General features: G+C 39.5%; 7 protein-coding genes across 10 annotated transcripts; 3 read left to right on the top strand and 4 right to left on the bottom strand.

Moving 5' to 3' along the window:
- The first annotated feature begins 32,787 nt into the window (after positions 1 to 32,787).
- On the top strand, positions 32,788 to 34,128 carry gsx1 (GS homeobox 1). The gene is made up of 2 exons (XM_026182431.1): positions 32,788 to 33,385; positions 33,496 to 34,128. Exons 1-2 carry the CDS (start codon positions 33,007 to 33,009, stop codon positions 33,846 to 33,848), a joined length of 732 nt encoding a protein of 243 aa, XP_026038216.1. The 5' UTR covers positions 32,788 to 33,006; the 3' UTR covers positions 33,849 to 34,128.
- A 5,594-nt stretch (positions 34,129 to 39,722) lies between these two features.
- On the bottom strand, positions 39,723 to 53,656 carry arhgap31 (Rho GTPase activating protein 31). The gene is made up of 12 exons (XM_026182428.1): positions 52,824 to 53,656; positions 49,399 to 49,501; positions 48,876 to 49,020; positions 47,588 to 47,670; positions 47,356 to 47,463; positions 47,119 to 47,255; positions 46,822 to 47,029; positions 46,602 to 46,723; positions 46,329 to 46,376; positions 45,488 to 46,120; positions 45,240 to 45,388; positions 39,723 to 44,930 (listed from the first exon to the last, which is right to left on the bottom strand). The coding sequence occupies exons 1-12, from the start codon at positions 52,921 to 52,923 to the stop codon at positions 42,930 to 42,932; spliced, it is 3,837 nt and encodes a 1,278-aa protein (XP_026038213.1). The 5' UTR covers positions 52,924 to 53,656; the 3' UTR covers positions 39,723 to 42,929.
- Positions 53,657 to 59,471: 5,815 nt separating this feature from the next.
- b4galt4 (UDP-Gal:betaGlcNAc beta 1,4- galactosyltransferase, polypeptide 4) lies at positions 59,472 to 67,766 on the bottom strand. Of its 3 annotated transcripts, none has more exons than XM_026182664.1 (7): positions 67,545 to 67,766; positions 65,739 to 66,283; positions 64,542 to 64,774; positions 62,686 to 62,873; positions 62,408 to 62,530; positions 62,213 to 62,317; positions 59,472 to 62,134 (listed from the first exon to the last, which is right to left on the bottom strand). In XM_026182664.1, the coding sequence occupies exons 2-7, from the start codon at positions 65,998 to 66,000 to the stop codon at positions 61,999 to 62,001; spliced, it is 1,047 nt and encodes a 348-aa protein (XP_026038449.1). In that variant the 5' UTR covers positions 66,001 to 66,283; positions 67,545 to 67,766; the 3' UTR covers positions 59,472 to 61,998. The 3 variants fall into 3 exon arrangements, with proteins under 3 accessions (XP_026038449.1, XP_026038450.1, XP_026038451.1); XM_026182665.1 differs by lacking the exon at positions 67,545 to 67,766 and adding an exon at positions 67,411 to 67,535; XM_026182666.1 differs by lacking the exon at positions 67,545 to 67,766 and adding an exon at positions 67,284 to 67,404.
- A 1,143-nt stretch (positions 67,767 to 68,909) lies between these two features.
- Positions 68,910 to 83,891, bottom strand: casr (calcium-sensing receptor). Of its 2 annotated transcripts, XM_026181465.1 has the most exons (8): positions 83,841 to 83,891; positions 83,038 to 83,061; positions 74,318 to 74,638; positions 73,933 to 74,239; positions 72,910 to 73,749; positions 72,587 to 72,817; positions 71,885 to 72,008; positions 68,910 to 71,802 (listed from the first exon to the last, which is right to left on the bottom strand). In XM_026181465.1, exons 3-8 carry the CDS (start codon positions 74,500 to 74,502, stop codon positions 70,667 to 70,669), a joined length of 2,823 nt encoding a protein of 940 aa, XP_026037250.1. In that variant the 5' UTR covers positions 74,503 to 74,638; positions 83,038 to 83,061; positions 83,841 to 83,891; the 3' UTR covers positions 68,910 to 70,666. The 2 variants fall into 2 exon arrangements, with proteins under 2 accessions (XP_026037250.1, XP_026037249.1); XM_026181464.1 differs by lacking the exons at positions 83,038 to 83,061; positions 83,841 to 83,891 and adding an exon at positions 75,548 to 76,642.
- LOC113030233 (cationic amino acid transporter 2) lies at positions 76,929 to 84,524 on the top strand. Its single transcript, XM_026181467.1, has 12 exons — positions 76,929 to 76,942; positions 77,587 to 77,956; positions 78,075 to 78,230; positions 78,440 to 78,596; positions 78,687 to 78,820; positions 79,091 to 79,313; positions 79,495 to 79,631; positions 79,769 to 79,871; positions 83,572 to 83,705; positions 83,791 to 83,957; positions 84,147 to 84,255; positions 84,365 to 84,524. Exons 2-12 carry the CDS (start codon positions 77,587 to 77,589, stop codon positions 84,505 to 84,507), a joined length of 1,833 nt encoding a protein of 610 aa, XP_026037252.1. The 5' UTR covers positions 76,929 to 76,942; the 3' UTR covers positions 84,508 to 84,524.
- A 3,192-nt stretch (positions 84,525 to 87,716) lies between these two features.
- kif20a (kinesin family member 20A) lies at positions 87,717 to 95,627 on the top strand. The gene is made up of 19 exons (XM_026181466.1): positions 87,717 to 87,902; positions 88,970 to 89,144; positions 89,613 to 89,723; positions 89,817 to 89,936; positions 90,130 to 90,268; positions 90,389 to 90,564; positions 90,792 to 90,885; positions 91,127 to 91,339; positions 91,723 to 91,834; positions 91,928 to 92,002; positions 92,109 to 92,252; positions 92,548 to 92,716; positions 92,811 to 92,963; positions 93,137 to 93,276; positions 93,469 to 93,571; positions 93,686 to 93,884; positions 93,971 to 94,062; positions 94,167 to 94,304; positions 94,791 to 95,627. Exons 2-19 carry the CDS (start codon positions 88,980 to 88,982, stop codon positions 95,166 to 95,168), a joined length of 2,721 nt encoding a protein of 906 aa, XP_026037251.1. The 5' UTR covers positions 87,717 to 87,902; positions 88,970 to 88,979; the 3' UTR covers positions 95,169 to 95,627.
- On the bottom strand, positions 95,626 to 101,992 carry cdc23 (CDC23 (cell division cycle 23, yeast, homolog)). Its single transcript, XM_026181469.1, has 16 exons — positions 101,821 to 101,992; positions 101,320 to 101,392; positions 100,140 to 100,277; positions 99,961 to 100,003; positions 99,765 to 99,870; positions 99,528 to 99,660; positions 99,137 to 99,314; positions 98,937 to 99,034; positions 98,651 to 98,732; positions 98,329 to 98,482; positions 98,081 to 98,200; positions 97,893 to 97,968; positions 97,729 to 97,790; positions 97,523 to 97,601; positions 96,206 to 96,325; positions 95,626 to 96,122 (listed from the first exon to the last, which is right to left on the bottom strand). The coding sequence occupies exons 1-16, from the start codon at positions 101,931 to 101,933 to the stop codon at positions 95,970 to 95,972; spliced, it is 1,728 nt and encodes a 575-aa protein (XP_026037254.1). The 5' UTR covers positions 101,934 to 101,992; the 3' UTR covers positions 95,626 to 95,969.
- Between the last annotated feature and the right edge of the window lie 3,259 nt (positions 101,993 to 105,251).

Genomic DNA, 105,251 nt, shown 5'->3' with positions numbered 1-105,251 from the left:
TTTCTTATGCTTTGCAATGGCGATGCTGAAGTTTAACAGCACTGCTTCTTTTGTGCTTAAAGAAATCATTACAATTTACCATACCTTATCATTATAAAGCTATCATTAAATTATCCAACTGTTTTCTTCTTATCCTGTTTACAATGGGCCTTCACAAAACACAAAAACTTCAATTTTCCCATAGCAGAGCACAGCACATCACACCGCAGTGGGAAAAATAATCAGCCAGAGCTTAAAGCTGTATCAAAAGCCTCACAGTTCCTGAACAGCCGCCTTCAGAGGGGGTGACTCTTAGAATGCCTCAGCTTGTTTGTCTCATGGTTTAAGTGGTGCACATAGCCATGGAAAGATCATTAAATCACTGTTTTACCACTTGGCTTAATCCCCACAACAAAGGGAGAAGATACAAAAAAAAAAAGGAGAAACTGGAGAGAAAAAAAATGGTGGGTGAGATTAAGTAGAAACTTGATGGATCTAAACTGACGGCTCTGTTTCCCAGCGTTGCCAAGGGGAGTTAAGAATCTTGATTCCACATCTCCCAGTCTGAAGAGTGGCTGCTGAACGGACGTTCCCCGTTTACCCCTGCAGTGGCTACACCCTCCCTTGTAGTGTCCGCTGCTGTGGCCATCTGCCGGATTACCCAGCAGGATATATTTTTATAGAGAGCATCCTATTCATATCCTGCCTGCAAAGGTTTACATTAAGGTTGAACTCGGGTGCACTTACAATGGCAGATGAAATAGGCTCTATCCTTCTTACAGCACCCCTCCCCATCTTCTCACTGTTTGGCAGACAGATAGCAGTGGGTTGAAAGGGGGGGCTTCACTGTGGCATGAAAGAGGATCTCATGCGATGCCACTGTCTGCTGCTGATTTTTTTTCAGGCACTGACAATAAAGTGGTGCCCAGCATGAAAAAAAACATTTGTATGTGCCAAGTGCGATTGTTTCTTCTAATAGGCATCAACAGGCCAACTTCGCCGTGTTACCATACAGGTGAACTCATTCCTGGGAAAATGTTTTTCTCTTTCTCAGCCTCGTAGGCGCGATGGCGTCCCCCTTTTTCCTCGGCCTAACGGGATTAGTCGTGCCAGTGCTACCCCGGCTGTCACGGTACTGTCTACTTCCCATCTCTCTTCTGGGCCTCTAATGTGATTAACCCATTCCCTGTGGTCCAAATGGTTCTGGAGGGTGGGTAGAGGGAAGGGGGTGGAGTGGAGCGCCCCCTTGGCATGTTCCACCCCATGGCTAACGCACCATCATTGGTACTTTTGTCGGGCAGGAAGGACTGAGGTCGGAGGTCTGTTAGGGCGTGCAGATGACTACAAGTGTGTAAAGAAAGAACTCATAGTCGCTGACACCTACATGTAAGGATGTCACTGAAATCATTTTAGCGGTCGTTTTATATCAATTTCCTTAAAATCACCATTATGGACCCTCGGGCTTTTAAGACTTTCAAAATCTGGTTCTTGCCTGTTTAAGCCTGATCATATTCCATTCAGGCACCTCAATTAGTAATGAAAATCTGTTCAAGCTGATTTGTATTATGACTTTTGCTTTCAAAGACTGCAGCCCTGAATATTGACTGCTTTTTAAGCGGAGACAATAATAATTGCCTACGCCCATCATCTTGTCAAACGTCAGCGTTGCGGGGCTTCGCCTGTTTAACACATGTCACGCTCATTTTCAACTCATCTGCTGCAAGTCTTCTTCAGGGCATCTGCTGCACGCCGAGGATCACATGCCCTTTGCCACTGCTCAGAGGGAGAAGCCTCAGACCCAAGAGCGACATACAAAACCCAGAGCTGAAATCACCTTTACAGTGGCAAGCACTTGTCACTACACATTATATATCTGTGCGGTGACATACGGCATACTGTAGCCTCTCAGTATAATGAGGAAAATTCATTAACATGTGCGTGTTAACTGTTATGTTAACAAATTAGATTCCTGATGAAAAGGCCAGACTCTAGACAAGTTTGTTGTTTACAGGAAAAATGACACTATTAAAAAACATGAAAACTTTTCTTTTATTATAATCATGTTTATTCAATTTACACCTTACCTCAAAAATGAAAAACTACTTGCTATTAGGTCTTTTGAAATTTTTTTGCTACATAGTAGTGTTTTTATATTGAAAGTTTGCAACAAGCTACACAATTATATTATTATGAGAACTTTATTAAATAGATTTTAATAAGTATCTGTTAATCCTGGTTGAAGTTTGAAGAGTACAGATGATAGAACAAAACTGCCAACCTGGTCCAACGACGTCTATCCTCACGCTGCGTGCAGAAGGGTTCACGTGAGTCCACAGCCGTGGTCGGGCGACAGCACGGAGAATTAGGAGTCTTAATTAAGATTTTCTTACACCTCTACATGTGCTGTTCGAAAGCGAGACAACAGGCTTGAATAGGGTGGGGGCACGGTGGATTTTTAAACAGCTGCCTGCACTGAAACAAACCCCAAAGTTGATGTGAGGATCCACACAATGCAAGAATGTGTGTCAGTTTAGCCACTCCTTCAAAGAGCATCCATGAGATGGTGTGTGTGTCGGAGAAAGGTGTCAGTATGTGCACTTATCTACATTAAGTGTATATGTTTACACTTAAGACACTGGTTAAAGAGAAAAGAGACAACAATCTGACATTGTGGTTGAAAGACAATGCCATGCTTGAGGGGGTAGCACCGCTTGTGTGGAGATTTGGTGGGTTTCCAATCCTGATATCCAGCCGAGCACCATGTAATGGAAGGTGACGCTTATTGTATTAGTAAGAGCTAATGAGTGTCTAAAAGCCTGTGTGACTGTGTGCGCCAAGGAATCTCATCGTGTGTGGGGGGGTGGTAGGAAGAACAATATATCTGCTAAGTAGAGGAGGCCATGAAGTGCAGCATGGAGAAAAAAACAGGTCCACCATCAATGCAGAACTCACGAGGCACGCGAGGCCTCAGAGTTCTGTGCATTTAGGTTGTAATAAAGATATAAAGAGGAGAAAGTGACGAAGAAGTTTTAATTGATGATAAGTTTAGACAGGTAAACTTTAGTTACAGTTGGGTGCGTTTGCAGTGAAGCTTGAAGTGAAGTGAAGTGTCAAGTAGACACGTAAAACGCCCACTTCTCTTTCAGACTGAGTGAAAAAAATATTGAGGTATGATGCTGGCATGTTTAGATGATTTAATTTGATTTATTTTTGAATGCATGTTTAGATTTAAAGACCAAAATATGTTGCAAGGTCACAGTCTTGCATCATATCACACAATGGTTAGGTAACAGTTCCAACTCTATGGCTTTTTGTGGCTATAAAGTTGAGCAAAATACGCGCGACCTGTAAAATGGTGCAATACCACCTATTTACCACAAGGTGGATACCTAACTAAATGAATTGAGCTTCATTAGGTGGAGTGGTATCCTTATGCTTCAGCCAATTTTTAGGTTTCTTTTTAAACTCTGGTGTTCTGTTGTTTTTTGGAAACATGCATAATTTGAAGTAAGAGTCTTTTTCTTATTTCATCACATCAAAATGATTTTACATAATCCATTACAGTAAGTCTCTTAATTCTTTGTCCACACCTTTTTTATGTAAACTTCTGATACTGGTAATATAGGTGTACAATGTATGTGCACTAAACAGCTACAGTGTATCGCTTTTGGTTTCAGTACATAGGTCCAAAAGCTGTTTGGTTTTCATATTGGCACAACTTATAGAAAGATTATGGGCATTGAAAGTACCCACATAGGCCCTTTACACATGATTTATTTTCTAATGTTGCATTTACTGGGTTACTGAACCCATAACGCAAAAACCCGAATATGAGCCGTGAGTTTAAACTACACACAAAGGAAAGATGCTGAAGTCCCCTGTGGGGGCTTTTCGTTTCACACTGTGTGCCTTTTCATACTTAAAATATATGCTAAATTTTGTCATTCACCATGATTATGTATCATGCATTATTGCTGCGGCATTTCTAAATCCCTTTTTTATGTCCAGTATTATCTGCTGTTTTAGAAAGCTACAATAACACAGCACCAGTACTGTTTAATTTATAAGGCCTAGGTTTGTTAGCTCCTGACTTGATTAGCTATTGTTGAAGTCATGAAGTTGAAGTAGACTCAGTTCATTTCAGTGCCATTTATATAGCGCCACATCACAACAGTAGTACGGTAACCTTAAGACAGTGGTTAGCATACAGTACTTGCTGTAACCTACAGCATATTGGTTTGAATTATGTAGTCAAGATAAAAAACACCTCACATTTACACATAAATGCAAATAATTACAGAAATCACTTATACATGTACATTCCTTGCAGCCCCCCACCCCGGTTTTTAGTCTTTGCCCAGGCTAATTTTCAGGCTAGCTTAGCAATGCAGCCGGCAAATTGGGAGCTGCACTCCTACTAAATTTGTGCTCAGTTAGAGCTGTGCTTTATTGTCACTGAAACTCCTGCCAGGCATTTAAGCAAACAGCCCTCACCTAGGCCAAGATGGCAGTGAAGCAGCTGAAAGTGGACCCTTTGTTAATAACCATCACATTAATCAGGTATGGGCAGTTAAATTGTTACAATCCCTGAGTGAAAATTGTTTCGACATTCTGCATATGTTTCCTTATTTATATTACAACTGAATATACTTTCTGGCAGACATCCTATTGTAGCAACACACCAACGCCTTGTTGAATAACATTGTGATGAGCTGCAAGATTCACTGCTTCAGTAATCTGTTAACTGAGCGAACAGACCGGAGGTTTGCAGTTAACTATGTACCATAACTGAAAATAAATGAGGATTTAAATGATGATGATTTATTGCATATGAAACCAACAGTGGTTATTATTTTTATGTTAAAAGTAACCAGCATTCCAGCATTTCATTTAATCATATTATCTGCTGTTTTTCATTCCCTGCTGATTGGGATGGTTTGCACTGCCAGGAAATAACTCTGAGCTAGAGCTTTACTTGCAATACTCATTTCAGTGGTGAAAAAACATATAACACTTTAAAAATATATATGAAAGGCTAATTTTTACATAACATGAACAACTTTTACAGAAACATTATTCTAAAAGCTATCTCCTTCAGTGTGCTACCTATAGCACTGTTCTTCACCATCACAGACCAGTGTGAATACTGGAATTCTTGTCAGGATTTATGAATGCCCTAATTTGTTGCCAGATCACAAATTTGCCATTGCACATTGCTGCAAATGCTTTCACCGATGGGCGGCTGTGAAAAATAATGTCGTCAAACCAGGAGGCTGTCAAGTGAAGGCACATGGCCCACTGGAGATATACTGACATCAAGGAGCTGAAATGCAAGCGGGCTTTTTCAACCGGCCGGTGGAGTCTAATACTTGGCACACAGGTCAGCTTCAGTGCAGTCATCTGAACGTAACTCAGGTTGACACAATTTGACCTCAGCCGATACCCCCTCTGCCTGCCTTTGTTTTCACATTCTCCCCAGGGAATTGCATTTAATACTATCCTTAGACATTCTATAAAAAATTCAAGTCTTCTAAGCTCTCATTTCTCAACATTTGCTTTTCTATTATTTCCCAGAACTCCTCGTCCTTTCAGAAACGGCCTTTTATAGACCTTCTGACAGAATTGTTTCTCTTGGCTTGCCCTTCAAAGAAACGGCTCCTTTAGTGGATTGAATGAAGAGGCTATTGTTGCTAGCTTAACTCCAATGTTTTTAATACTTAACATTTTAAAACTATATGTTTTTTACTCATTTAAAAATATCTCCAAATCACTGAGTTGTACTTTTATCTTATGAGTAGAAGTCTAAATGTTGCTAAACTTTCCGTAAGGCATGTTAAACAATTTGGAACCAGTGATTCCGAAGGTTTCGCAGTCAAATGAAGGGCAAAAGAGCAATATGTTTAAAGAAGCTCAACCCAAAAAGAAGTTGATGTTTCTTCTTTGGCTTTGAGCTTAGCATCAGGCTATGCAGCGACTAAACATTTGGTTTTTTAAAGCAGTGATCACCTGTTCACACAGGTCTGCACATTTAGTTTTGGGGGAAGTGTTTGGTTTGATGTTGAAACTGACTTCTGATGTTGTCTTTTTGCACAGTAAAGCTGTAAACGTTAAGATGCCATATGTAGCATCCTTTCATTCAGTTTATTTTCATTTTAAAAATGCTCTTTATTCAGTAACAGTGGAAGAAAAGATGAGTTTCTTAGTGTAAGTCTTAAAGCAAAATGTACATTTTCTTTCTTTTCAGTTAGTGAAATGACTTTTATTTATGAAAGAACACATTGCCAAACACAATTCTCCTCCCTAGCGGCTTAGTGGTGTTTTCCATGTTGTTGGGAACACAGTGCAAATATTTGAAAACTCATTTAAATTCTTTTAGGGTGAATCCAAACAAAAATAATAAAAAAAGGACCCATCATTTAGAAGTAGCAGGTGGATGATTGTGCATGGTTGACCGATCAGAAATAAAAAGATCCCAGAAAGAGCATTCAAGAAGGGAAGGACGATGTTCCTCATTTCCTAATTAGTGTTTGGATTCTCCTTCCTTATCCCACGTCATTGCAACAAACCAACAAAAAAGTTGAGTTAAGCCACAAAACCCTGTGTGTCTTTTCAGAGGAAATGGCTCCCTTGCGGGGCCCGGTGCAGCCGTGTTTATTTTCTAACTCTGAATGGTTGTGAGGTGTGAGGTCAACCCACCGTGATGCTGTAAATACTAACAGGGCCTGCTGGTAATGAGCGAGGCCACGGGTGAGCTCTCTATTCAACCCTTTAACCAAAAGAAACTGAACAGGGATGTGTACCTTTGTTTTCTTGAACAAAAAAACACATAAAAAGAGATACATTTAAAACAGACAAAAAAGAGAAACTAATTGCCATTGATCTCACATTAATCTTGTCTGTAACTTCAGCTGCTGGCATTTTGTTGAATGTAATGCTTTAATATAGACCGGCAAAAGTAAATTCCCTCATAGAAATAAATGTTTAAAAGGCCCATAGCTAGCAATGATACACTGATCCTCATCAAGAGATTTTGTGATGTGAAAAATGTGCTGGTCTATGCTCAAAAAGTTAACAAAAAAGAAAAGAAAATGTGATTTTTGAGTTTGGTTTTTTTTTTTATTTTTATTTTTTTTATATTTTGACTAAATAAAAACCTCTCTAATTTTCTTCTTAGCAGAATTAACCTTACTATGATGGCAAATGGAGATTAAAAGCTAAGGGAAAGGAGAATAACACAGTTGTGCTTTATTTCAATAGTAAAGCACTAACCTGGGGATTTATGGACCTTTGTCTTGAGTTTATTTTTATGTCATTTTCTTGTCTACAGTATTTCATAGATAGCTATTGTGGGATATGACTGTGCAGTTTGCCTAGACTTGGAGCTCCTATGGCAGCCTGTGGAGATCTGCCAAGCTGATGTTAAATGAAGCATGAGGATCATTATATACAACTACCTTCATATGATAATGAAGGAGACTTGATTTTTATCTGGATTAAATAAACTTGCTTTATATATTTGGCCACGGGCATGGTTCATTACTGGGTTTTTAAAGAAAATTTATCTTAAATTAATCCCCATGTCCCAGCTGAACCTGGCAGAGAGCATACATGTCAATGCAGACAACCCGAGGACATGCAGCTTGGTCTTTTCAAGACAATTGTAGAACCTAGTACTCTATTAGAAGACTTGTCCCGCATCCTTTTCTGTAAAACTCATGGCCGACCAGCAGATTTATCTGTCTATATAGTACTATATTTATCTGTATAGTAGATTGGTCAGAACTTGTTGTGACGTTTTCTCCCCTGACAATCAGTCAGTGAGGAGTTAGTAGGTTAATACTAAAACATGCTGGCTGCACCTTTTTGTCAGATTTCTCACTGACTAACTGCAGTTGCACTGTTTCCCCATAGGATGTCACTATATATATGATTATCTTAAATCATCTGTTGGCATAGAGTACTTGTGCCTGGCAACTTATTGTAGTGCTAATGAAACTTGCTTGTTTCTCACTACTGTGAAGTTATTCATTTACATTATTGGGAAATATTTGGGATGAAAATAATTGTAAAGAAAGGACGGTACACTGATGCAATGCTACAGAATTTCCAGGATGCTATTAATCATTTGACTCAACTCAGAGTAAATGTAAATAGAGTAGCACTAAAGTAAAATAATTAATAAGAAAAGCACCATGGTTCTGCGTAATGTAACAGGCCATTTAGCTGTGGTGCAGATATTAAACTGAACACACAAAGAAGTTACTCCAACAGCAGCAGTCTCACAGCCTATGATAATGTGCATCGCTGTCAAAATAAAGAACGAAATAAAAGGGGCCGATATCACTTGTTGCACTTATTATTGCTAAATAATTCAATAAAATATCTGGAGTTTCTGAGATTTAATCTCCAGTATACTGAGCCTTGTTATAGTTTTCGCTGATGTAAGTGAATGTCAAACTAGGTCAGCAATTTGGCAGTGATGGTCTGTAAAAGGTACTATCTCAACAGTAACAACATATGAGGTGTTGTGCTGCATGTCAGGTCTAAGTAAAAAACTCTCTGTTAATGGAATGCACAAAACCATGGAGTCCCAGAGGATGATTTTTATTGTTTTTATCTTATGTGAATAAAACAGATTGTTTATTATGTTCCTGCATGGAACATAATACATTCACTGTAGTAATGAGGACTGTATTGCACATGAACTATGTTGCAGTATGGTGGCAGTGTGGATTGTAGAAATGTTAAGGAGCGAAAAAGTAATACAGATCCAACAAAACAAAATTCATAAAGTTAATCAAAATATTATTCAAGAAATCAGGGAACAACAGGAAGCAAAACCAATGCAAGACATGAAAACTTTAAATTAAAATAAGAAAAAACCAAAGGAGACTAATAGCAGAAGGAAACACAGAGGGATGAGGTATACACAGAATGAGACAGAGGGAGTACGGTGACAACAGCTACAAGTACTAAACACAAATTCAGACACCAGAAAACACCCAAAAGGCTGAACTCATCCCAAGCATAAACATAAAATAAACAGAAACCAGAGAGATGATTAAATAACAAGAAAACAAAGTCACAATAGAATAACAAAAAAATCCCTAACTGAATTCCCAAAACTTCACACAGAAGAACGGAAAGCCTAAACAGAAAGTCAAACTTGAATATGTGAACTAAGAATTCAAAACAGGAAACAGGGATCAAAGCAGGAAACTGTCAGTCTGCCCAGCGCAAGATTCCTGCTGGTAACAATCTAAACTTGTTTGTATCATGCATGTATCATAACAATGAGAGGTATAACTAAAACTGTCTTTGCTGTGCTCTTTTTATTTGGGGTGCAAGATAAATACATTGTGTGCAAAAGATAACTTTTGAGCTAAAGATTAAGGGGGAAAAAAAGCCTACATCTGCACGTGTTCCTCATGTACTACCCTTGACTGCTGCTGCTGCTGTTTATCCTCCCAAGAAGGAGTTAGGAGGTCATATCTAACAGAGATAGGACTAATTTCATGTTTTTATGCAGGGTGCAGTTAAATGGCATGTCCTCCACGTGTCAGCGGACATAAACAAGATTTTTGCATTGAATCGCACCAGCATGTTAGAGTTGAGTTTGGGGACTTTTAATATTTGTGCTAAAACCTCAGGTTGTCTATTTCTTTGTTAAAGAGAGATTTGATTTAAAAAAAGACAACTTTCTCCTCTGATATTGTTTTAGCAGACACTGTAACCTTTAAATACCTATAGCTGTTTTTAATCCAAATAAAATCAAGGCTAATGCTTCATTACTGGGTATTTTTACATAATGATCCTCATGCTGCTGCTGTTAATTTTTTTATTAACGCAATTACCGGGCTCTTAGTGGACTGGGTCAGAGAGGTCTAATTACCCTGCGTCATGCTGGTAAATAGTTGGAGGTGTCTCTGAGCAGGTGGCCCTGGAGGTAAGAGGGAGACATGGGGCATACCGAGGCGGGCAATTACTGGATGAATTTCACTTTAATAAATGTTGAGCTACATTTGGAAATTCAGATAACAGAGCTTTCTGCCTAATGGGTGCTGCACTGAGGCCACTTGAGCAAGAAAATGATCTGAAAGAGGGTTTAATTAACACAAGCTACATGATCCAGGGAGCGCATGACAGAATGTTAAAGTGAGGGGGAGAGCACGCAGTACAGGGATAGTATGAAAATTAGTGAGGGGGAGAGTGAGGTGGGGAGGAGTGGTCGGTATGCCAACTTTTATTTCACAGGTTTAAAGGCTGAAATGTGCTCCTGGTTTCTCACATTACTACAGGAATGAGAGTGAGTCACAAAATAACACATGTATACACTAATATAAAAGACATGAGTGCAGAGCCTTTGGGCAAACACCTCGAAATATAGCTCGGTTTGATCGACTCATGCTGCATATTCATGCTACGTAGAATATTTGACATCATAAGGAAATCAGATCAAGCTACCATCGCTGGCTAAAGATTTTTCATAACTTGATAATGATGATATTTAGTCAGACTTTTTGTTCATGTTGGAACTAGTAATATTTGCTATCAGGGAAATGAACATCAAAGAGTATGCACATTCTTTGATGTTGGCTGTAGCTCAGGTGGTAGAGAAGGTCACGTACTAACTGGAAGGTTGGTGGTTCAATCCTAGTCTGCTCAAGTCTGCATGCCAAGTATCCATGGGGCAAGATGCTAAACCCATGTTGCTCTCCAATGCATCCATCAGAGTATGAATGTGTGTGGATGTTAGTTAGAAAGCACTTGCTGGTGTGAATGGGTGAATGCACAAGTTGTGTAAAGCGCCTTGAGTGCTCAAGATAGAGTAGAAAAGCGCTATATAAGATACAGTCTATTTACCATTGTATTTGCTCACTATGGTAAATGTTTACACTATATGCGGTATAGTGTAAGCAACCACGATTGTAACATAGTGAAATTTCTATCCCTCCTAGATCTTGAACAATGAACGATAAGTAGTATTATTACAAGTTTGAACCATTTAAGAACCACAGCAAATTTACTGCAGCAACATCAGCACAAAAACTGTGTGCCGAGAGCTTCATGGTATGAGCTTCATGGTATGGCCAACTAGCTCCTTTAGGTCTAATGCGTAGGTGGCCCAATACTTTAGTCTGTATACTTTATTTTAAAATGGCAAAATTGACGTCAGCATATGTGCAAAAAGATGAGACTTTAGAGAGCTCTAAACACTCTGTTTCAGACATTGTTCTGTACTCTTGGCTCTCTATGATGTAGACGAGAGCAGGTGTCTCTAACATGCTAATCTTAGGCCCACAGCTCTGGCTATGAGCAGAGATGACTCGCTACCCACCCACCAACTTATACAGACCTTCTGTTTACAAGGGGCAACCAGTCAGAAGCCAGTCAGAAGAAAGCTAAGAATTGTGGAACTTGAAATGATCGTAATAATTAATAATATTTATTACAGACTGAAGATATGAATGGTTGTCCATCTCGCTGTGTTAGCCCTGCGACAGACAACAGGGTAGACAACTTTTTTGCCCTGCGACAGGGCAAAAAAGTTGTCTACCCTGCTTTTTTGTCTAACCCACTTTTCGCCCTATGGCATTTGGGATAGGCTCCGGTCCCCAGACGACCCTATATTTTATAAGCTGAAGAATTTGGATGGATGGCTGTGTTGATAGCGTTACACATGTTACAGATTGCTTAAATATTCCATAGGTGTTCAAATATAATTCAGCAAACCATTAAGTGACCCGCTTATACTCACTCATTTAATAAAGTTTTTCTTCAAGGCTGTCGCTCCTCTGTACTTTATTTTCCTGCCATGTTGAACAAATACAGTGACCGAGGAATCCATTGCAAACTTTCTTGACTTTTTACCTGAAATGACTGCAAATAGCAAAAGTATTGCTGCAACCTGATTGTGCAGCATCGAAATGAATCTCCTAGTTTCCAGCTTTTTGATGATGCACAACACTTCTAAGTGGTACCTACTGTTGACCCTGGAGTTACTATACAACAGCCCTGCTACCTCAACCCCCTCCCCCCCAACTCAGCAATGTTATACAATGAGTGCTCTCAGCTATTTATAGTTGGTGGTTACTTAGAGGAAATGTTCTTTAAAGGGAAATCGGGAAGAATGCATATCTACATGACATAGCTTAGCATGCGGTGACATAATCATATGTTTGAAAAGTTTTTGTACATGTAATTCAGTGTTGCACCTGCATTACGTGTTACAGAGAGGACTGTATTTTGGCCTGTAGCTCATGTCACTTTTGATGTTTTTAGTGTTTGTTGCACTAAAGCCTCACCGTATAGGTCTGTGCTGTGTGTATAGAAAGAGGACGCAGGGTTTTGTTTTTGTTTAAACAGTGTATATGTGTGGTTTTGTGCATGTAAGGTCCTCATGGTTTTACACACCGCGGTCTCCCTCCACTCTCCACAGGAGCTAAAAGCCCCGAAACAGAACGGTAATTGCCCAATTAGGGCCCTCGCTCTGTGGGCTGCAGAGCACTATGCGCCTCCACATGCTCACAGAGTCAGATAATTGAGCTGAAAGCAAATGAACGGATGGCAGACAAACAAGCTACTAGAAAATAATTACTTGGAGTGTTTCTTTTCAGTACCTGTACAGCGAATTTCATTATTGTCAATAGCCTCTAAAGCTGCTCGAAACTGTGGTATTTGTCATTTTCATAGAGACTTGATAATGACATTAATTTGTCTTAATGGGTTGGTTCTATTGTTAAAAATAGTAAAATGAGCAGAAATTGTCTTTCCTCAGCAGGTAGAGAGGACTTCACCACACTCCTGTCAGGCATGAGGAGATAATTTGGTGTGCTTGTCAAATTTCCAATAATTTGTTATATGGAACATGAGTAATGCTAATACCATTAATGTCCATTTTCCTCTAAATTCATTACTGCCCTTTTTCCCTTTTATGTTTTTAATGCCTCTGCCATTTTTCTGTGCTTCAAGAGGTTATACCAGGACTGATTAAAAACATGCACATTTATACTTTCGCCTCATACACACACGTGCATACAGACATAAACACGTCATTTGAAATCTGCAAGATATGCCTCACATCAGCACTCCTTCTAAACAAGTAAAGTGTCTCTTAAGCCTGAAATATCATTTCTGTTTGCTAGAGTGATGTTAGACCACAAACAAAAACAATAACAGTATCAGCTATAAATTATAAAATGGTAAATAATCTAAATTGGCCACTTGTTTTCATTTAACATTGCTACGACTGCTACTAGAAGATGAATTTTATAGCGCTATTTATTGTAATTTGCACATTTTAATTTTGTTTAATATTGTACTGTATTTTTCTACATACCTGTATCATCCGTATTTCACAGACATCATGTGAAAATACTTTTTAAATTTAGCTTTGAAAGACTAAAGTATAATTTTTCACATACATTTTTTAAAAAAGATTTCATGTATGTGTAGAAATAATACAAAAAATGTAAAATTAATTATTATAAATTGAAATTTTAATAAATAAAAAATGAATTTCCAAAAGTGATATTTTTTTAGTATATGCAAACTAAAAGATTACATTTTCCTTAAATACAAAAGAGCAGTGCATGAATTAATTATCCACAAAATAATGACTGTACTTTGAAATAAAAACCTAGTCTTTCTAGTAATAATTTTCATCCAAACCAGTCAATTATTTTTTCATTTTTATCTATATGATTTTTTAAAATTAGAATTTAAAAAGTCATTTTACAGTAAAGTCTATTTGTTTAAAAAGTGTGCTTAAAGTCATTACTGGAACGTCATCAGAGAGTACTATAAAACAAATGTAAGAACTTAACATTTTTTTATTTGAATGTATGTATCCAGTTTTATTTCTAAAACCAGAAGCAACATACAAATATATATAAAAGCATAATGTACTAATTTATTTTCCAGCTATTTCACAGAATTAATAAAATCTTGCTAAAGATCACTAAAAATTGCCAGAAATAATAAAATTAAAGGTAAAAAAAAAGTGTTTACATTTTGAGCAATGGGGCTCTGTTACAGTCGGATATAAACGAGGCAGCGGCTTGGAGTTGATTCTAAATTTACCTCAGTTGATGGCTCATTGTCCGCATGTTGACAAAACATCTCAGTTCTACTCACAATTAGTCTTTATGGCCAAAATCGGGATGTCAAGTTGAGCAATTTCTCGTTTCATTCCTTCACTGTGCTGTCAATAATGAGTGAAGTACAAGGAAGAAGAAAAGGGCAGCAATATTAAATACAAAATCTAATCTGCTGGGGGTTTTTGTTTTTAAAGCAGACACTCTAACAAGCAGTTATTTGATAATTAAATTACTGAAAAGGGACTGTTCTAGAAATGTTTGATCTAATCCTTAATTTATTGTCTCCCAAATGATCTTACACACTTTTACAATACTAGATTATAGAAAAATGTTTTATAATATTTTAAACTTATAGCATATTGCATTTTCAATAGAAATGAAATTTATACAGCTGTTGCTCATTGTGTTCTACTGTGTTTTAGTTGAAAGGGCTCTCCTCATTGACTGTTGCCTCAGTGAATATAACAGCCTGCAGAGGGCGCTAGTAAATAAAATGAGGTGTCTATGGCAGTTGCATACAGTAACAAATATTGTTTTAAAATGGGTTGCATCAAACATATGTGACTTTATTATTCATTTACACTTGATGTTGTAGTCTAGGAACTTTGCAGTTTCCATTTTGTACACGTTGTAATATTCCCCACACCTCCTTTTTTATTTTAATAAACTCAAGACATAATTCAGTATAGGACTTTTATAGTGCTCAGTAATAAAAATGAAATATAAATCAAATTTTTATGTTGTTAAACTCAAAATCTTGTCAATTATCATCAAGCTTTTATAGTAAGTAGATAAATAAGATGACTAAAAGCATTTAAGAGTACTTTTAATTGAAGAATTCAACAACGACCACAGGTGTGCAGGAAAAATGCTTCACATAAGATTGTTAATATGATAAAAGAAATGTATGCTGTGTGTCTAGGATTCATTTGCTCTTTGCTCTGCATTTTTGTGCAGTATAAAAATGTCACATCGCTGTTTTCATTGCTGTCTAAATCTAATAACAGTAACATCAATTATGGTTAATCCTCTGTCATTTTTTATCTCCCGTTTATATTATGGGTGTCTTTTGATGACAACAATACAGGAAATCGGGACTGTTTTTGTAGATTGTACTGAAATAAAATGAAGATCATAATTTAACCCATTTCATCTGGCAACAAATATGATTTTATAACACGCACATTTTAGTCAGTCTTCTGACTTGAGACAGTTTGCAGTGTTTAGTCAGAGGGTGCTTCCATTCACATTTACCAATTATTCAAATATTTTTAGTTGTGTGTGACTCAGATTTAATGACACTCTTTTCACAATCTCAGCTGAACTTCATGTCTTCATCATTTTATAATTTTAATTTGCGCCCGCAGTGTTCTGTCATTGTCATGTGTATAAATGATTGTGCATACAACTTTACAAGCTTGTTTTAAAACCAGTGGTAAATAAGTTCATTCAAAACTGTAGAAACATTTAAAAAACAATCAAAATGTAGCTTTGCTAGTACAATGAATGCAAGTCTGTTGTTTGAAAATAAGATCAGCATATATTGAAATTTGGTTTTATCTGTAAATAAGACTTATGCAAGAGTAATCCGTAAATCTCTTTTTAAAACTTGCCGGTGAGTCATTTTGAAACTATCGTATTATTACAGAAGCATTAATGTAAGCCCAAGTGATACTTCTGTCTGTATTTAGTTGTCTGTGAGTCTTTTTATATAGCTTGAAACGTCACAAAGTGGTTTAAGTGCCAGTGGATCACTGTTTGACATGATGACTGAGCTCGTGATTCATTTGCGAGGCCTGTTTGGAGATTCTTATGTAACACTCGGTTGAATAATACTTTTTAAATAGAGACACTCTTACTTTCCACAACCACTGATAGGATGTTATGTCTGAATGTGAGATTTTACAGTGAAAAAAAAAAACAGCATAAAGAGCAAAAAACAAAATGGGATGCAAAATACATACAGTTAGGTCCATATATATTTGGACGGGGACAACTAATTTTGCTTCTGTACGTTACCACAATGAATTTTAAATGAAAGAACTCAGATGCAGTTAAAGAGCAGACTTTCAGCTTTAATTCAGTGGGTTGAACAAAAAGACTGCATAAAAATGTGAGGAATTCAAGCATTTTCTTTTAACACAAACCCTTCATTTCAGGAGCTCAAAAGAAATTAGTTAAAATATAATAACTGAAAATAAAATGTTCATTTCTAGTACATAGTTGAAAACCCTTTGCTGAAGTCTTGAACTCATGAATATCAACAGATGCTGGGTTTCCTCCTTTTTAATGCTCTGTCAGGCCTTTACTGCAGCAGCTTTCAGTTGCTGTTTGTTTGTGGACCTTTCTGTCCAAAGTTTAGTCTTCAACAAGTAAAATGCATGCTCAACTGGCCATTCAAGAATATTCCACTTCTTTGCTTTAGTAAACTGCCAGGTTGCTTTGCCTACAGATGGACAATGTTTTGGGCCATTGTCCATCTGTATTATGAAATGCCGTCCAATCAATTTGACTGCATTTAGCTGGATTTGAGCAGACAGTATGTCTCTGAATAGCTTAGAATTCAGAAGCCATGCACGCCCAAACCATCACACTGCCTCTGCCGTGTTTTACAGATGATGTGGTACGCTTTGGATCATGAGCCGTTCCACACCTTCTGTATACTTTTTTCTTGCTGGTGGAGGTTGATCTTGGTTTCATTTGTCCAGTGAATATTTTTCCAGAACTGTGCTGGGGTTTTTTTAGGGTGGCTGTAGCTCAGGTGGTAGAGCACCTACTGATCGGAAGGTCAGTGGTTCGATCCCTCCTCCAGTCTGCATGCCAAGTATCCTTGGGCAAGATGCTAACCCCAACTTGCTCTCCGATGCATCCATCGGAGTATGAATGTCGTTAGAAAGCACTAAGTGTAGCTAAAATGCTTGTGAGAATGGGTGTGATTGGGTGAATGAGGCATGTTGTATAGAGCGCTTTGAGTTCTCCGTGAGAGTAGAAAAGCGCTATATAAGAATAAGTGCATTTACCATTTAGATGTTTTTAGCAAAGTCCAATCTAGCCTTTCTATTCTTGAGGCTTATGAGTGGCTTGCACCTTGCAGTGAACCCTTATTTACTTTTATGCAGTCTTCTCTTTATGGTAGACTTGGATATCGATACGCCTATGTCCTGGAGAGTGCTGTTCACTTGGTTGGCTGTTGTGGATGAGTTTCGCATCACCATGGAAATGATTCTGCAGTCAACCACCACTGTGATCTTTTGTGGACATCCAGGTCTTTTTGCATTGCATCAGTGCTGTCTTTCTTTCTCAGGACTACCAAACTGTAGATTTTGCTGCTCCTAATATTGTAGTAATTTCTTAAATGGGTTTTTTCTGTTTTTGCAGCTTAAGGATGGATTTTTTCACCTGCATGGAGAGCTCCTTTGACCACATGTTATTTGTTCACAGCAAAATCTTGCAAATGCAAGCACCACACCTCAAATAAACTCCAGCCCTTTTATCTGCTTAATTGATGACATACGAAATAATTGTCCACACCTCCCCATAAAATAGCCTTTGAGTCAAATGCCCAATTACTTTTGGACACCCTCCCTCTAAAAAGAGGGTGGCACATGTTAAGCTGAAACTCCTAAACCCATCCAATTCATCCAGTTTCAATGTGGATAGCCTCAAGTGAAAGCTGAGAGTCTACACATTATGTCCATGTTTATGATAGAACTATAATTGGAATAGATTTCAGTAAACAGGTAAAAAAACAAAACTTGTGACAGTGTCCAAATATATATGGACATAACTGTAATGAAATACAACTTTGCTTCCAGTTGGAAGTGTGGAACTGTTCGATGTTTTTCAGTACATATATTATACAGAAAAAAAGATGGGGGTGGAGGGGACTTCATGAGCTCTCTGAAAATTGTTTCATGTCCCAGATAATTATGTATGTGTTTTATTTACACTGTGCAGTCTTGGTCATGTGTTCTTTTCAGATCACCTGCGAAATAGTTTTCATGAAGGTGTTAACTAAGGTTGGCCGATATGTAAAACATATCTGTTTATACCAGCCACAAGCACACGTTCAGAATCCGTCTTCAGCAGTGCTGGTAATATTGTTAACCACCTGCGCACGCTGCTAAAACATGATACAGTAAACATGCTTGTTTTCCTGTCAAAGAATTTATAAGTTTGGTTTGGAGGGAATATTTTACCTTCTTTTCTTGTTTGTTTTGGTATTAACATAGTTACTTTTTGGATTATTAATTAATTAATTAATTTATTTGAGATGCTCCAAATCGTGCAAAAGACTTAACTTCACGTCGGAGACTTTCTTTTTGTTCGCTGGAAGAGACATTTTGATTTTTAACTTTTTTGTTTAATTTTGTATTTGTTGTTTGGTCGAGTGTGTAAGATGAATAAACATGAGAACGGCCTGTAAACACGGTTATAGTGGGAAAAAAGAAGCCAGTTTCTCTTCATTTCCCTCCCCACCAGTGTTTTTTTATTTAAATAACATGTTTTTGTTTTTTTTTCTGAACATAGGCTACTGCCGTTCTTTCTTTCTGTTATGAGTTTGAGTAAATGATTTGCTGCTGCATCTGGGTGCACTCTGAGTAGGGTGCATTTGCTTGCAGCTGAACCAGGGTGCTGTTAAAACAGCGCTATTATTTATTTCTGTTGACTGCTTCTATTAGCTTCCACCAAACTTACTCATGGGCAAATAAATAAATAAATGCTTCAAAACCATTGCATTGCAAAGCGTAAGCCTTGTGACATTTCTATTGGAAAGGTCAATAAGAACGTACTCCAGAGTTTAGAGCAGCATTCTCTTCTGACCTCTGGCATCAAGATGGCTTTTTCACTCAGAGAACTTCCACTCGCTGGATATTTTGGTCTTTTCAGACCATTCTTTCTTAACACCTGTGTGAGAAATATGTGAGGACATTCCAGTAGATCAGCAGTTCATGAAATACTCAGATCAGCTCGTTTGGCATCAACAACCATGCCACACTCAAAGTCCCTTAAATCATATTTGTTCCCTATTCTGATGCTCAGTTTGAACTTCAGCAGGTTGTCTATATGGTCAAGATGATGTGAATGCATTGAATTGCTGCCAAGTGGTTGGTTTATTAGGTATATGCTTTAATAAACAAATGCACCTAGTAAAGTGGCCAGTAAGTATATGTAGCCTCGACATGCCACATCCATGTAGTTTCCATTGATAAAAAAAAATTGTAATTATTTTTTCTACTTTTTATTTTGATAGTGAAATTTGTATTAATGTTTTCAAATTATCTTAATTATGTACTAGTGTGAAAGGTCCCGTTTTTCTTGATGCCTTCAAAAATATGCTATAAAAGATTTTGTAGCGTCCCTATTGATTTTTAATAATGCTATTTTATTCTAACTCGCTAAGGATAAAATGGTATGTCACGACAATAGAGACCCACTAAACAATATTATCCCAGTATTTAAATTTAATTTAAAGGATATGCCCTGTGTCTCATTTGAATAATTCATTGATGGTGTATCTCCACCTGCTTCTGCCTCCGTGCCAATGTCTGAATTTGTGTGACGGAGCGGCTGAATGGTGATGTGTGACACACTCCAGATGAAAAATAACAGCGGCCCTCAGATCTGCACAACAGCTGATGAAGAATCACTGACTTTTATTGGTGCTCAATAAAAGGATGTGATGAAAGAGTCAAAGGCTGAGGGAGAGAAAGAGGGATTCAGAGGGAGGGGCGGAGGAGTGCAAAACAAGGCCCCATCCATCACATGAGTTGAGAAGACACATTCCAGTGCCCTTAGCAAGAGGATACATTCACTCAAAGTCACAATAGAGGGGGATTCTGGGAGAAGCTGGGAGGGGCACCCATCAATACACAACCTCACCCTTGGGCTCTCTGTGCGCACAAACTCAATGGCCCTTCCAGTCCAATTCATTTCTCTCTATGGGCATGACAAATGTACATTTTGCTGCTGATAAAAGTTTCCATACTAAAACAACAAAACAGATAAAACAAAAAAAATGAGGGCATAGTTACAGCTGAAACTTTAACTGCTCAGCTCTTCCCCAGTCACTTTCTTGCCATCTCTCTGTCCATCTCTTTCTCCCTGGCTCTGTCATTAACTAGATTCAGAGAAATTTGAGCTGGGGTTGTAGGATATCTGTCTGGCAGAGTTAGTGGGGATTTGAGGGTGGAGGGAGCAGGTGATGGCTTTCTGGAGTGCACTCATTTACACTCCTCCTTTTCTCTTGCTGAGCAGCGTGAAGAGGTGGGAGAGATGAGGGGCCGGCTCCTCTCACTCCTGTGAGCTGCACCTGCCAGGGGTGAGAGGATCAATTGTGAACTCTGACCTTATACCTTCCACAGTCCTATATTATTACCCACACCGTGCAATATATACATTAAGAATGGACAAAAATGTATATTCACTGGCATGAAGTCCACATTGTTGCGCAGCTCTAGATTTCACTTTCATGAATGGACAGCATGTAAGATAGAAAAATAAAAAAAATATTAAATGCAAAATCTTTAGGTTTATAAGGTTATATCAGAAATGGTAAATTGAGCTGTATCTGATTTGTATATTTTAGCACAGTTATAATAAACATTTTAGGTGAAAATAAATAAATAAATGAGTTTCCCTTGAGGAACAATCAACATGCACCAATAAATACCAGAAGAAAAGTATTTGGACAAATGATGATCAGCAGGTCCATCATTAATGTTACACCTTTCTCCAGTTTAATTGATCACAGAACTCATTTGTTAAAAGCAAAGACAAAGATGAGTGAAACAAGCTCAGCAAAAAGGTCAAGTAATGTTTGTTTGCATGCCAGTTGAATCGTTGAATAAGCAAAAAAAAAAAAAAGTTCTATCCTCCACAGGTGGGCTTACTGTTAAAAGTAAAAATAGAAAATAAAATAGAACACCTGAAGCATATCCAGCCTGATAGTTGTATGGAAACAAATTAAAGATATGTGGGAGAAAAACAGCTTTAAAAATGAGCGTCACCCAATATGGCATTGTTTGTAGACCACTTTAAAATATTATCAACAAGTATGGGTACACAGGGAGAGTGAAAAGCATTGATGGGTTCAAAGGCAGGTAGGATTACGCTTTCACAGGAATATACACAGAAACACGCAGCTTTTGAGATGGAATTTGAGAGTTCAAAATCAACCTAAATGGATCTGATGGTTGAAAGCTTGGGCGGAGAAAGTGGCACAACCCACCCCAGCTGCATTAAGGGTGTGTCAGGAACAGCAAAGTCTGAAGCTGTTTTCCTTCAATAGCAGGTGAACTTTTGTATCGTTAGAATGATCCAAGTCAGGGATGCACTGAACTGAACTGAATCAGCAGATGTCAGTGTGTTTTTAATTCAATTCATTTCAGTTCAGTTTTATTTATATAGCGCCAAATAACAACAGCAGACGCTTCAGTGAACTTTATATTATAAGGTAAAGACCCCACAATAATAGAGCGAAAACCCAACAATGACCAATTTTGAGCAATCACTTGGTGACAGTGGAAAGGAAAAACCTCCTTTTGAGAGGAAGAACTCTCCGGCAGAACCAAGGTCAGGGTGGGACATCCATCCGCCGCTTTCAGTTGGAGGTGAGCGGAGGAAGAGAAGATAAAAGACACACTGTGGAAGAGAGATTAATAATTACTGATAATTAAATGCATAAACACATAGTGAGTGTAAAAGATGAGTGAAGAAGCAACACTGCCCCACCAACTTTAGCCTATTGCAATGTAAGTAAGGGAGATACAGGGTTACCTGATACAGCCTTTATCTAAAAGGAAAGTTTTAAGACTAATCTTGAAAGTAGAGGATGTCTGTCTACCGAATCCTGTTCTACTTTTAAAAACTCTTAGACCTGATTATTCAAAGCCTTGTGTGTGAGAAGAAGGATTTTAAATTACATTCTGGATTTAACCGGGAGCTGATGAAGAGAAGCCAGTTTGTTAGAATATGCTCTCTCTTTCTAGTCCCTGCCAGTACTCTTGCCACAGCATTTTGGATCAGTTGAAAGCTTTTCAGGGAGTTTTAGGACAGCCTGGTTATAATGAATTACAGTAGTCCAGTCTGGAAGTAATAAATGCATGAACTAGTTGTTAAGCATCACTCTGAGACAGGATGTTTCTCATTTTAGAGATCTTGCACAAATGTAAGAAAGCTGGCCAACATATTTGTTAAATATGAGCATTAAAGGACATATCCTGGTCAAAAATGACTCCGAAATGCCTCACAGTCTTACTTGAGGCCAAGATTTGGCCTCATGTAAGGGCCGATCATGGCTCAAGAGTTAGCAATTCGTCTTGTAATTGGAAGGTTGCTGGTTCGTGCCCCGGCTCCGACAGTCTCGGTTGTTGTGTCCTTGGGCAAGATACTTCACGCGTTGCCTACTGGTGGTGGTCAGAGGGCTCTGTGTCGCCAGTGTCCAGCAGCCTCGCCTCTGTCAGTGCGCCCCAGGGCAGCCGTGGCTACAATGTAGCTTGCCATCACCAGTGTGTGAATGTGTGGACGACTGAATGTAGTGTAAAGCGCTTTGGGGTCCATAGGGACTAAGTAAAGCACTATACAAATACAGGCCGTTTATTACTTGTTATTTCTGTTTGTTAAAAAAAAAAAAACACCAACTATTTATTTATTACTTTAAAAAAAAATCTGTTTCTTCATTGTTTTGTTTCTTTTCGCTCCAGGACCGTGTGTACATAATTTCGTTCCACCTCATGTTAACGTGATGCGAATGACAATAGAATCCTTGAAATACTGACTAAAAGTACACCCAACTTCCTGCAGTAGCTTTTTAACGACCACAGAAACATTGAAGTGGCATTATTTTTCCCTTATACAAGAAAATAAATTAGCTTATTGAAAATTATTCCATTAAGGCTGAACAAAACTGCAAATCTTTTCATTGTATCACATTTTTTAGTGGGAGGAGATAACATTGCATTCATCTAGATACTGTAGATACATTCATTCATACATTCATCTATAACTTGTTGCTTGCATCTTGGCTTATACGCAAACATGTAACAGTGCACATATTTTCCTAAACGTGTGTTCATCCAAAAATGGGGCCACTTTATTTTTTGTTGTTATAGCATTTTGCTGGCAGCTCATTTTGTGTGTGAGCTGGGTACAAATGGGTATTATTCTGTGTGATGAGATCCATTTGGGGTTTTGTCAAGACTTCGAGTGGTGTGAAAGTTGGTGTCAGTGGACCCCTGGCCTAGACCAGCTGAAAGCCAGTGTGTTAGTTTCTATGGTAATGGAGAAATAGTAACTAACTCCCAGCAGCGTCCCGCCGCGTGTCGCCTCCTCAATAGAGCGCATCTGCAGAAAACTGGGGGACCCCATGAGATGGGCAGTGACCCGTCATCACACTAGCTCTCACATATATGGTTATATTATGGACATTGAATTAGCCTAAATCTCTTTTTCACACTGCTTACGTCATAACTCTTGAGAGACGTTAAGACGGAGCCATATATTCCCAGTTTTTGTCAAAAGCAGAGTGTCAGACTGAGTTAAAAGCCATTGCAGAGGTCATTAGAATGAGGTGGGGGGTGAGGGGTAAGACTAGCGCAACCACAACAACCACGAAGTGGGACAGAAAAAAAAATGAAACAAAAGCTGACTCCAAATCACAATGTTTACAATGGAAATTTAAAAAAAATAGGGGGGGGGGGGTACTCAGTTATGAAAATCACGCAGACGTCTACTCTCATTCATGCAAATGTTCTTCACTTTCTCGCTCTTTGCCCCGAAAGTATGCCTGCCACTCAGGAAACTCAAACAGTTAAAGTGTAGTTACAGTTGAAAAATCTATTTTTCCTTAAGGTTTTAAACAGAATCATTAAAACCTTTTCCCTCTGTTTTCATTACACGTCAAAAACATCATGTGCATAAAAAGTTGTACCATCAGAGTTTGAAAAAAAAAAAGTAATTGAAAGTGTCGACACTCAAACCTTTGTATCCTAAAAAATGAAAACAATTCCAAAAACAATAGTGACTCTTGAATGGAGGCTAATGTGAGATGAATGGAGAGGAAATGGGCCAAGCTGCAGGAGGTCATTAATGAAAAAAAACAAACTTTAAAGAATCACAGTGGCTTTAGTCTCTGCTTCCTCATCTTGCTCCTTTAGAGGAAAACGCTGAGATGGGGGTAATTATAAACTGCTGAGCTAAAACTGAGTACTTAATGGTAACATGGGTAGTTTTGGTGGGTGTCTATTCCCCCTCTTTTTGCTGCTCTAAGTCTCTGACCTCCCTCCACCCAAACACTTACCCCCCTCTGTGATTTCCCATGGGTTTCCAATTGATTCAATTAAGTGAACACTCCAACACCGTATGATTGCAAGATTGTTTTTTTTTCTACCAAGCGAAAACCAGCCAGGCAGCTGCATCAAGAAAATGCCCATCAATACACGGACATTTTTAAAAAGTTAAACACAAAATGTAAAATAGTTGTTAATTCAGTTGAAAATCTTCATCTCTAAGCTGTAGAAGAAATCCCACTGGAAACATCAAAGGATCAAAAATCAAATCTTAGAGAAAAAAAAGTGAATGAGGGGAGAGAAAGAGGGGAGGATCAGAAAAGTAAAGTGGTGAAAAGGAGGGAGGAGCAGCCCGTCACCATCAGAAGTTGTTCTGCACCGTAATTCAGCTTTGTTTTCTCTACAAAAAAGTCTCCAACATGCGCGCCTACAGCATAACATTCGGCGAAGAGAAATGAGGCAAACACAACATCGCAAAAGACGCTTTGCATTCTTTGGCTTTTGTACTTGTGGGACTTGTGAAAGCGCAACGGACACAAAATAGGGAACAAAGGGAGCAGTGTGGATGAAGGCACTATCTCTGACATCCCCAGCACTTTGAACAACTTGTCAGCGCAGACACTGAAGCAACTGCATTCTGTCACATTTGTGTACAAACCCCTTGAAAGGGCTTGCTGACCTGCCCATATCCCTTTATTGGGGTTCAAATGGCAAGAGGCATTCATTGTGTCTGGGAGAGTTCATTAAATTCATTGGTTTGACCTGTTATTTCTAGGCCAAAAGTCTGCTGATTTGGAAAAATGTGAGTCAGCCATACGTAATAGCCTACTGACCTCCGCAGGGTAACAAACCCTTTTGAAGAACATTTCAAGGCCTTCACATGAATAGGGTCAAAGGGAACGTTTGAGACATAACTATAGCAGAACCAATGGATTCACATCAAAAGGAAATTTGAAATCATCCAAAGATATTTAGACCTCTAATGGTTTGTCTAATAATAATTCTGAGCACAGCACGATTTCTAATTATTTTTCATTTATGAGGAGTGAGTGCAAGGACTGGGGCAACTTTGACGTTAAACAGCACAATTTGAAAATTCATTAGCGAACAAATGCTTTGTATACTGGAACGAACGGCAAAGTCGGAAGAAGTCAAAAAGTTCAGGGAAAAGTGCGCTTGACCATTTTAGTTCCCATAGCGTCGTCACATTTAGATGTAAATGGGCTCATTACTGAGGCCAGGCTGCCAAGTTAGCATCTATTTCTCATTTGTTTTTTTGTCAAAATAGGCAAAGGCCCCTTTTTCCTTTTAGCTATATATGACATTGAGTGAGAAAAATGCCAAAAGCCCCAGGCTCGTGATTAAATTATATGATCTGTACAAGTCTTCAATATGAAACAATACTATTTAATATTCACTGGAGGAAACTGTAAATTCTTATGGATTTTTCTCATTGTTTTTCCAGTGATGCGTCAGCATTAGTATACAAAACTAATCACAATGCTAAAAATAAAAGCTACACAAACCAGGGATTTTTGGATTGAACGGTATCAAAATTTGCAACCTCTAGTTAGTAAAGGGCAAAAGATGATGTACAGTAATTTTCAGAGGCTCTATGATAACATTTAGGTATATTGAATTTTTACCTGTATGTAAATTTGTTCATCATTTCATTCACACACACTCATACAAGCTTATTGTTGACAGGGAGGTTGAGCATGTCTTAGTCTTATGGGGTTTTTGGCACTTCTATATCTTCCTCTGTTTGATTTTTGGTCCACGTGTATTTCTTTTTACCTTTAACTGCCACGTTCTCAGCCAGGACAGAAAATGCATCATAGCTCACTTCATCCACACATTCATGCAAAAGATAAATCTAAATAACCACTTATTTTCATTTTTAATAGTTTATAAATAAATAGGTTATTCATCGCTGGTTATTCATCCATTCAAAACATTCCAAGGATCTGTTTTTGTCATAATTAGCAGTAATTCATAACTGCACCAGTCGCTGGCACTCACAGTGTGGCTGTCAGCGAGACGCTCTGTGTGGCCAGCTGTGTAGAGACAGACATAGCTTTGACGATGCACCTAGCAACAGCACTTGACCTGGACTCAACCAGATCAGAGAGGCTCTACATGTCTGACTGAGGGATCGATGCAGCAAGCAGATTCACCGTCAGGGAAGAGCCAAACTTTTTAACATGTCATCAACACATCCGCTGGTTTGCTGCTCATTCTAGAAACACTTTAGATTTGTATTTTTAGACCTATGTGTTCATACCTTCTGTATATTTTTATGTTCATCCCAATATTGATTCACTGTGAGGTTTTCAATTTGCTGGATGCACCTCTGTAAGTTAGTTTTTCCTGTGCCCCCTATGTGTTTCTGTGTCATCTCCTGTGTTAAGTCACTTTTTTCTTTGTGGTTTACTTTTTCCTGTCAAGTTCCTGTATCTTAGTTTCTGTATCAGTGTGCTTGTCACTTCCTGCTTTACTTTGACAGTCATTTGTCCTGTGATCTTCATGTTCAGCCTTGTTCCTGTCTCGTTAGTTAGATTACGTTCAGCTGTGTTCCCTCCTGTGGTGTGTTACCTCGTTTGTCAATAGCTGTGTCCCAAAACGTAGGCCGCATCCTCGCACTTCCGGCCTTCTCTGTCTTCGAAGAACCTGGCCTTCGTGGTCTACGTGGGCCGGGTCCTTCGAAGACAGAGAAGGACAGAAGTGCGAGGCTGTGAAATGGGACAGTCTAGCCTTCAGATTTGCGTCACCGCTGTCTCGGTGAAGTTTAATAAACTCAGCCGTCTGCTCCTTGCTATCTAAAATATAACAGGACACTGGCGTAAATTCTCGACCGTCTCAAACTTCTGTTTATTCAGTTTTCTGTTTGACGTTTATTCAGCTGTGTGAAAATCCTGGAGAAACCCCCCCAGAGGATTAATAAAGTTTTATTTAATCCAATCTAATAAGTTTGATCTCAGCCAAACCGATTTATTCCGCAACAAGTAAAACACCGAAAAAAGCCAAACAAGTTATCCGAGTGACTTATATATCATGTTTAACCTGAGTAGCGAAAGAGCGGGGGTCTGAAAATGACGAAGCCGGGAGTCCGCTGCTCTCGCCGGTTCGAGTGACCATTGAACCCCCCGGCTAGCTATCGAGCGGGTGGGTAACAGACGTCTCCGAAAACGTCGGAGCACTTTTGCAAATATGCGTGTCTTGATAAACCAAGCAGATATTTGAAGTTTACACGGCTACTTTCTCGCCTGAAAATATTATTTTGTGACCCGGCTGCCATTGTTGGAAACTGGAATTGGCTGGGCCGCGCTATGAATTCTGGGATATGGTGGGACACGAAGGAAACACCCGACCCATCCTTCAAATTCGGGGAAATGAAGGACGCATTTGTCGGCCGCATTTGAAGGAGTTGACGAATTGGGACAGCCTTCGTCGCCTGGCTGTGACGTAATCGGCCTTCAAATGCGGCCTCCGAAGGATGCAGCCTACGCTTTGGGACACAGCTCTTGTGTGTATTAATGTCTGCGTCTTCCTCTGTCCTGTGTTGCAATCTCCATCATTCCCGTGCTGTGTGTGCTGCCTGTTTGTCTAGTTTTCCTGTGCCTCATAGTTTAGTTTTGTATTTTTGGCATTCCAGCAATAAAGCTGCTTTTAAGTTAAGTTTTCTGAGAGTCTGCACTTTTGGGTCCAATCGACTCTTCCCTTTTCACACCGCCTCATTTGACACAAATATATATTTTAAAATTCTCAGCAGATTTAATTGTGAATATTAAATATATTAGCGAGCAACCCAGACATTCAGGCTCAGCTTGTGGTCAAATGTCAGACATTTATCCTGCAATTTGTGAACCTAGTTACAGTAATAAAAAATAACTAAGTGACAAAGATTCTGCTCATGTTACTGATGATTAGAGAGTGTAGTTGAGTATTTCAAGCAATCAGAAAACATTTGAAAATTACAGAAAAATGAATTAAGAAGGGAGGGACAACAAGTTATACACGATTTTAAAGGTTTTATTAAAACATTAAAAATGCTATATATTTACTTGGGACTTTGCTAACAGCTAGGACAGCAAGATAAGAAGGCAATGCTTCATATCAGGATGCAGTGATTTCTGATCAGTTATCAGCCAATAATGAGGTTACATTTAGACCACAAATGCCACAGTCTACTCCAAATACATCTTCACCGCTTGGCTGATCTCATCATCATTTGACTTGTTTATATTTTTTACTTCACTTGCCTTAATCATCAGTCCTCTTCATCTTTAGAGAGATCTGAAGCTACAATAAAAAGTGTTGTGCATGGTTTACACAAATCTAAGCTTTGATTTGTGCTGAAACAAAAGGGTTGTGTACTTTTACTTGTTTACAGATGAAAACTGATTGAGAGGGAATATTGTGGCAGAGCATTTGGATTGAATGTTTCTGGAAATGTTACATTCATATCAATAAAAATGGTCCAAGTTATACATATCAGTGTTGGGCCAAAGACGAAACTCCAAAGAAAACCTGACGTATTCCACTATTTTCAGAATGGAAACAAGAATGGAATAATCAGTTTTAATCACATTTCGACACATTTCTGATCTTCTGAATATGATTCCTTTAAAAATCAGTTTTACAAAAAGGCAAACCATAATGCATATGTTTTGTAATGTACTGATTTGTAAAATGTTGCTGGTTTGCCTGATCTCCTCTCCTGATGCAGCAACATTGAAACAAGGAATGTAAAAAAAGTTCATAGACATGGTATTTTGAGTTTTTCTCATCAGTAAAAAGGCAACCAGATGTCAACAAATGTACAAACCCGACTCAAGGACAAAACATTCATTTTTGAGACTATAAAAATTTCAACAAAAAAAACCAACATTTTTTAAGAACTGTACATCAGAAGTGTTGAAAATGTAAGTCTCACTTAGCAGTTTCTTGAAACTGTTAAAGCTTAAATTTGATCTGTTTAATTGTGAGGCCAAGCTGAGTTAAGTTGTGATTATACATTTTCGAATTTTTCCTCAAATCAAAATAATCACTGACATGCCCCTAAAAAAAGGTATCTATCTATCTATCTATCTATCTATCTATCTATCTATCTATCTATCTATCTATCTATCTATCTATCTATCTATCTATCTATCTATCTATCTATCTATCTATCTATCTATCTATCTATCTATCTGAAATTTTCATTACAGATCTGTTTGAATGTTGAAAACCCATAAAAACATGACACTTACATTTTCAACAGAATATTTAACACAAAACTTCTCTGGTCTGCTCAAGTCCCAATTCACCTGTAGAGCCTTATATCTGTCACATTATGGTACCTTGACTGACAGCTTCTCTTTGTCCGTCTCCCTCTCTCTTAAGGATTCATTAGTCCCTATAGACTCCAGCAGCCTAAACATATTGCACCATTCAGCTGGTACTTACGTGTCATCTGTTATCTATTGGACTGGTGTTTCTGGTGAGCATATGAATGATAATCAGGCCTTTGTGCGTCCATAGAGGTGCAGCAGGATCTGCAGCCTGTGATGTTGCCTCAGGGGGAGATTAGGAGGGGCAGCCGGCCCTCTGTGTCACGTCGACAGTCACAGCGCCCATCCGCGGCTGGGCCAAACCCCACTGGGACCTTAAATCCTGTTACACTGTCAGCTAAAACCATCATTTGTATTAGAGATGTGTGGGTGTTTAAGTGTGTGTACATATTAAGTGAGGGAGGGATAGTGTCTTAAACTATGAATTATTCATACCAAAAAGAAAAGGAGATATTGACTACATCTCCATAAACAGACTGCTCTCTTTATGTCATCAGGCACGAGATCTTTGGGTATAATTGCGTAAAAGCCCCTGAAAATGTGCTTCTCCAACAGCACAGCAGGCACTGGTCAGTGTTATCATCAGGGATGAATTTGAGTGATGGCAATTGTTCCAACTTAATATCTTATAAATAATTTACTATTTCAGGGGTATGGCTTCCCCTCCCCATCAAACATTAATGTTAAGAAGCTTTACCAACCCACAGCTGCTAGTTACTGAACGCATGAAGCTATGCTGAATTAGTCCGGCTCACTGGTTTGTTACAAAACATTAAATAAATTAACAGAAAAAGAAAAGTGCATGTGGATGTGGAGGTGATGATGCATAAACCTTATAAGTGCCTACAGGTGTATTTTTGTAGCTTGGAACTAGTGCAAAAATGAGCCGTTATAATGTGAGCAGGCTATTTTCCCTCGATTACTTATCTCAGTAACAAGTGATTATGGAGGATGAGATTCTTTGCACTTCTGGCCCGCGCCTCCAGAGGGAGGTCAAAACTATTTGTCAGTCTCCAGTTGGGATTGCAAATTAGGATAAGCCTCCCCTGCGAGAGGACCCATGAAACCTCTATTCCTATCCACGGGATGACTGCTGCACATAATTTGAAAATTAGGGCCTCTGATAACATCTTTATGTTGAGCAATGCGTCAAGCTGCCACCGCGTAGGCTGCATATCTGAGAAAGCTTGATATGAGGCATAATTCTTTTCAAATCTGAAGCGATTAGAGGCCTGAATTGAAAAAGAGAGAGACGCGTTTTACCCCTCCTTTTTCATCATCATCATCATCATCATCATCATCATCATTATCATTATTATTATTATTATTATTACTATTATTATTTTATTTTAGGGGGGCTTTAGCGCACAAGCTGGCAAGCTCTCGGTGAGTGTTTTGAGGTATGATGAAAACAAGTCATTAACGTATTAACTAATTAGGAATCGTAATAAAAGCGGCAGATTCGTATTTACAGGTTTCAGAGATTGCAGCAAGATTGACAGACTAGTTAATGGCTCATTCCTGGCAGGAAATGAAAGGATGGACTAATGCAAAAAATAAATAAATCTGAAAATGGCTCTCGCGCATATAACAGGTTTTTGTCCTAATGACGAGATCTCGTTAAAGGATTTAACTGCTCCTAATTTGTAACTACTTTAATGGCGCCACCTAATTACAGGTCTTGTTTTTTTTATTTTTTATGGAAGATTAGCGGTGTGAAGCTGAGCGCATTAAGCCTCTTTTATGAGGAGAGAACAGATAGCATCACACCGTCATGTGGCTGTGTTGTGTGGAGCTGAAGGACTAATTCCCTGGACGTGACAATTTATGGCAAATGATGCTTAAAGCATAACACGTAAACAATAAAGCGACAACGAGGAGCCTTTCTTACATTAAAAAAAAGATGGCCTTCGTGTCAAGTATAGGAACATCAGAAGGAAAGAAAAAGAGGGGAAAACAAGCGTCGAGTTTCGCCTTTTATGTCACGTCTAGTCGTACTTTAACGTTGTGTGCTTAGGAAAGAAGCAGCTCTGCAGAAGAAGAATCGCATTCCACTATTTACTCACATATTACGGCTCCAAGTCTCTTTGAAGGTCTTGTTCAGAAAGCCTTAAAGTGAAAGAAAATGTTTTCCTATTACTTAATTCAATCAGAGCGCGAGGCGGGGGCTTCACGCACCGCGCACTGGGCTCCTCTATGACAGAGTCGCCTTTGTTGGGTCTATCCGCCGCTGTCACACACTTTAATTCGACTCTCTTTCTCTCTCATTGAAAACCCTCCACAATGACATTCAATAAGGGCCGCGGAGTGAAAACCTGGTTATTTTTACATATTCTTTCCCCCGACTCGGCAGGGGCCCGAGCAAAGGAATTAATCACTGCTCTTTAACAGCACTGGCTTCAGGCAATGACTTGTCCCTTTTTTTGTGCCCAGAAATGACACATTAACCCTAAAATGGATATGCATAAACTTTACATTCAGCTGTTGCGTTTATGTTTTTTTCTTATTCTTTCTGCACTGTCAGTAAAGTAGACACACGGACCTGCCGGGATGCAGACGCAAATAATGAGGAAAAAAGAAAGAAAGAAAAGACGTAGGTTTTGGAATCATGGGTGTTTTCTGGTGTTAATTAAAAAAAAGAAAAACTTTAACAATACTTGGCGGCTTTGCCTTGACAGCTCCACCAAATATAGACGCGATTAACTTTTGATTTTTAAAAGCAACTGCGGGGAAATCGCTCTCTAATTTACCTGCTGGATTGAAATATTTGAATAAATGTAAATGTGTGCCAGCGACTCTCCACCTCTACCTCTCGCCCCGGGACACGCAGACCTACTTTAGACTTTAACTCAGACACACTGGTTAATGTCTAAGACAAAACTTGAATGCACGCCGGCTCTCCAAATGTGACAGAAACGTTTTCTCTCGCAAATTTAAGCTCGTCTCTATGATAAAATGAGAATGATGATAAAAGGGAGAATGGGCTGTGCCGCCTCTTGCGGCGTGGGTGGGGCTGACAAGAATAGACTACATTATGCAGTTCATTTAGTTAACAAGTGAAATAATGGGGAAGCGTGCAGTGGGAATGCCGAGAGAAAGGCACAAAACCCTATTGAGAGCTCTTGGCCGCTTACAGCGTAACCGTCACATGGCCGAACCGAGTCCACGGCAGCTATTTAAGGAGAGGCTGTGCGCCTTCAGCACCACTTCGCTGTCCACAGTCCCGGAGAGAGCACGCTGACGCAACCAAACGAGCACGAACGACTTCAACTTTCGAGCACGCCGAGCAACAAGTTTGCAAACATGCCGAGATCTTTTCTCGTGGATTCCTTGATTTTAAGGGAGGCCAACGACAAAGGGAACGAGAACAACCCACCTTTATTCCCGTACGCTGTGCACTCGCCGCATCACGCGCACGGGCTGCCAGGCTCCTGCCACTCGAGGAAAGCCGGGCTTTTGTGCTTCTGCCCGCTGTGCATGACCGCCTCCCAGCTCCATCCATCTCCACCGACGCTGCCGCTTCTCAAAGCATCGTTTCCTCCCTTCAGCTCACAGTACTGCCACTCGGCTCTGTCGAGGCAACACTCTTCATCCAACAGCGTCAACCTCAGCCACGGACCGGGGATATACCAGGCTGCCTACTCGGTCCCAGACCCTCGACAGTTCCACTGCATCTCCATCGGTGAGTAGAGGCTGTTTTAACTACTGATCGAGTTCAGAAAACGCTTTATTAAATTTGTTTCCACAATTTCCCCCCCCCCCGTGGCTCACAGTTTATGTTTGTTTTCTCAGAAAACAGTAACGGCAAACTTCAGAGCAGCAAGCGCATGCGCACCGCCTTCACCAGCACGCAACTTTTGGAGCTGGAGCGAGAGTTCACCTCCAACATGTACCTCTCCAGACTGAGGCGCATTGAGATCGCCACGTACCTGAACTTGTCCGAGAAGCAGGTGAAAATCTGGTTCCAGAACCGCAGAGTGAAGCACAAAAAGGAGGGAAAGAGCAGCGGCCAAAGGACTGGATCACATAACTGCAAATGCTCGTCCCTGTCAACCGCCAGATGCTCGGAGGAAGAGGATGATGACATTCCCATATCTCCTTCCTCGTCCGAAAAGGAAGATGTGGACCTGTCCGTCTCCCCCTGAACGCCCCCCTCTTTGATCCCCCCTTTCTGAAAGATTTTGCTCCTGATGATTTTGAATACAGCCAAAAACAAACAGACTGTTCCACTTGTGTTCAGTCGACTGTACATAGACAGAGAATATTTTAAAATCAGGGGACTGCCCTGAATTATTGTATAGCTGTATACATGTTGTACGTTTTGTATGTAGTTTTTTCTGAAAACAGTCACTTGTTGTTGCCAATCCGATGAATATGGTAGGCATATTTGTAAAGATACCCCCCCCCCCCCCCAAAAAAAAAAAACCCCAAACAAACAATAGCAACATTGTTAATGAGTATTTTGGGGAAGACAGTATTTTGTACTATACTTGGTAAATACTGGTTAGATTCATTCTATGTGGATGGAACTGTGACTTAAAATATGGAAAGCTGGAGAGAAATCCGCCGACACCACTCTGAAATTATATCCTCAGTGTAATTGAAAAAAAAAATATTTATTTATTTAAAAATGTTCATACTTAAATAAAATATTTCTGAGCGGTAGACTGCGTTGTCTTGTGGGTTATTATTTTATGTTTTTTTGCGCACCACTGAATGCGCACGGGGACAAACATTCTGTATTCTGTTTTCCGGCTGAAAATATTAGTTTGGGTATTAATTTAAAAGGAAAAAGCCAAAAAGGTACAATTACAAATATTCGAAATTGTATCTAGTATCCTTTATTTAAACTAAGAAATAAGATATAGGGACATTCACATATTAAAACTTTGGATAGCTGCGCTTACGTGAAAACGTTCGCTTTGCTCGGCTTTTCAGAACTTAGACTGTTTCTGTGCAAATTAAACACGCATATTTTAAAATTCCCTCACGAAACGTTAAAGCTGCTGGTTGCAGGGTGTGTTGGTGCTTTGGGGAGATTTTAAAGGTGCTTAACAGAGTTAATTTTCCCCCACAGAAACCCAAAACAAATTTGGTGTTACTATTTCCCCCGTGAGATTCCCAGACTGCCCTGCGTCGTACACACAAATAAAATGTTCTTTTGCATCGAAGAAGCGCGTTGGATATTACGTGCCTAAGAAGGAGTAAATTAAGTACTTCATAATCTTTATCACTCAGAAGCGATAAATGCATTATCGTGGACACCTCTTACGCGCTTTCCCTGGGGGGCACTCGACCCAGCTATAGCTGCCTGGCCCTTCTGAGCTTTCCCCCCCCAAAGTTTCATCCCAGCTGAAACGATCTGTCTCGTGTGACCGAGTAAATAATCACTGTGGGTGTATAATGGTGCATCAGGAATGCGCATAACTTAAGATATCGATCTAACATGAAAATAAATGAGAAAAGGACGCAGTTTAGTGTCCGTGACCCAGATTGTTCTAATTGTTAACGGAGCACTGTGCACAAGATTGTTGTCGGTTTTATAAACTCTGTGTGCTTTAGCCCCATACAAACCTATTAAAACTCGACACGTGTAACTTGATAACATAAAAAAATATTAATTAGCATAGCATTTTTAAAAAAAAAATTGTTAATGATTTAAACCAGCCAAATGAATTATTTGTCAAATAATACGCGGCAGCCCTTAAAAAAAGAAACCCAGTCTTCTAGGAAAAAACTAAAATGCTCTCCTGGTGAAAAACGAGTGTAAAATCAGTGTATGTGTAATTTTCTTTTTATTTCAGTTTAAAATAAATATTATGTTATAAATAAAAAACGTCCAAAAAATCAAACTATGAGTTAGGTGTATAGTTCCATATTTCTTTGCCCGTTTTACGCACCGCAACAGCGGCTGTTCTTTAGAGCCTTTGACTGCCCAAGTCATATTTATTAGGCTGAATAGGCTTTAAATTATATTTACTCCGTATAAACGTACTGCTAGAGTTTTCTAAAGAGACTAAAAACTGTTCCTAAATTGCGTACAGCACGTTATCTGCATCAGCGTGCCTTATTTGGATGTGAAGTTCCACTTGTAAACTTTCATTTAATTGTTCACTTAACCATTTTAACAAAACTCTAATATTTGCATTTGTTAAGATATGGGATTAGACCATTTTGTTAATTGCACCATAGAGCTCCATTTTGCTCACAACGTCCTCTGCAAAGCGCCCTTTATCCATTCAATAGCCCGGGGGTATGCGCCCTGGGGGAGCTTATACGCTCGGTGCTTCAAATGCTCAATTTATTTATTCTTAATTTTGTGCCGATCAATTCATTGAAGCAAAAAGGACTACGGTGTCTTTTTAAAAAGAAGAAAAGGGAATTGTGGACGTAACCTTGACGGAGCTGAGGAGAGGGCTCCCCTGACGCTGGAGAGCCGCTTGAGTCAACAGGCGCCCATCTAGCAGACTCGCCCTTGTCTTTATTCTGGCTAATTTTTTATTTACGGCTTTTCTTTGACATGTCTCTTATCTATCAGATTAAAAGAACAGCTTGTAACAAATCAGTCTGCACGATTTACAACAGCATTAAAAGGGGACAAAGGGAGCAGGCAGTCAGTACCTGAGAGTCTGGTAGACGGCGCGGCGCTGCAGCTGATTCGATGGTTTGAAAATACGCACGAAACAAAATACTTGAATCCTGAAAAAGAGCCTTTGTACGTTTCTTTAGAAATCAAGCAATTCTGCATGACAAAGGACAATTAATAAGCCGTCTTTTCACGACCAGCAGCTGGTTTCCCCGTCAAGGAAAGTTGGAAAAAATTCAGACTGAATGCGCGCAAAAGCCCTTTGCGCGCAGACAGCAACCCAAGGTGACCCATTTGGCACAGTTAAAATAACCAAGCCGAGGTAAAAGCGAGGGAACTGTCAAAAACATTTAAGCTGAAATATCTTGAAATTGCAAATCCCTTTATGTGGAGGGACGCTGCCGATGTGGGTTAGTCGTACAAAGGAGGTGGTTAAGTTGGAGAGGCTTTGGAAACGGACACGTGGCTTCTCAATGAGAGCTCTTTTGGACCCGCGTGGCTTGCTGTGGCACTGCACATTCAACTACTTTAAACTTATCCAGCTTAGTAAAAAGTGTGTAGTAAATCTTAACAAGTTAACTCACTAACTTTTTACAAAACAGTTTGTAAACTTTTACACACTTTAAGGTGTTTATTTACTCTCGCCTTAAGAAATAAATACAAGCTGTTCCACACTTCCAACTTGGTTTATAAATGCAGAGTCCAGACTTACTGCTGGAAGGGGGGAAATGACTTCCAGTAGATAATTTTCAATCAGGACTTTAGTGATTTTAATACACTTTTAGCTTAACATTTCATCACTTGAGGATGTGAGGCGTTTTTAAAAGACTTGTAACAGTTTTTGTCAGTAAGCCTAAGGAACGCGTTTACTGATAAAACTATAGTGGGTTTGTTTGTGTGGTTATAAATGAAAAAAAAAAAGGTTTAATTTTGCTTTAACATTTAGAAGGCAGAAAAATATTATCCCCGCAGTCTGCAGTCTATCACGGTTATCATTTTATATTTCGCTGCAGCTTCAACTAACATCTCGACCTGCACTGATGGACTGGAAATGGGTTCAGCTGCTCACGCTGTGTTATAAAATGAATGTTATTAAAAAAAAGACAGGAAAAAAACCCCGCAAAAGCAACACGTTTCATTACGGAGCTGTTGTTGGTGACAAAGTGTGTTGAGCTTGCTGAAGTGGCAAGGAAGAAAACCGCTCGTCATTGCCTTGAACTCCTGCATTCTGCTGCAACATTTGAACCCATTCAACTGTATATAATCTGTTTAACAGCTAATCAGCAGTGTAAGATGAAGGACTGGCACGCAGCTTCACTTTTCCTCAGTCGCCCCTCGCTAATTGAATATTCAATGCGCGCACTGTGCTCTGCTTGCCTTTTTCAGTGTGCTCAGAATACGCCTTTTTAATTCTCGGCCCATACACAAGCAGTGTCAAAGGTTGAGAAATAATGAACTGCTCAGACATGGAAGAGACCTCTGCGAGCGCCACCACTGACGCAACCTGAATGCTTCCGAGGATGATTTGTCTTTTTTTCTGTCTAAATAGGTATGAGATTTGACATTTGGACAAAGAAACTTATTTGTTTTCTGTCGGCGTTTGACTGTGGCACCTGCACACAGGCCACTGATGTAAATATCAGACTTAGACATAAAAACTGGGGATAACAGAACTGTGCCGTGCGCACTGAGATGCGAAAAAGAAACATGTTGGTGTTGGTGGTGGCCTATTTATTGTGTCTAGGTTAGAAAGAAGAAAAAAAAATCAATTACACAGTTTTCATTTGCTTTTGATGGTGTTAAAAAAGACTTGTGTGTCATTGCGTTTTAAAGCATTCTGTCAGTTTCTGTTCCAGGTAGTAGCAGAATTGTTGCTGAGATGCTGCTGCAGTACGTAGACCTTATGCTGTTACTGTGTGGGCATGCAGAAGGAAACCCTTTTTTAATAATAATAATAAAAAAAGGGGGTCAGGAGAGAGTACAAGCGGTTGTCTTTCCCCTAAAGACGCACAAACACGCGCAAAGTACACGCACTAAAAACACTCTGGAACCAAAGTGACAGACAACCCGAGTGATTCTCTAGGCCGACAGATAAAGGGCACCACACCTCTACCATCTCCATCGCCTTGTATGCCAAGCAGCTGAAACACTTTCACGTGCCTGGAGCGCACACTTTCTCCGTTTTCAGCGCGTTTGTCTGTTTGTTTGTTCCGCAGCTGGGTGGCTTGCGCGGATGTGCACTGTGAAGCAGGAGCGTCACCTGGTGGCAAAGCACAGAGCCAGGAGATTAAAATGGAAGCGTGTGTTCCACCAGGCTTACAGAGTTTTGACATGAAAAATCTCGGGGGGGGGGGGGGGCCCTTACAGGAATACTTCTTATTCAGGCAGCAGCACCGGTCAGCTCTGTTATTCTCCTTTCAGGGAGCTGCTTTGAAAAGGAGAGGAAAACAGAGAATTCCTATCTAACCATCTACTTGTGAAGATTGGCACTAAGATCCAGATACATTTTTTAAGAAGGGCAAAAAAACAGTCAGGAGGGCACTCTTTAAAAACCTATTAAACTGTATTCAGCCTGCATGTACCTTTCAAAGTGATAGAGAAGCAATGGTGGTCTCTTACTGTAAAGTAGAAGATGAAGTTATCACCAAAAAGTTACAAAGTTAAAGATGAAGCGTTTGTTTCAATATTTAAAGCGAACTTGGTGTACTGATCCTTTGTGCCATGTCAAAGTGGTGAAAAGGAGCGTTACACAAAATATGTGCAGCACTCATGACTTTTACCAAAATCTCAGACTTGAATCAGCTTTGTATGGGTGGGCCTTGTTACAGTCATCACCGAAAACTTTGATGATGAAATAAAATAAACAACAAGCATCTGAAAATGTTTGGTGGGTTTTTTTATGGAGTCTGTGAAGTTTTGAAATGAAAACAGAATTTGCTGGTGTTGCAGCCACTGGGTCAGGGGACAATTTACTGGATGAGAAAAGAACAGACTTATATTGGATATCAGCAAATTCTCGAGTATGTAAAAAAAGAGAAAACACCAAAGACAGAAAGGGGATCATTTCCAAATGTTTACCAATATAAAACAGCAGTGGTGAAAGATCACAGAGCTAGAAGCCTTTTGAAATAACAAAGAGCTGAAAGCTGTGATTCTGAGGGGAATTATGACTAAGAACTTAAGGAACCCAAACTTTTTCTTTGGAAAATATAGCCAAATGAAAAGTTTTCTTCCTTAAAATATTTAGAAGTATTTCTTTCTTTTGCATTTTTGGGATTGGTTGCTTTCATTGTCAGGGGGTACCAAAACACTTCATGCTGTCAAAGTGGAAACGTCAGTAAACTAATAATTAACAAATAATTAAACTCTAGCTCTGAAGTGGTGAGCTGGACATGCCGTGATTTAATAACAGTCATTGACACGCTGATTTATGTAATTTTTTTTTTTGAACATTTTATTTTCATAGCTTTCTGTTGTAACAAAACTCATCTTATGTACATTACTTTAGGTGCCATAATCAGATAATTAAGGCAAAGCTCATCTCGAAGGCTCCCCCCACTCCATGATTACACGCAATTCAATCAATAATTTTCAGTATCAACAAGTATACATGAGTTACAAAGTAATTAAACACTATGACACGAATCACACATCCAGGCTGTCCAAACTACAGTATAAAAACACCGCAACTTTTAATTACATGAAGGACATCTTAAATACAATTTAACATACAAAGTGATTTTAAAAAAAAATTCTTCTTTTTTTGGGCTGTTCACTCAAAAATAGCAGAAAATGTAAAACGGAGATGGTGTTATTCGACTTTTACACAAAGCACCATTAAGATCCAAGCACAGTGAATACAGTCAGCACGCACAAACTCAAGCTCCAGTTTACTGTCTGACGAGCAGCGCTGATCACATCATCAGATGACCAAATAAAACCCTCTCATTAAATCCAAAGTGAAATCCATTCAATCATATTACAGAAAAAAGTGACACAGGAATTAAAGCTCTTAATTCATGTGCTGATAGAAATTTCCTTTTAAATACTTCTTTAAAAAAAACAAACAGCCACCAGCTCTTCACTAAGCCTGTCGTTGCATGTGTAATATACAGTATCAGGTTTACGTAAAGTCACGTGAAACTTCATAAAGGAATAAATAAAGTCATTTTCCTGTAAAGGATCAGGCTTGAGATCTGTATTCAGGCTATTGAGAACAAACTAGGTTGACACAAGTATGTAAAAAGGTCATAATCTCATGCGGTGCCATCACATCGCTCACGAGTATGGGACAGGTTTCTTTCCAGTGTCTGTATTCTGACATTTTTAGAAATGAGTGTACCAGAATCCAGACAGCGCTCCTGCAGACTCAGCTCTCTCCATAACAAATGACTAACCATCAGTGATTAGTCAATGCAACCCGTGGAGCTTGCTTACAGACCGCATAGAGGAGCAGAAATCGTAAAGGTATGCTCATCTGCTGTGGGTCAATTTTTCTTCAACCTTCAGCACATTTCTGCCTTAGAGTTAAATCAGCAAACTATTCGAACAATTTGGCCTCAATAAAAATCTTGTGGGCTGGATTCTTGACTTGCAAATTGACTGGATGCAACTAACGGATAACTGAAATGTCCATATTATTATCTCACTGTTATTGTTTATCCCATGCAAAAACATGTGACAGGGCGGGTATGAACACAGGACAAGTTAACGTATCCAGATGACTGTGGTGTTGTTGGATGACTCCAGGATAATGAGACCGATCACAAGCTGGTACATTGATGATTTCATTATATTCTACTATTTTTAAAAATTGAAGATAATTATTATGATCCATGATTTTAGAAAATGTACTCATACACAGATGTTTACATCCAACATCCATTTAAATCCTGAAAAATGAAATGATAGTAAAATATTCAACTTTATGGTGGAAAAAAGTGTTTATTGACTTAACTAAACAAAAATGAAATATGATTTTGCATAAATGAGCTCTCATTTGTTTTAATTTGCTTTTTTTGTATTGTGCAATGTATTTTTCTTTAATTTTACAATTCCCCAAAACTCATGCATCAAATATCCATTCACTAGGGGTTAAGAGGGAATATCTTCAGTTTTATACATTTCTTGGAATAATTATTGATTTAAAGCTGATCTTAATAAACTGTAAAAAGCTGCGTGTAAAAAAAACAAACCCATATTCTATCATCTGTCATATTTGCACATTGATAAAGCCACCTTGAGTTTATTGTATCATGCTTTTGTTGGGGCTGCTTTGCCCTTTTCCTCAGTGTCATATTTATCTATAAAGAACAGAAACTCACTGAATCAAATGGTCTAACGGGCTGACGGGTGAGCCGCGTCTACGGCACCGCTTTGATCGTGAGTTTCAGTTTTTTTCTTCTGGAGAAAGGCTCCGCGTCCCAAAGTGCAGAACAGCATTGTTTTAAAAAACCCAGCTTTGTTCCTGCAGCGATAACTCATGTACGCAAATCATAGTATAGTTATTTTAAAATCCTACATGCTGCTGTGTGGATCCTCTAGTTTATTATTTATGTCTTCACTATGGTACATTGTGCTTATCTGCTGTCCATGTATTTCTTTAAATATGCGTGTGAGGATGGATTACCTACTTACTCCATACCAAACCTTCCTAACCTGACCATTTTGAACTAAGTGTACCTGACTTGAATATTTCCATTTCATATCTTTAAACTTCTCCATACTTCTACTTTACTGAACTACATTTCTGTTATATCAGACAGATACAGCTACTAACCCTTTTATGCACAAAAACATCTACTAATCAGTGCAACAGATATTCCCTTCGTTTTCTTTCCTACTTCGTTAATCATCTCCAGACCCCTCGGGTTTCACTTCTAACTGTGGTAGTAAAATGTGGTTTAGACACTGCTACACCAAATGACTCCATACAAGTTTAAAAGGGACATTTTTTTCAGAGGTCTGTGTTGCTGGTAACATTTTACTTTCATGTATAACTTGGATTTTGAAGCTGTGTATGGTTAAAATGGTACTTCAAGCCTCTGGATAAACAACCAGTTTTTCAACCCTGAGTTAAGATTTTGTTTTCCTTTTTTTGCGGTTTAAAAGGTCAATAGTGATTTTTCATTCATCAGAAAATATTTAGCACAGCTCACTATTCCATCTATGACAAAAGCTGCCCGGCAGCCAGTTTGCAAGTTGCAGTTTTAATAGCAAAAGGATGCTTTTCATACTTTCCAGTCTGGCAGTGATTCTCTTTGACAGGGTAGGATATATATCATAACATGCCTTGGGAATGAGACAGAATGTCTGTTATCCTAAAATGAATTTTACATAAATTTCCTAAATGAGCTAAAAACAATTAGATGACAGCAAATCAATCTCTAACACAATAGAGACCAAAATAATAGACTAATGGAGACTTAAAAAAACATTGGTTGCAGATGTCACTCAAGGATAAATGGCACTCAGGCACATCGTGGCTTCCTTTTCCTCTTTCCCACTTACTTCCTGTTTTTAAACCGCCTTTCAAGGAATGTGTGAGTCATACAATTTACAACAGGTTATCATATCATCTTCCTTGGGATCTTGATGTATCGCATCTATTTACATACATGGTCGCTGAGTGGATCTCCAGTCACTCAATCTGCCTGTGGCTCCTGCTGTCAAATATCATCGACCTTCTCTGTGGCTGGTAGAAGCAGCTGGTTGACGTTTCCAGTCTCTGTCCGCTTTTTGGGATAGTCATTTTATTCTGAAGAGCGATCCCCTCTGTTGTCCTGAAATTTTCGGCCATCTCTTTAGAAAAGACATTCGCTGCTGACGCGTCATTCAGGCTCTTGATGGGTGAAAGGAGCTTGCCGTCATCCCCCGACGTCGGATAGTCCATGATGGGAAACGGAGGGCTGAGCAGGATAAGACTTTGAGGTCTCTGTCTGTTCCTAAAGGACGGTCTTTGTAAGAGGTTCCCTCTGCTGGGTCTGGGACAATCCACAAACACTTCCAGGCTGGGTGTGTGCCTCCTGGTTATCACAGGCAATTCTGGAGTGGATGAGATCTTCAAAGACTCGGCAGATTTCTCAACACTTGGCTGTTTTTGGAGTATGGGGGCTGGCTCTTTATTCTCCAGCTCCTCCTTTAGGTCTGACACGCTCGGAGGAGGTGCAGCATTGCTTTTCTCCGTGCTCACTTTAGGATTCTCCTTTTCTTGTTCCTTCACCCTGTCAAATTCATTCTCGGGTCTGCAGTGAGGTATCTGGCTGTACTGCACCTTTGGGGGGATGACAGGGACAGCTTTGGCCTGGCACGTTTTTATCATGAAGGCTGTCCGCACAGAAGACACGCTGACCGGGGCCGAGTTTCGCCGGAGAGGCGCCTGCCGATCGTTCAGAAACAGCTCCAACTCTGAGGGCAGCCCGTTGTTCACAGCTCCAGATGAGGCCATTAGCCCCCTCTGACAGGAGGAAAACTCTGATGAAGTACGGTTTTGCTGATTAGAAATGTCTCTGATATACCTATGTCCCAGATCCAAGTTAAGCGAACACGGCCTGTGTTTAGAAAAGCATTTCTCCTCTCTTTTCTCTGAAGCTGCTGCCTCATACGACATTTGTCTATTAAACCTCTGAGATGACGCTGTGTTCTTCGATTTTGTTGTGCTGCACTTTTCCGTTTGAGGTTGTGTTGTGCTATTGCTGTTCAAGCTCGACCGTGTAGGCGCCGAAGGAACGTACATCCACGTTGTTTCTGGTTTGCTGTTTGTAGTCTGAAGGAGGTTTCCTGGAGAGCATTCGGTGCTCCTGAAGAACTTGTTGTTATCAGCTTGAGGAGATGAGCTCTTCTCCACCTCTAAGCTCAAAGTTTCCCCGTGTGAGCTGAAGGGTGACAGGTGGTTAAATAAGTGCTCCAGATCAGGTGAGTGGAGTGGGCTTGTAACCCACTGCTTAGTGGAGCTAATATCCTCCCAGGGCTCCACCAGGTCCAGCTCCTCTGAAGTCCCTCCTTCATCATCGTCGAGGTTCGGCAGCTCCAGTGTGTTACGTTTCTCCTCCAAACACACTGGAAGCCTCTGAGGGATCTCCAACTCAGGAATCATAACATTCTTCGCTCCATCACTGAAGGCATTTTGGTTCTCCTGAGGAATTTCGTGTTTGTGAGATTTGCTGTCTATATTATCTGCAACCACAAGAACATCCTCAATTCTTAAATGATTTATGACTTGGTCTGAACTGGCTTTCTTTGGACAAAGCTGGCTCTGCTTGGTGTAAACTGAGTTATCTTTGTTTAAGGGTGGGATTTTAAGATTCAGTTTCTTCTCTTTCTCATCCATCGTGTCAGTAGGCGGTGCAGTTTTGTGAAGAGACAGTAAGATGTCTGATTCTGAAGGCTGCTTCTTTGCGACGACTTCACAATCACTCCGAGAGGTATTTGAAGACTGCTCTCTACATAGCAAAGACAGAGATGGAGAGCTGCGGCTGCGCTTCGCCTTAACATCCATTGTTAACTTAGTGTTCACACAAGTGCTTGTTGAGACGTTAACTTGTTTAACATTTTCATCCAGCAGGTCAAATTCGGGTTCAGTTATTTTCAGTTCCTGGTTTAGGTCAGACCACAGGTCTTTGCCAGTAGAAGATCTCTTATCCTGGGAAGTTATAAGGGATAAGCAAGCAAAGATTAGCAAAGAGTAACAAATTACAGCAAATGTACATGAGCAAGAACAACTGGGTTACCACACTAAAACATTTCTGGTATTTTAAAGCAGTGTTATTGGGTCTGGTTAGTTCCTTTTTGTAAAAAAGGCTAAACCTGAGTAAATAAAGTGACGCAAAATACTAATAATACTAGCAAATACAGTACTTATTCCTTAAAAAAAAATTAATTTCACAAATTATTATGGAGTGTTACACCTGAACTATAATAAAAGACAACATCTGTAATCGGAGATGATTACCAGTTGCTTCTCTGTGGGCAGGTTGTGCAGTTCTTTCCCAGAAGATGGCGCTGCATCTTTGCCTTCTCTTGCATTTGCAAGGGACTGCAGTTCCAGTTGAGAAATATTCCTCTCTCCTTGACCGTCTTGGACCATTTCTTTCCTTATATCTGAATAAAACATGTTTTTTGTTTTCATTGCAACCGGTTACACAAGTATGACTTTAGATGTGAGCAACAATTCACACAAAAAAAGGAAGATGGCCTTACCTTGTGACGATACCCTGGACGTCACCTCCTCTACGTTATTCTTCTCTGCTCTTTCCTGCCTCTTCCGTTCCAGTTGGGGGAAAGTGTTGCTCTTTCCACTGTTGCCGCTCTGCTCTGAAGTCTCTTTGCAGGGTTTCAGAGTAGCTGCTTTTTCTTTGCCGTGCCCTCTGCATGGCGTGCTGTTAGAGCTGATAACTGCTGACACACGCAGAGGTACAGACACAGCAAAAGGCTCAGATATGTTGACGGCTCTGCGCTGATGCCTCGGCGAAGACTCCAGTGGGAAGAAACTTCCTGGAAAGGAGGGTCGGGAGGAGCTGTTGTGTGAGGAAGCCGAGTACAACATCCTCCTGTTTTTTGGGGAGGTGGGCTTGTAGCCACCGAGGTCGTCACCTTTAAACACCTTGAGCTGCTCTGGCAGGTTTTTCTGAGGGGGCTCAGAGCCCTTCTGGTTCTCGCTGACATTCCAGCCACCCGTTGCCCCCCCAGTGTTCTTCCCTTTAAACTCCCAGTTTTGATCATGTTCGCTGATGTCACAGAGCGAGTCGGATCCCAGCGTTCTGGATTTTACATCCGGAATGAAAATACTGCCTGGTCCACCAGCTGGACTATTGCTTCCTGTTCTGTCATCATCTGCAATTCAAAGTCCAAAAGTGATAAATATTAGCATAAGAAAATGTCATGCCCTTTTACACACACGATTTCTGAGAACTACAGTATATGCAATGGTACTCTCTTATAACGAGGCAAAGAGAAAGTCTTTTGCTAAATTAAAACATCCAAAATTTATGCAGTTTGTTTCAGTTCCATGCAAATAGTTACAACAAGGTTTAAGCCCCACCTGTGTACAAGGACTCCATGCTCCTGGATGGACGGAGAGCAGCTTTTTCTGTAAGAAAACAAAAAAGAAATATTAAATTAACACTAACTAGCATGGGCTGGATATTCGCTTTAAGGCCTGCATAATTTTGAAACATCATTAAAGAAGGTCAAAGGAAAAAGCAAATCATGTTGTCCAACTGTTTCTAACTTGCTTGGCTGTTCATGTTGCCCGGTGGGGACGTATATTTAGCTAGTTTTCCTTTAAATAGTTCTCTCCTGTGGGAATCTTTACCTGTCATTCCCTGTGCTCTTATGAGCACACTGCCATTCCGGCTAAGTTTTCCCTTTGGGTCCAAAGACCTTCCGATGTTAAAGATAGACTTCCACTTCTTCGATTTCCCAGAAAACTTCCTCCTGACAAACGAAGAGAGAAGATTAAGCTCACTGGCATCTGTCACATGTCACAGCATCACAGCACTTTAAACACACGTGAGGCTGAGGCCAAATCTTACTTGTTGTCTGATATGTCTATGACGGTGTGATAGAGCGTGGCCGTGCTTGTATCAGGCAAACTGTTCTCTCGCTGGCGTTCTTTATGGAGAGGGTGGTCTGGACTTAAGGAGCGAGCCTGAGCTTCTTCCAAACTCATCAACTTCATTGGCCCACACTGGCCACTGATGGGGAGCGTGGCGTACTTTTCCCCACACTTCGAAACCGGTCCTGGAGAAATATAAAATGTTGTTTTTTGCGCTGGTAACTGAGAAAATGCTTCAGCTCAACATTTCTCCTCAGCAAAAGAAGTGTCATACCTTCTTTGACTTGAATTTGTTCACTGCTGAAGATCTGATCTGCGTGGTTTAAAATAAACTCAACCACCGACTGTTGTATCCGCACCTCCTGGAAAGCCATGTCTCCATTACCAGATGAAGCCTCAATGTCTTTAGATCTAAAAAAGGAAATACAAAAACAAGTGTTGAAACCCAACAGTAAAAACTTGCATTGACACTGGATGGCGTATAATGTGTCTCAACCACATCTAAACGCACCTCAGCAGATTTGGAGCCCACACCAAAGCAAGGTTACGTGTATGCATGTTTGTTTGGGTGCTCAGGGTAGCGAGGTGAGACAAGTGCTTTGCAAGGTACTCCAGAGTCCTAAGGATAGGTGAGAAAAAATGTGTTTTCACACTTATTTAAACACGATTAGTCAAACACAGTAAAGAGTTTGTCAGCAGGACGACTGTCACATCCATTAAAGTTTAAGAAGTTAAAGGTTCACCTGAAGTGAGCAGTCGGCAGTTCTTTGATGACCTTCTGAATGTGTAAAAGTCTCTCATGATCGTCCTGGACTGAGACCACTTCCTGCATGCGAACCGCACAAAATAATTCACGTCAGCCTAATTTTGTTACTTTGAGATACATGAACGCCAGCATTCTTTTAAGTATATGTTAGAGGAAGTACATTAGAAGATTGTTTGAATTTTAGAGTACCATTATATTTTTAAAAAAGCATTAGCGTTTTCTCTGCAGCTCTCTAATCATTAATCAGAGAAAACCTTAATATAGCTGCAGAACGACTAGATTGCCCTGCACTAAAACAACATTGAACTTTCTTTTTCTTTTTCTTTTTTATCTTAGATTACACTCGATATGATTAATGTTATAATTATCTGTAGGGTAAAAAAAAAATCTAGCTGTCAGGGCTGTTAGCCCTGTTAACAGACAAGCATAGGTTGGTATGTCTGCTGTAAAACTAATGCAGTGGAGCTTCAAACAGCTGAGCTTTTGTAAGTTGCATTTAACTCAAACAGTCAAAGTACAAACCGTCCACCTAAAAATAACGTTTTATGCAAAAAAAGGAGCAACGTTTGCAATCTGAAAGCAATTTAGCACCAACTTTGTTCTTTTAAAGAAAACAATAAAGTTTTCTAAACTGTTCTTATGATGTTTTTAGTGCACCGTGCGAAGGGCAGATTTTTCCTAAAACACTGGAGTCCTGCAGTTTTTCAGGAACCAGCGGCACGAAATGTATGAATGCCAAGGTATGCAAATGCCCCGTGAAAGTACACAGAACGCTGGGCAGAAAATATGATCCTGATCTTAGAGTTTGATATTCCTGTTTCCTTCTTTCCTACTTTCTTGCCTGCATTTTATCCAGAAAATTCACAAATGTTCGGTGCTAAAAATCTGAATTTATGAAGATGTGATTACACTTTAACTGTGTTTTTCTAACTTCGTTGTGCATCTTATGCAACAGTGAAACAGACAAGATGTTTTTCATCTTTAAATTAAGTTTTTTTCATGAGTAACACATTTTTTGGAAGTGGTTATTGTTGTCATTACTGTAAAATTACAGCTGTTATAAACATGAAAAACTCTTTATGAATAGTGTCATTAGGTCAAAAAATACCATTTAAATGCAAATTAGCCAATATGAAGCTGATATCTGCTAATTGTACCCTTGTGAGTGACATATGACCAGCTGAACGTGCAGTCAAACCACTTCTGTGTCACACAGGATCCCCCCTCCCCCATCACGACAGCAGATGTGACTTGAATGTACTCACGGTGAATTTGCTGTAAAGCTCATATGTGAGCAGAGGATTGGGTAGCTCCCTGAAGTACAGCTTACATAAGGAACCCACACAGTGGATGTCCTGGAGGTACACTTCCTTTGTAAGGTCAGGGCACGCCTCAGAACAAAATTCCTGCCTACACACAAACACACACACAGACTTAGCTGAATGCTTTGACTGTTTAACACCCCTGCTAACTACGATTGCAGAATGTAGCTGGTAAGATTTAAGTCTATTCAGTTGACTTGTGTTATTTTGGGGGGGGGGGGAAATCACCAGCAAAGATGCAAAAAAGATGCAAAAAAGATCTAAGGAAACACTTGCATAACGCAGATGATTTATGTGTGTTGTTTCTTTCAAGAAGAATACATACACCAGTAACTGTTCAGAGAAGCTGCATATAAACAGAGGCGATACATACAGACCATCAGGATTAGTCTAAGATTTTAAATTGTAATTCTTAGCATGTCATGTCTAATTGTTGCAAATCTTCAAAAAAGTATGGTAGGAGTACCTGAGACGCTGGATATTTGAGGTAACCCCCGACAGTCTGTAGATCCCGTCCACAATCCCATGTTTCTCAATAAACTCTGCACATTTCTTCAGGACCTGAGGAACTTCATTAAAGAAACAATGTTAATTGTAGAGAAACCTGAATGATTATATTTCATCGTGTTTCACCTTTTTTTTTTTCCTTTACACATATCCACATTGCATTAATCGGAAAAGCAAGGGGAGGAAATTGCTGTACGTTTAACTTTCCACAGTAACAATGCATACGGTCGACTTCATGGTATGTGGTTTGTTCCACTATGACCGTTTTCGACTCCTTGGGGCTGGTGATTGTAGGTGGACAGGAAGTTAAAAATGGTTTGTTTGTTTCAGAGGAAAGTTGACACACCCAGTCCTTGTAGCTGGGATTACTTACGACATTTCCTCTAATAGAAAACGGCTTTTGAAATGTTACCACTGACCTGCGCAGCTTTCTAAACGACGGCACATCACCTTCTGAACACAACTTTGTCTTGCTCCACTATTTTAAAACCTTATGAGAATGGACTGCAACCATACGATCCGATCGCAGCTTCCCTTTAACTAATTATGAAAATAAAAATTGACTGCAAGTCACTTCCTGGGTCAGCTTACTCTTGCTTTAAAAAACTTCTGAATAATAGAAATGACCTCCAACATTTAATCAGATTTTTCATCTTCCGAGTTTCACGCAGATCAGCAAACTGCTGTCATTAATTATTATCATTAATTAACTGTGCATTATGAAGGTTTATAGAATGTATTTGACATGTTTATTTGTCGTACTTAAAGATGAAAGAATTTAATTAAGGCATTATTATTTTAAATGAGTATTTAAGGTTCCTATACTGACTTACAAGTCTTAAAAGTATATTGCTACTTATGACTGAATGTCAGTCCCCAACTTATTCCATTTGTAGTTATATTGACTGTACAGTAGTGTAAACGCTTGCTGATGTTAGCCTATCAGAAAACGTATGATAGTGGCAGGTGTTGAACTGTTTAACTGTGTCTTGTCAGTTTCATAGGCTAAATAGTCAAAGTGTGACAGGAAACTGAAAGCAGTGTCCGAAATCAACTTTTTGACTTATTGCCAAAGGAACTGGTAGCTTGGAAAAAAAGCCATGCATATTTTTCACCACCACAGTTCCTGAAGAATTTCTTTTTCATAGATACTTACATATACACACTTGCCATTGCTGCAAAACTACGTTATTAGGTTGAATACAAACTTAAAGAAGAGGCCATAATATACTTTATTACAATATTGTGACATTATTGTGTTATGTTGTAAAATAAACACACTGCCCCATAGAAGGACAGACTTCTTTAGTCTCTACAAAGTTTAGTCTTTATACTTATCTTTATACTCACTCATTAACTACTTCCATATAGCTTAGAGAAATTAGCATTGGAAAAAAAATGCAACTTAAACATAAACACAGGTCTCAGGAAGCTAAAGGTTACATTCCAAATTAAAAGTCTACTCATATCTGTTGATTGGAAGGTGTTCTTTTAGGACTCTGACTGATAAGGGCTGAAATAGTAAAAAAAATAAAATAAGCATACCATGTTTTTGTTTGCCTGAAATAAAAGTTTGAATATAAAACAAATTAAAAAGTTTTAATCAACATTTAGCTTTTTTAGATATTGAATTTTATGTAATGTTTCAGTTTTTTTCGTACAAAACGAATGATCTCGCAAACAAAACATAGACTGTGTCCTCAACAAAATGAATGCCTGAATATTACTTGCAGGAGTTAGTCTCTCATTCATCACCACAGACACCAACAATCTGCTATTTAAATTCTCTTCCTTCTGACTTAATTGGACTTTTAATAGCATGCTTGTGGTTAAATTCTGGACGATGAGGCACTCTGGAGTTTCCATTTTGTGCCTCCGCGTTTCCCGACTTAGAGAAGATTTCTGCCTCTCGCAGAAGGACAAAACGCAATTTGATTTTCATCTGTTTTACAAAGAAGCCTCGGAAACAGGATTTGACTGCATGTGGCAACAAATCAATACACGAAACTTTGTAAAAAAAACAGGTATTTGCACGTCTTGCTACTGTCATCTTAAATGTTTCATTAAACACTGAACATGTTACAGAAACAGTTGTACGTGGACCAAAGTATTTGATGCTGTTATTTTACAGAGCCAACATCACATTCCTAATGTGAAAAACTGAAAAAAACCTTACTTCATCTAGACAGGAAGTGTATGTTTTAAACTTTCTTGGCATCAAATCAATATTTATTCATTAAATATTATCAACTATTATTTATCATTTGTTTTTTTTGACAGTTTAGATTAAAGTTAATCTTAAAAATGCAAAAGTTGAGAGTATTTTCTGTCAAATACCATTTATTGTAGATGTACAAGTGTGCTGAATGCATTATTGTCACTTGTGCACAACGCTGTGCTTTTAAAGCTGTTTCAGCACTTAACCATACCAAGAAGAGCAATACAGAAAACACTTTCAAATGCGTCAAAATATATAGGTTTTTGAGCCTTTACTCAACTTATCATCTATGTTGTGTTGCTGTGAGTTTGCCGGTTGCTCTCAGGGGTGTTCAGCTACTTTCATGGAGAGTCACTAAGAGTACAAAAGCCCAATATGCTTCCATGACATAGGAGTACAACCTATACCTCCTCCCTCACTTCCTGTGTTGAATACCCCGCCTTGCAGTGTGTCCACTGTAACAGGTCATCTTTAAAGTTACCCTCTGCGTAGCTATTCATATCTGCACGTGGGAGGGTTTTTTCTTCACTCTTTTCATATTTAACATATGATGTCAAACCTCGCATATGACGGTGGTGATAAAAGAACGAGGATGACATAAACGGACACGAAAAACCCCAGAAAGCTAATGAAAACCCGGTTAGTTGAACAATCTGTTGAATGAGTCGGGAAGTCTTTGTTTCTGGTCTGTTTTTCTTGGCTCGTTATTTTCTCACAGAAGCAGGGAGCCGCAGTCCTAGCAAGTCTTTTGGTAGGCACAGAATTACTCATAGGAACTATAGCCACCATAGGAAACTGACACAAAAATGTAAGAGCCACACCCAACGTCGCAAATGACCATTTAATTTAGTCAGTGGGTGAATGAATGACCTTACTAAATGTAAAAAACTTGGATACATACAGTGTGTATATGTAACCGCTGAACAAAGACTGTGTTTATTACATGAAGGAATGTTTTGTCTTCTACTCATACAATTTTTCTGTTAAAATAGCTACAACAACATAAGAAACGACTAGTAAAGCCTATTACCCTCATTATCTTCATTAGCCTCTATCTGTATGGGAAATACTTATTAATAGGAATAGTTTGAAGTTTAGCAACAGTTCTGGTAAAGTAGAATTAGATTTCAAGGAAGCAATTTTTAAAAAGAAAGAAAAGAGTTTACCATCTTGTCCTGAATTCTGGAGATGTTCTATCAGGTCACAGCCGAACGCATTTTCACTTCCTTTCTTCTTGGTCTTCTGCTTCGTCCCTTTATTCTTCATGTGGATCCAGTTAGTAGTCCAGATGATTAAAGCAAAAGGTTCCTTGAGAGCACACCGAATGATCCATATGACCTCAAGAAAGTTGAGTTAGTAGATCAAAAAGCAGCCACATAGAAATCCCAGCAAACAGCTCCCAAAAAATCTGCATCCGCTCACATTCTGTCTGACCACACTGCTGGAAGAGGAGAGGAGAAGTGACGTCACTTTTTAAACTTGAAGTCCTTTAGAGTGTTGTCACTTTAACAGAAGACCAAACACAAAAAAGACACGGTGTGACTGTTGGTTCTCTAGAATGTGGCATTATCTCTGAAAGCTCTGCAGAAACTGTGTTAGGATCCGTCGGTTTCCTGTCGTTTTTCTTTAACCCCCAACCAGTCTCGCTCTGCTCCTTCTTTCTCCTCCTCTTTTCCTTCATTCCACACTGTCTCCTTTTCTTCACAGATTCTCTGTAGCTAAGACGAACATGCGTCAAGAGGGGCAAGAACCCCCCCAATGAAGAATGGCCCTAGTTTTACACAGATTTCTCTAATTTCACAAATAAATACATTCACGTAAACGTGTTGATTTGTGGCAGTGGTATGCCTGGGATTTTTTAAATGCTGAGACTATGCAAGGGGAGGGATGTGAAGTTAAGGGAGTGAGAACAGCTGACACTTGTGTTTCTCTCCTAGTTTAGTAATTACTCTCTTCTTCTCTGTATTTTTTTTTTGATGTGCCCAAACCTGGAGCTAACGGGAAAACTTCTCTCTGCCTTCCTGAATGCTCCCAATGTATACAGTTTCCTGTGCAAAGAGCCCCGGCTCGAAAACAAAAACAGACGGGTTCTGAAGGAAGAGGGAAATGGGAGTTGACTGAAGTAAGGGCCTGAAGGGCACAGATGGGAAATGGGGGGAAATGGGGAGGGGTGGCGTGGCGAGATGGACAACACATGGTTCTTGTTACTAACTGCTACATATGTAATCTTTGTCTTTTTCAGTTCAGTTTCTATTCAAACAAATAATGAATTAATGGCTAAAACACTGAGTCGTGTTAGTTATAGAATGTAAATGATTTCTATGTAATATTTTCCATGTAATACAAACACAATTGCAGGGGTCATTATGCCCAACTCCATAAATAGTGAGTCTATACATTCACCTGCCACAATATAAGGTACACCTTATATGTATTGGGTTGGGCCCTACTTTTGCCTTTAGAACTGCCTTAATTTTTCATGGAAACATTCCAGGGTTTTGTCCGTATAAATATGACAGCATCACACAGTTATTGCAGATTTGTCAGCTGTACATCCATGAGGTGAATCTCCTGCTTCTCTCCAGACATCAGAAGATGAGTACGCTGTAGCCCTAAAAGTATGGGCATGGTCAGCATAATATTCAGGTAGGCTGTGGTGTTTATGCTCAGTTGTTACTAAGAGGCCCATAGACCACTACACCACTGACATCATTATGAACTCTAAATCCACAATTTCTTGTTTTTCAGACTATTCTCTGTAACCCATAGAGGTGATTGTGTGGGACAAAATGCCAGATCAGCGATTTGTACAACAACCATTCTATGTTCAAAATGACTGAAATCAGCTGCTACCCCATTCTGATGCTCGGTGTGAACTACAGCAAATCATCTTGACCATGACTACATAATATGATTATACCTAATAAAATGGCCAGTGAGTGCATTCTTGAGCGTTGTGGAACTCTGACGGTTTAACAGGGAAAATTACAGACCCCAAGAAACATATTCCGCAAATGAGGCTTGGAATTTTAAAGCCGTGAAAAACTGAATTTTCCATGAAGTGACATTTTTGGACATAATCGCCGATTCCCCCTGACAAACCACCGAGTGCAATGATTTATTAACTGTAGACATTTATCGAATTAAAACCATTTACTCCTGCCAGAAAAACATGCATATGCAGACACCAAAGAGCATGTTAAACCAGCCTTACGTAACTTGAAAAACTGATTTGGAGTAAAAGCAACTTTTTCCTATACAGAAATAAAAAGCTATAAAATAACAAGCTGCAAACCAAACATTAAAAACATAAGCCTGGTATCACTTTTTAATGGTAAACCAGATAGGGAGTAGTGCTGCCTTTTACACGTCTAGGAGATATGCAGTAACGTTAGCATTAATCTAGAGTTTTGCTTTTTGTCCACCCCATAACTTAAGCCTAATAAGTCTAATAATCATGCTTCTTTTAGCTGTGTTCTGGCCTCCTCCTGCTCCCTGGGGAAATATCTGGCTCCTTGGCTGTTAAATGCTCGGCTCTGTTTACCAGCTCATTGCTGACATTGTCTGCCTCCCGCCCAGTCGCTAACACAAGCAGTGTGAGTGAACCAAAGTAAAATAACAGGCCGGAAAACCAAAACAATGAGTTGACAGAAGCTCGAATTCTCAGTAGAGCAGAGAGAAAACGGCAGACTTGGGTGATGATTCTATGCGGATTCTTTACATACAAATAATCCTTTCTTTCTCTAAAACATTAACCACCACTTTTTACTACAGCTGTCAAAAATGCCAGTTTCCATGTCTTTCTTTTTTTTTTTTTCCCTCTGAGAACATTTTGTTAATCCATCCATCTGTTCTCACTTCTACGTATTTATGAAAACAAGGAATCATTTTCCCAGGATCTATTTGTTCTAAACAGACATGGCTGATACTGACATCCAGGCACAAACACACCTACACACACACACACACACACAAAATTCTGATTCAACTCATCTGACCTGCGTAACTGAACAGTTTGAAACAACTGGAGCAAAAAGAGGAAACTTCCACATACTTAAATGACTGTTCTGCTACAAATAGAAATGAGAACATCTGACAAAGGAGCTCTTACACAAGCCATATAGTATTTAAAAGCAAGAACAACGAGGTACACACAGCAGGTAGCTGTGGACCTTTTTTTTAAATATCTGCACTGTGTGGTTTGTTGAGTAGATCACAGCTCGCAGAGTTGATATTTTTGTGAGTGTTTTGTGAATGTCACATGTGAGCTACATGACCAAGCTTGGCCTCAGCAAGACAAAGCTTTCATTCTGCACCATAGGAAGAGGAGATGACATCATGCTGTTCATACAAAGCCTCAGACATCCCGCTCTTTCTTTGCACTGGTTAATAATAAAAAAAGTGTCTATGCTAAGAGACCATTTCATTGTGTGTGCGACTAATAAGGAGTTATTCTTGTCCTTACTTTGAGTCTTTTAGAACAAGTTCTCCATGTTCTCAGAGTGATGCAATGCCTTGGTAGATCTGCAGCACAATTTGGCTCCAGCTAAATGTGGAAGAAGGGAAATGACACAACTAGGTAGAAAATGTTCTTTATATATACAAAAAACTGTTGATTTTGCATGAGGATATAAGGTTTTCAAGACAGAAGATTGATATTTCAGCTGTATTTGATGCGAGACAGGTGGCTATGTTGGCTTTAGTGATTTAAATAGGCGTGAGGTGCTATGTCAATTTGCTTAAACTATATCAACAGAGAGTCTAACCCTTTGTTTGCATAGCCTATTCACGCCAAACCTGATTAGGCCATGTTTTCTAACTAAGCAGGAATATTAGAATCCTAGAAAATAAGATATAAGTTTACATTATTTGAACATCAAGAAAGATCATTTATTGTTTTATTTTCTTTTATTGTTCCATGTCTGAGCTTAATCCTGTTATTATTATTATAATGAATTGAGGCCACTGTTGTCCCAGTTGTTTGGCAATAAATGCAATTTTCTTAAATACCTTGAGATGTCCTCTTTAAACTGGAAGTTGTGCTCTCCACGCCCTCCTCTGGTCAAATCTTTGCACTACAGCAAGTTGCACAGTGAGGTTGTGCTTCTTATGTAATGCACAGTTACAACAAATATGCATAGGGGCGACCGTGGCTCAGGGGGTTGGGAATCGCATCTGTAACCGGAAGGTCGCTGGTTCGATCCCTGGGCTCTCTGTCCTGGTCGTTGTGTCCCTGGGCAAGACACTTTACCCTACTTGCCTACTGGTGTTGGCCAGAGGGGCCGATGGCGCGATATGGCAGCCTCGCTTCTGTCAGTCTGCCCCAGGGCAGCTGTGGCTACAACTGTGGCTTGCCTCCACCAGTGTATGAATGTGAGAGTGAATGAATAGTGGTATTGTAAAGCGCTTTGGGTGCCTTGAAAAGCGCTACATAAATCCAATCCATTATTATTATAGATATGTACAAAATTGAATGCGTCACAAACAGCTGGACATTGCACGTCTTTACTGAACACATTCAGTGACCGTTCACTGTGTAGGGCAGTGATTCTGGCAACTCAGACCTCTAGTAGCAATAACCTGCATTTTCTTTACCTTCTTATTAATTATGAACATTAAGTGCCTAATAGTACTTTGACTTGACCGTTCCCATTTTTTTTAACAAGTGCATAAGATCGGGGTCCTGTGGTAATCACAGGAGGCCCAAACAAGGACATTTTGGTATTTTGTGTTGATGTGCAGTGCACTTTTCCTCCAGATATGACGTTAGAAATCATTTCCAAAAAGCAAAGCTTCCTTCCTTCGTCCTCTGAGATGAACACTTGCTTTTGGTTAATTATTTTCCACAGTTGTTTTTCCTGTTATCCTCAGGTTCAGCTTTTCATTTCTCTCAGATGTGCATGGCGTGCACTGCATAAGATCTTTGCAGACTGTTGTTACTAAATAATTTAGAGCAGGCCCAAGTTCCCTTCATTTGTACATAATTTGTCTTATTGTGAAACTGATAAACACTCTGCTCTCCTGACGTGCCTTTGAAGTCTTTTCCAGCTTTGTGCATATTTATGGTGCGGGAAATAATTATTTGATCCCCTGGTGAATTTGTAAGTTTGCTCACTTAAAAAGAAATAAACTAATACAAAATTAGAGACTGTTTAATTTTAATGGCAAGAAAAATAAATAAACCAAATAAACTAAACCAACTAAAAATCCAGAAAAAAACAAACAAAAAAACAATACATAGAAGTTATAAGTTGGTCACCAGGTCTGCACACATCTCAGGAAGGATTTTGGTCTACTTCTCTTTACAGAAACTTGAAGTCCTTTAGTTTTCTTAGCCAAGCTTCAGCTTCCTCCACAGATGTTCTATGGGACTGAGGTCTGCAGACTGGCCTGGCCACTCCATGATCTCATGACCTCTTTGGCCTTACCCATGAAGATTGAGTTTGGACTGGAATAAACTGATTCTATAGGAAGCTGTGCTTTATAAACATAAGTTAAGTTGAGATCAGAAGTATTGTGATCGATTGATTGTATTCTGTGTGGCAATGTGGGGGAGCCATAATTCTAGCTAAGACTCAGAATCTTTCATTCCATGCACACAAATCAAGAGTATCTAATAAATACAACATAAAAATATAAATGCATGCGTGTTTGAGTAATTGTTGATTGAACAGGTTAGTGGAAGGGGGACAAACGGATGTTCATTAATTGTTTACTTACTATTGTAACAACCCTGGCAAATGTACTTTTTCCCCCATTCTGTTTGTTTTAGTTTTTATTGTATTGTACTGCCTTCCTGGAATAGGTGCATGCTGGGGGATGTGTCCTTCTGGAAATCTTTTCATAACCTTGGAATTTTGGGGGAGGTATTTGATATTTTCTCTCTCTTCATTAAAATAGAATTACCATAAAAAATATTGACATAATTTCTAAGTTCTGATAAATGAATCACTCTTTCCTTCTGGCTTTCCAAGCAGACAGTTTTTTTTTTTTTTTTATTGCTCCATTTAGAGTAACTTGTCTATAACCCATACCTCCACTCTCACAGCCTTATTTGACACACTTCCTTTTTGGAAATAAACAACTCATTAATCTGAAGGTTTTAGAATTTTTCAGCCAGTAAATGATAAAAGAGTGTTTTTAGTAAAGATGAGAAAACTGGTTTTGTATTATTAGTTTAGCCAGACTGTATTTTTTATATTAAAACAGAGAAATACCTTTTCCCCATAAATTAAACAATACAGTATATTGTACAAGATGATCCCAAACTGTATTTTAAACACTGAAACACAAAATCATAAAACTGTTCATAAGAGAAAATATTTTTATTACGTTGTCTAAAGAGAAAATACCATTTCAAGTCAAATTGTATCCCTTTTCTTCTTCAGAAATCCCATAATCCAAAACAAAATTCTAAACACAAAAACTACACAATAAAACTACTTTGAATTTCAAAGTATAAACTGAATTCAAGAGAATTTAAGTTTAAGGTTCTTAATGCTACAATATCACAACATGATTTTGTCAGTCCTGATCAAGTTACAGTTGAAAATGTAACTACTTCAAATGTTTCAGTCATATAAAATAAAAGATTTTAAACCACAGTACATATAAAAACAAACAAACATACATAACATTCATCAAGGAGTGGAAATAGAACTACAATAACAGACAGTATGGCCACCAACACAGAGAACTTGTATTCATAATGGCTACAACACACCGCAGATTTAAAGAGTAGTTGGTTCATCAGCAGTGCAAGAATACACACACACACACACACACACACACACACACACACACACACACACACAACACACACACACACACACACACACACACACACACACACACACACACACTTCGTTGCGACCTGTAACTCACAATCGTGTAACAGCAGAAGTAATCTATATCCCAGTATAGTTACTAATATTGCTCATTGAAAAAGATACAAATAAGAACATATCTTAATAGCAAGTTCACAGCTATACTACCTTGCGTTCAAATAAAAAAAAAAACATGACAAATTTGTGTATCAAACAATGCAATGATCAAAGCACGTATGCAATTTGCTCCAGTCTGAGATGCCAGTAAATAATAATAATAAATAATCCACCACCCAACATTTTCTACTAGATAAAAATCATGTTAGTCGTTATAAGAACCATGCTGCATCACAAAACATGGCTCATGGGGCTAATTTTGTAGTTGTGTGTATTAATGCAGCAAATCTGTTTTTCATAGCAATTTTAATGTAGGATGATTTACTGTGATCCTAGAGGAGCTTACAGTGTGCACTAAAAACACTACTTAAGCATAGTTGACCTTCTAATTGACCAATATTCACAGTATTATGGTGTGAAAATGCACAGGTTTCATCAATAGCAATCGTGATAATAAGGCAGCTTACTGTCCTATACTTGTTTTCAGAATGACTGGTATAATTAACTCTTTGAATTCCTTTATTACATCACCCTGTTTTTTTTTCCTAACTCCTAACTCTTAAGTCCTTTCATTTTCAAAATGACATATCTGAATGGAATCCTTTATATATTATTGCATGAGATTTTAATCTTTCTGCTTAATCTGATGTAGTAGTGGTGAAAAAGACGATTATCATGCTGCACTTAAAGTGGTTGTTTACCACTCACTGAACAAAGCAAGCATAAAAAGCATACAAACGCTAGAATACTGCTGCCAAATTTAGAATAAGGAAGACCTTAGATAGCATCATTACTATGATTACTGTGATTTTACTAACATTCCAAACATGTCCTTGTTTTTGCTAGAAAAGTGAGAAACCAAGTGTTGAATCCCATAAATACAGGTGTAATTTATCTATAAACAACTAAATGATGATTTAAATGTGTGCTGTTTATTAGGCACTTTGTGCTTTTGTATTCAAATTACTTTTTAAGTAGTAATTTAAGCTAGTTTGTAGTTTGGGGATGTATCAAAATTAATAATACAGCTTTAGTGCACATTACATTCATAATCCAATAATCAACTGCTATCAGACTTGAACACTAACTGTGTCAGATGTCTTCTCAGTTATCTGACTCATGAGCCAGTTGCTCAAGTTAAAGTTAAAGCTGGGGGAAAATATACTGTGACGTGCTGGGTTAGTGGAGTGGAAAAACAGAAGCAAACATCTAAGAGGTGTTAGATTGAGATGCATGTCAAAAAAAAAAATCATAACAATCGTAACTGCCAAACTGTAACTGTAGGAAGAGTTATATGATATTGCACTCATAATAAAAACACAAGATACACTCTGTTAACAAATGTTAAGGCAGGAACGTAAATTAATCAATGTTTGGCAGCTGAAGCCCTATCAAAATATTTGAAATTGCCAGGTAGGGTGAGGCAGAGCTGCAGATAAGAAAAGAGGTTTATCCAGCAGTAGCAGCACATTATAAGCCATCAGTTTGTTTTCTGTGGTTTACTTTACTTGCACCCCTCCTCTCCTCTCCACTGCTGCACTGTGTATGTGTCTCTGCTGAGCTCGGCTTGTATTACAGAGACACGGATAAAGCAGAGGGTAGGCCAGACAGGTGAAGAAAGTGTTCCTCGAATTGATGGGAACTTATTACATGTAATAAATGTGTAATAAATATCAATGACTGTAAATCCATCTACACAGTTTAGTTTAGTTTAACCAGAACCAAGCAGTTATCCAGTGTGCTCCTGGCACTGTCAATACTGATGTCCGCCATGATATTTTCTCTCCCCTAAGCATTTGTTTTTACTCTGCTTCTTAACATGACAGACTGTAGAGGTGTGGACCCGAGTCGGGTCTCTCACAAGAGCAGAGTTGAGGAATGCTCATAAATCAAGAGTTAGCCAACTGCCAACCTAGCAGCCAACTGTGAAATGCCGGGGTTGGGACTAAGTTGCATATTTATAGTAGATAAGCTCATAATGGTTGATGAGGAAAATGTGTAGTTAGCCATTGTAAGGCACAAAGATTATTTAAATGGAGAAAGAAAAATGTGCACCGATTTTAACTATCATATATGACTTTTTAATGCTTTAGACCATTTCAAATGAGGGATTTGGATACTTTTCTGACAAAAGCTAAACTTTCCTTGTCAGAAAAATCTTTTGGTTTTTTTGCATGCTGGTAACATCATGAAGATTGGACGTAACTCAAATGTTTCAGCTAACTCTGAATGCAGTTGCTGGTTTAATTTGATTCTAGTATTTAAACTAAATCAAAACAATGTGCATTTTGCATGCTCAACATATTGTCTTCTGCATGTGTAGCAGTTTTCCTGCACTCTGGTATCTGTAAATATAGCAAAGTATTTTTGGTCACAGGAAGGCTTTCTATTTAAGACTTCAACTTAATGGCTTGCCAATGTCCACAGTAACATTCACATAGAGAGGCATCCTCTCAACTGATAAAGTCTTATATGAGCAGCTGTTGAGTCCATCTTTCCTCCATGACTGTGGTGTTCGACCCAACAACCTCATCCTGAAAAGCACAAATCCATACTATGAAATGACCTGTAACATGCTACACACACGTTATTGCCATCTCTACACTACTGACCTGTCCCGGTTTACTTCATTGCCACTGTCTCGTTTGTGAAACACCATCGTGTATCGAGCTACGTCAGCGGGCGGCCGAACGATTTTCATTTTCTGTAGCTCAACCCTGCATGAGACAAAAACATGCATGCTGAATGAATACGTACTACCAGCAATGTTTAAAATGTAGTCATGTTTTCACTTATTCATGCCTCACCTGATGCGAAGGTCATCATCTTCTCCACCCCAGCCCCAGTATGCATTTGAAAACCCATTCACTTTAAAAAACTGGTCTCTGCTTAAGGCAGTGACTCCTCCAAAGTAGCCTTTATAACGCAGCCTGAAAGTGAACAAACATGAGAAAAAAATTAAAGACAATAAAACCTCTGAATGTATCATCATAGGAAAGAGAATGGCACATGTGGAAAAACAAAGCATTGCTTTTTTCCATGACTCTTCATGACTTACAGTAAATTTCCTCTTAGTCATTCTTACCTGTATCCCGTTACATTGCGGCCAACCACCAAGTGTTTGGGCTGCATGTCACAAACATATAAATTATGATCATTTTCAGGTACCAGGTCCACATCATGGAAGATGAAGCAATCCCAGTTGTAGTCTTTTAGTGCCTCCAAGTATCCAATATTTAGTAACTTGGCACGATTAAAAGTTACATCACCAGCCTTTAAAAAAGAAAAAAAGAAAGTACAAAGATTACAACATGCAAGACACTGTGGAAAGTTCAGAGCTTGTTGCAGATGTCTGTGTTCTCCTGGTGTATGTGATGGGCTGCATTACTCACTGCAAAGAAAAAAAAAAAAAAAAAGGCTTTTACATGTAAAAGTGATTAGGGACAAAGTATGATTTAATGCTGCATATCTTTCTCTATCAAGAATAAAGCTATTCATTACTGAAAGTCACCCTGAAAGTGCCAAAAAAAATGTGTTCCTCTAGTCCAGTTTTGGGTTCCTCCTGTACAGAAGCCATAAGGTGGGTGAATTCATTTCATATCTAGGGCTACAATAATTCACTGACTAACTCAAATAACTCCATCCATCCACTTTCCTCCGCATATCAAATACAGTGATCCGGGGGGGTGGAGTCTATTCCCAGCTACCATAGAGCAAGAGGCAGGGTACATTACTGGACAGCTCGGCAGTCTGATGCAGAGCTATCATAGAGAGACAGATGACCAGTCACACCCACATTCAAATCTGTAGTTAAATTAGAAACACCAATTCACCTAACCCCACTAACTGTGGAGTGTAAGAGGAAGCTGGAACACAGAGGGTTAGTGTTAGGCTGAACAACAGAAACTTTGCTCATAAAGCCCCCGGCCAGATGGTGGTTTGAATTGAGGGCCTTCATGTTGTGAGGAAACAGTGTTAACCACTGTGCTGTCCAACTCCAGCTCGAACTTAATCATATAAAAAAAAATAAAAAGAAAGAAAAACCCCATACATAGGCCATAAAATTTTAATCCACTGAGTGGGACTATTAAGTTGGACAGCGAACTATTATTAGCATTGATAAGATTAACATCTTTACTTATTCTTAACTTCTCCGCAAGAAACTTTGGAGACATGAGAGAACAGATGATATCTGACATACTTGCTTTTCCTGTTTGCAGTCACTACATACATGCAGACACACCCACCAAATCTATGTCAAGATGCCAGTCCCTTTTGGAGGACTTTTAATGGAATCAGTTAACAAACACTACAGCTTGCTGTGTGGTACTGATTGTCCAAGAGGTTTGTGCTTCAGTTTTAGTGATTGAAATTCTAGTACTTTACTAACAGGGGTGCCTGTAGTATTTTTTTTATTGGGATGGGCACATGGGGCCATTCGGCTGGCACATCAAAAACAGAATTTCCAGTTTAACCATGCTGTTGTCAAATATAGGTTACTTGAAAAATATGGCAAAAAGAGAGAGAGAGAAAAAAAGAATAAAAAAAGAATATGGCTCGTTAGTTTCTTGCTATTAAAAGTGGATATCACTGAAAATAGGTACATATGAAAGCAGAGCTGATAATCATTAAAGCCATGAGCAGAGGCAGTTTAAGATTCACTCTGCCAGTTAAGTTCAAGAGCTAAATTAAAGTTAACTCCAAATAAAAGTATTAGATCATGTAAGAGTGTGAACTGTTGCCTGTTGGTTTTTCAGAACACAGTTCCTTCAGTGTTACCGGTTATATTTTTCCTTTATAGTGTTACAAAGTAACACTATGTATGTAACCAGGAAGTTTCAACAGCTTTATGCAAAATAAAACAGAAATGTCTGTTCCACAAGCATAAGAACTGAATTAGCATGACCTTATATAAAAACTGTGCACAAAGGTGACAAATACCTGCTGGATGACATAAATGGCATAGTGTAGTTGCTGTCTCTGCAAGAAGGGGTGCAAGTGATGCAGGAGGTAGAGGAGGTGTCGCTCTCGGTTGCGATGAGGGATGAGGATTGCTACACTCTGCCTCGCTGTGCAATCCGAGGGCTCATACTCGCCTTCATTTACTTCTTTGTTGTCTTTCTCTACATCCTTCAGTTTCAGAGACGACTCAAAGGACAGTTTCACAGCCCCCACTAGAGAAACAACATTCACATTAGGGCTGCACGATTAATCGTTAGAAAATGGCGATCTCGATTCATACTTATGTGCGATCTCATTTCCAAATGACAACGATTTTAAAAAAAAAAAAAAAAAAAAGAAAGAAAGAAAAAAAGACGACGACGACTGTACCGCGTTTTGATCCGGGGCGTAATCTGCATGAAAACAAGCGCTCACTCTTCCTGCTCAACAAATGACAAGCCTTATACCACGTGATACAGAAGCTGTGCCATGTGATGCTAAAATTAGCAGGGAAAAAACAACGGAGAGCACGTCAGGGATGACGAGAAAGTGACAGGAGAAAATCCGTTCCGGTCAACCACTCAAATATCAATATCGGGAACCTTATACAGTGCTTCCCTATACACGTCGAACTCCCGCAGGCACAAAGAAATTACGGAGGCTATTACTTATCACCTGACCAAAGATATGGCTCCCATCAACACTGTGCTAAACGAGGGATTTAGGAAAATGATCAACACCCTAGACAAACGCTACACAGTGCCGTCCCGCAACTATTTTTCTATTGTTGCACTACCTGCTCTATACACGCAGTGTCGAGCAACGGTGGAGACGGAATTTCAAGCAGTACAACAACAAAAAGTGAGACATTTATTGTTTTTATGTTCAGTCTCAACTGTTACGAAGTTGATGTGCAGTTATTAAGTGCAATAAATATTTATACTGGAAAAGAAAATCGTGAGAGAATCGTGATCTCAATTCTAAGCCAAAAAAATTGTGATTCTCATTTTATGCAAAATCGTGCAGCCCTAATTCACATGTTTAACAGTGAACATTTGTTTTAATGTGTATTAACACTTGTTAACAAACTAACATAAACAATCTAACATAAAGGGTTGATTGATGGATTCCTTGAGTTACATGGTAGTTCTTTCATCTATACAAAGGCATCTAAATAGCATTTTGTTCTATACTTACTCAGCAATGGTGACTCCTGAGGGCACTTGGTTTTTTGTGGTGGTGTATTTATTTCATTAGCTGCTTCTATCTGCAAGTCGACCTCGTTCCTCTGACTCTCTTCTTTGACATGAGTTTGTTGAGTGCCGGGGTAATGCCAGATAGGTTTCACCATCTCTCTTGAAAATATTGCTATCCATGCCAGTACTGACAGCACAAGAATCAGCAGTATGACGTACTTGCTCTTGCGTGAAATCTTCCTCGAACTTGAACAATAGCCCATGGCTATGTGACTTTGCTGATGTGAAGGCAGAAAAAGTGAATGTAGATTCTGTAAGCTATAGTTTACGCTACTTCTTTCACAAAGAACGTTTCAGCAAAAACAGTGACAGCCATAGAGTTGCTGACCAGTCATCCCATGCTGATGAGACATGCTCCTTGACTATATAGAAACTAATTATTATAGTCACTATAATATAGAGCAAGCACTTATTTGTGAAATTCCATTGGTGAATCAGAAAACTCCACTTTTAGACGGGGGGCCATAAGCTTGGGCACTCCACCAACTGGGAATAGATGAACAGAAAATAAAAATGTTAGAACCAAAAAAAGGGTGCATTTTTGCTTGGAAACATGCAACACATTTTGAGGGCAGGTTTTAGCTAACAATATGTGACACATTAGCAGGAAAAGCCACATTAAGGAACCAGCTTACCGTGCTACTTGAACTGATACGTGTACTTTCTGAACCTGTATTACCACTTGAGCAGATTATTGCTCAGATGGTAGTTTCACTGGTAAAGTATTCATTACAGAAAATGACTGCATAATAAAACAAACTATCCCGTTTCAAAAACAGAAAATGCCCAAAGATATAGAAACAGCTGATAAGTTGATCAAAACTGTGGACTGCTTGTTAATAGTAGAAATTTTCTTTAGATCCTCCTGAGAACCGAGGGAAAAAAAAAAAAGCTGAACCTTTTTTGTGATTTCCTTCCTCTTTCGAACTAAAAGAGCCCAGCCAAACACACGAGAGACCAATTGAAAGCCCTGGATGGCCTCCATTGAGTACATCAGGATTTAGTAGGGTAGCTCAAATAAATCAAAAGACATAGACCAAAAACAAATGTCCATTACAGAGGAGATTAATGAATGGGCTTTTTTTTCTAGGTCTCCTATTTAAACCAAAAACATGTAAAACAGAGTAACACTCCAGTTTCATTGACATACTACTATAATAATACACTCTCTCCATTAAATCAAACACAGATGCCATCAGCTGACATAACAATTAACGCTAACTCTTTTTCCGTTAACATTATTATGATAACTTTTTAACTCACAACCAGCGACAAACAAAACACATGAAAGCCATTATGCTATTGCTAGCATGGTTGTCCTCTCTTGGGATGCTAGCAGGATCGTTAGCAGGAAAGCGTTTTACAATTTAAATATTAATGTTCTGCCATTTTTAGTAAGATTTCTCTGAGTTAATTTTGAGAACACAGTCAAGCTAACGTCGACTAGTTCGTCCATAACACGAGGTGCAGATCAACGAAACAGTACCTTTTTGTTTTCCTTATACTTGTGCCAGCTCCTCTCTCTTTTGACTGCAGTCCTTTTTATGATTGCAGAAGCTCACAACTTACACGTTGATGCCCTCACATAAACGCCACCTGTAGTTATAGCTTACCTGCTAGCTAGCTGACGAATGCGGATATAACGGCTATTAAAAATAAAACATTAGCATTAAAAGAGACACGTGTCTTGGAAGCCGAGTACAGTCTGGCCTTATTTCAATTTAGCGCAAAACACCAATTTCCTTACCTGATACTTAAGTAGCCTTTCATAGACTACAACATCGCTGTAATTAGCCCGTCTACAAGCCCACCAGTCAAGTAAACGTAAATTAGTAAGGACTTCCGTTCCACGCATTTCATAATAAAGTTTTACCTTTAAGACCTTGAAGAGATCTCGGGCGGCGGGGGTTTAACGGTTATATTATTTATTATGAGTAAATCTTCTTTAATTTCTGCTTTTTATATTATTTGCTTCATGAACCTCATGAACGCCGTTTTTCTGTTGAGGCAGAAAGTCTGCGAGTTGATGATGATGATGTGCGTCACATAAATACTTCCGTTGTGAAAATTTCAAAATTGAAGTTTGCGATCTGTTGATGACACCAAAAACTACTGGAGGACAAAACTCACGGATACATTTTTAACTGTTGTTACGTTAGTTTATAAATTTTCACTACTATGCAGTCATTGCTCTACACACAGTGCTTCTGATTCTGCTCATATTTCTAAAAAAAAAAAAGCAGAAGAATCTCTAACAAGATTAAAAGGTTTTATCTTATCTTTATTCCCACTTAAGATGTCTTATAAATGACTTTAGCTTAATTTGTGTCTATTCTACCTATGCAAATTGGTATAAATTGACTATAATATGGACTTGTTTATTTATTTGAATTTGGATTTTGTACTCGGGGTTTTTAATTTGTTTCTATTTGTTGTTGTTGTTGTTGTTGTTTTTGCTAATTCTGAGCATTGATGGAGAGTCATAAGTAAACAGCTTGTAGAAAAGCTAAATGCAACAGCACTACAGCCTTTGAAAGTTTGCTTTCCAGTCTTTTCTCTTTCCACGTTTAATTTTGTGAGATTTTTATGTGAATAAAATATGAAAGATTTAGCTTAAATAAACTTTGTGAAAGGGTAAATTTCTACTCCACTGTAGTTAAAATTCAATCAAATTTCCTATTTCCACTTGCAGGTGTGCCAGTGTTTTCCATTTGAATAATTACAGTACTTTGACAAAACCCTCTCCTTTTTCAGCTAGGGCAAGCTTTGACAGATGTGCACAGCATGCAATGCTTCCTGGTTATTTTGCTCAGTCTATGGTTCATCCCACCCTAGAGTTCAGATGTCAGCAACATGCTGGTCATGCTGCAGAGCTATATTTGAGCCTCTACAGATAAAGCTCGTTTCTTCCTGTCAACAGAGGAGTTGGTTGTCCAGCTGCACCTCAGTCAGTTTCAGGTCGAGTGTGGTCCTGAATAACTGAGCACACTGACCTCTTATTGAGACATGTGGGAGGTCTGGTGCTTGTGAGATGCCCTTTTACCTTATTTTTGTAACATAGTGTACATGTATTATATTATATTAATATGCTATTACATAGCTCGTGGGATTTTATTATATTTTGAGACTTGGATGTGGGGTTGTGGTTTTGACTTCAGTTGTAGAGGGCACTGAAACAATAGATGTCACTACTTTTCAGAGGAATATTTCCTTGGCTGCGTTCCTAGATGGTGGTGTTGAGCTATAAATTTTCCAAGTCTTGGCTTTCATGTTCACACAGTGTGGGCTATATAATTTCTGTTTTAATTAGTCATAAAATATGACTGGACTTTCATCTAAGTCAGAAAAATAGACAACGTCAGTGTACTGACACTAATAATATGTAAACCATCGTGGCTATCTCCGCCTTTATTAAATACACACATTAAACATTCACAACAGGAGAATTAAAGAAACAATTTCATTTCATAACTGGCCAAACATCCATTAACAGTATTCATTTGAAACATGCACTTCCTTCTGGTGTAGCTCAGACTTGATGAACTGACAAGAGACATTTTTGACTATATATTCAGATTGAACTGCTGAAACTCAACTATATTGTGGTTTGTCATTTACTGACCAGTTGAGGTCATTCCAAAGTAATAATTTTGATTAAATGTGGGGTACTCTAAAAAACTGGATTTGTCCTTTTTTAATGTCTCCCTGTATTCATTTCTTTTAAGGGTTGTAAATGTAATTTGTTGTATTGAGTTTCAGGAGATTCTGCACCATCAAAGAAGTCTTACATTATGATACCTTCTCTATTGTATTTCACTTTTGTGTTGATAATTTCATATACATGTTAATACTCAGTTCTCTATCCTTTATCATTCTTAAGGAGTTAAACCTTAATTTAAAGTAGAAAGTTCACAAAAAATATCATTAGCTTTGTAAAGGTACAAGGTGCTCTTTCACAATATTCTGGTAACAAATGATGGGATGTTTTTGAGAGCAGACTCCACATAGCCACTATTATACTATTATTTGTGCTCAGTACACCCACGAACATGTACATTTATGGGTGTACTGTATCGTCTGTTCAATAAACGTTCAGTGATTTGTTAAACAGCTTTATATGTAAAAGTATCTCTGCAGCCCTGAAATAAACACGTACCATAGAGTTTAGAAAAGTTACAGATTTTACAGTTGGCAAGCAGATGGCTACTCCTCACACCACCATTGTAAAGAAATGACTGCAGGGCAGGATTACTGCACGAATGACATTAACATGCGAGACAGGCCTGCACTGTTTGCAGTTGTCAGATACTTGTGATAAGCAAACCACAAGCAGAGCAAGTTCTTAGAAAGACCAGAATCCCCTTTAGTCAGTGTGTTCACCAGATTTTCTAGTAATAAGATCTATTTCCAAGAGAATTTAGGTAATTTTTACTTGCATCTTGGTTCATTTTTATTATATACATAACATTATAGGTAGTTAGTTTGTATTTTACAAGCTCATAGTGTCATAACAAAATACAATAGAGGGAATATAGGAGGATATTTATCAGAGGAGGGAACATTGTGCCACAAAACAGTGCGAACGCCTTTTAGAAAGTAGATAATCCTTTAAAGAACAGGCAACAATTGGAAATTTTGCTTGTATTGCTGTGTTTTACCATATTAGCAGAGTTAACATTAATCAGAAATACCAAAAGTAACAGAATTCATAGACAGTATATTGTTTTGACTGATCATTCTGATAAAATATGGAGAGGGAAAAAATTTAAAGAAAAAAATCTACATTAAAATAAATTCCAAAACAAAGTCTAAAAAAATACACTGCTACTTAATTTGGATCAGTGAAGGTGACACATCAACACCTAGCAATCACATCAGAGAACTCCTCCTGGACTCCTCGAAACTCAAGGACAAAGTAACTGTTCCACTCCCAAAGCTCACCCTTGGCCTGTGCTTTCCTGAGGCAGTGTCGTAGTCATTGCCATTGGTCTTGACGCTGATGGATGAGGAAGGAGTTGAGGCAGAAGACCCACCGAGGCTGCCGGACTTTTTTCTTGAAGTTGTGCTGTGTTTTAATGTAGCTTTGGCAGCCACTTTGAAAGCATGGGCTGCAGTGCTGCATCTGACTTCCTCAATCGTGTTCCTGGAGGGTTTGAAGAGGATGATGTAGACCTTGTTGAAGAAGATACAGGCTAGCATCCCAAAGCTAGATGCCAGGATAGCAATGACCTCCACAGCTGAAACAAACTTGCCGTAAGTACTGAAGTATGCAGGAATAAAAGAGATCCAAACAATAAAGAATATGAGCATGCTAAAAGTAATGAACTTGGCCTCTGTAAAGTTTTCTGGAAGTTTCCGTGACTTAAATGCAAAGAAGAAACATATGGCTGCCAATATGCACGTGTAGCCAATTAAAAACCCAAGAGCCATCACAGAGCCCTCATTGCATGTGATAAAAATGATCTCATCGATGTCATGATTTTGGTAACTAGAAGGAGGGGCGTTGTAAAGCCAGACCACACATATCATGACTTGGACAAATGTGCACAGAAACACCAGGAGAAACTGCAGATTCAATCCCCACCATTTACGATGGAGACTCGTAGGAATCTTGGCCTCAAATACCAAAAGGACTCTGTTAGTTTTGACAAGGATGCAGGAGATGCAGAGAACAAAACTGACCCCAAAGGCGGGTTGGCGTAAACGGCATGTCCAGTCTTGTGGCTCTCCAATAAAGATGAGAGAGCTGGAGAAGCAACAGATAAGTGAGAAAAGGAGCACATATGATAGTTCTCGGTTTGTGGCCTTCACAATTGGGGTGTTGCGAAATCTGACAAAGACTCCAATCACAAAGGCTGTCAAGACAACACCCAGTACTGCACATATAGCCAGAGCTATCCCAAATGGTTCTGTCCAGGAGAGAAACTCGACTTCCTTGAGGAAACAGAATGTGTGGTTCCCGTTTGACCAGGAGTTATTTGGACACTTGGCACAAACACTGGCATCTGTATAAGAGAAACTGTGTTAAAACTCTATCATTCATCAAGTCTAACATTAACAGAGAGTGTTTTGCATCTACCTACATACCTTTATGATTACTGTATTCACCATCAGAACACTCTGTGCATTCAAAGCAGCAAGTAGGCATGCTGTCTATGATCCCCTTTCTTGTGCCAGGTTCACAGTCCTCGCTGCAGTTAGAGAATGGCACCTTTAGAAGATAAAATAACAGGAAGGTTAATGAGAGGGGTTGATTTAGATGGGCATTCAAATGTAAAATAGAAATAAAGAAATCCCCCAGTACTAATTTAAAAAGAAGTCTACGTTACAGAAGCGGAAGGCATGGAACTTCACACACACCATCTTACATAACAGAGACTGAAGCAGACACCACCTGACTTATGGATGTGGAAACTATACCATACATGTGAGTCTCAAATACTGGCCCTGTAAGGTGGGCCATACACTGCATTTCCAGTGGTGGAGAGAAAGGAGGCCAACAGGGGGACTACTTCCCAGATGGCAAGGGCTAAAATGCAAAACTCGGAGCTGAAAAATGGTAATCCACAACCACAAAGGTGACATCTGTATTTAGCTTCACATAAAATCACAACTTTAGTTTTGGTTCACTCTTATTGCTCCGATAGTACTTATGCAGGCAGCTGTTTTACCTTAAAAAGTACCATTTATCAGCTGAGACACTGATAAGTCAGAGCCGCGTTCCCTTGTTTTTCCTCAATGACAAGAAATAACAGTGTTTTAATGGATATACAAAAGAGTTTCACTGACCTCTGTGCTATAGCCATTCCAAAGAATCTTTGTCCTGTCAATGAACAGCTTGGCTCCTCTCTTGGCATGCATGTTGTAATATCCAACCTCCTCAAAAACCACAGAGCCATCTTCAGTAGACCTGTGCCAGTTTATAATGGTGTAATTTGCTTCCATATCTGAGTTCTCGTCAAAGCGCATCTTTTCTCCCATGCTGTTGGTGTAGTTCAAATGCCTAAGCTGCTTAAGGACCTGAGAAATAGAAGAACATGCTTTCATCATTCACACATTGGCATATCTAATATTTAACTCCTTTTATTAAACATAAATTAAATACATTGTACCTGCCATGCTTCCATTTTTTTTATATCTGCGCAGGAATTGTTTGCAAAAAGTCCACGTCCAGGTGTGCATGTGAGTATGTCCTGTAGCGCCTGTGCTATGGAATAAACTGCAACATAAACGTTATAGGAGATACGAAGGTGTTTGTAGTCCAGGTATGGTGTTTCAACACTTGCGATGTCCTCCTCACCACTACACAAAGGCCTGAAACTAGTGCTGCCATTCTCACTTTCTTGGAATCTCGGGCTATCTTCTAGATAGCAGTTGAAAGTTTCTTCCCAAAACTCTCTGACAAATTCATTATGACTGTCTTTCTTTGGTTGGACGTGCCGTAAGAACTCTCTAAAGCCAGGTATACGACCTGCCTTTAGAGCAAAACCAATAGTCCCTGCCATAACATCAAGATATTCTGGTTTAGCAACAAGGGAGGAGATTGCCCAAGCTTCACTGGCTAACCAGATCCGATCTGTGATGTTTCTCCTAACCATCTCTTTGATTAGAGGTTCGACATCTGGGCCACTGGCGAACACAACGATTACTTTAGCTGTGGAATTTTCAATCCTGTCAGCCAGTGCTTTGATTTCGTGATCCTCAAAATACTGAGAAATAAGTTCATTTAGATGAATGCAGATGTCTCGCTCTTCCATCTCCTTCTCAAACTTTTCAATCCCTGGACGCCCATACTCATCATCGGAGGCCACAGCAATGACCCAGTTCCACTGAAAGTACTCAATAATGTCTGCCATGGCTGTGGCCTGGTACTCATCTGTAGGAATGGTTCTCATGAAGGACTTGTACTGATTCTTGTTGCTCAGTAGGCGGCTAGACGAGGCATAACTGATCTGAAACAGGAAATTGCTCAGTTAATCTATCAGGTTTTCATTGCATCTTCTTAATTATCTTTAACCACTTTCAAATCATTTATTGAACAAACACGAAAATCATTATATGTAGACTTAATTTTTATGGATGTAGATAATGAAGTAATGATGTGTTGTTGACATAGCTATTACCCAGCAACTCACCTGAGGGATATAAAATAGACCCAGCAAGTTTGCAACTGCTGTGGAGACAGCAGATCCAGCAGCTCCTACTACTGCAATGGTTGATGGTATGTGATCAGTACAGTTGCAAAACTCATCTAAATTTAAAGAGTCGATCTTATTTTGGGCCACAAAACTTAGGGTGGCTTCCAAGGCTTTTGACACAGTGTTGCAAGTGTCAAAAATCCTGTAGCCCAGCGTGATGTTGGGAAGGAGCGTACTGCTGTTGTTAATCTCTTCAATCGCGAAAATCATGGCCTGGAGCCAACGAAAACCACGGAAATTGAACCTGTGCAAAGAAAAAAGGCATGAGTATGACACACTTGGTTTGCAAAAGGGTTTTTTGTTACCTCAGAGCATAAATTACCTGACACACTGAGTGGATTCTGGCCGGGCTGCAAGGTCTTGATCTTTGGATGCAATGCCAAAGTGTAAGGGGAAAAGACCTCCAAGTAAAATATCACCAGTCATCTGTGCTCTCTGGTGGGGTCCGTACGTTGAAATCACATAACTGGACCCCAGCAGTGTCAAATAATACAGAAGCAGTCTCATCTTTTTTTGTCTTTGATTGGATACGATTGTTTTCTGTGACTTCCCAGGGTGAAGAAAATTTCAATATTAACTTCTCCCATCAATCTGCCTGCTGGGTTGTTTTGTGTTATTCATGTTTATGCTGATGAAGGTCTACCTGTTTGAAACACAGAGATGAACAACTCATTGGTTAGAAATAAGTACCACTGGTGAAATCGTTAGAGTTTTCCGTTTTTAATTCAGAAAAACACAGGAATATGCCGAGTGTGTAATACTGACTTAACTCCAATTATTGAGTTCATTTTCCAGCTTAAGCAGGGACAAAATATTGTAATGAGCCATCATGGCCTAAGGCTATATTTCTTGCTTGAGCCAGACCACTCAGATACAGAAGTTTTCTAAGAGTTAGGATTTTTCTTAATGAGCTGACTTCTTTAGTTGTAATTCTAAGAAGAGATAAATTTAAACATTTCACACCTCACTAACAGTGTCATAGTGTTCTTGAAATATCCTAGATGAACTGAAACAAGCACAGGATATACATGAGCCAAGAGAGAAGTCACACTCTAATGACCTTCCTGCAAATGCTATGGCCAGTGAACCCAGTCACCATGGAGAAAAGCCATAGCGGCCCTGCTGCAGCTGGTTAATACTGCTGGAAAAATGCTGGGGCAGAGCCGTGATAATGAAGCAACTACAACCCCTAGGAGCCATTGTTTGCCACATTACGGAGAAGAAGAATTTTTATTGCACTAAGGAGAAACAAAAAAAAACACATCAATTTTCTACAATTAGGATTTATTACATCTTGCAGGTAAATGTTAAAAAAACAGAAAGTAACTCAGTTAATTCAAAGAACAGTTTTAACTAAACTGTGATTAAAAATCGATTCAAAAGTGTTTTAAAATCAATAAAGCCAGTAACCATGGTTTTATTACTGGTTTCAAATGATTAAAAACCTAAATTAGAAAGTAGTTATGGGTCTATTGGTTAAAATAATGTCCTGCTTTTTAAACATCCATTTAAAACAACAAAAATATGGCATATAAACTCAAATAAAACTTACCTCCCAAATTCCCGAGTATTACTTAAAGACATGTGAAACAGTCAATTTGCAGCTATTCGTCGATTTTAAGGACTTTTTCCAAAATATCCTGACTGCTGAATGATTTCGCTAGACAATGCTGCTGGCTTCTGAACCTCTTTCTGCAGATGAATCATTAACAAAGAGAAGGATAGGCCATTTCCTTCAGCTAATGAAGTCAGCTCACAGTTCACTCCTCCTGAAAGAAATCACATCTAAAGTGGCAGAGGATAGGTTGGGGCTTAAAATCTATTCTTTTGTCTACGCTATTACAAATGAAAATTAATGTATTTCCTAGTACACAGCCTCATTGTTGGATTAAAAAAGACGAGTTGTGGAGATTGCCTTTCTGTATGGGCTTTGATAAAAATGGTATTTTAAACTGGATTTGGAACAGGGTTCTGTGTAATATTATTAATAGTAGTAGTATTACTATTTTTATTATGTAATAACTAAGTGCCTTTTTCACGTTTACATTTTTATTGTATTTCATCTGCATTGTGATTCCATGAACTCCTGGAAGCAATGGATTGTACCCTTATGTTCAACTAATTGTTCTCCAAACAATTAGTTGATTCCCGCTCTGATGAACAAGTCAATTTGTTGCTGAGGAGATGTCTCCAGTGAAAACCATTTCACTTTACAACGTGTTGACTTACCAGGGTCCCAAGGCGACTGTGTGTTCACGAGACATCAGGCACACAGAAGCTCTCCAGAGGTTACAATAAGTCTAATAAGTCTGTTCTAAGTTTCAGTCAACTTCTTTATAGCTAGAGGAAGGTCGTCATACTACATGCAGACCTTGGTATGCTAATCAGCAGGCGTATAAAGTACTGTGAGAACCATTAACAGTAGCATTTGTTAAATGAGGCCAATAATCTTACAGCAAATTAGTGCATGCTTAATTTGTTCACATATTATTGAAAGAAATGACAATAAATGAGTAAATGTGTTTCTAGATTTGAAGTAAAAATAAATTATAAAGTGAATTAATAAATTCACCAGCACGTCTTTATGACCGAATGTATGAATCAGTAAGAGCAATTCATCATTAAGGTTTCAATAGCTTTTTTTTTATAGCATTCAGTTTAATTCAAATGTAAAAACATGTTTAGTATAAGTGTCATCTACGCACAAAAAACAGCTAAAATAAGTTTTTTCCCGCTTGCTCCCACCTTTATAAAGTCTTGATATGTGAGTGCTCACACAAATCATTCTGATCCCCTCTTTTTCAGAAATGGCACATAAGTCTGAAATGTAACATAATGTGTAAAAAAATGTTGGGCTGTGAAGAGTTCACGGTGAATGAATTTATTCTCATACACAGTGTGGAGTGGGACAGATCAAAACAGACTCACACAGAGTTTAGCTAGAAAGGTAGGAATGCCTCTCTTTTTTTATTGATGTGACTTTAATATATCAGCTGTAATCTCAGTTTGTTAGTTTGTGTAATTAGTGTGCATGGCTTATTTTGTAATGACATCTTATCTGAGTCACGGTGAATCATCGGTACATTATATAAACACTGTAAAATCATAAATTTATAATGATAAAGCACTATCTGCCCTCATTTACTCAGCAAATAGACCATGAAATATACTTGTCAAATTCTTGCATGAATAACAAAGTAAAAATTAGTGCTTATAGTCTCTACTGTTCAGTAAAGTCTCTGTATGTGTAGTTGTAGCTTACTGTTGATGGTATGAAATGTGAGCTTGTTCATTTGTGAAGTCATATGGTGATTTATACACTAATAATAATTATTATTAAATGCATAAAGGCTTTGAGTGCTCAAGTAGAGCAGAACAGTGCTACGTAAGAACTAGTCCATTTATCATTTACCAACTCGGATTAAATGAACTGTAAAACAAAACAAATTTACTTTGTTTGATCAGATAACAGCATAAAAATAATTAAAATCTAGTCCTGGTTGTATTCACAATTTTCTCACTACCAGTTCTCAAGTTTTGATTTTCTTCTAGTACCCACACAATTAACTGAATAATTCCTAATTATCACAGATGTCCGGTGCAAAGGTGCTGCAGTTTCTGCAGAATATTTCACGTAGAAAACCTCTGGAGCCTGAGGGTGAAGTGTCCAACTTTCGCCGGTGTCTGACTACCCTTGATTTGGTGGCTCTTGGGGTCGGCAGCACACTGGGGGCCGGTGTGTATGTGCTTTCAGGAGAAGTGGCCAGAGCTGTGGCCGGGCCTAGTATCATAATCTCCTTCCTGATAGCAGCAGTGGCCTCCATCTTTGCAGGACTGTGTTATGCTGAATTTGGAGCTCGTGTTCCCAAAACTGGCTCTGCTTATCTCTATAGCTACGTGACTGTGGGTGAGATATGGGCTTTTGTCACAGGCTGGAACCTCCTGCTGTCTTATGTCATAGGTAACAATAAGGCCATTGAATGAATATTAATCCTGGAAAAATCATAGATTAAAATAATATTTGTCAAGTGATTTTAAGTAACACTGGGTATTGTTTGCTAATGGCTTCTGTTGTTAAGGGACATCAAGTGTAGCCAGAGCATGGAGTGGGACCTTTGATGATCTCATTGGAAATGTCATTGCCAACTCTTTAGGCAAACAGGTTGCAATGGATTTACCTGGATTGGCTCCCTATCCAGACTTCTTTGCAGCAGGTATCATTATGCTCTTGGCAGGTAAGTTTCATATACTAAAAACCTAATTATTTATTAACATAATACAGGTACTCTTAGTTTATTGTAAGTTTAAAAAATGATTAAAAACAAACAAACACAAGAGGTTAAAGTGTCCTACATATTTTTGACTAAAGTAAATATTTGACAAATGAGTTTCCACTAGGTTCATTGACATGGTGAAATTAATTCTTATATATTTTTCTTTCTAGGGATTCTTGCATTTGGTGTTAAAGAATCGGCCACTGTAAATAAAGTTTTTACAGCAGTTAATATCTTGGTGTTGCTCTTTGTTATCCTCTCTGGGTTCATAAAGGGGGACATCAACAACTGGTACAGATATGAAGACACCCTTCCAAACCAATCCGAGTATGGCCTCCCAACTGCCCCGTTATTTTGGCTTCTGCTGTATTTTTCTTTCTTTTTTTTAGCTGCTTGACTGTTGATCACTGTTTACAGGAACTATACGACCCTGAATAAAACCACCACATATGGCAGCGGAGGATTTTTCCCTTTTGGTTTTGAGGGGACATTAGCAGGAGCAGCCACTTGCTTTTATGCATTTGTTGGATTTGACTGCATTGCAACAACAGGTAACTTTTAGAATTTAAGTGCAAAGCCAGTAATTATAATGCACTGCATAAGGAAAGTGAAAATTTGATCACAATGACATCAGAAGATGTTTGTGGCAATTTCAATTGTCCAGAAAAACACAGAGATCTTTGGACACTAGAATATTCTCTACAGCATATACATTTTGTAAAATAGTTTATTTTATAGACATGGTGCTATGTCATAAAAACGCATCTAAAGATTAAATGATGGCATAAACCACACTGGGATAATTTTGTGTTTTTCTTTAGGAGAGGAGGTTCAGAACCCTCAGAAGTCAATCCCACTCGGGATTGTGGCGTCTCTCCTTATCTGCTTCTTGGCTTATTTTGGTGTGTCTGCCACCCTGACTCTTTTGATGCCATACTATTTGCTCAGCGTTCACAGCCCACTGCCTGTAGCCTTTACATACATCGGTTGGGGCCCTGCAAAGTATGCAGTTGCTGTGGGATCACTCTGTGCGCTCTCAACAAGGTATAATGCATGAAGTATCACGTATAAACAAACCTACAATTCTTTATACATTACAATACCCCTTTGGTGACATTTATAGCACATACACCAAATAAAATCAATGGGATCATTACTAGGAATTAAAACAGGGACACGAGAATAACTGAATTGCTGTTAATGAGCTATGAGCTTTTTTCCGAAGCCTTCTAGGATCAATGTTCCCGATGCCTCGTGTTCTCTTTGCCATGGCCCGGGATGGACTGCTCTTCAGACCTCTCAGTAACATGAGTGACAGACAAAGTCCTGTCATTGCTACACTGGCTTCAGGGGTCGTAGCAGGTATAACTAACTTTAGAAGAGATTATAATATAATTATTATTATTAATTATTTGATTTTGTTAAGGCCATCAGCTACTACGCTGATAAAATGGTTGCAGAATTTATAAACATATTTAATTTCTCCTACTTCTTTGCAGCTATCATGGCTTTATTGTTTGACCTGAAGTCGTTGGTTGACATGATGTCGATTGGAACCCTGTTTGCCTACACACTTGTTGCCATTTGCATTCTCATATTAAGGTACAGATGATCACAAGTATGCATGTTGGCACTGCACTTATTACTGCTTATTATTGGTATATTTTGCACCTAACAAACAAGACTTTCTTGCGTTTTTTAAAAGTGTTCTTCACCATTAGTTGTCCAGCTTTCTGAAGGTCTTTCAAAGTTTTTCTTTGCACACTGGCTGTTTTCACTCAGTTTTAGTTCAGTCCTTGTACCTGACCATTTTCAGAGGAATGTTTTTTGTTTGTTCAATCACTAACCTATGAATCCTTCAAATATAAAAGGGTTTCTAACTGAAAGGATGAAATGGTAATATGTCTAACAGACAAAGCATCAGTTTAAAACTGTATCTTGACGCACTTTGTTCCTAGCAGCCTGTCAGACCCCCCCCCACAAACATCATTGGTTGCTATTTTTTTCCAGTTAATGCCAAAGATAACACAAAGAGCTATTAGCCAGAAATTGGCACATCTTTGTCTTTAACCCAGTATTACAGTTTGCTTGGACTTGTTAGTTATTTCTTTGGAGAAGTATAAGATGATTTATGTATATATGGTTAATGAGTGTATTGTTCTCTTGTGCTTCTGAGTTTGGTTATAGTTCTTGATTTCTCGTTATGTTAGTCACCCCTCGTGTCCTCTCTCTCTCTCTCTCTCTTTCTGTCCCGTGCTTGCTCTCTCTCCCTTGTCTCAGTCATGCCTCTGTGTTTGTTTACCCTTTCCTTGCCTTGGGTTGTATGTCTTGAGTCTGTGTTTCCGTCCCTGTGTTTATGCTTCCTCTCTTATTTTGATAGTCTCACCTCCTGTGTCAGTTTTGCTCTGTCTTGTTTCCCTGATTTAGTTCAGCTGTGTTCACTTACGTGTTTCATCTCCCTGTTTGCCTCAAGTGTATATTTAAGACCTCAGTTTCCTTAGTTCCTTGTACCAGCCACCATCATGCTTTGTCTCCCTCGTGTTTTGTTCGCCTAGTTGATTATTAATTCCATTCTGAGTTTCCAGGTTTTCTAGTTTGTGGCTTTCCTGTAAGTCTTTTTGAGTCCAGTTCTGCCTCTGAATCCTGCATAAAGGTTCAGCATGCCAAACACAACACTACACCACAATCTTGGCATGGCGTCCAGTTTGTCTTTAATAAGTGAAGAAACTGGAAATGTGGAGGACAAAAGAAGACATGGCTTGAAATATTAGCTAATGAACAGTATCTGAAAGTCAAAATATACAAAGAGCCAACACAGGATTTGAGAGATTCATCTGTCCCCTCAGTTGTTCCAGCCACTGGATGATCTCACTGGAACGATGGCTCCCCTTCAAAAGTGATTTTAATGAAGGGAGCAAGGAGTAAATGCTGAGCTTTGCCAAATACCTCAACACAAGACAAGAGCTAGACTAAAAACCAGTGACAACAGGTCTTATGGAGTGATGTCTGCAGCTAAAACACGGTGGAGACCTTGTCATGTTGTGGGGCTTATAGCCAGTGCTGTTGGAGATCTTGTCTAAACTGAGTGGCAACCAGTGGTGGCTCATTAGTTAAGGCTGCTAGGGCTTAACAAAATACAGTGGCTTGCAAAAGTATTTGGCCCCCTTGAACTTTTCCACTTTTTGTCACATTACAGCCACAAACATGAATTAATTTTATTGGAATTCCACGTGAAAGACCAATACAAAGTGGTGTACACGTGAGAAGTGGAACGAAAATCATACATGATTCCAAACATTTTTTACAAATAAATAACTGCAAAGTGGGGTGTGCATAATTATTCAGCCCCCTTTGGTCTGAGTGCAGTCAGTTGCCCATAGACATTGCCTGATGAGTGCTAATGACTGAATAGAGTGCACCTGTGTGTAATCTAATGTCAGTACAAATACAGCTGCTCTATTGGGAGCAACAACACCATGAAGTCCAAAGAACACAGCAGACAGGTCAGGGATAAAGTTATTGAGAAATTTAAAGCAGGCTTAGGCTACAAAAAGATTTCCCAAGCCTTGAACATCCCACGGAGCACTGTTCAAGCGATCATTCAGAAATGGAAGGAGTATGGCACAACTGTAAACCTACCAAGACAAGGCCGTCCACCTAAACTCACAGGCCGAACAAGGAGAGCGCTGATCAGAAATGCAGCCAAGAGGCCCATGGTGACTCTGGACGAACTGCAGAGATCTACAGCTCAGGTGGGGGAATCTGTCCATAGGACAACTATTAGTCGTGCAGTGCACAAAGTTGGCCTTTATGGAAGAGTGGCAAGAAGAAAGCCATTGTTAACAGAAAACCATAAGAAGTCCCGTTTGCAGTTTGCCACAAGCCATGTGGGGGACCCAGCAAACATGTGGAAGAAGCTGCTCTGGTCAGATGAGACCAAAATGGAACTTTTTGGCCAAAATGCAAAACGCTATGTGTGGCAGAAAACTAACACTGCACATCACTCTGAACACACCATCCCCACTGTCAAACATGGTGGTGGCAGCATCATGCTCTGGGGGTGCTTCTCTTCAGCAGGGACAGGGAAGCTGGTCAGAGTTGATGAGAAGCTGGATGGAGCCAAATACAGGGCAATCTTGGAAGAAAACCTCTTGGAGTCTGCAAAAGACTTGAGACTGGGGCGGAGGTTCACCTTCCAGCAGGACAACAACCCTAAACATAAAGCCAGGGCAACAATGGAATGGCTTAAAACAAAACATATCCATGTGTTAGAATGGCCCAGTCAAAGTCCAGATCTAAATCCAATCTGTGGCAAGATCTGAAAACTGCTGTCCATCTAATCTGACTGAGCTGGAGCTGTTTTGCAAAGAAGAATGGGCAAAGATTTCAGTCTCTAGATGTGCAAAGCTGGTAGAGACAGACCCTAAAAGACTGGCAGCTGTAATTACAGCAAAAGGTGGTTCTACAAAGTATTGACTCAGGGGGCTGAATAATTATGCACACCCCACTTTGCAGTTATTTATTTGTAAAAAATGTTTGGAATCATGTATGATTTTCGTTCCACCTCTCACGTGTACACCACTTTGTGTTGGTCTTTCACGTGGAACTCCAATAAAATTGATTCATGTTTGTGGCTGTAATGTGACAAAATCTGGAAAAGTTTAAGGGAGCCGAATACTTTTGCAAGCCACTGTATAGAGAAATAAGCGGTCACTCAAGACATATATGTATAGACAAGGTTGTATATTTGTTATTGAAAGAAGCTTACCTTTTATGAGTGGTTACGAAGAACCTGTGATAAGAGACGGAATTAAGTTGTTTATACAAATGAATTAATATTATTACTGCCTTCTATGATGCTTACAGTATACCTAATAATATGTTTAGATACACAGGTCAGTCACAAAATGGCTCAACAACCTCAAAATATTGACTATGATACGGTCATATTACTGTCATAAAATGTGTGAGTACGCTAGATAGGGAAATAACAATGCACAATAATGAGCGTAATGAAATTAAACAGATGAATGACTCAGGGTTTGCTTGTTTGAAGAGTTTATGAAGACATCAGGTTTTCTTTACTTTAATCAGTCGCTTATAATTACAAAAGATCATGTAATGAAGTGCTGTTGACTTGATGTGTGTTGTTCAGACATTAAAAATAGACTCCAGGATGTGAACAAGAAAAAAAAAACAGGAATATAATAATTTGGTGCTTTACGAGAATATTATAAGTAGAAATAACTAAAAACCTTAAATGTTTTCACTTTTTTAAAATTATATTTCCTTAATTTTACAGGTATCAAACTGACCTCAGTGATGATTCTAGTCTAAGCAAAGCAGAACCTTTTACCATTGGAGGGATATTATGTCCTCCATACCAAGCCACTACAAGGACATCAAAAAATGTGTCCCTTTTAACTTTTGTTATTAGTGAGTCATCATCTTTCTGTTGTACTGTACTTTTTATTGATTTAATTTTTGATTAATAGAACTCAAACGTATTGATTCTCCTCAGTCTTTTTAGCAGTTGTTCTCAGCGTCTTCGTATCTGAGGCTGTAGATTACCTGCAAGCCCTGGAGTGGTGGAGCATACTTTGTCTTTCTGTGATAGTAGCAATGATTTTTCTAATCATCCTCATCGTCTGGAGGCAACCGCAGAATACAGCAGAAGCTGCTTTCATGGTATGAAAGAAAGACAGTGAAGACTGATTAATGAAAGCATAGAAATAGAAACAGAAATTTAGCCAACCTGTATTATCATTACATGTTTATTTATTTTTTAAGCTCCAAAGTTCTGAATTTTGGGGGGTTTGGGTTTTTTTTTTTCCTTTAATATCTTTTAACAATGCTTCTCCTCTTTTATATCCCCAGGTTCCTTTTGTCCCATTACTTCCTATTTTTAGTACCTTTGTCAATGTCCATCTAATGGCTCAGCTTGGATCAGACACTTGGATCCGCTATACAGTGTGGATGGGAGTAGGTATGTGCAGCACATTTCTGCTACAGAATACATAAAAAAGATTATACATGTGCAAAAATATCTCTTTTTATATGTGTGACCGCTACGTTTCTTTTAAAATTTTGAACAGGTTTGATCATCTACTTTTGTTATGGTGTTCGCCACAGTGTGCAGAAACAAAGGCTTGAAAATTCACACGATCGAGTCAGTATTCACAGCATCGCTGCTGCTATGGAGCAAAGCACGAAACCCGGACAAGACGTAACTGGATAAATACATAGTGTATTTAATGACATAAATTTTAAAAAGAATACCTGATTTGCATAAATCTCACAATGGTGATTGTCTCAGGAATTCACAAACTTTTATTTGGCAGCATCCAGCAATGCAAGGCTTTATGCAATACTCTGCTTTTATATTACTGTTTCTTATAAGTATTAATTAAAGGAAAGAATGAGGAAGGATTCAGCAAGTATTTCAAGTATAATCACATAGTTATTAGTATTATATAACAAAACAAACCCTAAAACATTTAGCTTATATATTAAATGGTAGAAAATCTAAAGAAATTTGGATTTTGTGAACAACAGAGTTTAAGATGACAATGTTTTTAGTAGAAGCGACCAGAATGGACAGAAGGACAGCTCAGGTTGAGCCATTTGGACACAAAGTCAGAGAGCCAAGATGGCCTGGACATGTGCAGAAGAGGGATGGTGGATACACTGGACAAAAGATGTTGAAGATGGAACTTCCAGGGAGGAGGAAAAAAGGAAGACCACAGAGAGGGTTCATGGAAGGTTCATGTAGTGAAATAGGAGGACAGAAATGTATGCTAGGGACAGGGTGAAATGGAGGCAGATGATCCCCTATGCTGAGCCCTGAAGGGGGATTTTGTGATCATCCTGTCACAGTTGTTCAAAAGGAATTGTACTCACGATGCCCATTTCTTTTATGTGACAGAGTCATATTACTCACGATTCCTTCATGTTTAAATGCAATTCAACTCTTTTATTTTTCTGTACAGAATACATTGTAATGGCATGGGTTTAGTTTGTTTGCCTTGTACTTAACTGCCAATATAGCCAATACTGTGTTATTAAATGGACTTTAAAGTAATAATTTTCTATTGCTGTAAACATTTGATATGCATGAAATTAAAAAGGCATTATAAGTTTTGAATGAGATACTCTGCACTTTGACTCCTGTCTCCCTATTTTCAGTTTTTTCTTTCTTACATACCTTCCCTATGACAACCTTTGTAAACATGCCCATACACAGCCATGCTGCCTCCACGCTATGATCAAATGCCACATTTACTTACAGCACGTGATATGAGAGGAACCAATGAAATGTGTGCTTTGTTTAAGCAGGCACCGTTTTTAAAAAATGCTCTCGATAAAAACATAAACAGGCCGTCTGTAGTGAAAGGCAAAAGCAGCCGTCCTCAAAAAAGAAAAATTCCACCTGCTACTCTGGAGGAGTTGTCACTGCTATTGGATACACTGCTGGAACACAGTAAAGCTGTGGGTTTGTCAGGAACTGAGAAATATCACACTAAATACACTGTATATTCACCTACATTACCCCAGTCTCTGGCATTTTTACACAACAAAGGCACACAGTTCCTTGGCCTTACAGTTCTACAGCTGCACTGTGTAAAGTGTCTAAATGCTGCAACAGTGACTGAAGAGCAGGCAGAAGCTACTGAAGGACACACAAGACTTCAGCACAAGAAGTTGGTTTCGATGGTGTGCAGGAAGAATCACAGCTTCGGTGATGCACGCTGTATTTGCCACAAGTTTGGAAACACCAGCCCAAAGTGTTGTTAATTGTGTGAGCTACCCTGAAAACTGTCTGTTACACAAACAAGATGGGGAGTGGAGCATGAAGAGGATGCATGAAAGGCCTACACCCAAAAAATTGCAGCACATCACTACAAACTGCAGGTTTGTTTATGCAGTTTTATTGTGAACACAATTTTTCTTGAACTTGGAGCATCTCACAATGTGTGACTGTTGTGGGGAGTGGTGCCTGGAGATTAAGTGTCCTTTTAAATACACAACGGACAGCATTAAGCAGGCATTGGATGCACAGGATAAAGACTTCTGCCTGGAGTCAGCTGCAAATGGACTTCACTTAAAGTCACTCACTTCACTCAAATGTAAGGCGGAAGAGTGAGTAAAAGCATTTGGAAATGCCACGGTTTCTTTGATGCTGGCAGGAAAGCTTTTACATTGTTGAATAAGGAGAGTAAAATAGCAAAACAAGGTATTCCAGTATAATATTTTACTTTTTTGGTGTCATCCTTTAAAACATTTTTCATTCAGCTGTCTTTTTCAACTGTGATTCAAGCGTTCTGTTCTCCTCCAACAGCTGGTTTATTTCTGCTCTGTTCACAGCACACACAATCCATCGGCTGTCTTTTAGCTTCTGCATCTCTCTCTGTCCCATCTCCATTTTCTACATTTGTTGCTACTACCTCAGCCTCCACTCTTGGCCACAGCCTCCATCACGTGGTGATTAAGGTGTCGGTCTTCTGTCATGTCCATCTCTGGCAGCTCTTCATGTAACGTCTATGCAGGCCTCACCTTCACACTCTGCTCCTCCATTACTAAAGCCTGTCAGATACAATGAGTGCATAAGGCAAATGTTCACCAGAAGCCCACTTAAAAGTGCATGACTCATCAAAAAGCTATGAGCTGATTACCGGACAGTGAGAGCATTTTTTTATGTTGGTGGGAGTTGTATTTACCTCCGACTGCTGCTCTTTGCTGCTTCCGTCGCATTCGTCGTCTGTGACGGTCCAAGTTTGAAGCAGGGATTTCGGAGTGCCCCATGTATAGCGTTGGAACCCAGTCAGGATTTGTTTCATCCATTTCATAGGCTGGTTTGCCTGCAATTATGCTAAGTAATTAGCAACTCTATAAATAGAACGCAGTCCTGCAAAATCACACATTGAGATATTTGTTCTAATTTGCTATGACTTCAGAGCGAAATAAAACTAATAGGCTATACAGAGTAATATGAACTTATTTAGAACTTACCCGAATGAAAATGTCTGGAACACACCAACAGATATCTGGGGATGGTAGAGAACTGGATATCAGCTCGTCTCACAGCTGCTATCCAGGCTATACGCCTTCTTTTGGTAACATCCGACACATGAGCTCCCTGGTTTTGCTTCCAGGTGGGGAAACAATGAAAAGACAGCCCATTTTCAAGCTTATTCCCTTGCCGGTCGTGCGATCTAACGTTACAACCCATCACACAGCAAGTACGAACCATAGCGGATATTATTCGTGTGCTTTCGCTCGCTTTGTTTGGCCTACTAAAATGGCACCTCGACCAAAAATCCTGGCCGCACCCCCTCTCGCGACGTCATATTCCAAAGCCCATGCGCCATGCGAGGCCCTGTTAACCAATCAAAGGGAAGACGGCGATACACTTTAACCAATCGGCGACTCTCCCTGTGGGGAAGCGCATTGTTCAAAAACCCAAAAAGCAATCGGGTAAAGCGGCTCAGCTGGTGCTAAGAGCTCGAGACGAGGAGGGTTTGTTGAACTTATACAGTTTTACCTCAACGTTGGCTTTTGGCGATCTATCGTAAACATTAAGCTAACGAGCTTACAGGAAACCAGGCACATTTTGGACATTCCAGGAAAGTTAAAGTGAGTTTTACTTAAACGTGGGCAATACGACGTTAAACAAGATAACGTAATAGTTACAAAAATAATATTAGATTGTAACTATAACTGTTTGACGGAGTTATGTAAGTGTGTGTTAAGCTAAATGCAATATCTACGTTTTTTGTGTGCTTGTTTTTGGTTTTGAGTGACTGCACGATTTTCCCATTTAAAACCAGGAAGCAAGTCTCTTTGTTAGCATATATTGGTACTTGTAGTAGAAATCATTGTTATTAAATGTATGTTAGCTAGTATAAACATTAAAGTGACTGTTTAATTCACTGCAATATAGGCTCCGTTTACTACGTGCTTACTGGAGGCTAAACATGGCTACTTGCACATGTAAAGGTTCAGCACTGAGGTTTTTATTTTAGTTGCACTCAGTGCTGAGACACTTTTTGAAAGCACAAAGTCTTCTTGCTGTAACAAGCAGTGAAAGGTGAAGATGGCTCGAGTGATTTTTTTTTTTTGAATGCTAAACGTGGATTTGATACTTTTTAAATGCTGCTCAGTGTAACACGAAATACCATTTGGATTAAAAAAAGGGAATGAAATTGAAAAACCGAGACTTCTAAACTCGCTCATCGTAATAGCTACAAAGACTAAGCATGACAGGACCTGCTGTAGAGCAGTTGTATTGATCAGCACTAATGCCAAACTTGCCTGGTCTGGTGAAAGCCTGGGAAATATTTCCTGTTTGACTACTTAAGCAGGTTCAATTTGGCTTTAAACAGTAAACTAGTGTTCCTTTACCTGTCAGCTTGTTTGATGACGACACACCCATGTTTAACTAATTCATAGCAATGAAATGCTTGAGCAGAGAATAACATCATTACATCATTATTACAAACAACACAGACACTTGTGTGAGTGTGTTTAGTTTTTCATCTTTTATGTTGTATATTGCTGTTTTTTTTCCAACACAAGCCTATATTATCCTTTCAAAGTGACTTGTGCACACGCCCTAAGTCAAGCCCATGTTTGAAACATTTTGTAATCCCCTTTTAATAGAATTACTACATACTAATGAAAACGTGTTATCCTTGGAACAGATAGACGGGCATGGCGCTGTCTTTGTCATCTCCGTGTGGATGCCCCTCTGATGAGGAGGAAATGGCTGTGTTTGAATCTACAGCAGCAGAGCACGGAGGTTTGGCCAGACCACGTCTACCAGAGATCTCTGTTATTTCCCCGGGCCTGGACACCAGGCCATCCATTACAGGGCCGGTAAGAGTTCCCAAAAAAAAAAAAATCATATGTCCCTCAGGTATAACAAAACATGTTCAGAACAAATCTATATGAGATTTTTTTGTTTTTTGTGTGTGTCTATATATATAATTGATCAATATTGCCAGAGGTGTAACTGTTTTTCAAAGCCATAATTTCATACCTCGCTTTTCCTTCAGAGGAGATGAATAACAGCCCCCCCAAAAAAGAAAGGGAGGCAGGGAAACATTCTGTTTAAACTACATCATTCTGACACTTTTCCAGTTCACTTGCTATACCTCTCTGATTCTTAAACACAGCTGCTTTCTTCAGTCTGGCAGGCTTAAATAGGCATTAAAAGCCCAGATGGGTATTGCAGTAGAGCGAGATGCAATATGTAAAATTCTAAACCCTGGGATTGCAGTTTGGTGGTGTTAATATTTTTCCATTCTACCATCAAAACATTTACAAAGATGCTTGTGTGTTTAGAAAGTAGCAGTGAAATCTCAAAGCTGCAATGAAGGGGCCACCGAGAGGGTGAAGGTTTTCCTGCGCATCCGACCACTTACTGACACGGAGAGATCCAGAGGGGAAGAGCAGGTAAGACATTAAGGTCAACATTTTTGTTTCTTCTAGGATAAAAGCTTTCAATACTCTGAAACTGTACTTGAGTCTATTTTGTTTTTCTTTTAGGGTTGTGTGGCTATCCAAGACGAAGAGACCCTGCTGCTTAAAGCTCCAAATGACTCTCAGAACATGAGAGCAGCAGAACGAGGCATCACTCCGAGTATTCACAAGTTCAGTTTCACGAAGGTAGGAGAGTCGTATGTGTAGCTCCTCTTTACTTAAACATACTGTTTCCAAAACTGAAAACCCATTCAGAAAAAAACTGTAGTAATCACGTAATAATATTTTCAGAGAAGAACTTGAAGAAAATGAGAATGCTGGAGTGAAACAGACCAGTGAAGATGTTTTTTTTTTTTTCTTTCTTTAAATGTCCCCTTAGATATTTGGTCCTGAGACAGCGCAGCAACAGTTTTATGAGAGCACAATGAAGGCGATGATAAACGATGTGCTTCGAGGAGAAAATAGACTTCTCTACACTTATGGTGTAACCAATTCTGGAAAGACGTACACCATTCAGGGTGAGTTATTTTCTGTTCTGCAGATATTACTTGGACACATAAATCCCAGGGTTAATTATGAGGTTTGTTCGTTATGTAATCGCACAACATAAACCATGCTTGTCAAACTTTGGCCTGCAGGCAGCGGTCGAGAGGCAGGCCTGCTGCCCCGGGCTTTAGTGTCCCTGTTTAGGAAACTGCAGGGCCGTCTGTACGGTGGCATGAACCTGAAGCCTGTCTTATACCAGGATGTGAGGCAGCTCAGTGCCAATGAGGTCAAGGCAGAGGAAATCCGCAGAAACTCTCTGCTCAAAGAGGTAAACATAAATATGACTTTTAAAGGCCTTACAGCATTACTCTGGAACACATTGTAGCAACAAGGTGAATTTTAGGATGCATTTGGACATTGTGGTGCTCCAAACGTATGTGACTACACTTTGGTATATTTGGCATGTTCTTTTCCTTGCAGACTGCTACTTGGTTAAATGTTTTCCTGCAGATGAATTATGCATCTTCTGATTCTCCTTCCTCTTGTGGATTTCAGGATGGGAATTCTCGTTGCACTGGCACCACCACAAGCTGGGATAGTGGCATCGGAGGACTGTCTGCTACCACTACCTTTGGCACTCAGCTGGAAGGTGAGGATTTTCATTCCTAAATGGAGTCAATTTTCTGCTAAACGCACCACATGCTGTATTTGGAGTAGAATAGTTGGTGTTTGATGAGTACACAGCACTGTTTACAATATAAGAAGTCAACATCAGCGTTGTTTGTGCAGCACATACCAATTTCCAGTTTAAACACTGCTTTCTTTATATTAAAATCATTACTGCCTTAAAAAAACAAAACAAACATGTGACTTTTAATTTGCCTCTGCAGACACGGACAGTGTTTATCTGGAGCCGGACAGCCTGTCGCACAGCGGAGGGGAAGATCTCGAGGAAGGAGTGCAGTTTTCAATCTGGGTGTCCTTTTATGAAATCTACAACGAGTTCCTGTACGACCTACTGGACGCCTCGCCCTCCCAGCAGCCCCGGAAGAGAGTCACATTGCGGCTAAGCGACGACAAGCAGGGCAACCCCTACGTGAAAGGTAACAGTGGCTCATTCACAGGAATGGAGTTAAAACTAGATCAAAGTATGTTGGCCTGAACTTCCTGAGGCTCATTCCCACCAGGCAGCCGCTCTCATCTGATGTATGTTACGCTTCATCAGGCAGGAAATGATGTTTAAAAACTGTAAATTGCTTCTTTCATTTTCCTCAACTCTACCTGCAGTCTTTGTAGACTTTGTGTTTGTGGGAGTGCAACAACACACCACAATGAATGAGTGCATGAATAAAGAACTGTGCAAAAGATGGTCACGACTTTGAACACTACGTTAGCTTAATTCATGTGTTTCCTGCATAACAGCATGTGTAACTACTGCTGCAGCTCCTTCACGTGCACCACATTGTGCTTCTTCCTGTTGTATCAGACCTGACCTGGATCCAGATCCGCAGCGCCGAGGAAGCCTGGAGGATTCTGAGAGTTGGGCGTCGCAACCAAAGCTTCGCCAGCACTCACCTCAACCAGAACTCCAGTCGCAGGTAGGAGCATGTTAAATGACGTGTTTACCTATTGAAACCTTAATTTGAGTTACACTTGTGGACACTCTGATCATAAACGTATCACTTACACAGCCACAGCATCTTTTCCCTCCGTGTCCTGCACGTCCACCCTGGAGCAAATTCAGGCCAGGCCATGCACATCAGCGAGTAAGTTGGCTTTTAATTACCCAGTCTTGATTTCAGTTTTGGGTCATTTTAACTTATATTGATTAGAGTTTGTAAAGGTGATAATGTAAGTCTGTCTCCTTTTTAGGCTGACTGTGTGTGATTTGGCTGGGTCCGAACGCTGTAAAGATCAGCGTAATGGTGAGAGGATGAAGGAGGCCAACAACATTAACACCTCCCTCCTAACACTGGGGCGCTGCATTGCTGCCCTGAGGCACAACCAGAGCAATAAGTACGTTTTAAAATGTTTAGGTGGTGTAGTAAATTAGAGAAATGGTTGAAACAGATCATCTTGTGGAGCTTTTTACTGCTTTTCTGCTCTCAAGATCGAAAATGCTAAATTGCTATAAATTTTCTTCACGTCAGCTTCTGCAGTAATTAAATTATTGATCCGCTAATTTATGGCGTGTGGATTTCCTGCACTAAATCAACTTTTACAGCTTTTAGGGCGTTTTTGTTTTTTGCTATTGTACATATAAAGATTTAATGACCAAATGGGTTTTAATGTTTTCCTACTGCATCAACAGGTCACGGCCTCCTCAAGTGGTGCCTTTCAGGGACAGTAAGCTGACCCGTGTCCTGCAGGGTTTCTTCTGTGGGCGAGGAACCTCCACCATGGTGGTCAACATCAATCCATGTGCATCCATCTATGACGAGACCCTCCAGGCCCTCAAATTCTCTGCTATTGCTACCCAAGTAAGAAACTCATTTGTACACGAGTACCTGAGTGGCTGGTTTAGTTTTGCGTCCTGTGTGAGATCAATCAAATGTGCCGTTTCTCTTCTTTAAGCTCGTCCACGGCCCGTCCACGAAGACCAGAGTGGCCTACATCCTGTCTTTACTTCGTGATCCAACAGGAAATGGTAATGACAGCACGGTGATGGAGGAGGAAGAGGATGAGAGTGATGTCGACGATGGAGATATCACCATGTTAGATACTAAGGTAACATCCTCTGCTTTTTATGTAACACCTAAATATTAAGCACTTTTATTTCACTGACAAAATAAATCAACCTTTTATTTTGAAACACTACTTAAACCAAGTAACCGTAACATCTTAAATGTGTCAAACTGTCAAAAATCTATTGTTCTAACAGCCGACTGTTCTACATTAAGGCTTTGCTGCAGGCCATTGATGTTCTGAAGAGAGAGGTGCAGCGCCAGCGGGAAGAGAAAGAAGTCCTAGAAGCAAATGTGAGAGAGCAGGTGGTCTCTGAGATGATGGAGGTCATCTCTAGAATGCAAGATGGTTTCAGGTGTGTGTGGGTGCTTGTTTGAATCTGAAATGCCAATTTAAAGGCTTTTTTTTTTTGTAATACTTTTTAGTGGTAAGGAGCAGTAGGCACATCTAATAGTGTTTTCTTGGCAGGGATTTGGGAGAAATGTGTTGTTTAACTGTTTTTGTAATGACTACATATAGCAACATTTTATATCTTCTCACCCTGTAGTGAGACACTGGATGCTGAGAGGGCGCTCATTGAAGAGAGGTATGAAGACAAGATAAATAGCCTGCAGAAACACCTGAAGAAATTCTACACCCAGGAGCTAAAGGTCAGTTAATGACTTGAAAGTTTGTAATGCTTTGCATTCTCTGCAAATTAAGCATTCGCAACTGTTTGCGATGCTCTCGCTGAATCTCTACCAAATTTATTTCCGTTCTCCCAGGAACGTGATCAGGAGATTGAAGCTCTGTCTGCTGCTCTTGAGGAAAAAAAGAAGGCAAATGAAGCAGCCCCCATGACGGCGCCACCTGGAGACTCTGAGGGCCCTCGCCGCTCTCAGCGCGTCAGTGCGCAGAATGAGCTCGGCAGACTGCGCACTGAACTCGACCAGTGCCGCACTGAGCTGTGCACCAAGACTCAAGGTACAGTCTGACTGGAAGATTTCTGATTATATGCACAAGGATATTGTTCATGATGGCTGACTGATTTGTTCTGTTTGTCTGTGCAGAGGTGACAAAGCTTAAGATGCAGCTAGAAGTGCCAGGTAGTGCTGGCACTCTCACCTCTGCTGCTGACCGCAAGCTGGAGGAGGGTCAGCGGGTCAGTACATGCTCTACACAAACTCACTGCTGCATGTGAGTCTCTGGACTGTTTGAAAGATTAAAATTTGTATGTGTGTATATATTTCTTGTCTTTTACAACAGAACCTGCGTCAGCTGCGCCTCAATCTGCAGAGGCTGGGGGTGGATCTGCAGTCTGGTGAAAGAGCCTGCTGTCGCAACACAGGAGGGGAGAGGCTGCGCCACGCTTTAACAGCTGCAGATGAGACTTTAGCCAAACAGGTAGAGTCAAGCAATGTGCAGTGTGCAATTTGCACATTCAGTTTTACTTGTAAACTAAGATTTTCTTTAAATTATTTAACAGGGTGCTCAGCCCTCTGTGTTCTGCAACAGCTGAGAAAGTATTGAACACATTTTGCAAACTGCATGTTAAATTTCCATCAGTGCAGAGTTTAAAAGCGCTTTTTCCTCCTAGTTAGAAGCAGCTTGTGAGGATAAAATGCATGAACTCTTTTTAAAAAAAAAAAAAAAAACCTGCATTATATTATGAGCAGTTCTCATTTTAAACTGTCGTTTTCTTCTCCTAACTCACTTGCACCGGCAGATTTTAAACTAAAACAAGGTTTCTAACATCTGCACAAAGCTGTCAATGAGCTAGAGCATGTTTAGCTGTTGCTTTTTGCCTCACCTTCTGAAACTAAACAGCCCTCCCTTCCCTCTCTGCTCCTGTCTAACCTCACCCCCTGTCAACTGACTTCTTCTTCTCAGGGCCAGATCCTTATGGAGCTCCAGAACGACCTGATGCTGGTCAAAGCCGACTTGAGGCGGAAAGCGCAGACCCTGGCCCAAACACAGTCCCTCCCTCCCCAGCTGCCCCCGTCTGGCTTTGCTGCCCCCAGCATGCCGGGCTCCTGCAAAAGGAGAGGCTGTGGCGCCGGCGCACCGAGCGACCCCGAAAACCGTCCGCCGCAAAAACGACAGTTTTTCCAGTCTCTGTTCCCATCTCGCACCCCAACACGTAAATACAACACCCGTGCTGCCGAGGATGCAAATCTGACCCCCTCCTCAAGGATTTTGCGGTCCCGTCAGCCATCTCCACTTTCTAGTCCGGTCGTCACCCCTCGTAATCTCAGGGGGAAGTACTGAACTTTAAAGCAAACTAAGTTGCTGTTGTCTTTATAATATTTTTTTATGTTTTTCTACTTTAACTATATTATTGGCATCAACTGAACTGTTAATGCTTTAAGCTGAGGTAAAGCTGCTTAGTGACTGTATGGTTAAAATAGTGCATGTGTGTTAATCAACCTGCTCTGCCTCTGCAACTCCACTTTGTGCCTTTGTGCTGTACTCTCCCTCCACCACTCAATATAAATCCTACAAACACATTTGAGCAGCCTGAATATAATCATGCTTTAAAACTGTAGTAAATTATTTTACCCTTTCCAGTCAGTCCCTGCAAAGACTGCTGTAAACTATTTACACATAAACCGTACCGATGAGCAATGAAGTGAGAAGTCAAATTCCCATTTGTATGCTCTGTGCTGTAAACTTTAGACTGTGTGTGTGTGTTCGTTCATTCATATATACATGTTAATCTTGTCTGTTTGCTCTTGAACATTTTATTTGGGATTCTTTTTGTAGTATTGCACTATTGACCATTAAACCTTACCAAAAACAAGAAATGGGTATTTACTGTATGCGATGCTGCACCGTGCATACTGACCTGTCCAGTGCTTACTGCAGGTACGCTGATTGTTTTCACATTTCCAGCAAAGACAATGTCATGGGCTGGACAAAAATGGTCAGGATTGCTAGTTTTACAAAAACAAATGCAGTTTATGTAAATTCCAACGCAGCCCTCGTCAAGATAACCTTCAGAGCAGTTTCATGTCACAAGATAGGTAAATTGTCCATATTTTTTTAAGCCAATGAAGAAGAGAGTTGGTGTCAGGGTGTAAATGAGATGAGATTCAGGGGAGACACCCTCCTGACTGGAGTGTTGTTGTTTGAGAGTGGTGCAAACAGGTCTGCTGAAGGTGTCTCGATTTGATCTCTGACCTGTGAGATCTGCCGCAACAGAGCCTTTCCTTCCTCACGTGCCTGCAAGACGAGGCATGACCGATCAGTACCGACCACACAACAGCAACTAAAACAAGATGCTCAAATCGTACAGGAACACTTACGTCATTGTAGTCACAACAGCGCTGAGCGCAAAGGGATGCCTCATCATAGAGCTTGTTCTTGAAATAGTACTGGCCCAGGTACCGCAGGGCTGTGCTCACCTCAGCATGCTCCAGTTGTTCCTGACAAGACTTAGTTTGGTTAGAACTATATTCCTTTATATTAATGCAACACATGACCTGGAGCACAAGTGGGAAAAACAGAGCCAGAGGGCTGGAACCTCCAGCCACCGATGTCATCCTCTTAATTGTTCCCATTTGGCTAATTAACACACGAGTAAAACAGCAGAAAATGAACTGATGCAATGATGCATTTCTGTATTTCATTGGTATTTAAGTCTGTTTTTGCTTGCAGAGATAACTCAATCTGCTGGCTTTGGCCCTGGGGGGGAGCAACAGCTAATTTTGGAGGCCTTCTAATAATTTAACCAATACTTGGGTCAAGATTTTCATTGCTCTGGACATTATTTATTAATACACACAAAGTATTAAAAGCTAAATTGTTGCAGAACAATAGCTAAGTTATGTTAGTCATGTGACACGTTCCTCTACACAGGCTTCACTTGCATGCAACTGAAGCCTGTCCAAATGTTCAAAACACTGTCAACAGTTTCTCTATATTAAAGAATCTGTTTATAGAGATCACCTAGATAACAGCATAATTGGATTTCCTTCATATTTATGATCATGTATTGTAAGGGTAATGCTGGATTTTGATGACGGCTGAACAGTTGTCTGGAGTCAATATTTACAACATAAAACATTGTGTTAAATCAGTTGCCTGCGCAGCAGTGATAATCAGACAGACACTGTGTGGATGTAGGCTAAAGTTGATATAGCATTTAAAGGGATTATTTTATTTAATGAACCTTTTCACTGTAAACCAGACAGTTTAAAAAAGTGAAATGCCTTTTTCAAGATCTGGCCTTTGTTTACCGTCTAAAACTCTGTCTGGTCCCCAGGAAAAGAAACATGCTGGCCCATTTTTGTTTGTAGTAGATAAAATGAAACCCATTAATGATTGCCGATTCCAAATCCACACGCATTAATAGACTGGATCTAAAGCCCCTTCAGTTTGGGAAGAAACATGAAAGGATGCTGCATTCAGTGACGCTGGGAGACAAAACCTGGATTACAGTTTACCAAGTCATCTTTGCTTGCCAGTCAGGCTCTATCACATGAAACAAATTAATAATAATGCATAATAACTAATACATAATAATAGCAAGCTGAAGCATCGTGATCTCACTTGAAAGAGCAAATCATCGCAATCCTAGACCCTGAGAATATGAGTGTCAGAGCTTAATTTAAAGTGCTTACCCCACAAGAGAAAATGTCTTGAATGTAAAGCATGTAACACTGGGCAGCATCGTCAGACTCATTCAGCTGTTCGTGGAGCCTAACAAAAATAACAAACAACCAGAAAAATAAATATATAAAAAAGGAAAATAAATATCGAGCAGCAGATCAGAGCCTCGTTTCTTCAGAGCACTGTTGTTCAGCTCAATATAGTGATAAACACTTACTTTGCCAGTTTGAGCAGAGCCATTTTCTCTACATCTCCGACAGAATATGCTCTCCAGTAACACTTCACAAAAATAAATCCATGACACAAGTTAGAATCAAGAAAAAAGCTTTGGAACTGACTACAGAAACTACTGTTAATTACTGGCAATGGGTAGATGTGTACCTTCTTGGCTTCGGCTTGCTGTGACAGTTTTTCATAGCTTTCACCCAGTGCGACCAACATGCGAGAGTCATTCGGCCTGAGAAAAAAAAACAACAAGTGTTTATATATATGTATAAGTTTTCTTCCAAAAACCGTCCATTCTTTATAACAGCAGCATGAAATATCATCTGCTTAGCTTAAGTCCAAACCTGAGCTGGTGAGCCTTTCGATAATAGTACAAACAGTAAAAGGGCATCTTGAGGATCTCGTATGTCTGACCAAGACCATACCAGGCACGGTAGTCTCGCTTATTCACTTCAATGGCATGTCTGAGGAAGAAAAAGGACACGAGACTAAAATCATAAATCCGTTTAAACCTCCAGACCTGTGTCACCTGATAATAAATACATCCTGATGATGCAGATGCTGAGCGCGACTATGAGATATCCAGACTGACCTGTAGGCTTGAATGGCAGCTGAAGTGTTTTTCATTTCCATGTACTCGTGTCCCATGAGTGTCCAGGCACCGAGACAGCGAGGGTTCAGTTTGAGGGCCCGCTGGAAGTAGAGAGCTGCTTTCTCATGCTGAGAGCGTAAGCTGTAATAGTTACCTGTGGATCAGACACACGACTTACTGCAGTACAGGAAACACTAGTTTTCTTTTACAACATATATTATGGATTACATGTACATAATGAACGATCCATTTGTTTTAAAACTAGCATAAGTAACGTCCTCTTGCAGCCGGTGACCTCTAATCTAATTAGTTCAATGCTTACCGATAACGCAGCACGTCTCCACTCTGTACTTGTCAATCTCCACCAGGTTGTGGGCCAAATAGCTCAACTCTGGCTTCATGCTCTGTGGAAACATGATTACAATCAGCAACACTACAAAATTTCAGTTATGATACTGACTTTCCTATTTTCTACAATTTTTTTTCCTTTGACCCCTCACTGAAATAATACAGAAACTGGCCCCCATGTCTTTGTGCAAACCACATCAGTCATACTGATTACTGACTAATGTTCTTCAGATCTCACATTGCAATTGGCATACACTTACTTTGACATAAAGCAGATTTGAGAATGTGTCCATGTTGTCGATACGATACGGATCCTGCTCCCTCAGCTCATTGAACAGAGCCAAAGCTTGATCAATATCTGAAAGAAGGGGAGACAGCGTGCTGTAAGACTAGGCCCGCTTACATGCCATTCATCAGAAATTCAAAATTTCCACTGAAAAAGTAGAGAAAAAAAACAAACCTCTGATATTGTGGTAGGCCACAGCAATCTGTGAGATGATGTAGGTACTTTTCGAAAAGCCAGCCTCTATTAGGTTCTGGTATTTTTGCAATGCTTCTTTGATCATCTGCAGCTCTGTGTACATGTGGGCCATGAAGAAGTCTTTAATCCAGCAGTCTGGCAGAGACAGTGACTTCAGCTGAGGGGAAGCGGTAGAAGCAGACAGAGTCACTTCAAGGTGAAATATTTCTGAACATTTACTGAATATGTGGACCCTGTATTTTAAAATTATTTTTAAAAAAGGAGTGATTTTTTAATTGAAACTGTTGCTGTGGATTTGGTGAGTTAGCTTATGGAAATAAATGCTATCAGTTTCCACAGTTTCTGTGTGTCAGAACATAAGGCTTGTTACCATTTCAATATTGGTGACAAGGTTACTGAGCTCCAGCCATGCGCCCCAGTGCAGTGGAAGTGCATGTATTCCCTCAACAAACACGTCCACGGCCTCTTTCGGAAGATCCAGCTTTCTTAGAACCACTCCATACCTGTGTGTTCACACAGACACAAACATGATATCATCTGTAAGTAATCCACTGTATACGTCTGCATAATGGCAGTAATGTGTTTCACTATGGAGGAGCAATCTTACAGATAGAGGGTGAAGCCGTCCAACTCTCCTGCAGTATGCTTCTTACTGAGCTCGACCCTTAGCTCGCGCAAAGCTTCATTGCGCACCTGACCCTTCTCCAGAGGGCCTAAAACACAGAAAATATATAAATAAGCTATAAAGACTAATACAATTCCTCATTTTTATCTTTTATGGGTCTAAAAGAAGAATTCCTCACCCAGGCTGTCCACAGTCTCATCATCCTTCTTTTTCTCGCCCGACTGAAAAAAGAAAAAACAGAAGGACAATGACAAAATGTGTTACAAATGCAACGATCAAAGTAAAATCGGGCTTCCTATGAAATAAAAAGGAAGGATCAAAAGGACGTGGGCATGCTCGACATCTACAGAATCTTACCAGATAGCGAGAATACATATAGAGGAAATAAGCTTTCTGACTGCGACAGCCTTTCAGAAAGTAAGCAGCACGATCATATTCTTTCAGGTCAAAGTATGATTTGGCCAGTGTAAGTGCATCCAGGTCTTGTGCATCTTCCTGCATGATGACAAATAAGAGCCATTTGAATAACATCATTAAGTTATTACAAGATCATCTTAATATCTACATTGCAAGAACTGTCAACAGGGGGCAATATACACATGTGAAAAATAATATTCTGCCACCTGCCAGAAAATCTGTCTGTCTTTATTGTCTTTTAATTCTTATCAAACTTTAGATAAATTCCAGATCATTATTTATTCATATTATAGTATAGTATGAAAATTATCACCACACCCATATCCACATATCCTAAACGATCAAAATTAAAGACAAACACATTTTGAAAAGATTGTGTGCGCAGACAAATCTTGATATAGCCAATTCCTGTTCTACACACCTGTTAACTAAACAGTAAAACATCAGAGTTCCCACAATGCCACTGAGTGACTTCTTCCTTTATCACAATAGACACTGGCACTGGGGTTTATTTGGAGATTCTACACCTTCAAGTGTATACACAAACACGCAAGTGTCATTGATGAAAATACAACAAATACAACACTTTAATTACTAATTGCTATTTCGATCCATTTTAGTAAATGTACTAACCTTTTAACACCCAGTTAAAATCTCGATTATACTCCAGTGGCATTAAAACTCACTGATGAGCCTAGAGTTCAATTTTCTTGCACAACCAGGGTGTCGATTTTTCTATGAAAATAATACTCCAGGGAGGTTTGCACGACATCGGACCGGTTTGTGCAAAACCTTAAGCACTCTGGATCTGCAGTTCACTTGCACTAGTATTTCTGGAGGAGTCCAAACATAAAACTAGACCTGAGCCATAAAGCATTAAGGGTTGTCCTCCACAAGACGGGAGTCATGCCACAGGTAACATATCAGATTCCAATGTAATGTAGTAATAATGGAGCTATAAAACACGTGTTTACAAGTGACAATTTTGCACCGTTTCACAGACACGAATGAAGAACTGGAACAAACTGTACTGCATGTGAAAGAACGAAGAAATAAGAAAAAGAAACATCAGTAACAACTGAAACCCAGAAGGGTCCTCAATCATGACAGTTTTACAAACCTCTGTTAAAGGGGATGTTGGTGGCAGTTCATCCTTTGGCAGAGGATCCAAAGCAAATGCCAATTCAGAAGCCCTAAAATGTAAAGGAACAACCGCAATTTTAATATTAACACCTAAGTGCAACATTTAGCATTAGATTTCTTCCTCATCTGACATCAGTTCGTTTATTTCCATTCATCTAAACTCCCCAGTTTTAATTTACTGATCAAAAACAACTGACTAGAGAGACGACCTGAACCAAGTTATACCTCAGGCACAGGCAACACTGACGTTACACATAGTGGACTTTGTCAACACAACTAGTAAATCTACATATACGGTCTGCTTATGTTTAAGGTGACACTGACAGCAAAGTTAACGGCAATAAACAGCTAGCTAATACAGAGACTGATTTTTTTTTTATCAGTGCTAACGCAGCTAACACGTAACTAGACGTCAACGCTTACTGTAAAGAGCAAAAAGACAGCCAGCTAATGGCACATTATTCACTGGGAGTCTCACCACTTTGCGCTGTGTAAAAGTCCTCTTTCTTTGCAAAGCGATATCACCGATATTAGCTGTTTTTTGATTTGTAACAGATCCCCAAACTCACTACAGAGAGCCGCCATTTTCATATTTTACCAAGCAAGTACGCTATTGGTGGAAGTTTCAAAGAGGCTGTCCCTCTTCCTCTTCCGCTTTTCCTCCAAAATAAAACCCTCTCTGTCACACCTCCGCGGCTGGCTTCATCTCCACCGCACGTTACAGGACATAAAAAATGGATCTGTCCTGGATTTTAAAATGAGAAAAATTCAATTCAGTTTTATTTATATGGCTTCAAATCACAACAACATATAGTCTTTATAGTGCAAGGCAAAGAAGAATTGAAATTATAGAGAGAAACCCTTAACAAACACACTACCCCCAGTAAGCCAGCTCTTGGCGACAGTGGGAAGGAAAAACTTCCTTTTAACAGGAAAAAATCTCAGGGAGGGACAGCCATCTGTCTCCACCGGTGAGTTGAGGAAGGCAGGATAAAAGGCACTCTGTGGAAGAGAGTGAAAGATTAATGATAACAAAATAAAATGCTAAATGCAAAGCGGTATTTGAAAAACTAATTACACACCATGGTTTTATAGTTTGTAGTTCAACTTTTAGCAGCAATAGCAAATTAACTTGAAGAAATCTTTTTCAGTATGACTTAATCAGTCTCTCACGTTATTTTGAAGGAGTTTTAGCACACTCGTTCCACCACTGTTTGAGTTCATTGAGGTTTGCAGGCATTTGTTTTTGCACAAAGACCACCCTTACTGTCTCACCACAACATTTTCCTGCGCCATTGCAACACCTTGATTCTTATCATTTTCTGCCATTCAGTCAGATGACCTCACAGTTGACACTAGAATACTTTGGTATACAGAGGAGTTCATGGTTGACACAGTGACTACAAGGCACACAGGTCCTGTGGTTGCAAAACAATTCCAAATCATCACTCTTCCACCACCGTGGAGATGTTATGAGATGTTTGTGCTGATATGCTGTGTTTGGTTTTCATCAGACTTGGCACTGTATTATGGTCAAGCATTTCAGAATGCAATTTGGCAAACCTAAGCTGTGCTTTCATGTTCTTTCGCAATCAAAACCATACTTGTTCAGTCTTTTTCTAATTGTACTGTCATGAACTTTAAAGCTAATGGCTTTAGCTGTAGCCTGCTGTAGAGTCTGAGGTGTAGCTCTTGTTTTTTTGTTTTTTAATTTTTACAATTTTTTTTTTTTACAATTTCTCTGACCATTTCATGGTCTGATCCCGAATTTGCTGGAACATTTAGTCCTGGGAACATTGCCATCTGTCTCGAATGTTTTCCACTTGTGAATAATCTTTTTCAATGTAGAATGATGGAGTTCAGATTGTTTGGAAATGGCCTTATGACCCTTCCCAAATTGATGGGCAGTAACAATTGCTTCGCTAAAATCACTGCGGAGATCTTCCCTCCTTGGCATTCTGTTAACACACACTGAATGCTCAGCAGCAAACTGCCAAGACTTGATTTTTATAAAGGTGCTCACACTTGCTGATGATTAATCAAGAGTTAATCAAGAGCTGATTAGAAGCACCTGGATGCTATTTAATCTCTTAATTTCTGTGGAAGATCATTTACTCTGTACCTAGACATACAATATTTCTGCATTTTGGCAACATTTTTGTCAAACAAATAAAGAAATGCTGTTACATGTCATGTTATGTAGTTCATTTCAGAATCAGAATCATATCAGAATCAGAATACTTTATTCATCCCGAGGGAAATTAGGGGTTACAGCAGGCAGCACGCTAATGGCGCATGCGCACTCACAAAGGAACCTTCTGACCAACTTTACACAAACATCACATTGGGCAGACATGTCAGAAGGTAGGCTGATAGGAAAAAAACAACGAAAATACACTACATGAGGTAAGAGGAGGAGAAAAAAAACTCCACTCAGACTGAGCTCCTAGTGGGAGAACAGTTTGATAAAAGAAAAAACACCTCAGCACAAAAGCACATGACTATCAATACACCATAGAAACACGAGACAAGCAACAGAGGCGGGTAAAGGGTAAGAGAGAGCCGGCGTAGACAGCGCATCCGGTCCTGCAGCATCTGTGCTGGTCCAGTTGACTGCTATCATCCCCGGTAGGGCACAAGCATCGAAGGCGTTGGAAAGGGAGGGGGATGAGTGAGTGCTTATCAGTGTAAGTGTGTGTGTGTGCGTGTCCATAGTTTAGCTGAGACAGTGTCCTTCGGCCTATCAGGCTAAGAGCAATCATTCAAAATAATATTACCGCTGTTATGTACAGTGTCATTAGAGGACCACGAATAAATTGTTGCCCTGGGGTCTTTCGGGAGGTAAGTAAAAATTTCAGGTTCTATTTCCTGCTTACGTAATTTTAAGACCTGCTAAGAACTGGAGGTTTACCAAAAATTGAAATCACATGGCCCTTCAACTTGTTTCACAATCCGTCTCAGTAATCATACACATATCACCACTCCTCACAACATCAGAGCATGGTCTGGTTGAAAACGTGGATGGTGTTCTGAGGTCTCTCCATTCCTGGACAGTTTGTGGGACTATTTTAATGTGTTGGAGGCACCGATAAGTAATATCAGAGGTTCTCAGCTGGATTCTTGTCTGATGAATATGAAGACTAGTCAGTGGCTTGAACACCTTCACTGTCCTGGAACTGCCTACATATTCTGGCCACATGAATCCTGGCATTGTCTTGTACCAGCAGGACCCCAGGGCTCACTGACAGTGGATATGAGGATTTAATCCCAGCACCTAGAAACTGTGAGGATATTGCTGGCTAACATGTTGTGGTGTATGTGACCTTCCAAGAATACGAGACCACCACTAGACCTAATGCCAGACAAGAAGGTTTTGGGTTCAAGTCCATTTTTGGGGCCTTTCTGTGTGGAGATGCATATTTTCCCCATGTCTGCATGATTTCTCCCCAGTACTCCTCCCACAGTCCAAAAACATGCATGGATTGAGGTTAAATGGTGCAGGCAGCATAAAGTTTACACACTTTCTCAAGACCATTTCACATCTGTCACACGAGGGCAGTGTGAGCATGGTGGGACCTTGAAGCTCTGATGTTTTCTGGAAAACGTCAGTCAAGCTGTATGGTGCTCGGCTGTGAGCACAGGTCCCACCAAAGGACACCGGGAACTAATTTTACCCTTATGGAGTCTGTTTCAGACAGTTCAGTCTGAAACACGCACACGTGAGGGCCACTGGAGGTCATTTCGTAGGTCTCTGGTGGTGCTAATTCTGTTCCATCTTGCACAAAGGAGCTAAGCTGATGCTCTGCCCAGCTCTCCTCATGTAGTGGCCCGTCTCTTGTATCCTCCACACTCTTGACACTGCACTAGGAGAAACAGCAAACCTTTTTGTGATGGCACATATCCTGGAGG

This window comes from Astatotilapia calliptera, chromosome 10 (assembly GCF_900246225.1).
Source record: "Astatotilapia calliptera chromosome 10, fAstCal1.2, whole genome shotgun sequence".
NCBI lineage: Eukaryota > Metazoa > Chordata > Actinopteri > Cichliformes > Cichlidae > Astatotilapia > Astatotilapia calliptera.
The sequence above is the reverse complement of the archived record's forward strand: the minus strand, read 5'-3'. Positions and strand labels throughout refer to the sequence as shown.

Bases quoted from the DNA above. Each gene is read 5' to 3' on its own strand.
- LOC113030233 (XM_026181467.1), top strand. From the start codon at position 77,587: ATGTCCGGTGCAAAGGTGCTGCAGTTTCTGCAGAATATTTCACGTAGA. The intron at 83,706-83,790 runs GTGAGTCATCAT...GATTCTCCTCAG, and splicing joins CCTTTTAACTTTTGTTATTA to TCTTTTTAGCAGTTGTTCTC. The intron at 83,958-84,146 runs GTATGAAAGAAA...TTATATCCCCAG, and splicing joins CAGCAGAAGCTGCTTTCATG to GTTCCTTTTGTCCCATTACT.
- b4galt4 (XM_026182664.1), bottom strand. From the start codon at position 66,000: ATGGGCTATTGTTCAAGTTCGAGGAAGATTTCACGCAAGAGCAAGTAC. The intron at 62,874-64,541 runs GTATTTGTCACC...TCTTTTTTAAAG, and splicing joins CCATTTATGTCATCCAGCAG to GCTGGTGATGTAACTTTTAA. The intron at 62,531-62,685 runs GTAAGAATGACT...GTTCACTTTCAG, and splicing joins CGCAATGTAACGGGATACAG to GCTGCGTTATAAAGGCTACT.
- casr (XM_026181465.1), bottom strand. From the start codon at position 74,502: ATGAGACTGCTTCTGTATTATTTGACACTGCTGGGGTCCAGTTATGTG. The intron at 73,750-73,932 runs GTGAGTTGCTGG...TTCCTGTTTCAG, and splicing joins GTCTATTTTATATCCCTCAG to ATCAGTTATGCCTCGTCTAG. The intron at 72,818-72,909 runs GTACAATGTATT...TCTATTTCTCAG, and splicing joins AAAAAATGGAAGCATGGCAG to GTCCTTAAGCAGCTTAGGCA.
- cdc23 (XM_026181469.1), bottom strand. From the start codon at position 101,933: ATGAAAATGGCGGCTCTCTGTAGTGAGTTTGGGGATCTGTTACAAATC. The intron at 98,201-98,328 runs GTCAGTCTGGAT...TTTCTTCCTCAG, and splicing joins GCTGCCATTCAAGCCTACAG to ACATGCCATTGAAGTGAATA. The intron at 96,326-97,522 runs GTAAGCACTTTA...AAGTCTTGTCAG, and splicing joins AAGACATTTTCTCTTGTGGG to GAACAACTGGAGCATGCTGA.
- gsx1 (XM_026182431.1), top strand. From the start codon at position 33,007: ATGCCGAGATCTTTTCTCGTGGATTCCTTGATTTTAAGGGAGGCCAAC. The intron at 33,386-33,495 runs GTGAGTAGAGGC...TTGTTTTCTCAG, and splicing joins GTTCCACTGCATCTCCATCG to AAAACAGTAACGGCAAACTT.
- arhgap31 (XM_026182428.1), bottom strand. From the start codon at position 52,923: ATGAAGAATAAAGGGACGAAGCAGAAGACCAAGAAGAAAGGAAGTGAA. The intron at 47,464-47,587 runs GTGAACCTTTAA...ACCTATCCTTAG, and splicing joins CTGCCGACTGCTCACTTCAG to GACTCTGGAGTACCTTGCAA. The intron at 47,256-47,355 runs GTGCGTTTAGAT...TTCCTTTTTTAG, and splicing joins TGGGCTCCAAATCTGCTGAG to ATCTAAAGACATTGAGGCTT.
- kif20a (XM_026181466.1), top strand. From the start codon at position 88,980: ATGGCGCTGTCTTTGTCATCTCCGTGTGGATGCCCCTCTGATGAGGAG. The intron at 93,572-93,685 runs GTCAGTTAATGA...CCGTTCTCCCAG, and splicing joins TCTACACCCAGGAGCTAAAG to GAACGTGATCAGGAGATTGA. The intron at 93,885-93,970 runs GTACAGTCTGAC...TTGTCTGTGCAG, and splicing joins GCTGTGCACCAAGACTCAAG to AGGTGACAAAGCTTAAGATG.